Raw genomic sequence first — 144,179 nt, forward strand, 5'->3', positions numbered from 1 at the left:
CAGCACAGTGTGTGTGTGGGGGAGAGCAGTGCAGTATGTGAGGGCGGGGGAGAGAGCAGCGCAGTATGTGAGGGCGGGAGAAAGAGCAGCACAGTGTGTGTGTGGGGAAAGCGCAACGCAGTATGTGAGGGGTGAGGAGAGAGCAGCACAGTGTGTGTGGGGGGGAGAGCAGCGCAGTATGTGAGGGCGGGGGAGAGAGCAGTGCAGTATGTGAGTGCTGGGGAGAGAGCAGTGCAGTATGTGAGGGCGGGGGAGAGAGCAGCAGTGTGTGTGTGGGGGAGAGCAGCGCAGTATGTGAGCGCAGGGCAGAAAGCAGCGCAGTATGTGAGGGCGGGGGGAGAGCAGCGCAGTATGTGAGGGTGGAGGAGAGCAATGGAGTATATGATTGCGAGGGAGAGAGCAGTGCAGTATGTGAGTGCGGGGCAGAGAGCAGCGCAGTATGTGAGGGCGGGGGAGAGAGCAGCACAGTGTGTGTGTTGGGGAGAGCAGCGCAGTATGTGAGGGCAGGGGAGAGAGCAGCGCAGTATGAGAGGGTGGGGGAGAGAGCAGCGCAGTATGTGAAGGCAGGAGAGAGTGCAGCATGGTATATGAGCATGAGGGAGAGAGCAGCGCAGTATGTGTGCGCGGGGGAGAGCAGCGCAGTATGTGAGGATGGGGGAGTGCAGTGGAGTATATGATTGCGAGGGAGAGACCAGTGCAGTATGTGAGGGCGGGGGAGAGAGCAGCGCAGAATGTGAGGGTGGGGGAGAGAGCAGCACAGTATGTGAGGGCGGGGGAAAGAGCAGCACAGTGTGTGTGGGGGGGAGAGCAGCGCAGTATGTGAAGGCGGGGGAGAGAGCAGCACAGTATGTGAGGGCGGGGGAAAGAGCAGCACAGTGTGTGTGTGGGGGAGAGCAGCGCAGTATGTGAAGGCGGGGGGAGAGAGCAGCACAGTATGTGAGGGCGGGGGAGAGAGCAGCACAGTGTGTGTGTTGGGGAGAGCAGCGCAGTATGTGAGGGCGGGGGAGAGAGCAGCGCAGTATGAGAGGGCGGGGGAGAAAGCAGCGCAGTATGTGAAGGCAGGGGAGAGTGCAGCGTGGTATATGAGCATGAGGGAGAGAGCAGCGTAGTATGTGTGCGCGGGGGAGAGCAGCGCAGTATGTGAGGGCGGGGGGGAGAGCAGCGCAGTATGTGAGGATGGGGGAGTGCAGTGGAGTATATGTTTGCGAGGGAGAGACCAGTGCAGTATGTGAGGGCGGGCGAGAGCAGCGCAGTATTTGAGGGCGGGGAGAGAGCAGCGCAGTATGTGAGGGCGGGGGAGAGAGCAGCGCAGTATGTGAGGGTGGGGGAGAGAGCAGCGCAGTATGTGAGGGCGGGGGAGGGAGCAGCGCAGTATGTGAGGGCGGGGGAGAGAGCAGCGCAGTATGTGAGGGCGGGGGAGAGAGCAGCGCAGTATGTGAGGGTGGGGGAGAGAGCAGCGCAGTATGTGAGTGCGGGGGAGAGAGCAGCGCAGTATGTGAGGGCGGGGGAGAGAGCAGCGCAGTATGTGAGGGCGGGGGAGAGAGCAGCGCAGTATGTGAGGGCGGGGGAGAGAGCAGCGCAGTATGTGAGGGCGGGGGAGAGAGCAGCGCAGTATGTGAGGGCGGGGGAGAGAGCAGCGCAGTATGTGAGGGCAGGGGAGAGACCAGTGCAGTATGTGAGGGCGGGTGAGAGAGCAGCGCATTATGTGAAGGCAGGGGAGAGTGCAGCGTGGTATATGAGCACAGGGCCGCAATCAGGGCTTACTGCCCTTACTACTGTATGGGGCCCCATGAACAGTAGCAAAAAGAGGGGCCCAGATGCGCTGGCAGACCGGGCCCTCCTCTCTTGATACTGCTGTTTGGGCTACAGGTGCAATAGTTCATGGCCGCTGCAAGCCAGATACATAACAACACCGCGGTGAGTTAAAGATACACCTACAGTGTTGTTAGTGAATGCGGCGGCCAGAAATCAGTGCTGTAAAAGCAACAGCAGGACCAAGTGCATCATGGTCCGGATCCTGGTCAGGTGACAGGTGCGCGCTCTTCTTCATTCTCGAGCAGAGCAGCAACATGTCACGTTTCTGGGAGTCTGGGAGACAGAAGATGCTGAAATCGGTAGAGGAGGCGGGCAGTGTGTGAGGACTTGGAGGAAGTTGCAGAGGGGAGTGAGGTGAGGAGATGGGAGGCTGCTGAGGAGTGGAGATGGGAGGCTGCTGAGGAGAGGAGATGGGAGGCTGCTGAGGTGAGGAGATGGAGGCTGCTGAGGTGTGGAGATGGGAGGCTGCTGAGGAGAGGAGATGGGAGGCTGCTGAGGTGAGGAGATGGAGGCTGCTGAGGAGAGGAGATGGGAGGCTGCTGAGGAGAGGAGATGGGAGGCTGCTGAGGTGTGTAGATGAGAGGCTGCTGAGGTGTGGAGATGGGAGGCTACTGAGGAGAGGAGATGGGAGGCTGCTGAGGTGTGGAGATGGGAGGCTGCTGAGGTGAAGAGATAAGAGGCTGCTGAGGAGAGGAGATGGGAGGCTGCTGAGGTGTGGAGATGGGAGGCTGCTCACGTGTGGAGATGGGAGGCTGCTGAGGTGAGGAGATGGGAGGCTGCTGAGGTGAGATGGTAGGCTGCTGAGGTGTGGAGATGGGAGGTTGCTGAGGTGAGGAGATGGGAGGCTGCTGAGGTGTGGAGATGGGAGGCTGCCGAGGTGTGGAGATGGGAGGCTGCTGAGGTGAGGAGATGGGAGGCTGCTGAGGAGAGGAGATGGGAGGCTGCTGAGGAGATGGGAGGCTGCTGAGGAGAGGAGATGGGAGGCTGCTGAGGAGATGGGAGGTTGCTGAGGTGAGGAGATGGGAGGCTGCTGATGAGATGGGAGGCTGCTGAGGTGTGGAGATAGGAAGCTGCTGAGGTGTGGAGATGGGAGGCTGCTGAGGAGTGGAGATGGGAGGATGCTAAGGAGATAGGAGGCTGCTGAGGTGAGGAGATGGGAGGCTGCTGAGGAGAGGAGATGGGAGGCTGCTGAGGAGATGGGAGGCTGCTGAGGAGAGGAGATGGGAGGCTGCTGAGGAGATGGGAGGTTGCTGAGGTGAGGAGATGGGAGGCTGCTGATGAGATGGGAGGCTGCTGAGGTGAGGAGATGGGAGGCTGCTGAGGTGTGGAGATGGGAGGCTGCTGAGGTGTGGAGATGGGAGGCTGCTGAGGTGTGGAGATGGGAGGCTGCTGAGGTGAGGAGATGGAGGCTGCTCAGGTGAGGAGATGGAGGCTGCTGAGGAGAGGAGATGGGAGGCTGCTGAGGAGAGGAGATGGGAGGCTGCTGAGGAGAGGAGATGGGAGGCTGCTGAGGTGTGTAAATGAGAGGCTGCTGAGGTGTGGAGATGGGAGGCTGCTGAGGTGTGGAGATGGGAGGCTGCTGAGGTGAGGAGATAAGAGGCTGCTGAGGAGAGGAGATGGGAGGCTGCTGAGGTGTGGAGATGGGAGGCTGCTCACGTGTGGAGATGGGAGGCTGCTGAGGTGAGGAGATGGGAGGCTGCTGAGGTGAGGAGATGGGAGGCTGCTGAGGTGTGGAGATGGGAGGCTGCTGAGGTGAGGAGATGGGAGGCTGCTGAGTTGTGGAGATGGGAGGCTGCTGAGGTGTGGAGATGGGAAGCTGCTGAGGTGAGGAGATGGGAGGCTGCTGAGGAGAGGAGATGGGAGGCTGCTGAGGAGATGGGAGGCTGCTGAGGAGATGGGAGGCTGCTGAGGAGATGGGAGGTTGCTGAGGTGAGGAGATGGGAAGCTGCTGAGGTGTGGAGATGGGAGGCTGCTGAGGAGTGGAGATGGGAGGCTGCTAAGGAGATAGGAGGCTGCTGAGGAGATGGGAGGCTGCTGAGGTGTGGAGATGGGAGGCTGCTGAGGTGAGGAGATGGGAGGCTGCTGAGGTGTGGAGATGGGAGGCTGCTGAGGTGTGGAGATGGGAGGCTGCTGAGGGGTGGAGATGGGAGGCTGCTGAGGTGAGGAGATGGGAGGCTGCTGAGGTGTGGAGATGGGAGGCTGCTGAGGAGAGGAGATGGGAGGCTGCTGAGGAGATGGGAGGCTGCTGAGGAGAGGAGATGGGAGGCTGCTGAGGAGATGGGAGGTTGCTGAGGTGAGGAGATGGGAGGCTGCTGAGGAGATGGGAGGCTGCTGAGGTGTGGAGATGGGAGGCTGCTGAGGTGTGGAGATGGGAAGCTGCTGAGGTGTGGAGATGGGAGGCTGCTGAGCAGTGGAGATGGGAGGCTGCTAAGGAGATGGGAGGCTGCTGAGGAGATGGGAGGCTGCTGAGGAGATGGGAGGCTGCTGAGGTGTGGAGATGGGAGGCTGCTGAGGAGTGGAGATGGGAGGCTGCTGAGGAGTGGAGATGGGAGGCCGCTGAGGAGATGGGAGGCTGCTGAGATGAGATGGGAGGCTGCTGAGGTGTGGAGATGGGAGGCTGCTGAGGTGTGGAGATGGGAGGCTGCTGAGGTGTGGAGATGGGAGGCTGCTGAGGTGTGGAGATGGGAGGCTGCTGAGGAGTGGAGATGGGAGGCTGCTAAGGAGATTGGAGGCTGCTGAGATGAGAGGCTGCTGAGGAGATGAGAGGCTGCTGAGGTGTGGAGATGGGAGGCTGCTGAGGTGAGGAGATGGGAGGCTGCTGAGGTGTGGAGATGGGAGGCTGCTGAGGAGAGGAGATGGGAGGCTGCTGAGGTGTGGAGATGGGAGGCTGCTGAGGAGTGGAGAAGGGAGGCTGCTGAGGAGTGGAGATGGGAGGCTGCTAAGGAGATGGGAGGCTGCTGAGGAGATTGGAGGCTGCTGAGGAGATGGAAGGCTGCTGAGGTGTGGAGATGGGAGGCTGCTGGGGTGTGGAGATGGGAGGCTGCTGAGGTGAGGAGATGGGAGGCTGCTGAGGAGATGGGAGGCTGCTGAGGTGTGGAGATGGGAGGCTGCTGAGGAGAGGAGATGGGAGGCTGCTGAGGTGTGGAGATGGGAGGCTGCTGAGGTGTGGAGATGGGAGGCTGCTGAGGAGTGGAGAAGGGAGGCTGCTGAGGAGTGGAGATGGGAGGCTGCTGAGGTGAGGAGATGGGAGGCTGCTGAGGAGATGGGAGGCTGCTGAGGAGATGGGAGGCTGCTGAGGTGAAGAGATGGGAGGCTGCTGAGGTGAGGAGATGGGAGGCTGCTGAGGTGTGGAGATGGGAGGCTGCTGAGGTGAGGAGATGGGAGGCTGCTGACGTGTGGAGATGGGAGGCTGCTGACGTGTGGAGATGGGATGCTGCTGAGGTGAGGAGACGGGAGGCTGCTGAGGTGTGGAGACGGGAGGCTGCTGACGTGTGGAGACGGGAGGCTGCTGAGGTGTGGAGACGGGAGGCTGCTGACGTGTGGAGATGGGAGGCTGCTGAGGTGTGGAGATGGGAGGCTGCTGAGGTGTGGAGATGGGAGGCTGCTGAGGTGTGGAGATGGGAGGCTGCTGAGGTGTGGAGATGGGAGGCTGCTGAGGAGAGGAGATGGGAGGCTGCTGAAGTGAGGAGATGGGAGGCTGCTGAGGTGAGGAGATGGGAGGCTGCTGAGGTGAGGAGACGGGAGGCTGCTGAGGTGTGGAGATGGGAGGCTTCTGACGTGTGGAGATGACGTGAGGAGAGGAGATGGGAGGCTGCTGAGGAGTGGAGATGGGAGGCTGCTAAGGAGATTGGAGGCTGCTGAGGAGATGAGAGGCTGCTGAGGAGATGAGAGGCTGCTGAGGTGTGGAGATGGGAGGCTGCTGAGGTGAGGAGATGGGAGGCTGCTGAGGTGTGGAGATGGGAGGCTGCTGAGGAGAGGAGATGGGAGGCTGCTGAGGTGTGGAGATGGGAGGCTGCTGAGGAGTGGAGAAGGGAGGCTGCTGAGGAGTGGAGATGGGAGGCTGCTAAGGAGATGGGAGGCTGCTGAGGAGATTGGAGGCTGCTGAGGAGATGGAAGGCTGCTGAGGTGTGGAGATGGGAGGCTGCTGGGGTGTGGAGATGGGAGGCTGCTGAGGTGAGGAGATGGGAGGCTGCTGAGGAGATGGGAGGCTGCTGAGGTGAGGAGATGGGAGGCTGCTGAGGAGAGGAGATGGGAGGCTGCTGAGGAGATGGGAGGCTGCTGAGGTGTGGAGATGGGAGGCTGCTGAGGAGAGGAGATGGGAGGCTGCTGAGGTGTGGAGATGGGAGGCTGCTGAGGTGTGGAGATGGGAGGCTGCTGAGGAGTGGAGAAGGGAGGCTGCTGAGGAGTGGAGATGGGAGGCTGCTGAGGTGAGGAGATGGGAGGCTGCTGAGGAGATGGGAGGCTGCTGAGGAGATGGGAGGCTGCTGAGGTGAAGAGATGGGAGGCTGCTGAGGTGAGGAGATGGGAGGCTGCTGAGGTGTGGAGATGGGAGGCTGCTGAGGTGAGGAGATGGGAGGCTGCTGACGTGTGGAGATGGGAGGCTGCTGACGTGTGGAGACGGGAGGCTGCTGAGGTGTGGAGACGGGAGGCTGCTGACGTGTGGAGATGGGAGGCTGCTGAGGTGTGGAGATGGGAGGCTGCTGAGGTGTGGAGATGGGAGGCTGCTCACGTGTGGAGATGGGAGGCTGCTGAGGAGAGGAGATGGGAGGCTGCTGAAGTGAGGAGATGGGAGGCTGCTGAGGTGAGGAGATGGGAGGCTGCTGAGGTGAGGAGACGGGAGGCTGCTGAGGTGTGGAGATGGGAGGCTTCTGACGTGTGGAGATGGGAGGCTGCTGAGGTGAGGAGATGGGATGCTGCTGAGGTGTGGAGATGGGAGGCTGCTGAGGAGAGGAGATGGGAGGCTGCTGAGGAGTGGAGATGGGAGGCTGCTAAGGAGATTGGAGGCTGCTGAGGAGATGAGAGGCTGCTGAGGAGATGAGAGGCTGCTGAGGTGTGGAGATGGGAGGCTGCTGAGGTGAGGAGATGGGAGGCTGCTGAGGTGTGGAGATGGGAGGCTGCTGAGGAGAGGAGATGGGAGGCTGCTGAGGTGTGGAGATGGGAGGCTGCTGAGGAGTGGAGAAGGGAGGCTGCTGAGGAGTGGAGATGGGAGGCTGCTAAGGAGATGGGAGGCTGCTGAGGAGATTGGAGGCTGCTGAGGAGATGGAAGGCTGCTGAGGTGTGGAGATGGGAGGCTGCTGGGGTGTGGAGATGGGAGGCTGCTGAGGTGAGGAGATGGGAGGCTGCTGAGGAGATGGGAGGCTGCTGAGGTGAGGAGATGGGAGGCTGCTGACGTGTGGAGATGGGAGGCTGCTGACGTGTGGAGATGGGATGCTGCTGAGGTGAGGAGACGGGAGGCTGCTGAGGTGTGGAGACGGGAGGCTGCTGACGTGTGGAGACGGGAGGCTGCTGAGGTGTGGAGACGGGAGGCTGCTGACGTGTGGAGATGGGAGGCTGCTGAGGTGTGGAGATGGGAGGCTGCTGAGGTGTGGAGATGGGAGGCAGCTGAGGTGTGGAGATGGGAGGCTGCTGAGGAGAGGAGATGGGAGGCTGCTGAAGTGAGAAGATGGGAGGCTGCTGAGGTGAGGAGATGGGAGGCTGCTGAGGTGAGGAGACGGGAGGCTGCTGAGGTGTGGAGACGGGAGGCTTCTGACGTGTGGAGATGGGAGGCTGCTGAGGTGAGGAGATGGGAGGCTGCTGAGGTGTGGAGATGGGAGGCTGCTGAGGAGAGGAGATGGGAGGCTGCTGAGGAGATGAGATGGGAGGCTGCTGAGGAGAGGAGATTGGAGGCTGCTGAGGAGAGGAGATGGGAGGCTGTTGAGGTGAGGAGATGGGAGGCTGCTGAGGTGAGGAGATGGGAGGCTGCTGAAACGACAAAAAAAAATTCTAGAATTCCACTTTTTTCAATTTCACCGCACTTTGAATTTTTTTCCCATTTTCCAGTACGCTATTTGATAAAGCCAATCATGTCATTCAAAGGTACAACGCGTCCTGCAAAAAACAAGCCCTCACAAGGCCATATTGATGGAAAAATAAAAAGTGGGTATATATGACTGGGAAACATCTTTATTTGGGAAATTGTTCTTCGCTCGCACTGCGGTGCATGGACTGGGCGCTGGGGGAGAGCAGTGCAGTATGTGAGGGCGGGGGAGAGAGCAGCACAGTGTGAGTGCGGGGGAGAGAGCAGCGCAGAATGTGAGGGCTGGGGAGAGAGCAGCACAGTAGAGTGCGGGGGAGAGAGCAGCGCAGTATGTGAGGGCGGGGGAGAGAGCAGCACAGTGTGTGTGTGGAGGAGCGCAGCGCAACATGTGAGGGGTGGGGAGAGAGCAGCACAGTGTGTGTGTTAGGGGAGAGCAGTGCAGTATGTGAGGGCAGGGGAAAGAGCAGCATAGTATGTGAAGGCGGGGGAGAGAGCAGCGTGGTATATGAGCATGAGAGAGAGCAGCGCAGTATGTGAAGGTGGGGGAGAGAGCAGCGTAGTATGAGAAGGTGGGGGAGAGTGCAGAGTAGTATGTGAGGGCAGGGGAGAGAGCAGCACAATATATGAAGGTGGGGAGAGAGCAGGATAGTATGTGAGCGCGGGGGGGAGAGCAGCGCAGTATGTGAGGGCGGGGGAGAGAGCAGCACAGTATGTGAGGGCGGGGGGAGAGTAGCGCAGAATGTGAGGGTGTGGAAGTGCAGTGGAGTATATGATTGCGAGGGAGAGAGCAGTGCAGTATGTGAGCGCGGGGAGAGAGCAGCGCAGTATGTGAGAGCAGGGGAGAGAGCAGCACAGTATGTGAGGGCGGGGGGGAGAGTAGCGCAGAATGTGAGGGTGTGGAAGTGCAGTGGAGTATATGATTGCGAGGGAGAGAGCAGTGCAGTATGTGAGCGCGAGGAGAGAGCAGCGCAGTATGTGAGGGCGGGGGAGAGAGCAGCACAGTGTGTGTGGGGGGGAGAGCAGCGCAGTATGTGAGGGCGGGGGAGAGAGCAGCACAGTGTGTGTGTGGGGTAGAGCAGCGCAGTATGTGAGGGCGGGGGAGAGAGCAGCGCAGTATGACAGGGCGGGGGAGAGAGCAGCAGTGTGTGTGTGGGGGGGAGAGCAGCGCAGTATGACAGGGCGGGGGAGAGAGCAGCACAGTGTGTGTGGGGGGGAGAGCAGCGCAGTATGTGAGGGCGGGGGAGAGAGCAGCACAGTGTGTGTGGGGGGGAGAGCAGCACAGTGTGTGTGGGGGGGAGAGCAGTGCAGTATGTGAGGGCAGGGGAGAGAGCAGCAGTGTGTGTGTGGGGGAGAGCAGCGCAGTATGTGAGCGCAGGGCAGAAAGCAGCGCAGTATGTGAGGGTGGGGGAGAGAGCAGCGCAGTATGTGAGGGCGGGGGAAAGAGCAGCACAGTGTGTGTGTTGGGGAGAGCAGCGCAGTATGTGAGGGCGGGGGAGAGAGCAGCGTAGTATGTGAAGGCAGGGGAGAGTGCAGCATAGTATGTGAAGGCGGGGGAGAGAGCAGCGTGGTATATGAGCATGAGAGAGAGAGCAGCGCAGTATGTGAGGGCAGGGGAGAGCAGCGCAGTATGTGAGCACGGGGAGATAGTAGCACAGTATGTGAAGGCGGGAAAGAGAGCAGCGCAGTGTATGAATGAATACCATAGGCTGTGAGAAAGAGAACTATGATATGCCTTGGACTTCCGTACCCTCACCCTGGTTGTGCCTCATCCATCGCTATTCCTTATTGCACACGTGCTTTGGAAAACGAATGTGCATTTAGTCCTGCCAATAAAGCTTCACTGAATTGAAAAAAAATTTGAATACATAGATAGATACTATAATAGATTAGCACAAATGAACCCTGGGATGAGAATAGTGGAAGCTGTAAAGATGTGATTTTCCTATTAAGAGATTTCTCCTACCTTGGAGAACAGCCTGTATCACAGTGGGAGGAAGAAATTACACGGATACATTGCTGTGAAATACAAGTACACATTGTTTATTTTTAATGTTAATTTCCATTATAAAGCAACCACAATGGAACATTTAGATTTTTCTCAGCAAAACTCATTTACATTTTTTCATCTTCACAGTGAGCCCTTGATACCGACCGAGGGTTTAAAGACACCGAGTCCTACAGGCCGCGCTCTTCCGCAGGACATCATTGTCGCTAGGTCATTAGTTCTGTGGATTATCTCGTTGGTGCAGGAGCCTCGCCATCCATCTCATGGTCATCTTCTCATTTTATTCGCAGCCATTGGTGAATTAGCGGCAAAAGATCAAATATGCAAATGACACATTAAACAAAACGGGTCCCGGAAGATAACACATTTTGTGTTTGTTGATCCTTCTGTAGCATCAGTATAACTCAGGTATTAGGAAGATAATCCATCTGTTGCTCCTCGCCCTCTGACATAAACTCTCAGCATTCACAAAACAGCAGTCTGTGCCAGAAATCACAAATTTGAATTCTAATCAAAAAGTTTACCTAACTTTTTTAGATGTTCATTTGCTTTCTAAATGCAGCTTTGTAAATATTTATCTTTAGAAATTCACTAAAATGTTCCTGTTGTTTACTTTGTGCTACTTCTTCAAATAGCCGGCTGTTCTGCTGCCTCCTACAAAGATCCAGCAGCTTTATGTATGAATCTCTATACTCTACCCCATCTAATAATAATAATCCTCTTTTTCTACATGAAATAGTAGCAGGGAGAGGAAAGAGCTTGTGCACAGCCGACCAGAGTTTGAAAAGCAGAGAATGCATCCAGAATACAAAGAAGGGCAGATGGCACAGACAATGGGCAGGGAGGAATGTATGGACAGAGAAAGCTTGCAGCTCACAGGCTTGGTGTCAGTTCATAAAGAGAGGAGAAAGATAATGGCAAATTTCATAGAGAAAAGGACGACACATCCCTCATAATCATTGTCATCCAAGACCGAACAAATACCCAGTAATGAAGGGGAAATCAGTGCAGGAATGAAGCTGTGCTGATACTTAAGAGTTAGTAATATCGTCACTTTCATGGACACACAGACTTCACGTCTAGCACATATTACTTAGGGGATCAACTCCGCATGAGAAAAGTGTAAAAATAATAGCAGATTACAAGACGGCTGAGAGAAAATAAGAGTTTTTCAACTCAACTTTTTACAACTTTTTCAAGTTAAACTCACAACTAACTGGTAAAAAAATATTTATTGCATGTCAAAAGTGTCACTAATCTTTAAGGTTTTGTCCATCAGAATATGAACATGAGGGGTGCAGTCTCATCAGTCGGGACTGGTGTCTTTTACTACAATTACCCCAGTGACAACAGCAAAAAGCAATAACGTAAGAACATTGCAGATATCCCTGCACGGGATAGACACTTTTTTTTTAATCTTTCTAGATGTAAAGCGTGAAATGCAATATGTTATAATGAAAAATATAACTAACAATAAAAACTTCAAGACAGTAGAAAATTGTTTTCCGCCATTCAGGAGTCACATGGGTCGTCCACCATCGGCCCACAAAAGTGAGCAGTTATATTGTCAATAGTCAACCTCAGGATCTGATACACTTACTTATTGTCTTTGAGGCCAAGGACACAAAATATAATTGCAGCATTCTTACATCACAGTACAATAGTAATGTACATACTGCACCACTATACTAAGGTACCTACAATATACTGCACCACACTACACTATATTACCATATCACAACATACCGCACCACTATACTAATGTACCTACAATATACTGCACTACACTATATTACCGTACCACAACATACCGCACCACTATACTAATGTACCTACAATATACTGCACTACACTATATTACCGTACCACAACATACCGCACCACTATACTAATGTACCTACAATATACTGCACTACACTATATTACCGTACCACAACATACCGCACCACTATACTAATTTAACTACAATATACTGCACCGCACTGCACTATATTACCGTACCACAACATACCGCACCACTATACTAATGTACCTACAATATACTGCACTACACTATATTACCGTACCACAACATACCGCACCACTATACTAATGTAACTACAATATACTGCACCGCACTGCACTATATTACCGTACCACAACATACCGCACAACTATACTAATGTACCTACAATATACTGCACCGCACTACACTATATTACCGTACTACTATATACCGCACCACTATACTAATGTACCTACAATATACTGCACCCCACTACACTATACTACCGTACCACAACATACCGCACCACTATACTAATGTACCCACAATATACTGCACCGCACTACACTATATTACCGTACCACAACATACCGCACCACTATACTAATGTACCTACATTATACGGCACCACACTATAGAGTATTACCGTACCACAACATACCGCACCACTATACTAATGTACCTACAATATACTGCACCACACTACACTATATTACCGTACCACAACATACCGCACCACTATACTAATGTACCTACGATATGCTGCACCACACTATACTGTAATACCATACCACAACATACCGCACCACTATACTAATGTACCTACAATATACTGAACCGCACTATACAGTATTACCATACTACAACATACCGCACCACTATACTAATGTACCTACAATATACGGCACCACACTACACTATATTACCGTACCACAACATACTGCACCACTATACTAATGTACCTACAATATACTGTACCGCACTATACTATATTACCGTATCACAACATACCGCACCACTATACTAATGTACGTACAATATACTGCACCACACTCCACTATATTACCGTACCACAACATACCGCACCACTATACTAATGTACCTACAATATACTGCACCACACTACACTATATTACCGTACCACAACATGCCGCACCACTATACTAATGTACCTACAATATACTGCACCGCACTATACAGTATTACCATACCACAACATACCACACCACTATACTAATGTACCTACAATATACTGCTCCGCACTATACAGTATTACCATACCACAACATACCGCACCACTATACTAATGTACCTACAATATACTGCACCGCACTATACTATATTACCGTACCACAACATACCGCACCACTATACTAATGTACCTACAATATACTGCACCGCACTATACAGTATTACCATGCCACAACATACCGCACCACTATACTAATGTGCCTACAATATACTGCACCACACTACACTATATTACCGTACCACAACATACCGCACCACTATACTAATGTACCTACAATATACTGCACCGCACTACACTATATTACCGTACCACAACATACCGCACCACTATACTAATGTACCTACAATATACTGCACTATACTATATTACCGTACCACAACATACCGCACCACTATACTAATGTACCTACAATATACTGCACCGCACTATAAAGTATTACCATGCCACAACATACCGCACCACTATACTAATGTACCTACAATATACTGCACCACACTACACTATATTACCGTACCACAACATACCGCACCACTATACTAATGTACCTACAATATACTGCACCGCACTACACTATATTACCGTTCCACAACATACCGCACCACTATACTAATGTACCTACAATATACTGCACTGCACTATACTATATTACCGTACCACAACATACCGCACCACTATACTAATGTACCTACAATATACTGCACCGCACTATAAAGTATTACCATGCCACAACATACCGCACCACTATACTAATGTACCTACAATATACTGCACCACACTACACTATATTACCGTACCACAACATACCGCACCACTATACTAATGTACCTACAATATACTGCACCGCACTACACTATATTACCGTACCACAACATACCGCACCACTATACTAATGTACCTACAATATACTGCACCGCACTATACTATATTACCGTACCACAACATACCGCACCACTATACTAATGTACCTACAATATACTGCACCGCACTATACTATATTACCGTACCACAACATACCGCACCACTATACTAATGTACCTACAATATACTGCACCGCACTATACTATATTACCATACCACAACATACCGCACCATTAGAGTTGAGCGACTTTTGGTTTTTTAGGGTCGAGTTTCGTTTCATGAAACCCGACTTTTCCAAAAGTCGGGTCGAGCAAAATCGGCTGACTATAGGGAAAAGTCGGGGGTCCGACCGAAACACGAAACCCAATGTAAGTCAATGGGGAATTAAAGTCGGCAGTGAGAGGAGGACAGGAAACACACCTACAGTGCCCATTTGAATGCCAAAAGCATCAATTCTTCTTACTGAAGCTTGTCAACCTTAATTTACTTCATAATACTAGTTACGCACTGAAAAATGGGGGTTATTTGGCTACAGTTGTGGGGGGGTGGGGCTGGCTCCAGGTTTTCGTGGGCCCAGGGCCAAAGAGCACATACCACAACTCATCATGCTCCGATACGGCAGAGAAATAGCAGTATAGTACAATGAAAAATACTTCACTTCTTACATCTCATGACTGATATCCATTTTAAATTCTCCAATAGCTCCAAAAACGGACAGTATATAACTCCATACAGTATTATGGCCACCGCATAGTGCGCCATACAGAGTAATGAGGCCCATATATTTCTCCATATGGAATCATTGATCCCATATAATGTTTCAAACCGTATATGATGAGCTCCACATAATGCTACAGTATATGTTGGTCCCAATGGATGAAGCTCCACTGTCTTATGGGCCCAAATAATGCTCCATATATAATGGGCCCCATTTCTACTGCTCTAGTGTATAATGGGCCCTGTAAATGCTGCTCCAGTGTCTGATGTCCACCTTTGGAATGCTCCAGTGTATGGTGGGCCCCATGTATCATTCACCAGAGTATAGTGCTCCCCAAAAATTGCTGTCCCAACATTGAAAACAATTACATAAGTCTCCTTGCTAGGGTATCCCAGCACTACTCTAAACTCCTTGTCGTCCCCATCTTCCATCTCACTGCACTTGGCTGTTTAGGCCCTCCCACCGGCAGAGACACTTTTGCGTACTATGTGGTGCTCTGTGCCAGTGCCATCGCCCATGAGTATGCCCCCCCACCTGCTCAAGGAACCTGCACTTTCATCTGCACCTTCCTCTTTGTCACCGTGTAAGGTGGTATAGTATGTGGGAAGGGGAACCTGAGTTTCCTCTGGGTCAGATTCTGGCAGTGTAGAGTGCGAGGGGAATGTAGTGGTCTGGGTCAATGTACCAGCAGCATCATCCAGCAGTGGCTGGGCATCAGTGCACTTGTAGCGTCCCCAAGAGTATGGTCGCCACTATGGCATTACCTTCCTCCTAGGGAGTGTGTTGTCAAGCTTGGGAGCAACGAAGGATCTCTCTAGCAGTGAAACCAACACACAACACATTTCCCACTCCAGGCTAGCAGGGAGACCTCTGAACCTGACTGCTGAGGAGCTGCTCTCTGTGGTCGGGAGGAGGTAAGTTAGGGCACTCTGTGCAGGGAAGGGGAAGTGTGTGGACGTGAGAAGGGGAGCTGGAGGATGAGCAGAGTTAAGGCTCACTCCTAGCTGGAGCGCATGGTCCCGATTCCGGTCTCCGAGTTTGTAGGGACACTGACGTTCCTGCAGCAGAAACCGGGGGGAAGTAGCAGCTATAAATGCTCTGTACCCAACTAAGGCTCGGAGGCCCCAGCATCGACGTGTGGGAGCCAGAAGGAAAAGGCTACAGCTGTCTGCCATGCAAGTAAAGTCTGAGGAACACCTGTTAGACAGGAGGCGCTTCAGTGAACCACAGTCCTGTGAGTGCTTCCCCCACAAGCGCTAGAAAGGAGATGTTCAGGAAGGTACATGTTGGCAGAGTGTTGGAAGGGAGCTTTCCATTTTGGTCCCGGAGGTTGGCTGAGGTCCTGACCCGGAGGACACAGCACGGAGGCAGGCATCTGTGTAACCTGCAGACTGAGTAAAGCTTTGGAACTGCACGCTCTGGTGTCCTACAGTTATTCCAGCACCGCTACATCTGGGTACTAGCACCTACACCGCCTGCGCCTTTCCTCCATCACTACATCTACACTTCCCTGGGAATCAAGCTCCGCCTGTGGGGAGCTTCACCATCTTTGCTGCACAACACCATCAGTCCCAGAGGATCTGCATGCAGCGTCGGCCTAACATCTATGCTGCCGAACACCACAGGTGGCGTCAAACTATCTATATAAACTCTTTACCATTATACCACGCCATTTACATGGGCGCCCAGGGCCACCGTCCGGGTCACCGCTGCTGTGACACATCCCACTGGCACCGGCCCGGTACCGAGTACCCCACAGCCCTGGGAGGGTGACCCACATGCCGACTGCTGATCGGGCGGCGTTATTCCCACGAACCTCCAAACAGCGTCCATGAAGGCAAAGTTTTTGGTTTCCGGGGGCAGTATGATTGCAAAGCTGAACCTTAAAGGAATGTCCAAAAGGGCACCACCAGGAGTGGAGCCTGTGGCTTAATTGGACTCCACCCGGGAAACCACAACCATGCCACCTAAAGAAAAGATGCACACTTTGAAAGCTTTGTCAATTCTGTGTGTGGTGTGGTATGTGTGTTTGCAGTTGTGCTAGTGATTTCTCAGCTTTATTCCGTTAACAACCGAGACTCTGGCATGCCCCCGCAGTACGCGTCAAGCTTACTAGAGGGATACGCGAGGCTGTGGCACATTAGATCGAGCAATAACAGGTCTAGCATTCCTGTACATGTCCAGGGCTGCATGCACGCTACACTGAAAGGACCAGCTTTTGTCGCTTACAGGTGCAGATAACCTGCTGAACTCCGTTAGTGATGGGGATCTGGGATTCAGATTATTCCCCGCGAACTAACGATGATTTCCCAGTAAGTTCAGGTCAACCGCAATTCCGGAGTTAGGCCTAACCGTCATTCCTGAAAAAATTACGTGTCCAAACCACAGGTGCTGTAGCTTGCTTAACAGCTCGGCAGCCGTTCTCAGGCCCAGTATGGATTCAACAACATTGTAGAAAGTTGATAGAGGGTACAGTTTCACCGGATAACACGTATATATGTAGCCTAGTTTACACATTAAAAATATATGTCTATAGATCAGGAGGCAGACTCAGATGTTCTCAGGCCCAGTATGGATTTGACCAGATTGTACAAAGTTGAGAAAGGGTACTTTATCACTGGATAGCAGGTATATATAGCATAGTTTAAACATGTAAAATCTCCGCGTTCTCAGTATGGATTACACAGCAATCTAAAAAGTGAGAAAAAGGAAATGCATTGGAGGCATACACAACTATATACTTTTGGTGTTATTTTTAAATCTTCATATATATTTCTGTCTCAGTAATACAGTCCAGCCTCTCCGCAATAGGAAATGAGATGCATACAATTAGTGACATAAAGGCTATTGATTGCAGAAATCTAGGAATTACTATTGACAGGAAAAACTTCCGTCACAATTCTCATAGGCGATGCTGACCCTCAAATAATTTGTGTGTGGAGACAGTGAAAACATTTTTTTGTGAATAAAGTCTTGCTGTATCGCACTTCCTTGATTCCATCACTGTTACTCATCTCAATCAAATTTTTATCACAGGGAGCGATGTAAACATGGTGCTCACTGGCTATCATGATCTGTCACGTAACTTTGGAGTGCAAAAGACAGAAGCCACAGGCCGTAGGCGATTCTATTTGATTGGCATGAGAGGGCACATTTTAAAATGTGCGCCGGAATGTCACACGTTTGTGAGTAGGAAAACTGTGAAAGCTGATGATAAACTACCACTGCATGTCATTGTGAGTCGACGTCCATAAGAAATGGAAGCCATTGAGCATCTGGAGCTAGAGCCTGGCCAGCAGGACAGGGCATAGCTACATCTTAACCATCATCTTTCAGTTCAATCAATTTGTAGTGGCACTCCCAGTGAAGGATTTGACAGCCCAGACTACACAGCAGAGGAGCAGGGAGAGGTAAACATTGCAAATGCTGGGGCCCTGCCCAAGCAAGGGGGGCACACTCGTGGGCGTCGGTACTGGCACTGGGCCCCTCATAGTACGGCGGTGTGTCTGACGGCGGGTGTGCACCACCACCGTCAGAGACACTTGATTGCACTATGAGGGACCCTGTGCCAGTGCCCGCGCCCAAGAGTCGGCCTACCCACCTGTCCAGGGCAACAGCACTCGCACGGTTTCGTGCGCTAGGTGGTGACCCCGGCCATGGGGAGGGCAGCCCAGTTAGGGCGGTTTACAAAGTGGCATATGTTGATGTGGGACATTCAGCTGCTGCAAAAGGCGAAATAGGTCAAGTTCGCGGAATAGGAGGAGGACCAAAGCAAGCCATTTTTCTGGCAACCTATGTGTCATCAAGGGAAGGTGGGACAAAATCCTTGGAAACCCATGCATGGTTCATTTTAATGAAGGTTAGATCATCCACATTTTGGGTTGACAGACGGGTCCTTTTTTCTGTTAGGATTGATCCAGCTGCACTGAAGACTCTTTCCGATAGCACACTTGCAGCTGGGCAAGCGAGCTCCTGTAAGGCATATTGTGCCAATTCAGGCCAGGTGTCCAGTTTAGCGGCCCAATAATCAAAGGGGAATGACCTGTGCGGGAGAACATCGATATGGGAGGAAAAGTAGTTTGTAACCATAGTTGACAACTGCTGTCTCCTGTCACTTTCCATCGATGCAGTATTACCAGTTGTGTGAGCGGTACTTGAAAAATCAGTCCACAACATTGTCATGAAACCCCTGTCTCAAACGCCTCTTCTGCTGTGTGCACCACGAACACCTCTGCCAAGCTGCCCCCGGCCCGTACGGCTCGTGTGAGAACCATCACCGCTGCTGTGTGATGGGAATGCCTCAACCAACCGGTTTACCAGAGTTGCTTGTTTATTAGCCGATATTAGGTCAAGGTTCTCGTGTGGCATGATGTTTTGTAATTTGCCTTTATAGCGTGGATCCAGGATGCTGGCCAACCAGTAGTCGTCATCGTTCATCATTTTGGCAATGCGGGGGTCCCTTATTAGTATCTGCAAAGCATAATCTGACATGTGGGCAAATGTTCCCGGTGTCAATAATGCACTGCGAGTGCTGGTTGGAGGAGCACTTTCTGGCAAATCCACATCCCTCCAGTCACGCACAAACCCTGTACCAGACCTTGCCACGCCAACATTTTCACTTGCCCCACGAGATGCATCCTCCTCCCCTAAGTAATCATCCCCATCATCATCCTCCTCCTCTTCTTCCTCCACCTCGTCCAGGAGAGGTCCCTGAGCAGACATGGCTGAATGTCATCAAGGATTCCCTCCTCCTCTTCCTCCTCGTCAACATTGGCTGCAGACGCCGGCTCCTTAAGGTGCGTCAAAGTTTGCATGAGCAGACGCATAAGTGGGATGCTCATGCTTAGGATGGCGTAGTCTGCGCTTACCAGCCGTGTGCATTCCTCAAAACACTGAAGGACTTTACAGAGGTCTTTCAGCTTCGACCACTGCACACCTGTCAACTCCATGTCTGCTCTCAAAGTGCCTGGCCGTGTATCCTCCCACAAATGCATTATGGCCTGCCTTTGTTCACACAGCCGCTCAACCATGTGCAGGGTGGAGTTCCACCTTGTTGCAATGTCGATAATGAGGCGGTGGTTGGGAAGGTGGAGCAATCGCTGCAGCTTCTACATACGAATGGAGTGTACAGACGACCGGCGGATGTGCGCGCACAGTCTTCGCACCTTCTGGAGCAGGGCTGTTATCTCTGGATAATTGTTGAGGAAGCACTGCACCACCGGGTTCAAGGTGTGAGTAAAGCAAGGTATGTGGCTGAGTTTTGAAAGGGCTATGGCTGCCACAAAATTACGGCCGTTATCACTAACTACCTTGCCTGCCTCAAGATGTATACTGCCCAGCCACGACTCAGTTTGTCGCTGAAAGTACTCGGCCAGCACCTCCGCGGTGTGTCTGTCGCCCAAACACATCATCTGCAACACAGCCTGCTGACGCTTTCCACTAGCTGCTCGATAGGGGGACACCTCGTGTGCAACAGTGGCAGCTGCAGATGGAGTGCTCGTACGACTGCGCTCTGTGGACGAGCTTTCGCTTCTGGAGGAGGAGGAGGAGGAGGAGGGTCGAACGCCTACAGCCAACTGTTTCCTATACCGGGGGCTAGGCAGCACTGTCCCACCACCGCTGTCCCCTGTGGACCCTGCATCCACCACATTAACCCAGTGCGCAGTGATGAACACATAACGACCCTGGCCATGCCGACTGGACCATGCATCTGTTGTGAGGTGCACCTTTCCACTCACTGACTGCTTGAGTGCATGGACAATGCGGTCTTTCACATGATGGTGGAGGGCTGGGATGGCTTTGCGAGAGAAGAAGTGGCGACTGGGTAGGTCATAGCGTGGTACTGCATAGGCCATGAGTTCGCGGAAAGCTGCGCTTTCCACCAACCGATAGGGCATCATCTCTAACGAGATTAGTTTGGCAATGTGGGCGTTCAAACCCAGTGTACGCGGATGAGAGACTGAGTACTTTCTTGACCTACTCATAGTCTCTGGGAGGGTGAGCTGGACTTGAGAGCTGCATATGGTGGAACTAGCGGTGGACAGGGCGGACTGAGAGAGGGTTGATGATGGTGATGGAGTTGGTGTTCTTTCTGATGGCCTAGATTCAGTCTTTCGTTGATATAACAGTGGGACTGCTTTGGCCTTGCAACGACACCTCAACATTTGCTGCTGTGCTAACCGGTGGGCTTACAGTGGGGGAAACAATGTAGCGTTGCTGACTACCTTCTTTGTGATCAGTTGCACATGTGGTACTTGAGGTTTGGTGTTGTGTCCACGCTTGCAAGTGCATGCTGGTTAAATGTCTAAGCATGCAACTGGTATTCAAATTTTTCAGATTTTTCCTTCGGCTAAAGGTCTTTGCGCACTTCTTACAGATAACCTTGGCCTGATCATGAGGATTTTGTTCAAAAAAGTGCCACACTGCACTCTTCCTACTTTGGAAGACATTTTGCGGCCTAGCACGCTGTGATATTTTGACCGTCTGGACAAGCTGTCCAGCAACTCTTTTGATTTTTGGAACCTGTCTTTGGAGTGCTCCGGGCCTGCCAGATAACAGCTGTTGCGATGTCGATGTCTGCTGTCGATGCTCCTCCTCCTCATCTGAGCTATTGGAAGCAGCACCCTCTTCACCCAATGGAAGCCAATCTGGGTCAACATCTGGGTCATCCATCACCTCCTCTTCAATGTCATGTGCACCTTCCTCTGTGTCACCGTGTATGGTGGTATAGTATGCGGGAAGGGGCACCTGAGTCTCATCAGGGACAGAATCTGGCTCATTACACTGCGAGGACAATGTAGTGCTCAGAGTGAATGTACCAGCAGAATCATCTATCAGTGGCTGTGCATCAGTGCACTCCATGTCAGATTCATCTTGGCCTGGGTAATTCACCATTTCACATGAAAACCCAGGCATGGTATGTGAAAACAGCTCCATGGAGTAATCAGTTGTATGGCCTGCGTCATCCTTCAATCTTGGTTGGGGTGAAGGACACAAGGAAAGGTGTGGTTCATGAACATGAGCCTCCAATGACGACTCAGTGTTTTTATTTTTTACAACTTCAGAAGAGGAGGCGATAGAGCTGGAGGATGAGTCAGCAATGTAAGCGAAAACTTTTTCCTGCACCTCTGGCTTTAAAAGCGGTTTGCCAACTCCTAGAAAACTAAGCCTTCGAGGCCTTGTGTAGCCAGATGATGATGCAGGCTCAACACCTCCTGCATTCGGTCCTATTTTGCTTTTGCCACTACCATCAGATCCACCACCAACACCATCATTACCAGCTGGCAACCCCCCTCCCAATTCCACGGCCTCTTCCACCAGCCTTCCTCATTTTTGGTAAAAATGTACACAAAATCCCACAAACTATATAGTAATGTAAAACAAGGTACAAGGTGTATATAGGACAGGGGAGATGTAGAATTTCTGAACACACTTGTGGACACTGTTGGATTGTGTGAGGCCCAGTGAATATCACACCGCTATGTCACAGGCTCAATGTCGCAGGTGTGAAAAATGTCACTATAGGACAGGGGAGATGTAGAATTTCTGAACACACTTGTGGACACTGTTGGATTGTGTGAGGCCCAGTGAATATTACACCGCCATGTCACAGTCTCAATGTCGCAGGTGTGAAAAATGTCACTATAGGACAGGGGAGATGTAAAATTTCTGAACACACTTGTGGACACTGTTGGATTGTGTGAGGCCCAGTGAATATCACACCGCTATGTCACAGTCTCAATGTCGCAGGTGTGAAAAATGTCACTATAGGACAGGGGAGATGTAGAATTTCTGAACACACTTGTGGACACTGTTGGATTGTGTGAGGCCCAGTGAATATCACACCGCTATGTCACAGGCTCAATGTCGCAGGTGTGAAAACACTATAGGACAGGGGAGATGTAGAATTTCTGAACACACTTGTGGACACTGTTGGATTGTGTGAGGCTCAGTGAATTTCACACCGCTATGTCACAGGCTCAATGTCGCAGGTGTGAAAAATGTCACTATAGGACAGGGGAGATGTAGAATTTCTGAACACACTTGTGGACACTGTTGGATTGTGTGAGGCCCAGTGAATATCACACCGCTATGTCACAGGCTCAATGTTGCAGGTGTGAAAAATGTCACTATAGGACAGGTGAGATGTAGAATTTCTGAACACACTTGTGGACACTGTTGGATTGTGTGAGGCCCAGTGAATATCACACCACTATGTCACAGTCTCAATGTCGCAGGTGTGAAAAATGTCACTATAGGACAGGGGAAATGTAAAATTTCTGAACACACTTGTGGACACTGTTGGATTGTGTGAGGCCCAGTGAATATCACACCGCTATGTCACAGTCTCAATGTCGCAGGTGTGAAAAATGTCACTGTAGGACAGGGGAGATGTAGAATTTCTGAACACACTTGTGGACACTGTTGGATTTTGTGAGGCCCAGTGAATATCACACCGCTATGTCACAGTCTCAATGTCGCAGGTGTGAAAAATGTCACTATAGGACAGGGGAGATGTAGAATTTCTGAACACACTTGTGGACACTGTTGGATTGTGTGAGGCCCAGTGAATATCACATCGCTATGTCACAGTCTCAATGTCGCAGGTGTGAAAAATGTCACTATAGGACAGGGGAGATGTAGAATTTCTGAACACACTTGTGGACACTGTTGGATTGTGTGAGGCCCAGTGAATATCACACCGCTATGTCACAGGCAGAAATTGGCTAGTGTATGACAAACTACAAGGTGTATATAGAATTGGGCAGAATAGGAATCTCCCTAGAGTGTAGGTCTGTAAGAACATAACATGTCCTCAACTTATTCTTACAGAGTCACACACAGATAGCTTCACTGAGGCCGTGATAACAGCCGTTACACGGTACTGAGAGAGGAGCGTGCACGTACACCGCTGTCCAGTGTCCGTAAAATTGTCAAGCTCCGTGTTTTTTAAGTATACGGACTGACACACGCTGTCTCTCTATAGTTTTGAATGTGATCAAACAGCAAATATACTTAACTGTTTGAAAAACAGACAAAACTAGAAGGTGCAGGTCTGTAAGAATGGAACATGTCCTCGACTTATTCTTACAGAGTCACACACAGATAGCTAAACTGTGGCGGTGATAACAGCCGTTACACAGTACTGTGTGAGGAGCGTACACCGCTGTATGGTGTGAAAAAATGCACGCTCAGTAACTCACAAGGACAAAAAAAAAATTTGGATTGCTTTTAAAAAAGCAGTTTGCAGAGCAGTGGGTAAACAGCAATGCAGCTATCAGGAAGCCTTATAAGGCAGCCTAACAACCAACACCGCTGATCCAGCAAAATATAGCCTCCACTTGCACTGCACACACAGTGACTGGTGTGTTGTACAGGCAAAATCGCTAGCAGCAGAAGCAGTTTTTGGTGTCTTCTTCCCTGCCTAACGCTCTCCCTACAGAATCAGCAGCAGCAGTAGCTCTCCCTATTCTGAGATCAGCATGAGTAACATGGCGGTCGGCGTGCACGCCCTTTTATACACCCTGTGACGCCCCCCAAAGCAAGCCAATCACTTGCATGCCCTTCTGAAAGATGGTGGTGACCCCTGCCTATGTCATCACGTTGCCCACAGTGTCCGTGGATCCTGAAAAAGGGCGGAAAACAAACTTTTGAAACACGACTTTGGCGCTAAAGTCGCCGAGCTCGTGGCCGACCTCACCCTAGGGTCGGGTTTCGTTTCATGAAACGCGACTTTACCAAAAGTCGGAGACTTTTGAAATTTTTCGACCCATTTCGCTCAACTCTACGCACCACTATACTAATGTGCCTACAATATACTGCACCGCACTATACTGTATTACCATACCACAACATACCGCACCACTATACTAATGTACCTACAATATACTGCACCGCACTATACAATATTACCGTACCACAACATACGGCACCACTATACTAATGTACCTACAATATACTGCACCGCACTATACTGTACTACCATACCACAACATACCGCACCTCTATACTAATGTACCTACAATATACTGCACCGCACTATACAGTATTACCGTACCACAACTTACCGCACCACTATACTAATGTACCTACAATATACTGCACTGCACTATACTGTATTACCATACCACAGCATACCGCCCCACTATACTGATGTACCTACAATATACTGTACCACACTATACAGTATTACCGTACCTCAACATACCACACCACTATACTAATGTACCTACAATATACTGCACCACACTACACTATATTACCATACCACAACATACCGCACCACTATACTAATGTACCTAAAATATACTGCACCGCACTATAGTGTATTACCATACCACAACATACCGCACCACTATACCAATGTACCTACAGTATACTGCACCACACTACACTGTACTACCATAACACAACATACCGCACCACTATACTAATGTACCTACAGTATGCTGCACCACACTACACTATATTACCGTACCACAACATACCGCACCACTATACTAATGTACCTACAATATACTGCACCGCACTACACTATATTACCGTACCACAACATACCGCACCACTATACTAATGTACCTACAATATACTGCACCGCACTACACTATATTACCATACCACAACATACCGCACCACTATACTAATGTACCTACAGTATACTGCACCACACTACACTGTACTACCATACCACAACATACCGCACCACTATACTAATGTACCTACAGTATGCTGCACCACACTACACTATATTACCATACCACAACATACTGCACCACTATACTAATGTACCTACAATATACTGCACCGCACTACACTATATTACCGTACCACAACATACCGCACCACTATACTAATGTACCTACAATATACTGCACCGCACTACACTATATTACCGTACCACAACATACCGCACCACTATACTAATGTACCTACAATATACTGCACCGCACTACACTATATTACCGTACCACAACATACCGCACCACTATACTAATGTACCTACAATATACTGCACCGCACTACACTATATTACCGTACCACAACATACCGCACCACTATACTAATGTACCTACAATATACTGCACCGCACTACACTATATTACCGTACCACAACATACCGCACCACTATACTAATGTACCTACAATATACTGCACCGCACTACACTATATTACCATACCACAACATACCGCACCACTATACTAATGTACCTACAGTATACTGCACCACACTACACTGTACTACCATACCACAACATACCGCACCACTATACTAATGTACCTACAGTATGCTGCACCACACTACACTATATTACCATACCACAACATACTGCACCACTATACTAATGTACCTACAATATACTGCACCGCACTACACTATATTACCGTACCACAACATACCGCACCACTATACTAATGTACCTACAATATACTGCACCGCACTACACTATATTACCGTACCACAACATACCGCACCACTATACTAATGTACCTACAATATACTGCACCGCACTACACTATATTACCATACCACAACATACCGCACCACTATACTAATGTACCTACAGTATACTGCACCACACTACACTGTACTACCATACCACAACATACCGCACCACTATACTAATGTACCTACAGTATACTGCACCGCACTACACTATATTACCGTACCACAACATACCGCACCACTATACTAATGTACCTACAATATACTGCACCACAATACACTATATTACCGTACCACAACATACCGCACCACTATACTAATGTACCTACAATTTAGTGCACCGCACTACACTATATTACCATACCACAACATACTGCACCACTATACTAATGTACCTACAATATACTGCACCGCACTATACAGTATTACCGTACCACAACATAGAATCATAGAATCATAGAATCATAGAATCGTAGAGTTGGAAGGGACCTCCTGGGCCATCTGGTCCAACCCCCTGCTCAAAGCAGGATTCGCTAAATCATCCCAGTCAGATGTTTGTCCAGCCTCTGTTTGAAGACTTCCATTGAAGGAGAACTCACCACTTCTCGTGGCAGCCTGTTCCACTCATTGATCACTCTAACTGTCAAAAAGTTTTTTCTAATATCTAATCTGTGTCTCCTCCCATTCAGTTTCATCCCATTGCTTCTAGTCTTTCCTTGTGCAAATGAGAATAAAGTTGATCCTTCTACAATGTGACAGCCCTTTAGATATTTGTAGACAGCTATTAAGTCTCCTCTCAGTCTTCTCTTTTGCAAACTAAACATTCCCAAATCCTGCAACCTTTCCTCATAAGACAGGGTTTGCAGACCGGTCACCATTCTGGTCGCTCTTTTCTGAACTTGCTCCAGTTTGTTGATGTCTTTTTTAAAATGTGGTGCCCAAAACTGGACACAATATTCCAGATGAGGTCTGACCAAAGAGGAGTAGAGGGAAATAATGACTTCACGTGATCTAGACTGTATGCTTCTGTTAATACATCCTAGAATTGCATTTGCCTTTTTTGCTGCTGCATCACACTGTTGACTCATATTCAGTCTGTGATCTATTAGTATACCCAAGTCTTTTTCACATGTGCTGTCACTTAGCCCTATTCCTCCCATTCTATATATGCTTTTTTCATTTTTATTGCCCAGATGTAGTACTTTGCATTTCTCCCTGTTAAAAACCATTCTGTTAGTTGCTGCCCACTTCTCCAGTTTATTTAAATCTTTTTGAATCCTCTCTCTCTCTTCTCTAGTATTAGCTATCCCTCCTAGCTTTGTGTCATCAGCAAATTTAATCAGTTTACCCTCAATTCCTTCATCTAAATCGTTGATAAAGATGTTGAACAATACAGGGCCCAGGACAGAGCCCTGTGGTACCCCACTTGAGACATTCTTCCAACTGGATGTGCAGCCATTTACGACCACTCTTTGTGTCCGATCACTAAGCCAGTTATGAATCCACCTAACAGTTGCCTTGTCCATTCCATACTTAGTCATTTTTTCAATAAGGATTGTATGAGAGACTTTGTCAAATGCTTTGCTGAAGTCAAGATATACTATATCTACAGCATTTCCTTGATCCACCCAATCAGTGATACCGTCATAGAAGGAAATTAAGTTAGTCTGACATGACTTATTAGTTACAAACCCATGCTGACTCTGTTTAATCACTTCATTCTTATCCAGGTATTGACATACATGTTGTTTAATAATTTGTTCAAAGATGTTTCCTGGTATAGAAGTCAGACTCACCGGCCTATAGTTGCCTGGGTCCACCTTCTTCCCCTTTTTGAAGATAGGAACAACATTTGCTCTTCTCCAGTCTTCTGGCACTTCTCCTGTTCTCCAAGAATTTTCAAAGATTATGGAGAGGGGTTCAAAAATTTCTTCTGCTATCTCCTTCAGTACTCTGGGGTGTAATTCATCTGGACCTGGAGACTTGAATTCATTTAGGTTAGCTAAGTGTTTCCTCACTATCTTTCTGTTTATAGATATCCTGGATTCTTCTATTCCCTTAATAGGACAGAGAATAACAGTTGATGTTACATTTCCTTTCTGAGAGAAAACAGATGCAAAATAGGAATTTAAAAGTTCAGCCTTCTCAACATCCTGTCTTACCATTTCATCATTTTCATCCTGTAAAAATCCTATAGCATCTTTGACTTTTCTTTTACTTTTGACATATCCCCAAAATCCTTTATTATTGCTTTTGACATCTCTTGCAAGCCTCAATTCATTTTCAGCTTTAGATAATCTGATTTGTGCCCTGCAGGTTCTGCAGACAGCATTATATTCTTCTTTAGATATGCCTCCCTCTTTCCATTTTATAAACATTTTTTTCTTCCTTTTTAGCATGTGCTTAAGTTCTGTGTTCATCCATCCTGGTTTCCTTAAATGCTTCCTATTCTTCCCTCTTTTCGGAATTGTTAACAACTGTGCTTTGAGAATTTCATTTTTCAAGATTTCCCATCCTTCCTGGACATTTTTGTCTTTAAGGATATCCATCCATTGGATCCCTCCAATTCTCTTTCTGAATCCCTTAAAATCTGCCTTTCTGAAATCTAACCTTGACGTCTGAGTCTTCACAGGTCTTCCGCCTCTAGTTATCCAAAATTCTAAAATAGCATGGTCGCTACCTCCTAGGGTCCCAGCCACTTTTACCTCCTCAACCATTTCCTCCCTGTTTATAAGGATTAGATCCAAGGTAGCAGTTCCCCTTGTTTTCTCCCCTACCTTTTGGAAGATAAAGTTGTCAGCAAGAGAGGATAAGAATTTCCTTGACCTGTTTGTTTTGCCTGAGAGAGATTCCCAACAAATGTCTGGATAGTTGAAATCTCCCATGACAACTATGTCATATTTTTTGGAGAACTTGGCCATTTGATGCATAAAGAGTTCATCCATATCTTCAGCTTGCACAGGCGGCCTGTAGTAAATGCCTACAATGGTGTCCTTTCCATTGTTCTGTCCTTGTATTCTTACCCAAACAGTTTCCACAGAACTCCCAGTCTCTGAAGCTTCAATCTCTGTGCAGATATACGCATTTCTAACATACAATGCGACACCCCCTCCTCGTTTATCAAGTCTGTTTCTTGCAAATAAGTTGTATCCTTCTAGTCTTGTATTCCAATCATGTGTATTGTCCCACCAAGTTTCAGTGATTCCAATGACATCATATTTCTTTTCCTGTGTTAGTAGTTCCAGTTCTCCTTGTTTGTTGCCCATGCTTTGTGCATTAGTATAGAAACACTTTAGTTTGTGATTGGTTTCTCTTTCTCCAATATTTTTATTAATTAGATTCTTTTGTCTTTGTTCTTCCTTTCCACTTCTAATAGCAGAGTTCTCAATAGCATTTGTCAGGTGTATGGCTTTTTCTGGTCTTTTGCTTCCCTTCCCATGTTGTTCTAGTTTAAAGCTCTCCTTACAAGTGTAGCAAGGCGACTTCCAAATACATGCTTTCCAGTCTTCGTAAGGTGCACCCCATCTCTAGCAAGTAGTCCATCGTATAAGTAGTTCACTCCGTGATCCAGAAATCCAAATCGTTGCTGACGGCACCATCGACGTAGCCAGTTGTTCACCTGCAGAATCTTATTCCACCTCCTTGTTCCATGGCCATCCACTGGGAGGATGGAAGAGAAGACCACCTGCGCTCCCAGTTCTTTCACTTTCTTGCCTAAGTCTTCAAAGTCTCTGCAGATGGTTTCCAGGTCGTTTCTTGCGGTGTCATTTGTCCCCACATGTAGTAGCAGGAATGGGTAGTCATCTGTAGGTCTGAAGAGTCCTGATATCCTGTCAGACACATCTTTAATTTTTGCACCTGGAAGACAGCACATTTCTCTTGTAGTTATATCCGGTCTGCAGATAGCGGCCTCAGTTCCTCTCAACAGGGAATCCCCCATGACCACCACTCTCCGTTTCTTCTTCACAACATTTTTCTTTCTCCATCCAGGAGGACTCTGAAGACGTACAAGGTTGCTGTTTGTTGGCAAAGTCTTATCCTGATGTATTTCTTCATCGTTTTCCTGCGTGAGAGCCTGGTACTGGTTTCTGAGCAGTATGGGTGCTGACTGCCTCCCGATCCTCCTGCTTCTCTGGGTCACATGTCTCCATTCCTCTGTTTCTTCAGGTGCACTTTGAATTTCTTCTCTTTCTGTAACATGAAGAGATAATTCTGCTCTGTCCAAGAACTCTTCACCTTCCTTAATGATCTTCAACGTAGCTAACCTCTCTTCGAGATTTTGAAACTTTTCCTCCAACAGGGACACAAGCTTGCATTTGTGGCATGTGAAGTTTGGCTTTTCCACTGGTAAATCTGTGAACATGTAGCAAGAAATGCAGCTCACCAAATGGCTCCTGGCCTCTTCCATCTTGAGATTTCTTAAAAACGATGAAAGACGAGCCAAAATTCGCGCGCCGATAGGCGCGCGGTTTTTCCGATTTCAAGAACGGCCAAAACCCAGTGATCGTTGAGCTCGCGGAGACTCTTCACTTATCCCAGAAGGCACTGGGAATATGCAAATGATCTCCTCAAGACTCTTCCCCTAGTTTTCCGATTTCCTCTTTTCAGCTGCAACGGCCAAAACCCAGTGATCGTTGAGCTCGCGGAGACTCTTCACTTATCCCAGAAGGCACTGGGAATATGCAAATGATCTCCTCAAGACTCTTCCCCTGGTTTTCCGATTTCCTCTTTTCAGCTGCAACGGCCAAAACCCAGTGATCGTTGAGCTCGCGGAGACTCTTCACTTATCCCAGAAGGCACTGGGAATATGCAAATGATCTCCTCAAGACTCTTCCCCTGGTTTTCCGATTTCCTCTTTTCAGCTGCAACGGCCAAAACCCAGTGATCGTTGAGCTCGCGGAGACTCTTCACTTATCCCAGAAGGCACTGGGAATATGCAAATGATCTCCTCAAGACTCTTCCCCTGGTTTTCCGATTTCCTCTTTTCAGCTGCAACGGCCAAAACCCAGTGATCGTTGAGCTCGCGGAGACTCTTCACTTATCCCAGAAGGCACTGGGAATATGCAAATGATCTCCTCAAGACTCTTCCCCTGGTTTTCCGATTTCCTCTTTTCAGCTGCAACGGCCAAAACCCAGTGATCGTTGAGCTCGCGGAGACTCTTCACTTATCCCAGAAGGCACTGGGAATATGCAAATGATCTCCCCAAGACTCTTCCCCTGGTCTTACCGCACCACTATACTAATGTACCCACAATATACTGCACCGCACTACACTATATTACCGTACCACAACATACCGCACCACTATACTAATGTACCTACAATATACTGCACCGCACTACACTATATTATCATACCACAACATACCGCACCACTATACTAATGTACCTACAATATACTGCACCGCACTATACAGTATTACCGTATCACAACATACCGCATCACTATACTAATGTACCTACAATATACTGCACCGCACTACACTATATTACCGTTCCACAACATACCGCACCACTATACTAATGTACCTACAATATACTGCACCACACTACACTATATTACCGTTCCACAACATACCGCACCACTATACTAATGTACCTACAATATACTGCACTGCACTGTACAGTATTACCGTACCACAACGTACCGCACCACTATACTAATGTACCTACAATATACTGCACTGAAACACATCACACTATATTGCACATGTTCCATACTGCTATACCATGCTATGATATCCAATATAACAACCATTTTCTTTACTGCATATACAGTACCACAATACACCGAGCATAATAATACCAAACCGACTAATATCTACTTATCTATACTAGTCTATTATGGTAATACTCACTCACATATATAATAGTCAGACCTAATCCAGGGGAGGAGGCCTGAGGAGATTATTTGCATATTCCCAGTGCCTTCTGGGATAAGTGAAGAGTCTCCACAAGCTCAAAGAACACTGGATTTTTGCCGTTGCAGCCGAAAGGAGGACATCGGTAAACAGCGCACCTATCGGCACGCGAATTTTGCCACGTTTTTCACCGCTTTGATGTCTGTTTAACAGTAAGAACATGGAAGAGGCCAGGAGCCATTTGGTGAGCTGCATTTCTTGCTACATGTTCACAGATTTACCAGTGGAAAAGCCAAACTTCACATGCCACAAATGCGGCTTGTGTCCCTGTTGGAGGAAAAGTTGCAAAGTCTCGAAGAGAGGTTAGCTACAATGAAGATCATTAAGGAAGGTGAAGAGTTCTTAGACAGAGCAGAATTATCTCTTCATGTTACAGAAAGAGAAGAAATTCGAAGTGCACCTGAAGAAACAGAGGAATGGAGACATGTGACCCAGAGAAGCAGGAGGATCAGGAGGCAGTCAGCACCCATACTGCTCAGAAACCAGTACCAGGCTCTCACGCAGGAAAACGATGAAGAAATACATCAGGATAAGACTTTGCCAACAAACAGCAACCTTGTATGCATTCAGAGTCCTCCTGGATGGAGAAAGAATGTTGTGAAGAAGAAACGGAGAGTGGTGGTCATGGGGGATTCCCTGCTGAGAGGAACAGAGGCCGCTATCTGCAGACCGGATATAACTTCAAGAGAAATGTGCTGTCTTCCAGGTGCAAAAATTAAAGATGTGTCTGACAGGATATCAGGACTCTTCAGACCTACAGATGACTACCCATTCCTGCTACTACATGTGGGGACAAATGACACCGCAAGAAACAACCTGGAAACCATCTGCAGAGACTTTGAAGACTTAGGCAAGAAAGTGAAAGAACTGGGAGCGCAGGTGGTCTTCTCTTCCATCCTCCCAGTGGATGGTCATGGAACAAGGAGGTGGAATAAGATTCTGCAGGTGAACAACTGGCTACGTCGATGGTGCCGTCAGCAACGATTTGGATTTCTGGATCACGGAGTGAATTACCTTTACGATGGACTACTTGCTAGAGATGGGGTGCACCTTACGAAGACTGGAAAGCAGGTATTTGGAAGTCGTCTTGCTGCACTCATCAGGAGAGCTTTACACTAGAACAAGGTGGGAAGGGAAGCAAAAGACCAGTAGAAGCCATACACCTGACAAATGCTATTGAGAACTCTGCTATTAGAAGTGGAAAGAAAGAACAAAGACAAAAGAATGTAAATAATAAAAATATTGGAGAAAGAGAAACCAATCACAAACTAAAATGTTTCTATACTAATGCACAAAGCATGGGCAACAAACAAGTAGAATTGGAAGTACTAACACAGGAAAAGAAATATGATGTCATTGGAATCACTGAGACTGGGTGGGACGATACACATGATTGGAATACAAGGCTAGAAGGATACAACTTATCTGCAAGAAACAGATTTGATAAACGAGGAGGAGGTGTCGCATTGTATGTTAGAAACAAGTATATCTGCACAGAGATCCAAGCTTCAGAGACTGGGAGTTCTGTGGAAACTGTTTGGGTAAGTATACAAGGACAGAACAATGGAAAGGACACCATTGTAGGCATTTACTACAGGCTGCCTGTGCAAGCTGAAGATATGGATGAACTTTTTATGCATCAAATGGCCAAGTTCTCCAAAGTATGACATAGTTGTCATGGGAGATTTCAACTATCCAGACATTTGTTCGGAATCTCAGGCAAAACTAACAGGTCAAGGAAATTCTTATCCTCTCTTGCTGACAACTTTGTCTTCCAAAAGGAGGTAGCGACCATGTTATTTTAGAATTTTGGATACCTAGAGGAGGAAGACCTGTGAAGACTCAGATGTCAAGGTTAGATTTCAGAAAGGCAGATTTTAAGAGACTCAGAAAGAGAATTGGAGGGATCCAATGGCTGGATATCCTTAAGGATATAAAAAGGAAGAAAGAAGAAAGAAATGTTTATAAAATGGAAAGAAGAAGGCATATCTAAAGAAGAATATAATGCTGTCTGCAGAACCTGCAGGGCATGCATTAGATTATCTAAAGCTGACAATGAATTGAGGCTTGCAAGAGACGTCAAAAGCAATAAAAAAAAGGATTTTGGGGATATGTCAAAAGTAAAAGAAAAGTCAAAGATGCTATAGGATTTTTACAGGATGAAAATGATGAAATGGTAAGAAAGGATGTTGAGAAGGCTGAACTTTTAAATTCCTATTTTGCGTCTGTTTTCTCTTAAAAAGGAAATGCAACATCAACTGATCTTCACAGTCCTATTAAAGGAATAGAGGAATCCAGGATATCTATAAACAGAAAGATAGTGCTGAAACACTTAGCTAACCTAAATTAATTCAAGTCTCGAGGTCCAGATGAATTACACCCCAGAGTACTGAAGGAGATAGCAGAAGAAATTTTTGAACCCCTCTCCATAATCTTTGAAAATTCTTGAAGAACAGGAGGAGTCCCAGAATACAGGAGAAGAGCAAATGTTGTTCCTATCTTCAAAAAGGGGAAGGCGGTAGATCCAGGGAATTATAGGCCAGTGAGGCTGACTTCTATACCAGGAAAGATCTTTGAACTAATTATTAAACAACATGTATGTAAGTACCTGGATAAGAATTAAGTGATTAACCAGAGTCAGCATGGGTTTATAACTAATAAGTCATGTCAGACTAACTTAACTTCCTTCTATGACAGAATCACTGACTGGGTGCATCAGGGAAATGCTGTAGATATAGTATATCTTGACTTCAGCAAAGCATTTGACAAAGTATCTCACACCATCCTTATTGAAAAAATGACTAAGTATGGAATGGACAAGGCAACTGTTAGGTGGATTCATAACCGGCTTAGTGATCGGACTCAAAGAGTGGACGCAAATGGCTGCACATGCAGTTGGAAAAATGTCTCAAGTGGGGTACCACAGGGCTCTGTCCTGGGCCCTGTATTGTTCTACATCTTCATCAATGATTTAGGTGAAGGAATTGAGGGTAAACTGATTAAATTTGCTGATGACACAAAGCTAGGAGGGATAGATAATACTAGAGAAGAGAGAGAGAGGATTCAAAAAGATATAAATAAACTGGAGCAGTGGGCAGCAACTAACAGAATGGTTTTTAACAGGGAAAAATGCAAAGTACTACATCTGGGCAATAAAAATGAAAAAAGCATATACAGAATGGGAGGAATAGGGCTAAGCAACAGCACATGTGAAAAAGACTTGGGTATACTAATAGATCACAGACTGAATATGAGTCAACAGTGTGATGCAGCAGAAAAAAAAGGCAAATGCAATTCTAGGCTGTATTAACAGAAGCATACAGTCTAGATCACGTGAAGTCATTATTGCCCTCTATTCCTCTTTGGTCAGACCTCATCTGGAATACTGTGTCCAGTTTTGGGCACCGCATTTTGAAAAAGACATGAACAAACTGGAGAAAGTTCAGAGAAATGCGACCAGAATGGTGACCGGTCTGCAAACCCTGTCTTATGAGGAAAGGTTGCAGGATTTGAGAATGTTTAGCCTGCAAAAATGAAGACTGAGAGGAGACTTAATAACTGTCTACAAATATCTCAAGGGCTGTCACATTGTAGAGGGATCAGCTTTATTCTCATTTGCACAAGGAAAGACTAGAAGCAATGGGATGAAACTGAATGGGAGGAGACACGGATTAGACATTAGAAAAAAACTTTTTGATGTTTAGAGTGATCAGTGAGTGGAACAGGCTGCCACGAGAAGTGGTGAGTTCTCCTTCAATAGAAGTCTTCAAACAGAGGCTGGACAGCCATCTGTCTGGGATGAGTTAGTGAATCCTGCTTTGAGCAGGGGGTTGGACACGATGACCCAGGAGGTCCCTTCCAACTCTACGATTCTATGAGTCTATGATTCTATACTCATCTATATGTAGTGTAATAAAACTGACTATTCTGGTACTGACCCGTCCAACATAACGAGCACCTCCCGAGACCATGGTAACAGCCATCTACTTATCAACCACATTACCTACAGGTATCCCATAATTATAGCTACGAAAAATATTTACCTACAAACATTCCAAAATACCTAGAGATATAGCATAATTTCGCTTACCCGCATTATCCTATAATTGCACTTACCTGCAGATATCCCATAATTATAGCTACAAACATCTCATAATAATATTTACCTCCAAACATCCCATAAATAACTACAGATATCCCATATACTTACCTACGGATATCCCATAATTGCGCTTACCTGCAGATATCCCATAATATTGGCTACAAACATCCCATAATAATATTTGCCTAAAAACATCCCATAATACCTACAGATATCCGATAATTTTGTTTACTTTCCTATCTTCCTTCCCTACAGCTTTCAGGTCTAAGGTGTTCAGTAATGTTCGTACTTTAGTTTTCAGTAACTCATCTTGCATAAAGTTAGTACACCCCCTATAAGTGTGCGTCTTTGATAACACCTTTCCTAATATTGGCGGCGATCTCCCTTCTACGACATCTCTGAGGAGCTCCGCTGCGTTAATGTAAAAACTTTCTTTTATTTTCAGATTTAAAAAAAAAAATTATAAAATCACAAAATTAAACTTTCATAATGTGAGAAGCTGAAAAGGCAAAAGTGAGCCCCGAGCACGAGCCCCTTATTGTCAATAGTTTCCCGTTAGTGATTGCCGTGTGAAGGGTTGTGACAGTGCGGGGGGACGGTGGAGCGCGACCTGAAATCAGCCCTACACAAAGGATGATGGCGGAGTCAAACTAATGTCCCTGTCACTTAATCGAAATGACAGCATTCATCTTGCATCCCCAGCGGAGGGGATTTACCACTGACGGCCTCGTTTTCCAGACGGCAATGATATTATTACAGGCCGGAGTCTTGGGGTCCTGCGTCAGAGCCGTGCAGACCTCAGCCAGATACATGGACCTTCACGTAGAAATATCCATGTGACCGTATGTTCACGCTGAGGTCGGGGAGGCGCGGTGATACAATCTGCAATGTCTCCTGCGGTTGCTGATTTGCCGATACCCTATAATCTTCACCATCATTTAACCCATTACTCTATAGACTTATAGACTTCAAGGGGATTTTTTCTTCCAATGCGGTTGCATCTTAAAGGAGTTTCAGGTGCCCATGTGCCTGTAATGGCTGTTGTATAAAAGTTCATTAGACCTCTCACCAACCAGCTCCCCCATCCATACACATAGACACTCAACTGGGTCAAGAGGAGAACAAACCAAATACACAGACCCCCAGCATGTCACCATAAACATCAATCAGTTGGCTGCTGCTCCCCCTGAGATCAGGACTTCAACCAACTTTGTGCTATGTTTCATTACGTATTCATTTTTAGGATTAACCATGAGTTTGTGATCACTCACCCTATTGTTCAGAGGCACAGCGCCATTCATAACAGTTGTGGCTGCAGCTCAGTCCCCTTGATTTAAAGGGATTGTTCAATACTCGGACAACATTTACTAGGAGTTTGTATGCTCTTGACGTATTCACATCAGTTTCCTCCCACACTCCAAAGACATACTGATAGGGAATTGTTATGAATGTGCAGCAACTTACTTGGGAATATAGATAATACGCTAAAAATTGCAACTGACTGTGCCGTTTCTTGCACAGGCTAGAGATCCTGACCCCGCTTTCCCTTGTGGTTTCTGCGTAAGCTGAGATGGCCCTAACCACAGACTAAACAACTCGGACCTATACTGCTCTACAAGATCCTCCTAAAGAACTGGAGGGAGAGCAGAGTGCAAATTACCTACAGAAGAGAAAGTGTGCTGAAATTGAAAAAGACCCAGAGTAAGTAAAACAAACCACAAAATACAAAATAAAGGATTCAAAATGTACATTTAGAGAATATGCACCCTACTTCCTAAAAAGAAACAGAAGATTTGTTAAGGGTAAAGAACATACACAGTAGAGAGATAAACCCTAGCTGTTCTTTCACTGTTTGGCTTAAACTACAGTAGTATGGCTGAACATCCAAATGAGAATATCACAAGCAGGTAATACCAGTAGAGGGAAAGAATATAAAGCTGTCCCTGAAAGGTGATAGGCCAGACAAAAGGGTAAATGAGATCACCTGTTACCCTAAAAAGACTGATGCAAGGATAACATAAATTAAACACCAGGAGAAAAGTTGTATCTGCTGGGGCTCGGCGGACAGAGAAGCCATCCACAAAGCACAGGCTCAAGGGTTTGAACCCAGATGCATGACAGGAGTCAAGATGGTGAGCCCCAATGGGGACAGGGCCAATAATATCCGTAAGCTGTGGAATTAATGGCGCTATATAAGTGAGAAAAATAAATAAATAATAAGTGAGAAAAATAAATAAATAAAAGTTCCTAAGAAATTGTATTTCATCTCCTTTCTGCTTCCACTTTCCAGCGATGTCCTCTTGTGTTGTCAGCGGTCTGTAGACGCGGTGTAACCGGCTAGTGCTTGGATGTTATTAATAGAGAAATAAGGCAAATGATTGACGGTACACACAGGGAAAATAAAGGTCTCCATCGTTTTCTATTATAAGTTGTTGAATAAAGTTTCAGTTTTAACTCTTTACTTACAGGTCATCACAGCGGTCAACGGACGATCATTATTGAGACCTAATAGATGAGCTTCAAAGGTCTTCTGCTGGAGCTTAGAAGTCCGGGTCCCGTAAAAATATTCTGGTGAACTAATCCAGTAGAATAAAACTTCTTTGAAAAAACCTAGAAATAGTTTTGGCACAATATGTTTTGTAACAATATTGAGTTTTTTGTTCTAAACACTTCTGCACTTCTGCATTGATGTCACATTTAGGAATAATGCAGCCACTTTCTAGCCATGAAACCTTAAGTACTATCTTCCCGCATCACAAATGTCTCAATTTGTTTCACAAACTAAATATCGATCTGCTCAGCTCCTCCTGCTCCAAAACATGGGGTCTGCCGATTAGATGACATTTTCATGGTGACGGGTTCCCTTTAAATGTCCCAATTTTGGAGTTTGAAATGTTGATCAGTGTGAGTCTGGTGCCTCTACTCCTTAAGAGGGCATTAGTGTAGGTGATTAATAGATGATTTAAGGTGTAACCTAAATTTTATCTTTTCTCTATTAATATTTTTGTCTATTTTTGATAGGTTACAGTACTTGTTATAGGGTTATTCCCAAAAGATAGGTGATAATTTGCAGATATTCAGGGATTCGATTGTTGGGACTCCTAGTGACTCCAGGCTCTGAAATGCACCATTAGATTGGGGCAGAGCATGCGCTCCTGCTATTTTCATTGTCCATGGAACTGTCGGAGATAGCCACGTACACCACCGCTTCATTCCTGCAAGGTATTTCAGAACTCCTTGGGATCAGTTACAAACCCTGCAGTCGCCCCCACTGATCCACAATAATCAATAACTTTTAGTGATTAATGTTTTAGCTTTGATTGATGGAGATCTGGTTCCAGAGACTCCCATGGACCTCACAAACCACAAGGCAGAAGTGCTCGGAGCACATTCATGCATAAATTGGGCAATTCGGTTTGAAAAAATTTTATGAGATCTCTGGATCCAGACCTTCACTGAACAACAAGTATTCCAACATATCATAAATTAGATAAAAGTTCAGTTGCACTTTGATCCAACACTGTCCATTACTTTTCCCCACAGAGACATGAAGACTCTTACAGGCCCAGATTATCGCCTTGCTTGCGGGATGGTTGAATTTGATGCAGCATTCCAATACTGAATTAAAAAAGTCATAAAAAATAGAAAATAAACAAGAACATTTAATGCCAAACATCTTGCATTTTCCTCCAGCAATACCTGACCAGTTCTCCTATTTACAAGAAGAAATAACAGAGACGCTAATTAAATTCGGCAACTTTCTATTTTTAACCGGCGACTGTCATGAAGGATTTGACAGTCTGGTCACTCATACTTCAGTGGAAGGTAGTTTGTAGTCAGGATGTATTTTGAAGCTTTGGAAACATACAGTAGGTCATAGAGATTATGTGTAGCCTGAGGACGAGGGAGAGGTTAGAGTATGCTGGAAGCTACTTGTATGATCTCTCACAGGTAATTCTCTTCCTTATCTTTAGGGGTCATCTAAAAGTGAGATTCTCATCTTAAAGCCCTCCCGACATTTTGCTCTAATTATCTGAAACCTGTCTGACATGTGAAATGCATCACATAGGCCTTTCAAAGAGACAGACGCAAAGAGGTGACTTCAATTGTCAGCGGCCCCGTCGCCCCACGGAACCTGGACAACCCTTGTTACTTAGTAGCAAATTGTTCTCGAGAAGAAACTGCATTTGTGCCTAGACTATTAATGGGACTTAAAAGTGGAGATCTAAGTCATCGAAGCCTTTTTATGTAATTGAGATTCATGTTTTATCTTTATTCAATGAATCCTGTGAAATCGACAGCTGTATTAAGTCTCATGGACCTTATCTGATTGAATAGTGCTAGTTTGACATCAACACGAACATGAAAGCGAGCATATGGTTCCTAGCATTAAATGATCTAATTATGGCAGCAACAAACATGGCAGAACTCATTAGAAATTTTAATTATATAAATGAACGAAGATTACAGGCTTCATATGGGGGTAAAACACATGGATGACCATTAATAGTGGCTACTGGCCAATATAAGTCTATGTTTTGCTGTGTAGGCTTTGACTCACTGATTCAGCCCTGTATCTACTGTATGTGTAAGGAGGTGGACCAGACTGTGGGTACCTGCATGCCTGGTCCAGAATTGAAAGGTCTGCATCCTCTGTTTCTGGGGGGAAGCCTGAGGGAGGTGGACCTTCCCCTGCTGCAGGAGGGAAGGAGAGGAGAGACGGAGTTTCCTGCTGACAAGATCGGGCGGGGAGAGCCTAGGGAGAGCAAGCTGACACAGGAAGATAAGAAGAAAAAGTGTGTGCTGCAGCATGAGTTGGCGCCAAGTCAGTGCAGCGCGCAGAGCAGAGAAGAGCGCACTCTGCTTCCCCTCCAGAGAGTGCTGGCCCTGTGACAGGCCATGCTGCTGCTATCCGAAATAGGAGCTGGGGGGCTGGCGGAATTAGCCGTGTCAGCAGAGCAGAGGCAGAGTTTGCGGAACTGTGCCAGCAGAGCGGAGCGTGAGGAGCTAAGCCAGGTGCCGTACACTAGGAGACAGTGAGTACCGCACCCGCTCTGCCCAAGAGTGACCGCATACTCAAAAGAGCCCTCCTGCTGAGGACTGAGACAGACCGACAGTATGCAGTGAGCGCCCTCTGTGTAAACGTGGACCCGCCAGCCTCTGTGACCCGAGGAGACTCCTTTGACAAGCCTGAGACAGTCGCTAGTGCGTGCAGGCCAGCGTGCGCAGTGACAGATCTGAGCCCCTGAGAGAAGTAGCTGGACTGACCGAAGAGCGTGGCACTGTCCCTGCGGTGACACATTCTGAGTGTGGACTTGCGACTAAGGGTCCCGTTACATTTAGCGATGCACCAGCGATCCCAACAATGATACAACCTGGTCAGGATCGCTGGTGCATCGCTAAATGGTCGCTAGTGAGCTGACACACAGGCAGATCTCACCAGCGACGCAGCAGCGATAAGCGATCCGTCGGGGGTCGCTCTTACCTGTCACACTGCAGCGATGATGACTTTTGCCTGCATCCATGCGTTGCTAGTCGGTGCCAGCGGGCCACCAGCGATGAAAAAATAGCCCAGGACATTCGAGCGTGATCAGCGATATCCAGCGCTAGCGATCTCGCTATGTGTAAAAGGCCCTTAAGAATGGTGAGAGCAGAACCCCCGCTCACCACCGAGCATCCTGTTGTTTTCCCCAGAGGCTGTTTCTTTATTGTGGACAGAGACTTGAGAGACTGCATGTACCGCTGTTATCGGTGCCACCGTTGGATTCCCGCCTGTCAGAGACAGCAACGAGACGACCCTCTGTGTCTTTCAGACTCCTCTTCTCCCTTCAGACTTCTCTGATTCTCCATATTCCTCCTCTATCTTTTCCAGACTCCTCGTTTCCCTCCAGATTTACGTGTTTGTCCATACTCCTCCTCTGTGTCTTCCAGACACCCTTTTTCCCTCCAGAATTCTCTTTTTCTCCATACTCCTCCTCTATCTCTTCCAGACTCCTCCTTTACCTCCACACTTCTATTGCAGTCATTGAAATGTAACAAAATAATGACTCGATGAAAAGTTGCACACCCAATCCTTCCTCACCATCATCTGTAAGGCGACCTCACAGCTAAAAGTCAGTCATTGCTTTTACATATCTTGGGCCTCAGTAATTTTCTATATGGAGGCACTAGAGGCATAAAGCTCTTGGGTCAGAATGTGAAGCCTACAACCCTGCACCCCCCGACCCCCGTGTGCCATCTGTAACTCCGGTATACCCTCCAGCATTACGTGACAGATGAGTTTCTGGCCACCTTCCTGCACCAGGGTGTGGATGTGACTGCTGCCCCTGCTCTTTGTGGTGAGACCCCCGTATGGCACGCCTTATCCTGACCTGATTATCTCCCCCCTCTATTTACTGTGTAGATGTCAGCTTTTAGTCCTCCCAGCAGGAATCTGCATTGAGTTCCCTCATGGTTCTGACCTTCCACTATGACTCTAAAAAGTTGTTATGTCTCTTCTTGTTTCAAAGAAATGAAAGCTCCGAGCATAAAATATGGTCAATATTTCAATTTTTTTAGCGTTTTATGTTTTTGTTATTTGCGTTTACTTCTTTCTTCCAATGTTACAATGTTTGGACCATTAAAGTGATTTCTGTCCTCTCTGAACATGATGTGAGCAATGTTCTTGTCTCCGTGTGGGGTCGGCGCAGGCGGCGTGTGTATTTTCATTGGACTTTTAGAAGCTGTGTTGAATACACTGTTAGGTGTGCCTGAGTGTTTCATGATCACTGGCTGCTTCAACCTTCCAATTTGGCAGCTTAGCAACTTACTAAGGGAAGAAAAATCCAAACTTTTTTTTTTTCAGGGACTTTCAAAGTTTGCGATACTAAACAAGGCAGCTTTATGCAGATTTACAAGTGAAACAATAGCAGTTCTGTCGTCTTGTGATCTCCGGTAAAGCTTTTCACTGGAATCCAATAAATAAGATAAATTCACTTTCTCCGCTAACAAGTTTCTTTTATAGGCGGAAAAGTCCAAAGGAGATAATTTGTGTCAGATCGGTGAAGAAGAGTCTGTAAAAACAGATAATAAATGGTGTTTGTGTATCTTATTACGGCTAATATATCCATGAGAAGAAAAAGGCGGCGATGATCTAGCACTACCTGCGGTGCCCGCTGTTTATAGAATAGTAAATACGCCTGACAAATTGTTTAACTTCTCCTAATACACTTCTACGTGTGCGGGTCTGGGAAGCAGTGACCTACCGGCATGAGAAATGATGTCTACTGAATGTGTCAAGGAAGAAAGACTTGAGGAATTGGAACAATGTTGCGTATTTTGTTTCTAGGGGAGTGTTGGACGACTATGTTACCCTGGCTCACACTACATGGTATCTGCATTATTCATCATGTATATTAAAATACTGACGTGTCAGGCCAGGTGGTACATCAAATTAACTGGTGATGCTAAGGACGGTGCAGGCGGCGGACTGTGCCAAGACAAGCGTAAAATCTAAATGAAATGAGGAAAAAAGCAAAGTTTGTGGTCTATTTGCTTTCTTTAGAGTTGCCCCCATCGTCTGAATTATCAAGGCTCCACTATAATTGGTGACTCCATCATAGCTGCACTGTTTGATGGGGTCTGCGGTAGGCGCAAACACACTACTTGGATAATCACAGAGGATGTGCTGCTGTCTCTTCTTCTTTTGTAATCCATTGATTTTAGAGATGAGCACATGGATTTGATATGAATCGAATTTGTGATTCATTTTTAGCAATTTGCTGAACTTAGTGAATTTTAATAATTTGCATTTCACTTTCTGCAAAATCGCCTAACATGATCCCCATTGTTTTGCACGTTGCAGAACATTGCACCAGTCAGAGGCAGCTCACATGGCTGTCACGGGGCAGTGGCGGAGAAACAGGAGACGTGGAACCAGGGTCCCTGCTCCTAAGACTAAGGGGGGTGCCATGACTTTCCTTAACTTGGGGGTACACTTAAAGGTAGTGAGGCCCAAGTCTCCGACCTGTCCCTATCTCCTGTTCAGCCCTGAGCTAAACATCCAATCCCCTCCCCAGGGGGTGAGGCAGGTAATAAAGTAAACTGCACTAAAAACCATGGAAAGCGTAATACAGACACCTCGGGGTTAAATAAACTGAAAGACAAGACTTAGCTTGCTCTGCGGCAATGCTCCGGGATAGCAGAGTTAGCCACTTGAAAACAGCAGACAATTGAAGATCCACAGAACTCAGTCAGCTCCTGAACTCCAGCTTGGTTGGTCTCCAAAGGGAAACAATATCACCAACAGTTAGTTGCTGAACCTGCTGAGCTTATGTAGGAAGGTGGGAGAGGTTTCCACCTGCATAGATAATTAATCAAAATGCAGTAACACCAGCGGCCACCGGAGGGGGGGGGACTTACCAGGAGGTTAACTAAACATGCAGTAACACCAGCGGCCATCGGGGGGGAAAACTCACCAGAAGACCAACTGATGATGCAGAAACACCAGCGGCCACCGGGGACAAAAACTAATATTAACCCCCGATGGCCTAAAAGGAAAAAAGTTTTAATATGAGAGCCCGGATCTGCCACAGATCCAAAAATGGATCGTGACAACGGCCTTGAGTTTTCATCTTTTAGTATTTCTGCCAATCTATATAATATGCTGGGAACACGTATTAATGCTAGATCAACAAGGAGAGTATGCATTGCAGAAAATACAGCATTAAATGATATACTGTTGGGATATTGCAATTTTAATAAACAGGAATTTAATTCCAATACGTGCATCTATGATCTTCAGACTGTGTAAGAACGGACGGGAGAACATGTTCTGTTTGTGAACTGACACAAATTAGCAGATAAAGTCACAGCAGTCACTTACCATAACTTTGTAACTTGCACAAAGTGAAATAACAAATTAAAACATGGAAAAAAGAAGGAAAATATCCAGAATGGATAGATGAGGAATGGGGGGTATCACTGGGATTACATAGTATTATAGTGGGAGTTGGTTAAGAGGTCAGATGACGTGGAGTCTGCACAGTCCAGGTATCATTATTATTTAGCGACATCATATTCCGCAACACTTTATGATTCTTATTATTAATATCATTTCAACAAAATCAGTACAACATTTTAATAATGTTATTATCAGAAATACAAGTTTCAATAAAACTTACTATAATTAGTCTTTACAGTAAAATATCAAAGATAAATCATACGGAAATGTAAACTAATGTAACTTTTTGCTTTGGTGTCCTGACCCCCTCACCTCTGTAATAACGGCCTCCTACACTATTCTACATTTTTAGAAATAAAATTTAATACGTTCTTCCGCAAACAATTCCCTGTTTACATTTGTAAATTTAGGCAAAATTCCACTTTGAAGCCAAGGGTTCGGTTTAATGATTGTTATTGACAGCTTGTTTGAAGAGTCACGGAAGGTCGTGTATTCCCATTTTTTTCACCAGCAGTGCAGAGTTAGTTCAGGTGCCCTCAACTTGCTTATGGGGTCACGCTAGGCTTAAATCCCCCCATTCAGAACTGGGAAGTGAAATGTATACAGTTTGAATATTTCAGAAGGAATTTGACCGGAGATGTTATCATGACAAGATCAGCTGTCTATCTGTGACATCCTTCTCCTTCACTTACAAGCCGCTCTTTAGCTTGGAAATAATTGAACATGATGAGTTCACCTCATGTGGGAGAAATGATCATAATAAATGGATGATGAACAGCGTCCACCCTACACCTCTACCTGCCCCTCAAGTCATCTCTCCAGGAACCATGCGTGGTCATGACAGGGTCATCCTCCTAATCCTTGCCTCTTTCAATCTGTCGTCACATTTCCACTCTCTCAGGTCACCTGTGTTTGGACTAATTGCTTCTTCCACTTTTTATTACATAGTAAATTTTGGCCATCTTGGATACAAAGCCCGGTTGGGACGGCTTCCCCCATTAAACACATTCCAAACCTGAGGCAACTAGCAGATAAAGCAACCTGCCCTATCGAAGAGCTCAGTACACAAGGCCAACTGAGAAAGTGATGAACAGGAGAAGACATTTATTGGTGACCTCTTGTCCCCACATAAAAGTAACTTAGGAGGAATGTTTGCTAATGACATATTTATTCAGAATTACAATGGGAGACCATATATTATGTGGCTATAACATGTAACCTCCAGCATGCCTTGTCATCCTAGAGTAGATCACATCTGGAAGTCAACCCAAACATGCCTTAATTGTAAGTAATGTTATTCAACTTGCAAGTTAATAGTTCTCGCGAGACTACAACCACCACCTTGCCTTGCCAGTCCATAGCCATTATGGTAGTTGCAGTTTTGACCATTTTATAGCCCTAGGTTGCAGACATTCGATTACATAGAGTTGCAGTAGTTGTTTGACTCATTCCCTCCCAGATAAGCCATACTTGTTTGCTTTGTTTCCAGGAATTAGTTACAATGTAGCAGTAAAAGGTTTTAATTTTAGGCAGATTGTATCAGTGGGATTACAAGTGGCTGTTCTTTCCTCCAACATACCAGACTGAATGTACTTGGTTTCCTGTATTATTATTATTATTATTATAATTATTTAACGACCTTCGGCTCAATCTTGATCCATAGTGACTTTATGGATGAATGCTCTGTAGGAAAAGCAATCTTGTTCAAGCCTAGATACTGTAGGTCCACCAGTGTCTTCTCCACCATTATCTTGATAGTATTGAGCCATCAGGTTGCTGGTCTTCCTCTTCTCCTGGTTCCTTCTATTCTTCCGGCCATGATGTGCTTCTCCAGTGATCGCTCTCATCGTACGATGTGTCCAAATTAGGAAAGTCATAGCTTGGTGATCCTGGCTCAGAGTTTCATGCTTGGCTTGATTTCTTCTTCTTGCCATCCATGGTATTGATTACGTCCTTCTCCAGAGCCACATTTTGTAGATTGCTCTTCTCTCTTGTTTCTTTATCGTTCAGGTTTTACACACGTATGTTACAACAGAAAAGACCAGACTATACACAAGCTGTGTCTTCGTCGCCAGTGAAATGTTCCTCGATTTGAAGACTTTGTCCACTGACTTGATTGTTGATTTGCCCATAGGTATACATTAACATTTCTAAAAAAAAAAAGGAATATAGTTCCCAGATAATGTCCAGATAGTTGCACAGACTATCCAAACATATAATGCTCTGAAAAACAGCGCACATAACACGCAGACAATGCCACACATAATAATAGGAAAGCTGGGTAAACCCGGTCCACAGGAGCGCAAAGGACAAAGACCTTTATTGGAAAAAAATATAGACCACAACGCGTTTCGACAGATTAGATCTGTCTTCCTCAGGTGGCATTATACAGGAAGTGAAAGGGGGCAGGTATTTAAAGAATCAACATCCAATGGGGATAAAAAAGCAATTAACTCTAACATGGATCAATAACACATATATAAATAAATAGACACATTAAAAAAATAAAAATAATCGCAATAAAGTTAAAATGGGAGAAAAAAGGTTATTAAAATAATAATAGGGCAAACAGTGCTGATACGGATGGTGGTATACAGTGCCAGGATAAATAGTGCCGTACCGTGCTCGTATAAGTAGAGTTATACTGTGGCATCATTCACATGGGCAACAATGTAATACCCACAGAAGAAATTTGTTCCAGTGCCTATTTAAAGAGTTTAATGCAGTGATCAAATAATTAGAGCCATGTAGCGCCCTGTAAGTAGGTTTACAGAGTAATTCAGTATCCATATAAGTTACATGGAATTGCAACCTGAACAGTGACATGTAATGTTTACAGAATGCCTCAAATAATGCATATAGTAATGCACATAATAATACATATAATAATGCACATAATACATATAATAATGCACATAATACATATAATAATACATATAATAATGCACATAATACATATAATAATACATATAATAATGCACATAATACATATAATAATACATATAATAATGCACATAATACATATAATAATACATATAATATTGCATATAATGATGCACATAGCAATACATATAATAATGCATATAATGCATATAATAAGCCATATAGTAATGGACATAGCACCTGGATGATGCCACAATGGCCATATAACAGTGGCATATAATAGTGGAATGCAGTGCCTAAATGTAATATAGTGACATTCGTTGCTCATATAAATACAATGTCCTCACAATGTCCGCACACAGTGACATCCATGTAAACCATGAATGACAATAATGTATCCATCTAAACCATAAATAATGCCGTATAATATCCATAGCAATAGAACCATTCAATGTGCTTTACATAAGGACTGACATAGAAACAATGTCATATAACGCGCACACAAATAGTTCAGTGCAATACCCCAGTAAGCAGTGCCATGCAGGGTTACACTTTTATTTTGTGTTTCCAAACTACTTTGATAATAAAGTAATAAAGTCTTGGTAATTCAGCAATGTTTCCCATAGATATTTACAAATATAAAATAGGAGCCAAGCTCTCACCAGGCACAATAAATCCTGAGGGCGGCAGCCGACATTTGGTAACCATTGGAAATCTAAAAAATGATCCCTACCATGATTTTTCACAAATGGTAAACACTTTAATTTCCTCCATCACATAAGAAGTTATTGTTATGTGTCCTCGCCGAGCGAGATATCGTTATATAAGCACAAAACACATTGGCTGATGTAAACACCCCGACCAACGAGTCATCATAAAGACGAATGATGAGGAGATATGGCACATGGGACGGTGTGTGTGGCCCCACTGAGTAAATCATGACATTTATGACTAGTGCGGAATTACAGGTGTGCCCGTCTTCTCCACCAAATGCGGGAGGAAATTCATATTAAATAACAGTATGTGCCCGGCGTATTGGAGCCATATTCAGCAATCCATTGTCTGGATGTTACATCCAGGGCCGATTTTAGACAAAGTGGGGCCCTGGGCAAAAGTTTAAAATGGGGCCCCAAATGCTGACATATTGCACATCACACACAAACATTTTGGTTGTAGTTACATGTGCTGGTCTCAGGCCGCTAAACGAGCGCAATCAACAAGATTGAAATAATTCAAAGCTTGTTTCCCGTCCTATTTACACTGGCAGAGGAACACTGATGGGGACAGAACGATCACTATTAGATCAATCTGTCCTCGTACAGTATCATGTTATCAGCAGCACATCTGCAGTTTACTCCGGAGATGTGCTGCCGAGGACAAGGATTTCTGTTCCTCCATAAACAATCCAATCACTTGAATAGGAAGCATTTTGCTTGTTTAGTATAATACACCCCATCTCCACATAGTATAATACACCCCATAGCCCTCCACATAGTATAATACACCCCGTTGTCCTCCACAGAGTATAATGTGCTCCATAGTCCTCCATGTGGTATAATACACCCCGTATCCCTCTACATAGTATAATATACCCCATTGTCCCCCACAGAGTATAATACACCCCATAGTCCTCCACATAGTATAATGTGCTCCACAGTCCTCCATGTGGTATAATACACCCCATAGTCCTCCATATGGTATAATATACCCCATTGTCCCCCACAGAGTATAATACACCCAATAGCCCTCCACATAGTATAATGTACCCCATTGTCCCCCACAGAGTATAATACACCCCATAGCCCTCCACATAGTATAATACACCCCATAGTCCTCCACAGAGTATAATATGCTCCACAGTCATCCATATGGTATAATGCACCCCATAGTCCTCCACAAAGAATAATACACCCCATTGTCCTCCACAGAGTATAATACACCTCATTGTCCTCCACAGAGTATAATGTGCTCCAGAGGCGTATCTAGGCTTCCTGGCACCCGGGGCAAGGATTTGGTTCGGCGCCCCCCCACACTAAGTACATATGCGACTTGCACACTTAGCCATGTACCCACGAGCTGCTCTCCCTAATGCTCTCAGTGTTCAGTAATAAACTGAAAGCAGGAAGAGAAGCTCGTTGTCACAGGACCATAAGTATGAAAATCGCATATGAGTGAAGTGTCCGTGTGATGACTACTGGAACCTGCAGAGCTGAATCCTGACATTGCAGCTTCTGAATTCTCACAACAAATGCACTGCACACTTTTAGGATTCTCCCTTGCCGATGTACAGTCATGTCAGCACAAGTATGTGATTTATATACTTCTGGCCACATTCCGACAAGACGTGCCCGGCCTCGCTCAGTTCATTTTCATTGAGTGAGGCCACACATGTCTAGTCAGCATGTGACTGCATGTATGTAAATTACCGGCACGAGAGAATCCTGACAGCGTTCAGTGTGCACTGTGAGAATTCGGAAGTCTGCAGTCACATAGAATGACTGCAGACTCAGCACAGACCTGGACAACCCCTTTAATGTTCCTAACATAAATAATAACATGAGAATTAGTCAGTATCACAAATAACATTTACATCCAAGTACCTTATAGATGACGTCGTCTCTGGAGTCGTTCTCCTTTTCTTCTTCTTGTCCAAACCCCATGATGAGTTTTCTCATCCACATCTCGTCTCTGCAGACTTCCATCTTCTCCGATCTTCTGCAGCAAATCTCCACACGATCCCCTTAAAGATAGAAGTGTTATTATAATGCTCCTGAATAAAAATGCCTGCAATACACTGTCGCCTCACACTATTCCCCTCCCTCCTCTAACATCCCTCTGTTCACCATACTGTCTCATCATATATTTACCCCCTCACTCTCTATACTGTCTGCTCACAAATACCCCTCACTCCCCATACTGTGTCCACATACATTAACCCATTCGCTCCCCATACTGTCTGCACCCAATCCCCATACTGTTTCCTCATACATACTCTGTGTCCTCAAATCTCCCCACACACATTAAATCCCCCCATCGCCACTCCAAATCCCTCACACACATTAAATACCCCCCATCCACACTCCAAATCCCTCACACACATTACGTAACCCCCCATCCACACTCCAAATCCCTCACACACATTAAATAACCCCCCTTCCCCACTCCCAAACCCCCCACACATTATGTACCCCCCACTCCAAATCCCCCACACATTAACCCCATCCCCACTCATTAACCCTCCACAAATTAATTCCATCCCCACTCAATAACCCCCATCCCCACTCATTAACCCCCATTCAATAACCCGCCACACATTAACCCCCATCCCCACTCATTAACCCCCATTCAATAACCCGCCACACATTAACCCCCATCCCCACTCATTAACCCCCATCCCCACTCATTAACCCCCCACACATTAACCCCCATCCCCACTCTTTACCCCCACACATTAACCCCCATCCCCACTCTTTACCCCCCACACATTAACCCCCATCCCCACTCATTAACCCCCCACACATTAACCCCCATCCCCACTCATTAACCCCCCACACATTAACCCCCATCCCCACTCATTAACCCCCATCCCCACTCATTAACCCCCCACACATTAACTCCCATCCCCACTCATTAACCCCCCATACATTAACCCCCATCCCCACTCATTAACCCCCCACTCTTTACCCCCCACACAGTAACCTCCATCCCCTTATTAACCCCACTACACATTAACCCCATCCCCACTCATTAACCCCCCACACATTAACCCCCATCCCCACTCTTTACCCCCCACACATTAACCCCCATCCCCACTCATTAACCCCCCACACATTAACCCCCATCCCCACTCATTAACCCCCCACACATTAACCCCCATCCCCACTCATTAACCCCCCACACATTAACCCCCATCCCCACTCTTTACCCGCCACACAGTAACCTCCATTCCCACTTATTAACCCCACTACACATTAACCCCATCCCCACTCATTAACCCCCATCCATTAACCCCATCCCCACTCTTTAACCCCCATCCATTAACCCCCACACACATTAATCCCCATCCCCACATTAACCTCATCTCCACTCATTAACCCCCTGTGAGAATCATGTGGGAATAGTGGATGAGGGCAGGTATATCTCGCCCAGATTCCTTTCCTATGTGGCCTAGTCTGGTCAGTATCGCACCTGCTTGCTAATGAATAATGGGAGGTGGATATAAAAGGATGCAAGGTGGTTGTGTGAGTGTCTCAGCCTGGGAACACAGAGAGCCTGTCTGTGTGAGAGACACACGTGAGTGAGAGCAGTGCCCACTGCAACTGTGGTTTGGCTGGACGGGAGAAGCCCGCCAGTTGGTAGTTAGGTTGTACTTTGCTTAGTTAGTGCCGGACAGGCAAGGATTTGTTTTATGTTTTATTTCTTTATGCATTGCTTTCACCATTAATAAACCTGACCCAGTGTCAGTTATACCCGAATCCCAGCTCTGCGCCTGAGTTTCATGCTGAACGCACGTGACCTTTGACCCCAGCAAAGGCGATCCCGGAGTGTTTTATCACATTGTGGTGGAGAACGCGGGCATCACGTTGCAAGAATGAGCATGGAGGACGTGGTGAAAGCGCTGGTACAGTCCACCGCCGTCCAGCATGAAGCTAATCGGGTGATGATGGCCCAGCTGAAGGAGTTGGTGGACATGACAGTTACCGATCGTTCGCTTCTCCAGCAGGTGGCGCAGCGCTTGGCAAGCTTACCTGAGCTTAACCTGGAAGCCGAGTCGAGAGTGATTCACGTGAGTCGGTACTGGCAGAAGATGACGACCGAAGATGACGTCGAGGCATACCTGACCACGTTTGAACGGACGGCGGTGCGAGAAAAATGGCCGAAGGCACGATGGGCCGGCCTGATTGCCCCGTTTCTTTCCGGTGAGGCCCAAAAGGCTTATTATGACTCAGAGCCTGAAGCCGCGCAGGACTTTGACAAACTGAAAGCCGAGATCTTGGCCCGGCTGGGAGTGACGACCGCTGTCCGTGCACAGAGAGTGCATCAATGGACTTATCAGCTGGATAAACCACCGCGGTCACAGATGTTCGACCTGATCCACGTGACAAAGAAGTGGCTACAACCCGAGGTGCTGACAGCACCAGAGACAATCCAGAGAGTCGTCATGGACAAGTACCTGAGAGCTCTACCGCCAGCCCTGAGGAAGTGGGTAAGCCATGGAAATCCTACGACGGCAGATCAACTGGTGGATCTGGTGGAACGTTACTCCGTGGCGGAAGGACTCCGAGACGACGTTACCCCACCTCGTTCTTCATCATCTCCACGTGGAACCGGTAAGACTGTTCCAGGGAGTAGGGGAGATGGAAAAATCCCTAAGACAGTGGGGGAGGAAAATGGGACTGCCCGCACTGCGAGGCCGAGAGTAACGAACTATGGTCTAAGCAAGGGGCCCGTTAGGTGTTTCCGCTGCCAAGAGATGGGATATATTGCTGCGAACTGTCCGGTCACTACTGAACCCATGCAGTGCGACATCACAGACTCTAAAAACCGCATGTCTATGGTTGCACGGGTAGTGAGTGTGAATGCCGGTCAAAAGGATGCGGAAAAACACTTGTGTGATTTAACTGTTGATGGCAAAAATGTGGTGGCATTGTTAGACTCGGGAAGTGTGGTGACTCTGGTGAAGGCCAGTCTGGTGTCAGCCCCGACTGGACCATCAGACAAATTTTCTGTAACGTGTGTGCATGGAGACACCTGTTCGTACCTCACCACGGTCATATGCATTACAACTTCCTATGGGTCTGTGCAACATAAAGTGGGACTCGTCCCGGCGTTATTGCATGATGTTATCCTGGGCCGGGATTTTCCCCACTTCTGGCAATTGTGGGAGAATCAGTTGATACCCCAGGGTAATAGTGTACATGATTCTTCTCCCAGGGCGCGTGGGGGTCCCGAACCCCTGGAAGAGGTCTCCCCGGAAGACTCGGGGGAAGAGTCTGCGGGAAATGACCTGCCGTTCCCGTTTTCAGTCATGGTGGGTGATACGGAGGAGACCGGGGAAGAGGAGGAGGCCGACAGCCGTCCACCTCCCCGTTTGCCGGATTTAGAAGTTCAGAAAGATGACTTCCAAAGCGAGCAAATAAAGGATCCTACCCTTTCTCAGGCTAGAACAAATGTAAAAGTGATAAATGGGGTACCCGTAGAACCTGGCTCTAGGCTGGCATATCCTTACATGGTTCTGGAGAATGATTTACTCTATCAGATAGAGAAAAAGGGGGAAGATACGGTGCAACTATTAGTCGTGCCATAACCCTACCGGCGGCAGGTGTAGGACCTGGCCCACGGACATGTGATGGGAGGTCACCTGGGAGTCCAGAAAACCACCGAAAGGATATTACACTGTTTTGTTTGGCCAGGCATGCATCACGATATTCGTGTATATTGTGAGTCTTGTCCTGACTGCCAAGCCTCTGCACCTAAGCCCCGGTTCTGTAGCCCTTTGGTACCCCTACTGTAATACTATTGTAGGAACTCGAGGATTCTGATAGCGTGGGGCAATGAACAGACAGAAGCGGGTTACTTTAGTGCAAATAGTGTATTTTATAACAGCAGTGACACCCAAAAACAATATGCTGATAACCTGAAATGAGACAAGTCCTAAAGCTATATAGCAATTCAGTAAAGTTCCTAAAACAGGGTCCTCATAAACATGTGATCCAAGGTGAGTGTAACACTCAGGTGATGTGGCGCAGTTCACAACGTAGTGATGCAGAGAGAGTCCAATCAGGTATGTAGCAAGCACAGGGAAGTCCAGAACAAGTCTATAGATAAATCCCAGACGCAGCAAGAGCACAGGAAAGTCCAAAAGCTGATTCACAAGTTGATCCCTGGAGCGGCATGAACACAGGTGAGTCCAGAAACAGGTTCACGTTAAGGCATACAGTAGGTGACAGTTCCGACTGCTCTCATTGGGGAACAGTGAAGGGTTAAGAACCACACAGTTCAGGAACACAGTTCTTACCAGCTACCATGAACCAAGGGTTAAGTTCCAAAGATGAGTGCAGCTTTCCTACAGAGAACAGGGAATGTCCAGAGCCACAGCAGAAGCACACTCAAACCAGCAGCACAGCTGAAGGAAGCAGAATACTCCAGCAAGGAAAGGCAGCACCTGAGCTGGTTTTATACACATGAACAGGAAGTAGGGCACACAAACACAGCAACCTCCATCTTAACAAAGGGCAAATTCATTCACAAGGTGATTTAGAAAACCCGGAATACTGACATTACTCCCCCCCTAGAAACGGCCTCAGGACGATCCCGGACCAGGTTTGTCTGGGTATCTCCGATGAAACTGAGCAACCTTCAGGGGAGCATTGATGTTACTTACTGGTTCCCAGGAATCATCTTCAGGAGAGTAACCCTGCCATCTAACTAGATACTGAAGCCGGTTTCGATGAAGTCTTGAATCAATAATGTCCTGGACCACAAATTGTTCTTCGCCATTCACCAACACTGGTGGAGGGGGAGGTACGATACGTCCCTGAAACTTGTTAGGAGAAACCGGTTTTAATAAAGAAACATGAAATACTGGGTGTACCTTTAGAGTTCGTGGTAGCTTCAGCCGACAAGCAACGGAGCTCACAATCCCGGTAATTTTGAATGGACCGATGAACTTCTGTCCCAGTTTCTGCGAAGGAACACCCAACCTTAGATTCTTGGTAGACAACCAAACCGAGTCTCCTACCTTATACAAAGGTGCTGGTTTCCGGAACCTATCAGCTGACTTCTTGTAACGCTCCTGTGCTACAGTCAGGGAGTCCTTCAAAACTTCAAGATTACGTTGCAACAGCTCCACTCTGTCGTGAACCGCCGGTACCGAAGAGACAACCGGAGACCTAGGGAGAATATTTGGATGATATCCCAGATTGGCAAAAAAAGGAGTTACCTTCGTGGAACTGCTCTGTGAGTTTTTGTACGAAAATTCCGCTAAAGGAAGTAGCTTCAGCCAGTCATCCTGCAAATGACTGACGTAGCAGCGTAGATATTGCTCCAAGGTTTGATTGGTACGTTCGGTCTGCCCGTTGGTCTGAGGATGGTATGCAGAAGACAAGCAAACATTAATGTGGAGCGCAGAGCAAAATTCTTTCCAAAACCTAGAGGTAAACTATTCCCCTGTCAGAGATGATCTCATCTGGTACCCCATGCAGCCGGAAAACGTTCTGGATAACCAGATCCACTGTCTCTGTAGCTGAGGGGAGACCGGTACAAGGAATAAAATGGGCCGCCTTTGTTAAACGGTCCACTACCACCAAAATAGTGTTTTTACCGCCAGAGGTGGGTAATTCCACAATAAAGTCCATCGAAATAGACCCCCAAGGGCGAGATGGTACGGGTAGTGGTTTGAGAAGACCAGTAGGTGAAACACGAGGAACTTTGTACCGGGCACAAACCTCACAAGAGCGGACATACTCATTCACATCGTTTAAGCAGGTAGGCCACCAGAAAAAACGACTTAAATATTCCTGAGTCTTCTGTACCCCCCTATGACCAGCCAATACGGAGTCATGGACCAATTTGAGGATTCGAAGTCTCACAGCCTCTGGGACGTAAATACGTCGATCTCTAAGCCACACACCATTCTGAAAGACAAGATTCACGTTGTCAGGTGGAGCAGCAAGAAATGCATCACCGTCATAGGCCAGCTTGATCTCCTCCCACAAGTCCCGGTCCTGGAGCACTCCTATGAAATTGGCATCAGACAAGATGGTCTTAGACGGGGTCCCAGGCACGGAGTCCACTGTGTGGATTCGGGATAATGCATCGGCCTTCCCATTACGTGAACCTGGGCGGTACGAGATAATAAAATCAAACTGGTTCAAGAACAAACTCCACCTAGCTTGTCGGGGAGAAAGACACCTGGCGGATTTAAGAAATTCCAAATTACGATGATCTGTAAGCACTACTACCTGTTGAGTTGCTCCCTGCAAATGGTGTCTCCATTCTTTAAAGGCGGAAATGATTGCTAAAAGTTCCTTATCTGCAATGTCATAATTTAGTTCAGCAGAAGATAACCTGCGCGAAAAGAAGGCACACGGGTGCAGCAAACCTTTGTCTCCGGTTCGTTGTGAGAGGATAGCTCCCAGTGCACAGTCAGAAGCGTCCACCTCCACGATGAAAGGCAGTGCAGGATCCGGATGCATTAATATCGGAGCCGTGGTAAAACAAACCTTGAGGCGGTCAAAGGCTTCCTGGGCTTGCGAAGACCATACAAACTTCTTCCCCTTCTTAGTAAGGAGAGTGATGGGACGGACAATTTCCGAAAAATTCCGGATAAAACGTCTATAAAAATTAGCAAAACCAATAAATCGTTGTACCTCTTTGATGTTTCCTGGTACCGGCCAGTCTATGATTGCCTGGATCTTGCTGGATTCCATGTTCAATCCCTGGGGAGAAATAATATAGCCCAGAAATTGAATTTTGGAGCAATGAAACTCACATTTTTCGAGTTTGATGTATAAATAATTCTCTCTTAAACGTCTGAGCACGGTCTTGACATGTTCCTGATGTTCCTGTAGAGAATCAGAGAAGATTAAGATGTCATCCAGGTAAATTACCACATAATGGTCCAATAAATCCCTGAAGATATCATTGGCTAAGTGTTGAAAAGCAGCAGGAGCGTTACACAGTCCGAATGGCATCACTAAATATTCAAAATGTCCATACCGGCATCTAAAAGCCGTCTTCCATTCGTCTCCGGGACGTATACGGAGTAAATTATATGCCCCACGAAGGTCTAATTTGGTAAACACCTTGGCTTGACGAACTCTTTCCAACATTTCAGGAATTAGCGGCAACGGATACCTGTTACGAATGGTTACCTTATTTAGCTCCCAGTAGTCAATGCAGGGTCTTAGAGTCCCATCTTTCTTCTTTACAAAGAATATTGGGGCTCCCGCTGGTGAAGAGGATGGTCGGATAAACCCCTTGGCTAGGTTCTCATCTATATACTCTCGTAATGTTTTTAGTTCTGGAGCTGCCAGCGGGTAAACATGGCCGAAAGGGATCGCTGCCCCAGGAAGCAATTCTATGGGGCAGTCATATGGTCTATGTGGTGGGAGTTGGTCTGCCTTCTTTTTGTCACAAACGTCTGCGAATTCCTGGTAAACCAGAGGGAGAGTGGGTACCTGTATTGCCTCTTCCACGTCCCGGGTAACTGGAACCGTGACTGTTGGACAGATGGTAGGACTACCCTTCGAGGGGAAGGATATCTCCTTGGTTTCCCAATTGATGTTTGGATTTTGCGACCGTAGCCAGGGAATTCCTAAAATTATAGGAAAATGAGGAGAAGATATTAGCATAAATGAAAGGGTTTCCTGATGGTCTGGTTCCATCTTACACTCCAGGAGCACCGTTTCCCGGTCTACTGGTCCAGAAGTTAATGGGGAACCATCCACCGTTTCCATGGTGACTGGCGAAGCTCTTAGTTGTGTCCTTATACCATGTTTCCTGGCAAAAGAAGAATCCATGAAATTCCCACCTGCTCCAGAGTCTATCATGGCAGAACTTGGTATCCACTGACCTTCCCACAGAATCTGAATAGGAAGAGAACAATGTGAATATTTTTCCCCTTGATCTTTAGGGGAAGTCGACATCAATGTTGGGGGAAACACAGCGTCTAGGTGTAGACTGGTCTCCGAAACTTCAGACTCAGCGTCCGTATTCTCATAATCCCCTACTGCCGCTAACACCTTGTTAGGTCGCCTGGGACATTTAGGACAATTAATGAGGAAATGGTCTGATTGACCGCAATAAAAACATAATCGTTCACGGAAACGGTATTCCCGGCGTTCATTATTCTCACGTCTTTGTAGCGAGTCCACTTGCATAGGCACCTCCTCTGTCTCCCGTGGGTTCTTGCCTGTAGTTTCCCTAGATGGAAGAGAAAAATTAGCAATGCGATTTAGAGCTGCCCATTTCTCTTGTCTGCGTTCAGTTAGGCGAATGTCAATACGCACACAGTGTTGTAAAAACGACTCGAACTCCTGCGGGGACTCGGAACGAGCTAGCTCATCCTTGATTGCACTGGATAAATCTTTCCTAAAAATTGGCAATAAAGCATTGTTGTCCCAGTTGGTATCCACCACTAACCTCTTAAATTCAGTAACATATTCTATGACTGAGCGCTTCCCCTGGCGTAATGACAGCAGGGCAGATTCAGCAGTGGCACGGCGGTTGGGATCGTCGAACATTTGCGCCATAGATGTCAGAAAATCATCCAAATTATTTAGGCGGGTATCGTGACTTTCAACCATAGGATTTGCCCAAGCCAGAGCCCGCGATGTCAACAACATAATAATACATAAAACCTTAGATCTATCAGACCGGTAGTAAGAGGCATGTACATCAAAAAATAATATGCATTGATTAACAAACCCACGAAATTGACTTCGGTCACCATTAAACCGGAATGGGGGCAACTTGGGCATACTGGGGGACGGTATACGCTCAGTAGGTAAGGCCTCCTGGACTTCCGTCCTGGTACGTACATCTTGAAGAGCCTGACCAAACACCTGTGCATTGTGGTCCACCTGGGACTCCAAGTCTCTGAGCTTATTTTGTAAAGCCCCCACCTCCTGCTGCAAGGAGTTAATCATAGAAAACATCTTGTCCGCTTGTGACTGTGACATTGCCCCAGCAGAATCCTCTTTTGGCTGGAGTATCCTGTAATACTATTGTAGGAACTCGAGGATTCTGATAGCGTGGGGCAATGAACAGACAGAAGCGGGTTACTTTAGTGCAAATAGTGTATTTTATAACAGCAGTGACACCCAAAAACAATATGCTGATAACCTGAAATGAGACAAGTCCTAAAGCTATATAGCAATTCAGTAAAGTTCCTAAAACAGGGTCCTCATAAACATGTGATCCAAGGTGAGTGTAACACTCAGGTGATGTGGCGCAGTTCACAACGTAGTGATGCAGAGAGAGTCCAATCAGGTATGTAGGAAGCACAGGGAAGTCAAGAACAAGTCTATAGAAAAATCCCAGACGCAGCAAGAGCACAGGAAAGTCCAAAAGCTGATTCACAAGTTGATCCCTGGAGCGGCATGAACACAGGTGAGTCCAGAAACAGGTTCACGTTAAGGCATACGGTAGGTGACAGTACCGACTGCTCTCATTGGGGAACAGTGAAGGGTTAAGAACCACACAGTTCAGGAACACAGTTCTTACCAGCTACCATGAACCAAGGGTTAAGTTCCAAAGATGAGTGCAGCTTTCCTACAGAGAACAGGGAATGTCCAGAGCCACAGCAGAAGCACACTCAGAAACCAGCAGCACAGCTGAAGGAAGCAGAATACTCCAGCAAGGAAAGGCAGCACCTGAGCTGGTTTTATACACATGAACAGGAAGTAGGGCACACAAACACAGCAACCTCCATCTTAACAAAGGGCAAATTCATTCACAAGGTGATTTAGAAAACCCGGAATACTGACACCTACCTAATATTGAAGTCCCGTTTGAGAGGATTGGGATGGATTTAGTTGGGCCCCTTCCACGGTCTGCACGTGGACACCAACATATCCTGGTCATCTTGGATTATGCCACCCGTTACCCGGAGGCCATCCCTTTGTGTAACACGGCCACCAAGACGATTGCCAAGGAACTGGTGCATGTGTTTAGTCGGGTCGGTATACCAAAACAGATACTCACCGACCAGGGGACCCCCTTTATGTCCAGGATAATGAAGGAGCTCTGCCGATTGTTACAAATCGAACCGTTACGCACATCCGTGTATCACCCGCAAACAGACGGGTTGGTTGAACGGTTCAATAAAACTCTGAAGCAGATGCTGAGAAAGGTGATAGACAAGGATGGGAAGAACTGGGACTATTTACTTCCGTATTTGCTTTTTTCCATCAGGGAAGTACCCCAGTCTTCCACGGGATTCTCGCCTTTCGAGTTATTGTACGCCCGACGTCCTCGCGGACTGTTAGACGTTGCAAAAGAAACCTGGGAGGGTCAGGTCACTCCGTTTAAACCAGTGATAGATCACGTCACACAAATGCAGGACCGTATTGCGGCTGTTATGCCTATCGTCAAAGAACACATGATACAGGCTCAAGGAGCCCAAAAAAGAATCTATGATAGGGGCGCCAAGATCCGTACGTTTGCACCCGGAGATAGGGTGTTGATCCTGGTCCCCACGGTGGACAGTAAGTTCCTGGCAAAGTGGCAGGGCCCCTTTGAGATCAAGGAAAGAGTTGGTGAAGTAAACTACAAAGTATACCAGGCAGGTAAACGGAAACCTGAACAGATTTATCATGTAAATCTGATAAAGCCCTGGAAGGATCGGTCTGCCTTGTCAGCGGAGCTGGCCCGTCCTGTCTGCTCGCATACCGTACCGGAGGTACGGGTTGCAGAGACTCTCTCGGAGTGGCAAAAGACTGAGGTCAGGCAGTTTCTACTTCACAACCAAAAGTTTTTCTCAGAAAAACCCAGGCAGACTATGCTAATGAAACATGACATCGTAACGGAACCTGGTGTCACAGTTCACGTAAAGCCCTACCGAATCCCGGAAGCGCGCCGTGAAGCCGTTTCCCGAGAAGTGAAGGCAATGTTAGAGTTAGGAGTCATTGAGGAATCGCACAGTGCATGGTCCAGCCCGATTGTGCTAATTCCTATACCGGACGGCACCATCCGGTTCTGCAATGACTTCAGGAAACTGAATGCGGTCTCAAAATTTGATGCCTATCCTATGCCCCGGGTCGACGAGTTAATAGATCGGTTAGGAAAAGCCCGGTATATTACGACCCTAGATCTAACAAAGGGGTATTGGCAGATCCCTCTGGCTGAGGCTGCCAGAGAAAAGACGGCATTTGCTACGCCGGAAGGTTTATTTCAGTATGTGTATATGCCGTTTGGACTGCACGGGGCACCGGCGACCTTCCAGAGACTGATGGATCGAGTCTTGAGGCCACATTGGCGGTACGCTTCGGCCTATTTGGATGACATTGTCATTTACAGCTTGGACTGGGAGACTCATCTCCAGAAAGTACAAGCTGTGATTGACGACCTGTGGGAGGCAGGTCTAACCGTGAACCCCAAGAAATGTCACATCGGGCTAGAAGAAGCCCAGTATTTGGGGTATGTAATTGGGAGGGGTGTTGTTAAACCCCAGGTTGATAAGATTCAGGCGGTTCAGGACTGGCCACAACCTGTCAACAAGAAGCAGGTGCAAGCCTTCCTGGGGATCGCCGGTTGTTATCGCCGGTTCATACCCAATTTTGCAGCCATCGCTACCCCCCTGACGGATCTTACAAAAGGGAAAGACTCCGTCATGATTAAATGGAGTTTAGCGGCTGAAGAAGCCTTCCATAGCCTAAAACGGGCACTTTACTCTCAGCCCGTACTGGTGACTCCGGACTTCCGCAGTGAGTTTGTGGTACAAACGGATGCCTCTGATACCGGTATCGGGGCCGTACTCTCACAAGTGAGGGACGGAGTGGAACACCCAGTCCTCTATCTCAGCAGGAAGCTGAATAAACACGAGCAAAGGTATGCAGTCTTAGAAAAAGAGTGCCTCGCCATTAAGTGGGCTCTAGAGGCCCTCAAATATTACCTGGTGGGCCGAAAGTTCAGGCTGATCACTGACCATGCCCCTCTCAAGTGGATGCACTTGAACAAGGAACGGAATAGCCGGGTGACCCGGTGGTTCCTTGCCCTGCAGGCCTACACTTTTACGGTGGAGCACCGCCCAGGGGTACAGATGGGAAATGCAGATGCCCTGTCCCGAGTGCACTGTTTGGCGGGTGTCATTGCTCGACCGGAGTGGTCTGAGCAGAGGGGGGGGGATATGTGAGAATCATGTGGGAATAGTGGATGAGGGCAGGTATATCTCGCCCAGATTCCTTTCCTATGTGGCCTAGTCTGGTCAGTATCGCACCTGCTTGCTAATGAATAATGGGAGGTGGATATAAAAGGATGCAAGGTGGTTGTGTGAGTGTCTCAGCCTGGGAACACAGAGAGCCTGTCTGTGTGAGAGACACACGTGAGTGAGAGCAGTGCCCACTGCAACTGTGGTTTGGCTGGACGGGAGAAGCCCGCCAGTTGGTAGTTAGGTTGTACTTTGTTTAGTTAGTGCCGGACAGGCAAGGATTTGTTTTATGTTTTATTTCTTTATGCATTGCTTTCACCATTAATAAACCTGACCCAGTGTCAGTTATACCCGAATCCCAGCTCTGCGCCTGAGTTTCATGCAAAGGCAATCCCGGAGTGTTTTATCACACCCCCCACGCATTAACCCCATCCCCACTCATTAACCCCACTACACATTAACCCCATCCCCACTCATTAACCCCCATCGCCACACATTAACACCCCCCCATCTTCGGTGGTTTCTTCAGCTCCACATTGGAGCACACTTACCACCAGCGCTGAGCGTTCACTCTGGGCGCCGGGGAGTGACATCAGCAGCGTGATCACATGACATGTCACGCTGCAGACGTCGCTCTGGCCTGGCGGTCAGAGCTGCAATGGTACTGGCGTCTATACAGACGCCAGTACAATTGTTCCCTGGGAGCCGGCACGCGCACCTTCTCTGCGCCAGCTGTCAGCTTGACAGCTGACACAGAGAACCGCCGACTCTCAGGCCGGGGGGGCGAAGAATGCAGCCGTCAGGGAGGACACTGTGGACCGCTGCATTAGGCGGCACGGACTGCGCCCCCTGCCGGCTGCGCCCGGGGCAACTGCCCCGGCTGCCCCCTCCTAGATACGCCCCTGATGTGCTCCACAGTCCTCCATAAGGTATAATACACCCCATTATCCCCCACAGAGTATAATACACCTCATTGTCCTCCACAGTGTATAATGTGCTCCACGGTCCTCCATTTGGCATAATACACCCCATAGTCCTCCACATAGTATAATACACCCCATTGTCCTCCACAGAGTATAACACACCCCGTTGTCCTCCACAGAGTATAATGTGCTCCACAGTCCTCCATATGGTATAATACACCCCATAGCCCTCCACATAGTATAATACACCCCATATTCCTCCACAGAGTATAATGTGCTCCACAGTCCTCCATATGGTATAATACACCCCATTGTCCTCCACAGAGTATAATACAACCCATAGTCCTCCACAAAATATAATACACCCCATTGTCCTCCACAGAATATAATGTGCTCCACAGTCCTCCATATGTTATAATATACCCCATGGCCCTCCACATAGTATAATACACCCCATGGTCCTCCATATAGTATAATATACCCCATAGTCCCCATAGTCTTCCACAGAGTATAGTGCACACCATAGTCCTCCATAAAGTATAATACACATCCCATAGTTCTCCATATAGTATAATACACCCCCCATATAGTATATTATACTTCATAGTCCTCCATCTTGTATAATGCATACCCCATAGTCAGGGGCTGGGGACTCCTGGGGAATTGGGGGCCCTAGACAGATGCTTAGCTTGCCTGCCCCTGATGCCATCCCTTATTACTCAGAACTTAAAAGGAAGATATTGTCAGAAAAATGTTTGTTGTTTAAATCAGGTTTTTGTGTTAAATATATATTAAAAATGCTGCTATTTTTTCCACATCACAATCTGTATTGAAAATAAAAAATAGGAATCTTGCAATTTTCACTCCGGTCTAACTTCCTGTCCTTTCAGGAAATCAGCAGCAATGAACAAACTCCAATCTTATCTTTGGTACTGAAGCATCTAATGACCTTGTGAAAAGGTCACTAAGAAGGAAGCGGAAGAGGTGAATTTCAGACATCACACTCTTTCTCCACTGGTCAGGAACATACAATTTTCCCATAGGGAAACGCTCAGGTTTATCCTCCTGAAATTCCTCCAGGGCGCGTCTCAAATTGGGCGAAATGGCAGAAAGAACTACCCCTTCACCTAGGATGGTAGTAGGCTCGGTCACATTAAGAGAATCAGCAAAGAAAATCCTAGAAAGGGCGTCTGCCTTAACATTCTTAGTGCCCGGAAGAAAAGAGACCACAAAATTAAAACGCGTGAAAAATAAGGCCCATCTAGCCTGTCTAGGATTCAAGCGTTTGGCCGACTCCAGATAAATCAAATTCTTGTGATCGGTGAGGACCACAACTTGATGTCTAGCTCCCTCCAGCCAATGTCTCCACTCCTCAAATGCCCACTTCATGGCCAACAATTCCCGATTCCCCACGTCATAGTTGCAGTCAGATGGGGAGAACTTTCGAGAAAAGAAGGCACAGGGATTCATCTTAGAAGTCACAGGGTCTTTTTGGGACAAAACAGCTCCTGCACCAATCTCAGAAGCATCTACCTCCACCTGAAATGGAAGTGAGACATCAGGTTGCCGTAAAACTGGAGCTGAAGTAAATCTCTGCTTAAGCTCCTGAAATGCTGAGATAGCCTCAGGAGACCAATTCAGCACATCAGCACCCTTCTTGGTCAGATCAGTCAGTGGTTTGACAATACCAGAAAAATTACCTATTAATTTACGATAGAAATTAGCAAAACCCAAAAACTTCTGGAGAGCCTTCAAAGAAGTAGGCTGAACCCAATCATAAATGGCCTGTACCTTGGCCGGGTCCATTTCAATAGTCGATGGAGATAAGATAAATCCCAAAAATGAAATCCTCTGTACACCAAAAAGGCATTTCGATCCCTTAACAAACAAGGAATTCTCCCTCAAAATCCGGAACACAGACCGGACGTGTTCCATATGAGAATCCCAATCACTAGAAAAGATCAAAATATCATCCAGATAGATGATCAAAAACTTATCTACAAAGTCTCGAAAAATATCATTCATGAAGGATTGGAAGACAGAAGGGGCATTAGTGAGCCCAAAAGGCATCACCAGGTACTCAAAATGTCCCTCCGGAGTGTTAAACGCCGTCTTCCATTCATCTCCGTGCTTGATGCGAATAAGATTATACGCCCCCCTGAGGTCAAGCTTAGTAAACCAGCAGGTACTCTTAACTCTGGAGAATAAATCAGACATCAGAGGTAACGGGTACTGATATTTAACCGTCATCTTGTTAAGGGAACGATAATCAATACACGGTCTTAATGAACCATCTTTCTTGGCCACAAAAAAACAGCACCTAAAGGTGACGAGGATGGTCTAATATGACCCTTCTCCAATGACTCCTTAATATAGGATCGCATAGCATCATGTTCGGGTACGGATAAGTTGAAAAGCCGACCCTCGGGAAATTTACACCCAGGCATCAACTCAATTGCACAGTCATAACTCCTATGAGGAGGCAAAGACGCAGACTTGCTCTCACTAAATACATCAGAAAAATCGGCTAGATAATCAGGAATATCATGAGACTGAGGAGAAGTGGAGAAAACAGGAGTGTCCCTAAGAACACACTGACAACCCCAACTCACCACAGACACAGATGTCCAATCCAAAACTGGATTATGAGTTTGCAACCAAGGAAAACCCAGAAAAACAGTATCATGCAAATTATGCAGCACCAAAAATTTACAATTTTCTTGGTGGTCTGGGGCAACTCGCCTTGTCACCTGGGTCCAAAACTGAGGTTTATTCTCCGCCAAAGGAGTAGCATCAATACCCCTCAAAGGAATAGGCGTCCGCAGAGGCGTCATGGAAAAACCACAACGTTTAGCAAAGTCCAAATCCATCAGATTCAACGCTGCTCCTGAATCCACAAAAGCCTTCATGGAAAACGTGGATAAGGAGCAGATCAGAGTAATTGCCAAAAGAAACTTAGGTTGTATACTGCCCACAGCAAATGTGTGTGCAAAACGTTTCTCTCGTTTAGGGCAGACAGAAATAGTATGAGAGACGTCTCCACAGAAAAAACACAGCTTATTACGCCTTCTAAACTCCTGACGTTGCGCCCTAGACAAAACCCCATCACATTGCATAGGTTCAGACGTTTGTTCAAAAGGTGGCAGCGCCTCCCGTGTAGTTTTACGTTCACGTAAACGCTGATCAACTTGAATGGCAAATGGCATAAAATCATCCAGACCAGAGGGAACAGGAAATCCCACCATAACATCTTTTACGGTCTCTGATAAACCCTTCCGAAAGAGAGCTGCCAATGCACTCATTCCATGTAGTAATTACCGCCCACTTTCGGAATTTTTGACAGTATAACTGCAGAATCCTGACCCTAGTTTAATGCCAACAGGGTTTTCTCAGCTTGATCAACAGCATTAGGTTCATCATACAACAACCCCAAGGCTTGAAAAAATGCATCCACATTAGTCAGAATAGGATTTTCAGGTGTCAGAGAAAACGCCCAATCCTGGGGGTCACCGCACAGCAAGGAGATGACAATTTTAACCTGCTGCACAGAGCTCCCCGATGAGTTAGGCTTCAAGGCCAGAAATAATTTACAATTATTCTTAAAATTCAGAAATTTAGGCCGATCCCCAGAAAACACATCAGGAGTAGGGATCTTAGGTTCAGCAGCATGTGACTGAATGAGGTAGGTGGAAATTCCCTGCACTTCAGCAGCAAGCTGCTCCACACGATCAGACAATTGCTTAATCTCCATTAGGAAAAAGAAAAAAAATTCTCCTACGGCCCCAGAGAAAAAAGAGGAAAAAATATAAAATAAAAAAATAAAGAATTCTGACACTTTTTTTCTTTTTAACAACTCTTTCCTGCTTTTGAGTACCCTAGAATCTGTGGTATGGCTGGTGATTCTGTTATGAATGGGTCACCGAGGAGAAAAAAGCAAAACAAGCTAAGTCACAGAAGACCAGAGAGGTTGGTATCTATGCAGATTGCAGATCCCTGATCCTACCGCACAACTAGCAGCAGCCGTGGAGCGTACCTACGATGAACCTAGACGCCTCGTCACGGCCGGAGGACTACATAAGCCTAAAGCAAGAAAAGGGAAAACTAACTGCCCCAGAGCAGACCCCAAAGGAATAGATAGCCCCCACACATGTATTGACGGTGAAACAAGATGAAAGCACAAACACAGGCAGGAAAATAGGTTGAGCACGATGGGGCCCAAACGAACTAGAAAGGAAAGGGAAAGACACTGTCTGCAACCTGCAAAAAACCCTACAAAAATAATGTCCAACACTTCTGATAGCAAAATTAACCCTGGTCACTAGAATTCTCCCACTATATCAGCACTCTGAAATATTCTGAGACAGAGCAAAAAGAGGCCAAACTAGTAAGGGACAAAAAGCAAATCAGCAAAATAAGAGTGGAAATTCAGCACAGCCCCCAGCTGGGGCTGGCTGACCACACAAAAACTGAATAAATCAAGTGTGAACATTAGCAGAAAAACTTAGCTTTAGATTACTGGAACAGAGCAGAAAACCAAGAGCTGACAAGCCAGAAGGAATCACCAGCACCTGAATAGGGCGCTGGCTGTCTTAAATCCAATCTGATATTCCTGAGGTCCAATCGTCATCCTCATTTTCAGGTGGCAGATCTCCACTGATGAAATCAGCCTCACTACCTCCTGTTACCACTAGAGGGAGTCCGGAAGGAGAACTCACAACTGGTGAACCAGAGAATGAACTCACAACAGGGGACACTATGGTCATTGACTCCAGGCTTAGCTGTCCCTGTTCCTGCCTGTAATATGGGGGGACACTATGGCCATTGACTCCAGGTTTAGCTTTCTCTGTTCCTGCCTGTAATATGGGGGGACACTTTGGCCATTGACTCCAGGTTTAGCTTTCCCTGTTCCTGCCTGTAATATGGGGGGACACTATGGCCATTGACTCCAGGTTTAGCTTGTCTTGTGTCTGCCTGTAATATGGGGGACACTATGGCCATTGACTCCAGGTTTAGCTTTCCCTGTTCCTGCCTGTAATATGGGGGGACACTATGGCCATTGACTCCAGGTTTAGCTTTCCCTGTTCCTGCCTGTAATATGGGGGACACTATGGCCATTGACTCCAGGTTTAGCTTTCCCTGTTCCTGCCTGTAATATGGGGGACACTATGGCCATTGACTCCAGGTTTAGCTTTCCCTGTTCCTGCCTGTAATATGGGGGACACTATGGCCATTGACTCCAGGTTTAGCTTTCCCTGTTCCTGCCTGTAATATGGGGGACACTATGGCCATTGACTCCAGGTTTAGCTTTCCCTGTTCCTGCCTGTAATATGGGGGGACACTATGGCCATTGACTCCAGGTTTAGCTTTCCCTGTTCCTGCCTGTAATATGGGGGACACTATGGCCATTGACTCCAGGTTTAGATTGTCTTGTGTCTGCCTGTAATATGGGGGGACACTATGCTCGTTGATATTCTGTAAATTAACATTTTTTACTCACTGAGCTTAAATAAAACTTACCACTCTCCTGTTTTACGTGGATACTCCGGCTCAGGTTTGGAATCTGTTGCTTACTAATTCTTACAAATCCAGAGAAGCTTCCCACATAGACCAGAAATCATGTAAAATGCTTTTCTTGGTAGAAATACTTGTATTTCTTATTCCCAGCTCTTTAAAATATTAGACAATAAATATTACTAATATTACTAGGTGGCAGCCGGCCTCTGCAAAACCTCCAGACCAGAAAGCAGTCAGTTTAGCATCGAGACATTTTCACTTTTCAAGACAATTTAAACTCCTGGGGATGTTCCTCAACAAAATGAATCCGTCTTGTTTTCCCTGGCACAACTTTCCAAAAACTGGGCCAAAACCTACAGTATTATTAGCTGGAAGGAGCAGCCTGGGAAATAAGCAGCAGATACAAAAAGTCGAGACTTAATTAATAAAACCTACTCTAAGTGACTGCTGAAATATTTTTACAATTCGCGTTTCGCAACTTCAATTTAGGAGCTGCCGCGGTGAAACTATTTGACGGTGATGTGTGGTTTTATTCTTGAGATGAAATATATAATGTTGATGTGGAAAATGTTTGCAGGGTTTTCATTTCCATTACTGAGATTGTAAGACAGTCCTAAGTAAGAACGATGGCTCCTGGCTTGTGGAGGAGCGTCCAGCAGACTCCTTCAATAAGCAGCCACTAGATGAGTCGGAGGCATTTCTCGTTGTGATTTCCATGCGTTTCGCATTAGTCACTGGGGTTGTCCAAACAACGATGTTGTACAAACAGGTCATGATGGATCCATGTTCTGGAGCGTGTCACAGAGGCTAATGCATTTCACAGATGTCGCTCTTGCTGTATGTATTCTGTGTCAGACATCGAGTGAAACAATGTAGCCTCCGCAGATGTCAATTAGTGTCTTTATACATATATTAATATTTTTAGTTCATTGTTTACCAATGAAGGAGACTTCAGGGAAGTGCTGGCTTGGCTTATATCCCTGTTAGGCTCATAGAAGGATTGAATACTGACTCATAAAGTATCCTCCTTTATTAGATGGAACTTGAGAGATAGTTTCCTTTGTTTTGCCATGGACTTCGGTTACAATTAAAAGGAATGTTTAAGTGGAGACAATGGTTCTGTGTCTCATATTTGGCAAGTGGGAGGAGCATCTGAACAAAGCAAGCATTATCATTGCCCCTCCTTTGAGACTCCATAGACTTACATTACAACACATATGGCTCACACACAAGGCAAAAGAGCCATAGAGAGGTGCTGGAATCCTGGGACGGGAAATGCTGAGGATACTAAAACACTGACACTACTGCAATGTTTACACAGGTTTTGGGAATAAAAAGAAAAACTGGAGTGCTTATTTAAATGGAGAGAAACTTGCACATGCCTGTGCCCAGCAGTCTATGTACGTGTATGTCAATCTCTTCTTGGCTCGTTCTGCTATATTCCATCAATATGGACGGTGCACTCACCATTCGTGGTAAATGATAGAATGATACAAAAGTTGTAAGGGACCTCCAGGGTCATCATATTGAATCCCCTGGTTAATGCAGGAGTCACTAAACCATCTCAGTCAGATGTTTGTCCAGCCTCTGTGTGAAGACTTCTATGGAAGGAGAACTCACCACCTCTCGTGGCCGCCTGTTCCACTCATTGATCACCCTCACTGGCAAAAAGTTTTCTAATATCTAATCTGTATCTTCTTCCTTTCAGTTTCATCCCATTGCTTCTAGTCTTTCCTTGTGCAAATGAGAATAATGATGATCCCTCTACACTGTGACAGCCCTTCAGATATTTGTAGACCGCTATTAAGTCTCCTCTCAGTTTTTTTGCAAGCTAAAAATTCCCAGATACTTTAACTATTCCTCGCAGGACATACCTTGCAGTCCACTCACCATCCTGGTTGCTCTTCTCTGATCTTGATCTAGTTTTTCAATATCTTTTTTTTACAATGTGGTGCCCAGAACTGGACAAAGTATTACAGATGAGGCCTAACCAAAGAGGAGTAGAGGGGGGTAAACTTCATGTGATCTAGACTCTATGCTTCTCTGATTACATCCTAGAACTGTTTTTGCCTGTTTTGCTGCTGCATCACACTGTTGACTCGTGCAGTCTGTGATCTATTAGTATAGCCAATCAGCCATATCCACCCTGCTGTCTCTCTACCCCTCCTTAGATAGATAGTAGATATACAGTGGGGAAAATAAGTATTTGATACATTGCAAGATTTCCCACCTACAAGGAAAGAAGAGGTCTGTATTTTTTTCGTAGGTACACTTCACCTGTGAGAGACAGAATCTAAATAAAATCCAGAAAATCACATTGTAAGATTTTTACATACACTTGTCCTCAAAAGTTTACATAGCCCGGCAGCTTTCTTGGCCTTGGAGAATATGAATGATAACACCAAACCTTTTTCTCCACTCATGGTTAGTGGTTGGGTGAAGCCATTTATTGTCAAACTACTGTGTTTTCTCTTTTTAAATCATAATGACAACCCAAAACATCCAAATGACCCTGATCAAAAGTTCACATACCCTGGTGATTTTGGCCTGATAACATGCACAGAAGTTGACACAAATGAGTTTGAATGGCTACTAAAGGTAACGTCCTCACCTGTGAACTGTTTGCTTGTAATCAGTGTGTTCACAAAAGCTGAGTGAGTTTCTGGGATCTAGACAGACTCTTGCATCTTTCATCCAGCCACTAACCTTTCTGGATTGTGAGTCATGGGGAACGCAAAAGAATTGTCAACAGAACTACAGGAAAAAGTAGTTGAACTGTATAAAACATGAAAGGGATACAAGCAGTGTTCTCTGAAAAGTTTTGGTGTTATCATTCATAGTCTCTGAAAAAAAGGCTAAGAAAGCAAAAATTCTGCCTGGGTATGTAAACTTTTGAGCACAGCTGTAATTAATTTGTATTTTACTGCAATAAATAAGTATTTGATGCAACAGAAAAACTGAACTTAATATTTGGTACAGAAACTTTTATCTGCAATTACAGAGGTCAGATGTTTCCTGTAGTTCTTGACCAGGTTTGCTCACACTGCAGCAGGGATTTTGGCCCACTCCTCCATACAGATCTTCTCCAGATCTTTCAAGTTTTGGAGCTGTCGCTGGACAACATTGAGTTTCAGCTCCTCCAACGATTTTCTACTGGGTTCAGGTCTGGAGACTTGGTAGGCCACTCCAGGACATTAAAATGCTTCTTACGTAGCCGCTCCTTAGTTGCCCTGGCTGTGTGTTTTGGGTCACTGTCATGCTGGAAGATCCAACCCATCTTCAATGCTCTTACTGAGGGAAGAGGTTATTGGCCAAAATCTCAGGATACTTAATCCCATCCATCCTCCCTTCAATACGGTGCAGTCCGCCTTTCCCATTTGCAGAAAAGCAACCCATAAGTATGATGTTTACCCCACCATGTTTCCCAGTTGGGACGGTATTCTTGGGGTTGTGCTCATTCTTCTTTCTCCAAACACAGTGAGTGAAGTTGATAACAAAAAGTTGTATTTTGGTCTCATCTGACCACATGACCTTCTCCCATGCCTCCACTGGATCATCCAGATGGTCATTGGTGAACTTCAGACGGGCCAGATCATGTGCTGGTGTGAGCAGGGAGACCTTGCGTGCCCTGCAGGATATTAATCTATAATGGTGTAGTGTGTTACTAATGGTAATGTTTGAGACTGTGGTCTCAGCTGTCTTCAGGTCAGTGACCAGGTCCTCCCATGTAGTTCTGGGCTGATTCTTGACCTTTCTCAGAATCATCCTTACCCTCTGTGGAATGCTTGCTCTGTCTGCAACAAACTTTCCTACTGTACATCCATCATCTTTTCATTACTAGCAAACTTTCTTTCCTCGCTATCACCGAAACCTGGCTCACCCCCTCTGACACAGCCTCTCCAGCTGCACTTTCGTAAGGTGGATTCCACCTTTACCACACCCACCACCCCAGCAGCAAGCACGGCGAAGGAGTTGGTTTTCTCCTGTCAGATAACTGCTCCTCCACCCCAATCCCACTGCCACCCTCTGTTACCCTCCCTTCGTTTGAGGTGCACTTTGTGCGCATCTACTCCCCCTCCAACCTCCAACTGGCTGTCATTTACCGCCCCCCAGGACCACCACCATCTTTGACTACTTCATCACCTGGCTACTTCATTTCCTCTCCGTTGACATCCCCGTTATCATCATGGGCAACTTCAATATCCCCATTGACACTTCCCTCTCAGCTGCCACTAAACTTCTATCTCTCACTTCCTCCTTCAGCCTCGATCAATTGTCTTCTGCAGTCACTCACACAGATGGCCATACACTGGACCTCATCTTCACCCGCCTCTGCTCACTATCTAGCCTCTAACCCAACTACACCTTTCTGACCACAACCTACTCACATTCACTTCCCTCTCCTCTCCAGGTCCACAATCCCCACCCCACAAACTTGCACACCCTTGCAGAAATCTTAAACACCTCTATCTACACTCAATGTCTGAATCTCTTCTTCCTGTTACAGACATAAGTTCCCTTCGCAATGCGGATGCCACTGCTGCTCTATATAACACCACAATAACTGTAGCTCTGGAATCGTTCTCCCCTCTCACACATACCAAAGCTCACAAAATCAACAGACAGCCCAGGCAAGATCTCCTTCTCTATTCCCCTCTTTATCTCCTCTTCCCACAATCGCATACAAAATTTCTCCCGCGCTTCCCCCCTACTCTGGAACTCTCTACCACAACATATCAGACTCTCACCTACCATCAAAACCTTCAAAAAGAACCTGAAGACCCACCTCTTCCGACAAGCCTATAACCTGCAGTAACCACCGATCCACCAAACCGCTGCACGACCAGCTCTACCCTCGCCTACTGTATCCTCACCCATCCCTTGTAGATTGTGAGCCCTCGCGGGCAGCGCCAGTCGTGACTTGTACTGTGTAAGATTACTGTACTTGTATTTATTGTGTACACCCCTCCTCACATGTAAAGCGCCATGGAATAAATGGTGCTATAATAAATAATAATTTGCATAAACCTTTTATTATTGTTAATAGTTATTATTTTTAGTATATAATTACAGGGGTGGGCGATGAAAGCCCCAACTACTGCTGAGAATGAAGGGGTGACGGCAGTAGAGGAGCGCTGCACCCCTCTGTCTCCCTCGCTCAGGGGAGCGCTCACATACTGGATTTATCTTATTCTTATAGATTAAGCCTTGTAATCCTTTGTAGTCACTGAGTTCTCTCTCCACCTACAATGTATAAAATGTGCGACCTTCATTGTTATTTCTTTATTTGTACTTTATTTTATAAATGTTTTATAACGTCTTTTGCTTTTATTATTTATTCTAGTGTAGACTCCTTTTTACATATGTTTTCTCTATTTTTTATGATTCCTGCAGATGGATGGGAATGTCACCTACTGACCGTGCATTAGCCGACTGTAAAATATGCAGGGACACATTTCTTGTGTAGGGAAGGAGGTCGGTTGTACATTCCATGGATGCATAATCTCACACTCTGGTTAATCGACCACGTAGGTCAGATGAGGAACAGAAATAAAATTCTCTCTATCTCAGTAGGTTGGCTCCTACATTTGCATCAGAGACATTAGCCCATCAACCTGGGGGGCATTGATCCAGGAGAGAACGAGAAACCAGAGCTAATTCTCCGAAATAGGTGAAGTAAATAAACAGTGTTCAGCAAACTACCCCCTGAAAATGCCGCCTGGTTCCTGTGAAAGCGTCTTTGCCGTTCCACCTTTCTGCACTCTAATTGCTGCGCTCTCTGAGTCAAACCAGTAGAACAGGATACAGAGCAGACAAGGCCCTCAAGTGTTGCCATTAGTCTGCTCATTCCCAGAGCCGGGTCCATTATTCATGTATTCAGAGCAGGTAAATATTCCCACTCGTAAGAGCAGTATCCCAAAAACTGAAGTGTCCGGCCAACAGAGGGATCATGCAAGATTAAGGTGGACATTACCACTGCTCGGGGACAGAGAGTAAATGATGTCTTCTTTCTTGAAGGCTACACTTAACTCTGGTCCTGCCCAAATGAAGAAAAGCCTTTGTGCCTTGGGTTGGGTTCCATTAAGAAGCCTTGTAAAATAGGAGTGGTAACAAGAAAGGAATCGATACAATGTAACAGAGGTAATGGATTGTTACATCTTGTATGGAAGAGCAACTGGAGCAAAAGTCTCAGGAGCCTTAAGGCTGTGTGCACACGCTGCGGATTTTGCTGCGGGGTGTACAGTACCATGATTCCTTATGGGAATCAAAAACCGCAGTGCAGACGGTGCGGAATTTTCCGCGCGGATTATCTGCGGTTTTCAATCCGCAGAAAGAATTGACATGTCAATTCTTTCTGCGGATTCTCCTGCGGTTTGCCATCTCCTCCATTGAGGAGATGAAAAACCGCAGGGCAAAACCGCAGAGCAATCCGCAGGTAAAACCGCAGGTCTTTTGACCTGCGGTTTCACCTGCGGATTTTACAAAATCCGCGCGGATGAATCCGCACATAATCCGCAGCGTGTGCACACAGCCTAAAACGAATCTGTCACCCGGCTTCACAATGCAACCTGAATACATAAATATATCCGCTTTGGGGTCCGCATCTGTGGAGGAGGCTCGTGAGCTAATTCCCTTCCACATGTGATAGATGCCAGTAATATTTCCTAGCCACCATCTGTCCTCAACAGCAGCGGCCGGAGATAAGCTCCAATCGATGCTGTTAACCATTTAGATGCTGCTGTCATTCTCAGCGATTGTGGGGTACCCATGGTAGCCAGGAGTCTGCCGCCTTCTCCTTAGGATTGGCTTCATAGCAGCCCTACATTTTCTCTATATACTGAAATACTGATTATAGGGTCAAGTTCCCTAAAGGGACTAAAAAATAAGGTAAAAACAAGTATTAAAAAGAAATACAAAAAAAAACTAAAAATGTGAATCAGATTCTATTTCCACCATTAAAAGTAAAGAAATAAAAAAAATTGAGAAAAGTTAATGCCGCATCCAAGCTATCAAAACATCAAACTAACAATCCCATACTGAGAAAATAAATCAAAATACCAGACTACACCCCCTTAAAAATACAATAAAAATCAAATAAAACATTGTGTGTACCTGAAAATGTTCTCTACAAAATCATCAGCTCACAATCGCAAAGCGAAGCCACAAACACCTCCACCGACGGAAAAATAAAAATGTCACAAATTGTTAACACAAAGCACAGATTTAAAAAAATAACACATTTTTATCACTTAAAAACAATGTTTTTCACAGTAAGTATACCAGCATTCTCAGGTCTAAGGCTAGTTTCACACTTGCTTTTTTTTGCAGCGCGTTTTTCCCGCAAAAAAACGCATTGAAAAAACGCATACAAAAGCATACAACTGCTGCGTTTTTTTCAAGCATTTTTATGAGCATGCATGAAAAAAACGCAGCGTTTTTATGCGTTTGTATGCGTTTTTAGTGCGATTTTACCGCGTTTGCGTTTTTTTCCAACATTAGGTGGCCCCTCACACTAACCCAAACCATGACTTTACTAACCCTAACCCTGACCCTAACCCTTAACCCTAACCCTGACCCTAACCCTAACCCTGACCCTAACCCTTAACCAAACCATACTTAACCCTAACCCTGACCCTAACCCTGACCCTAACCCTTAACCAAACCATACTTAACCCTAACCCTGACCCTAACCCTGACCCTAACCCTAACCCTAACCCTAACCCTGACCCTAACCCTAACCCTAACCCTGACCCTAACCCTTAACCAAACCATACTTAACCCTAACCCTGACCCTAACCCTGACCCTAACCCTTAACCAAACCATACTTAACCCTAACCCTGACCCTAACCCTAACCCTAACCCTAACCCTAACCCTGACCCTAACCCTAACCCTAACCCTGACCCTAACCCTTAACCAAACCATACTTAACCCTAACCCTGACCCTAACCCTGACCCTAACCCTTAACCAAACCATACTTAACCCTAACCCTGACCCTAACCCTAACCCTAACCCTAACCCTGACCCTAACCCTAACCCTGACCCTAACCCTTAACCAAACCATACTTAACCCTAACCCTGACCCTAACCCTGACCCTAACCCTTAACCAAACCATACTTAACCCTAACCCTGACCCTAACCCTGACCCTAACCCTAACCCTAACCCTGACCCTAACCCTTAACCAAACCATACTTAACCCTAACCCTGACCCTAACCCTGACCCTAACCCTAACCCTAACCCTTAACCAAACCATACTTAACCCTAACCCTGACCCTAACCCTAACCCTAACCCTAACCCTGACCCTAACCCTAACCCTAAACCCCCTTAACTAACCCTAACTTTACCCAAACCCCTAAATTCCATTGTCTAAACTAATGTTAAAAAAAAAAACGCATGTGCAAAAAAACGCATACATGAGCATGCCAGTGCGCACATATGCGCATCCATAGGCTATAATGGCCAATTTTAGCGCAAAACGTGCGCATACGTGCGCATGCGCTTTTTTGCAGGGCCAAAAAATGCAACATGCTGCGTCTGGAAAATACAAACGCACACCCCAAAAAAACGCAGCGCATGAAAATCGCATACGTGCGCTTACCAGCGCGCAGGTATGCGCACCCATGTTAAATATAGGGGAAAAAACGCATGCACACGTATGCGTTTTTTTCCAGCACAAAAAAACGCAAATGTGAAACCAGCCTAAGTGGTCAATCCAATAATGTATACAGTTTGTATTGTGAAATCTGGTTTACATTGAGTATTGAGTTCTCTTTAGGAACTGAATACTCAATGTGGTTGGGGGGTCTTTGAGGCTTCTACCATGGCGTCCTCTATGGCTCTGTGACTTGTCCCCAAGGCTCGGACGGGTATCACACACGATGGGGCCTCATAGACAGAACTAAAGGAGTTAGCGCCTTTTACTGTCCCTCTTAGTCTGCGGCCTGTATTAACCCTTCTGCCCATTATTGGGCGCCCGGAGCTGACAACTTTTCTTCTTCTTATGAGTATGACCAGATTCAGATTACAACGCTAAAGATAAGGAATAAAGTAACATATTATTTAGATAAATGAAGGGAAAGGAATAAGATAAGGAATAAAGTAACATATTATTTAGATAAATGAAGGAAAGGATAAATGAATGGGAAAGGAATATTTCTACACTCACTGATGGATATATATATATATATATATATACTGTATATAGTTATGGAGCATTTTAATATTTACATACAGGTCAAAGTGGCTGAATACTCCATGTCCCTACAGACTTTGATCTAGGGAAGCCCTGAGGGTTTCAATGGTTAATATTAAACAGAGCCCAGATCCTTCGCCTGGAGGAAACTGCTCTGCAATTAAGACAATGGTGATTTAGGAGACTGGAGATCGAGAAGGAAAATTAAGTAGCAGATAGATATAAGTGAAACAATCGATGCAAACAGATTGGTGTTGAATATTTAAGAAACTATTGAACCTGACAAATTACAACAGTTTGCTGCTCACTTTATGTGAATAGCCAAAAGTGACTGTGCCATGTTACACTTTCCAGAAAACTGCATCATCCAGAATAGGATCACATGACCTTAGGAATGACCTCCCCATAATACCTTGCAGTTTTTACATCACATGGTATAGGACAGCCATTTAGGAAGGAGTATCATAGCCTGAATAAAAGCAGAGGCAGAGAATGGAGCAGCCACGTAGTGGTGAATCTGGATATTGAGAGGACACCAGAGCTCTGCCATAGATCTGGGGAGAGAAAGCTGTAAATCACTGAATGAACTGTACAGATAGTGTGTGACAGCACAACAGTGAAGATTAGTGTGTAAGGAACAGAGAATAATACAGATTCAATTGACATGAAAATAGCGATAGAGGAGTCACTGCGTCTGTGAGACCGGGCCAGGGAGGGACACATAACTTGAAGCTGCGGCAGTTCAAATTCCAACATGTTGAGATTGACGCGGGTCGCCGCATCGTCAAAAACGGCGCATGCGGAGGCATCTGTGTACATCTGCACGACCTGTGTACCCAATGTTAAAGATAGGGTACGCAGGCCGCATGCAGAAGTATGCGGACGTAGGCGGAGCTGACCAAAGGAGGTGCGGCAGTGGGCGGAGCTTCATGAAGGAAGTCCACAGCCCTCCACAGCTCCTCCATACGCAAATGTGAAACTATTCTAATACAGATCGTATTGGGTCACATTACATCTATAGATAAACATCCATAGCAGCTGATACATGTGCTACTGACCGTGATACAATGTACGTGGCCAGGACGCACCCAAGCGTCTGGTGGGACACAAGCCACTGACTTATAGGAGAACTTATTAGACACTCTGTGGTTATTATCTGGAGCTTGAGACTCCTCGCTGTTTGGCTTGTAGATGCCGGGGAAGAAGAGAACGTCTGATTAAAGTTTGCATTTCTGCAGAGGCAATTGAATGTTGCTATAGAGATTGAGATGAAATGAGCAAGTAGTGATGTAATTACATCTAACCCTTTTAGCAGTTCTGACAGTGAGTGCAGTGACAATGGAGAAGTTATCCGAGCTATTAAAGAAAAAACCTCGGCAGAACTTGCTGCAAATTTACTTCTTCTTCGCCTTATTTTTTAATACGTTGCTGGAGGTGTGAAAAATCGAATATTCCTGGAATTATCGCAGGCGCTCAGGTGACCTTTTGTAGTCATTGCCTAAATCGTAATAGAAAATTACATAAAAGGAAAGTAACATTTTTTACAAAATAGCTTCACTTCCCTCCGTGCTACAATACGTCTCGATCAATCATGTCTTACAATTCGGTTACCGGCAGAACTTGACGCCGTCTCCATAAAGTTGTTTATTTCAAATTTTTTTCATATTTTGGGAGAAGCAAAAAGTTTAATAGAAAATGTTCAAAACTACAGTGGAAAAAAATCTCCAAAAGAAGAGGTGAAGTGAAAATGTGATGCTGAAAATCTGGTCTAAATGGGGGTGGTCTTCTCTGGGGTGGCCTTCTTAGATTTTTGTTCTTTTGGAGATTTCATATATACACATGTCACAAATCATCGCCTTCCGCTTTCTTTAATAGTCGTTTGCCTGATAACACTTCTGGGCTGAGTAACACAAGCTCTCCAGGAGCCTAAGGTGTGGGACCAAAATGTGCAACAACACCATACGGCTGTCAGAAGGACCACCAATTGTTTGGCCCCGTGGCCTCCACCAATTTCTTGTATTCTTAGTGTAATATATACCCCCTCTATCCTCTTTCCATTTTTGCCTTTTGTAATAGGCAGCACATGCGCAGGTTCATGTTGTTCCTTCTTCTCTTATCTTCTTTCACATTTCATTCTCTCCCCTCCATTGTGGACATTTGTGATATACTCTAGAAAAAGTGTAATCCTGTGTGACAGGCAGCGTTCCTTCCCTAATACCCAGCACCTGCATAAAGCTTATCAGCAGCACAGATACAGTATCCATTTGAGTTAATTATATAGAGGACTGAGTTTGCTCCTCAAAAGTGTGGCCTAACCCGCTGGTCCCACCCCTGCTTACAAGCCCATTACTCACAGGGATACAATATGAAGCAGTCAGCAATGGTGTATAACGGTAGGAAGACTTCATTACATAATGGCGCTTCTTGTCTCATCCTGGACAAAAGACATTATCAGCAGCACAAACAGTGTTACGGACTGACCTGGTTGGAGTAGTGATATTGCAACTACTAGGGGCAGCACCGGGCAGGTAGCATAGTCTGGGATAGCCAAGGAGTCGATACACAGGAACAGCAATGTCGTTTGAAGGAATAAGCAAGAATCATAGTCAAGGAAGCCAGGGGTCATTTACCAGGAGCAGCAGTGTCGTTTGAAGGTATAAGCAGGAATCGAAGTCGAGGAAGCCAGAGGTCGTTTATCAGGAGCACCAGTGTCGTTTGAATAGCAGGTGGAAGGAAGCTTGACTAAAGGCAGGTAGCTCAATAATCACACAAGGAACTGAGAGCAAGGCCAGGTTTAAATAGGGTGTGCAATCAGAATGAACCACTCAGGAACTCAAGGTGGTAACCAACATGACCGCGTATGGCCAATCTGGGGGTTTTCCCTCATCCTGTACCCCCAATATACACTTCCCGTACTAGGAAAACACCCATCCTATTAGAATAAAAACACTACACATTATCTTCTTTGGATAATTTTGGCCACAGCGGCCAGTTTATTAACAAATAACATAAACATTTACATTAAGTATTAAATACACAATCTTATATGACCTGAGGGGAGGGTTCTTGGAGCCCCAAAAATTCTGGCTAAATATTTGGCAAAAACACAAGAACTTTAAAACTCCACGCTACCCTCAGCCGTAAACCACCATCTCGAGGGCACCAAAAATCCCATTACGGGAAGTCCAACCACCAAAAGCTCCTCGTCCAGAGCCGTAACCAAAAGCCAGATCCACCGAAACAATTTTAAACTGTCCAGAATTTTAACGTGAGGGGTTCCCGCACGTTCTTGACCCTATATAACGCCCCACCCCCAGCTCTCCTCCCCTATCCCTGAACCACCAATCCCATCCTTCCCCACCTGATTTTAAAACAAAATAAAAACCCCTTCATGTCCCCAGCGCAGTCATGTGGGATTTACATAAGAGCTGCGCCTATTCCTGCCCCGTCTGGAAACTCAGGGAGGAGACATCAGCAACAACATAGGTTCAAGTATTTGGATAAGCACGGAACTGTCCAGCGAGGTGAATAGCTCAGAAGGAAGAGCTGCCGACTACGGCACAGGAGCTGCTACTGTAGGTTTGAATCCCGACACACAACATGTATAATATGGAGCATTGGTCTCACTTCTCATGGGTATCCCAGCCAGCTGCCAACTCTGCCTAACCACTGGTCCCACCCCTGCTTACATGTCTTTTACTTTGGGAGCAAGAGTCACAATGTACTTAGCAATGTAGTGCAATTGTAAGAAGACTGTTACATAATGTTGCTTCTTGTCACTTACAGATATTATTACAAAATATATCCAAACAAAGAAAAAAAGAATGGCCTAAAAAATGGCACTTCCCATCAAATATGCATCCTACAAAAAATGGAAGTCAACACCTTGTTGTAATAAATAGTAATCCATCTTTATTCAAACAAACATGTTTCTTTAAAAAATAGACAATGGAGATACAGATACAAAAAAAGACTGTCATCACAAGTCAAAAAATACAGTCTATCTCTATTTAAGGTGTTCATAAAATGTAGAGAGACAAATGTGATATGACATTCACCCCCATAAGGAAGAAGCTATACGCAAAACGCGCGTCGGGACGTCAGGGCTGCTCATAGGTCAGGTGCAGTTCTCTTGGTGTTATTTTTCCATTTAATGACTCTTTTTTTATATGAAATCTCCATTACGTTTTAAGCTGCTGGGCACGGTTTACACTTTTGCAGACATAGCCGGTAAATTTACACATTGACAAACTGCTTATCACATTTGTCTCTCTACATTTTGCACTACACTATTGCACTTTATGAAGAGGCTTTGTATAAGACTATTTCGAAATATAAAAAATTATTTTTTGCTGCTATGCACTTTGCAAACCATATACTAATTATATATTTTGTTAGTGTGCTAAAAAACTTTTTTGTAAGAAAATTTCTGCTTTACTGTTTATGGAGTTTACTATGTGGACACCTGTGTGTTTGTAATTTGTAGGGATCAGTTCATACATGTTGTAGGAAAGATTCTTTTCCACAAGAATTAAATATTTCGCCCCCAAAAAATGTTTATGAACACCTTAAATAGAGATAGACTGTATTTTTTGACTTGTGATGACAGTCTTTTTTTGTATCTGTATCTCCATTGTCTATTTTTTAAAGAAACATGTTTGTTTGAATAAAGATGGATTACTATTTATTACAACAAGGCGCTGACTTCCATTTTTTGTAGGATACAGATATTATTATCAGCAGCAGTGCATCCAACCGGATGTGTAATATAGAGGGTTGTGTTCGCTCCTCATAGGTGCTGTCAGTTCTGCCTACGCCCTGGTCCCACCCCTGGTGTCATGCCCTTTGTTTGGAGTGCAAGAGTCACAATGTACATACTCAGCAATGTAGCTTAAAGGGAATCTGTCAGCCCTTTCTTGAGATATCATATAATGATAGCATTCAATTGTGTGCCACATAAGGATTCTCTTAGTTCTTTTGCTTCCCCCTGACCCCGCACCTTTCATGCATAAATACCTTTTTTATATCGGTTCAGATGTATGTAAACTGCCGCGGTCCGGTCCGCTGGGCGGGGCTTATTCACCTGCCCCCCCCCATCCCTGTCTGGCTCTACATAAGAAGAAATGCGTAGAGCAAGACAGGGAGGGGGGAGCAGGTGAACACAGAATTGAATGATATCATTATATGATATCTCAAAAAGGGGGGACAGATTCCCTTTAATTGTAAAAAGACTGAATTACGTAATATCACTCCATGTCATTTGCACATAGGATTGTCAGACACACAGACACAGTGTCCAACTGTATTGTTCTCGCTCTTCATAGGTGTCCTAGACCTCTGCTGCCCACTCTTCCTAACCCCTGGTTCCACCACTGCTTATATGTCCATTACTTGCAGGGAGAGGGACACAAGGGGCCCTAGCAAGCAACCGGTAGGGTATGTGGAAAGTGCTCCTCAAGGGCTGTGGCCTCCAACCAGCGTATCTCCAGCCTCCGACTGTCAGAGTAAGTTGTACATCTAGCTGTGGAGCTGCCAGTCCAGACTCGGACAGCAAAGATGAGGGGTTTTCTGGCAATAAAACTGCTACATGTATGGTGGGATGAGTCAGAAAATTTGGGAAGTCACTTCACTTCCCAACATGCAGACAGTTTTGTAATGTTTGTCATTTTCCCACCATTGATTTGCTTGTCAGCTCTCCAGTAAAGCTGGGGGACAGCCACCGCAATGGGTGTAATAATCGCCGTTACTCTTACCCAGCTTTCCTGGAAGCAGAACTGTAGAATTAATCATCCTCCAGGTTTTGGTTCTAGCACTTCATCATTTGGGTCAGATCCAGGATGGATTCTGTGACAATGGAAAGTCAAAAATCCCTTTGTGACCCCGTGCTGTAATTTGTTAATGGGTCTACAAGTGAAGGACAGATTCTCTCTCCAGCTCACCAAGAGCTCAATGAGGTGTGAATTTTACAAGTTTTGGTGTGAATTGTCATCGAGTTGCTGGATTACAGCTGGGATCTAACTGTAAGACCAGAAGTAATGGGTCTCGTGTAGAAAAGCTGGTGCGGACAAACCATAGCGACCCCTAACAACTGATCGAATGTCTGTCACAGTCCTATAGGGAAAATACGACTGCACGTATATATTGCACAATCACATGAAGCCGCCATACAGCGGTCGTAGCAGCAGCCCCATAACGTGACATCAGGAGTGCTTCATAATGATGGCAGCCACAGTGTCAATAATAACACTAACCGTACCTCCATAGTGAGACCCATCACAGTGTCCATAGGACTTGTCTACTCATGGTCCCTGGACTCCACACTCACAGATGTGTCTAGTTTTACATCGTTGTATCACTGGCCCATTTTGCCATTCAGTAGCCCAGGAAAGCGAGGTGCGAGCTCGTCGGGAGCTGTAATGTTGGCCCAGTCTTGTACGCCATATTCCGGGCTGTAATCTCACGATTTCTCTCCATTAGATGAATCACACTCCATCTCCGTCGAGCCTGTACATAAATACAGCAGAGAAAGTGTAAAAAGCATTCTCTAAGTATGGAGACATTGAATGTCAGAGCTGACACCTAATGCGTTCCTCTCTGGGTGGTCGCAGAATAACCCGCTGTGACTGCGAGGGGGAAATATCCGTCCCACTCATTATAGTAATCTGTTGTATCCAGCAAGGATATTAGCGCATCCTATAAAAAGACGGCGTGCGTAGACATGTAACGTTACTGTAGCTGGAGTAATCCAGGGCAGCGTTCTTCTCCTTTTCTCAGGATGTTTGATGCATCTGCAGTCGAATGTTACAAACAGATGACAGAGGATGAAGATGTTCTCATTAGCGAAGAATAATGGTTGGAAGACGGTGACATGGCGTCGCTAACATGGGAAACAAATCCATCGTTACTGATGAAACCAATGCTGAAGACCGTTCTGAGTTATATCTAAAGGCGTCGAGGCGACAAAACCCAAATTACTGATATTAGTAAATCCAAACCTCGCGAAGGACACACTACATAACTGCTGCGCAGGACACAATGTCGGAAGGGCGACGGTACAAGCACATCTCCTATCACTGCAAAATTAATATGTTAATTTCACGTCATTTACTCTCCTTATTGTGTCATTTGCATGAGAAGAAAACCCACAATTTTCATACATTTCCATAAATTCCCATAAACCACCCAGCCACAAGTCATTGTCCGTCAGGAAGCTGGATATAAATCTGGACTGACTTCTGGAATATCTGCGTATGTGGCGCACCTGAGGGTTCAGTCGCCACAGAGGTACTGCACCTCCTCCTGAGGTGTGGTACCCCATCATCCAGGTAAGGTGGAGACACCTGACCACGCTCCAACACCTGCACCCCACACCACAAAGTAGTGTAGCAAAGCACCCTTTGCTGGCTCGCTGCTTGGAATACGAAGCGTGCTGGGTGGCGGGTGGAGTTTAGTCTGCACTAAAAGAGCGGGAAGAGGATAGGATTTAGTCAGTTTGTCACAGGAGTCTGACGAGGTCAGTCTGTGAAAGAAGATCCCCTGAGTGGGATTGATGAAGGAAGTGCTGCAGCCGACCTCAGTGACCTGGGTCACCTGGCACAGGAAAGGAACATTGATAGAAAGCCTGACTCTCCATAAGAAGGAAAGGATTAGTACGGAATGTGAGGAGAAGAAGAGAACTAAGGACCAGGGTTAGAGGAGAAGCCTTCCCAAGTTCTAAGCGCAAGGCCGGGGTCCGGTCCCCGAGGTTGTATGGATACTAATGGTCCTGCAGCAGACACCGGAGGAATAGAAGTTGTCACCACTTTATTCCCACACAAGACTTGGGGGCACAACAGCAACGTGTGTGGTGAGCCGGGACTAGGTAGCAAGGAGTCCCCGAAGCAGGCTACAGCTGTCTGCCGTACAAGTAGAGTTCATAGGAACATCTGACAGGAGGAACTCCAGTGTAACTCAGTACTGTGAGTACTTGACTCAAAGGCGCTAAGAGGGAGACGTTCAGAAAGGCACATATGTTGGCGGAATGTTGGAAAGGAGTACTTCATCTTGCCTGGAAGTTGGCTGAGCTCCTGACCAAGAGGACACGGCACGGATGCGGGCTCTTGTACCACAACAGACTGTGAGTAAAGCTTTGGAACTACATGCCCTGGTGTCCTCCACTTATTCCTGCGTCAACCTGCCCGGCACTGCTACCTCCCCTGCGCCCGACACTACACCATCTATGAGTCACTTCACCTACTCTGCCCTGGGACTACAGCCCTGCCTGTGGAGGGCTATAACATCACTGCTGCACCACGCCATCTGTCCCAGAGGATCTGCCTGCAGCGTCGGCTTAACATCTTCATTGCCGAACACCACAGGTGGCGTCACGACTCATTCACTCTAATCATCGAAAGCACACTGAACTTTCCCCCCTTTTACAATGGGCGCCCAGAGCCACGGGCCGGGTCCCAGCTGCCGTGACAACTCCCATTGAGCTCATCAGGCCCGGTACCGAGTACCCCACGGCCCTGGGAGGGTGACCCACGTACAGATGTAAGGAGACTTACGGGAGAAATTGTGAGAAAGCGCAAGCGGAGTCTCTCCAGCTGTTGGAGAACCACATGACTCAGTACGTTGGGATGAAGGAGTTTAGGATTTACATGGATGGGTCTTGGGATCCTTGCACAGACTCTGCCCACCTCTCTCCAGGGTCCCTTGTGAGCCATTTGTGCCGCTTTTATGGCACATACTCCCTTCCGTGTGGCCATTGACCAATACTTTATGAAAAAGTTATGTCAATTTGTAACAAACTGGCAAGGTTGTCAACTGATCCAGATTTCTGGGAATTCCTGAGCCAAAAGTGTTTATGTAAGCTATAATTGTGGCAAAAGCCCCGGACCGCTCATCCAATTATCACACGATGATCTACTGCGGCTGAGCAAAAGTTACAAAAATTAACGGAAGGTTCTCAGTTGATATTTTGATCAGATCGTATAAAGGCTTTGCCCCGTTACAGAGAACACTTTACTGGATCGCTACCCGGTCTGTGGCAGGAGTAATCTGCACAACGACCAGTTTGACACATTTGGATGCACGTTACATGTCTATTCCTACAGTTATCATATATTACATGTTCTGTTGTTGTTTTCTTGGTGTCAGAACGCCTCCTGTTGGCCCCAGTCTCCTGCCTATTTTGCTCTCAGATTTTTAATGACATGAAAGGTGAAGATTTCTTTAGTTCTGTTCATGTGAAGTTGGTGTTGTGTGGTGACTATTGTTGCTGGGCATGTGGGGTGGGGTGACCTGTAGCCACAGGCTTGTTTTCCCTGTGGGACACCTGCGCTACCCTGCTGCTGTCGATGTCACTACAGTGGTGGTTGCCACATGGATCCACATCTTACAGGTCAAAAACGCATTGATAGACTTGCCTTCATGTAGCAGTGGGCACGGATGATCTATTATAATCAACCACCAACCATTGGCCTTCTGAAAACTCTAAGAAACGTCATCAGGACTCATAGTACTTTTTAGGCTACGTTCTCATTACAGACGTGCAGCATGATGTGCCCATTCATTGCAAAGAGGCAAATGGAGTCCAAAGGAAGGACGTTTGACCCAAGTATGTTTGATCTCCTCGCTTGTGAGACATAATAGTCAACTATGTTATCATGTCACGCAAAAAAGATGGGCACTGCCGGAGAGGGGATCAAACAGAGTCCAATCGTCCATCCTTTGGACTCCATTTGCCTCATTGCAATGAATGGATGCATGACAATAATTTACCATAGATGTCTGTCCTGGCACAACGCCTTCATTACATCTTATAGCGGTTGACCAACAACTGAATACATTTGTTTCTATGCATTAATGCATAAATAATAAATGCAGGCATATGCACTCTACAGCCCCCACTACAGATCCAGCAATACACTGGTTCAGGAAACAATTCTATCAGGACCACCACAGCCTGGTTTTTAGCCGCATCGATCAGGTGACTCGAGGAGCATGTCATCGGACATTTCTCTGAGGATGCGCTCTGGTAACTTCCGAATGGAATAGACATCTCTTCCCGGTGCCGATCCAGACCCCCAGGGCCAACTGATCTGGATATGTGGGTGACCCGAAGGGTGAGCACACCTCAGTCTATTATTTTGAAACCATTAATGCCTCGAAAAAATGGCCTCAAGTGTCGGACAACCCGACAAGTGACAGAGGCAATAGAAATGTAATGTGAACAAGTGGCCGATGGTAAAGACAGAAGTAGTCGATGAGCAGAAGAGTAAATAATTCATTGACAAATGGAGGTGCAGCACCGGCGAGAAGATCTCTGATTGAAGATGACAGTGAAACATGAGGTGAGGGAGAGCGGCGGCATCAAGGTGCTAAAAGACACGGCGACACCGTATATCACGTAGCGCGGGCAGCTGTGACTTATAGATTTCTTACCATTTTATGGCAGATGTCACAGACAGTACAAGAAAGAAAGAGAAAAGCGGCAACAGCAAAAGTTCTGAGCTGCCGTAAGAGATGGTGGAGGGCACTACGGGGGCAATCCCTCCGCTCACTAAGCTGCCTTCAGGGTAGTCACATCTTATGAGGTTACTTTGAAGGTCTTTGGGTCAGTTCTCAGAAATATGTGCAAACAGTCGGGGGATTATATTTTTGTAAACATGGTTGGCTCAGGATCACACGAGACAAATGACAGGAAATTCGTTTCCAGGATTCCTTTTCAAGTTTGAAGGACATGTTCACACTAACAGCAGGAATATCTGCCCAAATTACAGGGAAATAACAAAGCAAAACAGCAAAATTGTTTAATGGATAAAAAAAATAATAATTTGCTTTTGTATATTTTTTTCTTTTTGGAAGAAGGTAAAGGCTAATGTAATGCTCCCCTGCTAGTGGCAGAACCATCACGCAGTGTCCTCACAAGACCGCCATAAAAGATCTACGGGACGGATTGATGCAGAATGTAGAACACTATGTATAACCTGCACCATACAAACCTGGAAATATGTTCTCTGGGCGTGGTAGACCCATGACAATTTGGTAATCAAGCCCTATACTGGCCAAGAGGGTAGACGCAAAACGCTCTACGACTCTGCCACCCAAACGTGTCCACTGGTATCTACTGGAGGGGTTTCCCAACACTGATATTGATGACTCATCCCCAGGATAGGTCATCAGTATAGGCAGCAGTGGGGTGCCCAGAGGCCCTGCAAACAGTAGACCTGATATCATAGATGTGCCCAGAGACATTGGATAAAAGTCCACCGATTAGCCAATCATCTCATGTGTATGGAGACCTTCTGACTCTCCCCCGACGGATAATGTCAGGGAAGAAAAGAATTTAGCAGTTGGAATATCAACTGCTGATCTTTTGACCACTGCTAGAGACGACTGAAGGAAGGTTTTAGAGGAGGAAAGGGAAGTCTGTAGGAGGACAGAGAAGTCTGAATTGGGGGACAGAGGAGTCTGGATAGGGTCAGAAAAGTCAGGAGGATTGAGGAGTCTGAGTGAGGGGGGGCAGAAGAGTCTGGAGGGGGTCACAGAAGTCAGAAGGAGGGGGACAAAGGAGTCTGGAGGAGGTAAGAGAAGTAGGGAGTGGGAAAGACAAATTTAGAGGGGAAAGAGGAGTATGGCAGAGAACAGAGGGATCCTTTGGGGGCATAGGAATTTGGAAGAGGACAGAGGAGTTTGGAAAGGACTGATGAGTCTGGAATGGACAGATAAGTCTGGAGGAGGACAAAAGAGTCTAGAGGAGGAGGACAGTGAAGTCAAAAGGAGGGGGACAAATGAATCTGTAGAAGGTGGAAAGAGGAGTCTAGAGGAGCAGATGACCTTGGAGGAAGACAAAGGTGTCTGGAGGGGCAGAAGAGTTTGGAGGAGGACAGAGGAGTTTGGAGGAGGACAGATGAGTCTGGAGGGGCAGAGGAGTTTTGAGGAAGACAGATGAGTTTGAAAGAGGACAGAGGGGTCTGGAAGGGCAGAGGAGTTTGGAGGAGGATAGAGGAGTCTAGAGGGGTAGGGGAGTTTGGAGGAGGATAGAGGAGTCTAGAGGGGTAGGGGAGTTTGGAGGAGGATAGAGGAGTCTAGAGGGGTAGGGTAGTTTGGAGGAGGATAGAGGAGTCTAGAGGGGTAGAGGAGTTTGGAGGAGGATAGAGGAGTCTAGAGGGGTAGGGGAGTTTAAAGGAGGATAGAGGAGTCTAGAGGGGTAGGGGAGTTTGGAGGCGGATAGAGGAGTCTAGAGGGGTAGGGGAGTTTGGAGGAGGATGGAGTCTAGAGGGGTAGAGGAGTTTGGAGGAGGATAGAGGAGTCTGGATGCTGCTCTCTTATTGAGAATAAATTACTGCTTGGCTGAGCTGATCATTACTGTGTACTGGAAATTCAGGAAAGATGTCTGACACTGCTGTGCTCAGTATCACTCTCGAGGTGTAATTTGAAGTTTCTGGGCAGCGAAAAAAAATTTACAAGACCCCTTCCCTGATCATCATATATTAATTATAGTTCTGGTCTCTTCACATGATCTAGAGGGACCATTTGGTGCCTCTCAGACTTCAGAACCGGATGTAAGTGCAGTTTATGTGTCCTCTAGAGTTACATTCCACAGTGCGGAGCGGCCACCAAACAGATACTTACAGCAAACACTAATTATATATTGTATCTGTCTATGGTGAGAAAACCTCTTTACATGCTCAGAGCACAGCTTATGTCCCCACCATACACTGTAAATACAATATATCCATCTGCCAAGGCTCATTCATTTTTCTCATCTGCTGCTCAACTAGTAGCCTGCAGCACAAGCGTGAAACCCAAGAATCCAGTGGTCCCCATTGACCTACATGTCCCATTATCTTCTAAATGAACTTCCTAACATGAATATTCACCTTTGATGTTAGGGCTACATTCATACATTCTAGGAAGGTGAGATATGATCTAAACTAGACCTGTAGCTCCTGCTGATAGCATCAAAATAATAGAGCAGAAGTTATGTCCCCTCAGCTGTCTCGGGAAGGTTGCTTCTGGGCAAGAACATCTGTGCTTGTAACACATGGAGACATCTGATTGGACCTAAGGCACTACAACCCTCAACATGACAGGAGTCCTTTGGACTAATGAAACCATGTTCCACATCTCCATTTCCCTGGGATTGACCTATGAAGTATCTAAACAATTCTAAAGACCGGGATTTAAAAGAAAGGTCGGAGTTGCTGTCAAGAGGTCACACCACATATTTCTAAAAACTTTTGAAGACTTTTAAATTATGCAAATTAGCTTTCCTCCAGGAAAAGAAAACTATCTAACTGTATATTAGCCAAACTACATTTCTTTCTTCTAGAGGAGAGCTCATTTTCATTTTTTTTTTTTACCATAGAGCATTATTTATGGCTTCATCTGCAAACATCAGTTGTATCTCTTCAATAAGGACTTGTACATCCAAAACCTTGGAAGGAAAGGTCCAGATTGTTCAGGAATTGCCACACAAAAAGAGTACTGTAGCCAGTTCCCACATTGTGACCATCATACACCTAAATTAGTATGGATGCTTAAATGTATGATCAAAGATTAGCAAGATGGTAAGTACCATAGTGGCTGAAGTGTTCCTATTCTACAGTCATGAAACGCAATGATTGTGCCCTGCATTGCATTTCTACTCCCATGAAACAAGTTATTTTATGTTTCCCTTACTGGAATCTATTAACATACTGAATCATGTGGGACCGTCACTTAATACAGTATAGCCAGGATCACCCCGGAAAAGTCATGTGTTAGAGCTCCAGGATTGTCCATGCAGTCTTAACAGTGTGTCTTAACAAGTCGTTTTCTGACATCAGTTTTGATTGTCTAATCCCTTTTCTTCTATAAAATTGGTTTCAGAAGTTTCAGTGGATTACCTACTTAGTTGAATAACATTTAAAAGCCCTATAATTATTAGATGAAAGCACGTGTGGGGTCGGCCGACCAGCTAATGCGTATGGAGACCTCCTGACTTTGCCCTGAATTATCATATCAGGAAAGATACGAATTAGGCAGAGAATTCAACACAAGTTCTCCACCAGAGATAAACCACAACCAGAGGCATATGGAGGGGACGTAGGACTCTGCAGGGTACAAAAGAGTCTGGAGGGGATCGAGGAGTTTGGAAAGGACTGAGGTGTCTGGAAGGGACAAAGGAGTCTATAGAGAAGAGGTAAGTCTGGCGGTGACAGAGTTATCCTGAAAAGGACAAAAGGGTCTGAAGGGGACAGAAAAGCCTTGAGGGGACAGAGGTGCCTGGAGAGAACAATGGGTTCTGAAGGAGGTCAAGGGGCCTGGAACAGACTGAGGAGATTGGTGGACAGAGGTGTCAGGAGGGAACCAAAGACTATGGAAAGGGGACACAGGGGCCTGGAGGGGACATTATAAGTCTGGTGGATACAGAGGGGTCTGGAGGAATGGACACAGAAGTATGGAGGAAGGGCAAAGAGTTTTGAATGGACAGAGTGCTCTGAAAGAAAGGTCTAGAGGAGAGGGCAGAGGGGTTTGGATATGACACAGATGTCTGTAAGGGGCATAGTGGTCAGGAGGAGTCAGAGCACTCTGGAAGGGGATAGAGAAAAGCGGAAGGGAAAAAAGGGTCTTGAAGGGACAAGAGATATTTAGAGGAGGAGACAGAGGAGTCTGGAGCAGATAAAAAGTGTGATGGAATCTGGTAATCTGGAGGGGTCACAGGTAAGAGACGACAGAACAGTTTGGAGGGGACATACAGTTGGTGTCAGGAGTGGATAGAGTCTCAAGAGGTGGAGTGAGTTTGAGGGAACAAAGATGTTTGAAGGAGAAAGAAGAGAGTCTGGGGGGACAGAGGAGTCTGGAGGGGACAAAAGAGTCTGGAGGGCAAAAGGGTCTGGAGGGGACCAAGGAGTCTGGAGGGAAAGAGGGGTCTGGAGGGGACAGAGGAGTCTGGAGGGGCAGATGGGTCTGGAGGGGACAGAGTAGTCTGGAGGGGCAGAGGGGTCTGGAGGGGACAGATTAGTCTGGAGAGGCAGAGGGGTCTGGAGGGGACAGATTAGTCTGGAGGGGCAGAGGGGTCTGGAGGGGACAGAGTAGTCTGGTTGTCTGGAGGGGCAGAGGGGTCTGGAGGGGACAGATTTGTCTGTAGGGGCAGAGGGTTCTAGAGGGGACAGAGTAGTCTGGAGGGCCAGAGGGGTCTGGAAGGGACAGAGGAGTCTTGAGAGGACAGAGGAGTCTGGAGGGGCAGAGGGGTCTGGAGAGGACAGAATAGTCTGGAGGGGCAGAGAGGTCTGGAGGGGACAGAGGAGTCTGGAGGGTACAACTGAGCCTGGAGGGGACAGATATCTCTGGAAGGGAATAGATTAGGTTAGATAGGACAAGGGAAGCAAAGAGGTCTGAACAAGACAAAGGGGTCCGAATATGGGGATCAAGGAATGTGTAGGAGGGGACAGAGGAGTCTGGAGGAGGGGGCAGATGTCCTGGATTAGCTAGAGGGGTCTGGAGGGGATAGAGGTGTTTGGAGGGATAGTCTGCTGGGGACAGAGTGGTTTGGAGATAGAGGAGACTGGAGGAGAGGTCAAAAGTCTGGGGGAGAAAAAGCTGTCTCTTCCATCAAAACAGTGGACTCAACACAGGAAAAAACAGATCCTTAGTCAATGGGTTGTGTTGAGCATGAATTCTTATCTTTTTAGAGCCTCTATTGCTCTGGTACACTCCAGCCGACAATCTATGGATGACTATTCATTTAACTTTGTGGTTACAGGGGGCAGAATGGCGGGCTGGCTGCAGCAGGGGGCTGGTCAGCTGATTCCCACAGTGGCTCCATTCTCACGCGACAACCCCGTAATGTGGTGGGAAAACCGTCATCATCAGGTGAAAGCTATCATCCAATCTACGACAGTGACAAACATCCATGAACCCTCCTGTAGGCCTCTCTATAGAAGAGCAAAGCCAAAAGTGAACTAATGAATGAAATAAAATGTAGCTTCCTTTCAAAATTTAGTTAAAGGAAACATCAGATTTCTGGCTATAACATCCATAGTGCATTGTTAGATAGAGTGAAAATTTAATAAGAAAGGTAATGGCATGAGTGATGGCCAAGTGCGCGCTGGCCGGCCGCCATCAGCTGCTCTGTATCCTTGTCCTGTTCTCCAGGAGAGACGTAATGCCGTGTGCAGCATGCAGCGGATGATGGGCCATGCTCCGGCTGTTCTCTGCTAAACGCGAGGACTGGACTGTGACCGACAATTCTCCTGCAACACAAATTAAAAAATATATTGCTCCCAAATGTGCACATCTGGACGGAGGGAAAAATGCTTCCTGTGTGACAAATGTCTGTGTTCTCCATTTCTCCATCACATGCCACAACGTTCCCGGTAAACCATCGCACCAGAGGCCGAGGATCATATAACAGAGCAACTGCCTGGGAAGAAATACATTGTGTAGACAGTATACAGTGGTCAGGACTTAACCCCCGCAGTGCTACATGTGAGAAAGACTGAGCAAACCAAGCTTATGTCACTTCTCCTAACAGCCGACCCATGCGGTGCTACCTGGGACTGGTACCTGTGCGGAGAATGGCTCGCTCCATTCACTTCTATGGTACTTACAGAAAAAGCTGAGTAGCCATAGGACCCATCTGATAAATGCTGTCCTACCTGGGACTGGTACCTGTGCGGAGAATGGCTCGCTCCATTCACTTCTATGGTACTTACAGAAAAAGCTGAGTAGCCATAGGACCCATCTGATAAATGCTGTCCTACCTGGGACTGGTACCTGTGCGGAGAATGGCTCGCTCCATTCACTTCTATGGTACTTACAGAAAAAGCTGAGTAGCCATAGGACCCATCTGATAAATGCTGTCCTACCTGGGACTGGTACCTGTGCGGAGAATGGCTCGCTCCATTCACTTCTATGGTACTTACAGAAAAAGCTGAGTAGCCATAGGACCCATCTGATAAATGCTGTCCTACCTGGGACTGGTACCTGTGCGGAGAATGGCTCGCTCCATTCACTTCTATGGTACTTACAGAAAAAGCTGAGTAGCCATAGGACCCATCTGATAAATGCTGTCCTACCTGGGACTGGTACCTGTGCGGAGAATGGCTTGCTCCATTCACTTCTATGGTACTTACAGAAAAAGCTGAGTAGCCATAGGACCCATCTGATAAATGCTGCCCTACCTGGGACTGGTACCTGTGCGGAGAATGGCTTGCTCCATTCACTTCTATGGTACTTACAGAAAAAGCTGAGTAGCCATAGGACCCATCTGATAAATGCTGCCCTACCTGGGACTGGTACCTGTGCGGAGATTGGCTCGCTCCATTCACTTCTATGGTACTTACAGAAAAAGCTGAGTAGCCATAGGACCCATCTGATAAATGCTGTCCTACCTGGGACTGGTACCTGTGCGGAGAATGGCTTGCTCCATTCACTTCTATGGTACTTACAGAAAAAGCTGAGTAGCCATAGGACCCATCTGATAAATGCTGTCCTACCTGGGACTGGTACCTGTGCGGAGAATGGCTTGCTCCATTCACTTCTATGGTACTTACAGAAAAAGCTGAGTAGCCATAGGACCCATCTGATAAATGCTGTCCTACCTGGGACTGGTACCTGTGCGGAGAATGGCTCGCTCCATTCACTTCTATGGTACTTACAGAAAAAGCTGAGTAGCCATAGGACCCATCTGATAAATGCTGCCCTACCTGGGACTGGTACCTGTGCGGAGATCGGCTCGCTCCATTCACTTCTATGGTACTTACAGAAAAAGCTGAGTAGCCATAGGACCCATCTGATAAATGCTGCCCTACCTGGGACTGGTACCTGTGCGGAGAATGGCTTGCTCCATTCACTTCTATGGTACTTACAGAAAAAGCTGAGTAGCCATAGGACCCATCTGATAAATGCTGCCCTACCTGGGACTGGTACCTGTGCGGAGATTGGCTCGCTCCATTCACTTCTATGGTACTTACAGAAAAAGCTGAGTAGCCATAGGACCCATCTGATAAATGCTGTCCTACCTGGGACTGGTACCTGTGCGGAGAATGGCTTGCTCCATTCACTTCTATGGTACTTACAGAAAAAGCTGAGTAGCCATAGGACCCATCTGATAAATGCTGCCCTACCTGGGACTGGTACCTGTGCGGAGATCGGCTCGCTCCATTCACTTCTATGGTACTTACAGAAAAAGCTGAGTAGCCATAGGACCCATCTGATAAATGCTGTCCTACCTGGGACTGGTACCTGTGCGGAGAATGGCTCGCTCCATTCACTTCTATGGTACTTACAGAAAAAGCTGAGTAGCCATAGGACCCATCTGATAAATGCTGTCCTACCTGGGACTGGTACCTGTGCGGAGAATGGCTCGCTCCATTCACTTCTATGGTACTTACAGAAAAAGCTGAGTAGCCATAGGACCCATCTGATAAATGCTGCCCTACCTGGGACTGGTACCTGTGCGGAGATCGGCTCGCTCCATTCACTTCTATGGTACTTACAGAAAAAGCTGAGTAGCCATAGGACCCATCTGATAAATGCTGCCCTACCTGGGACTGGTACCTGTGCGGAGAATGGCTCGCTCCATTCACTTCTATGGTACTTACAGAAAAAGCTGAGTAGCCATAGGACCCATCTGATAAATGCTGTCCTACCTGGGACTGGTACCTGTGCGGAGAATGGCTTGCTCCATTCACTTCTATGGTACTTACAGAAAAAGCTGAGTAGCCATAGGACCCATCTGATAAATGCTGCCCTACCTGGGACTGGTACCTGTGCGGAGATCGGCTCGCTCCATTCACTTCTATGGTACTTACAGAAAAAGCTGAGTAGCCATAGGACCCATCTGATAAATGCTGTCCTACCTGGGACTGGTACCTGTGCGGAGAACGGCTCGCTCCATTCACTTCTATGGTACTTACAGAAAAAGCTGAGTAGCCATAGGACCCATCTGATAAATGCTGTCCTACCTGGGACTGGTACCTGTGCGGAGAACGGCTCGCTCCATTCACTTCTATGGTACTTACAGCTGCATCTTAGCCGCCATGTTCAGATGTTTCTCCAACTTGCTTAGAAGTGAATATAGAGAGCTGAGCACACGTGTGGTCCTCTATATTCACTTCCATGGAAGTGAAGCTTTCCATTTGTATTCCACCTGGATGTGGTGGTGAAACGCCTCATCCCCAATGCCAGTTTAACCTTCTAGATGCCACCGTCAATACTGCAACTGAAGTCATAGCTAGTAGTAGAGTTATCGGTAAATCCCTCTCTTGTGCCTATGAAGGTCCAGGAAGATACCGTCCCCCCAATAATAACACGTAGTCAGTCGTGTTTAGCAAAGTTTGTCTTCTTTGTAGCCTCCAACGGCCTGGAAAAGAAAGATTGGAGATCTTGAAAGTGGAGCCTCTTAGTCAAACATTGGGCAGTCATTGGGGCCAAGGGCATGAGCATAGACTTCTATAAGGAGTTTTGCCTCCAAAAAAAGGCTGAAAATGTGCTAAAAATTGCCTGAAAATCTCTATCTTATTTATTTCTTTGAGAGGTTTTTCCTGTAAAGGGTTTTTTAAAACACTTGGGGGGGGGAACAAAGTGCGCGACAGTTCTGTGAATTGGCTCCTGATAGAATCTTCTCCAAACTAGGCAGTGTCCAAGAAAAAGGCTGCAAAAAAAGTGCTTCAATAAAAAAAACTCCCTAAAAGCTTTAGGAAATGAAAAACTTCTCCAAAAACCTCCCTAAATAAACAGCGTTTCCTGCAGCGGTTTCCACAATAAAACCCGACGCTTTTGATCATCTCTGAAAACTCGTGCACATACCCCAAGACCCTAAAGAGAAAGCGCAATTCTACCTGATCACACACATATTAATAATTAATCTTCGATATTCAGTGAAACGCTGGATAAACAAAGATGCAACTCAAAAAAAAAAATCCACGGCTCCTATTTTTGCATCCTAAGTACTTTTCTCCAAAAGGCCCATAATTCATTATATTCTCAGACAAGCCGATGATCTATTGTATTTAGCAGTTTGGATCCCGGCGGACACAAGAATATTAAACTATTACCATTTACTCAGCTTCCCTGGATATTTACTGCACAATGGTAAATTCCATCTTTTTCCCAAATGGAAAGAAAATGCCATTTTGTTATTTCCATAGCCATGAATACAAAAGAGGCCGTGAAGAATACGCTCAGTGTTTCTCTGCTAATGACCTGGGAAATCTGATAACTGGATGGTTTATTCAGCAATAATTGTTAAGACGGACTTCTGTTTTCAGATGCTTTCCACGCTGAAGCTGCAGCGAAGAATTCCAAAAATTGCCGTCACCACCGAATTAGCAGCGAGCTTGTGTGGTGTCGCACTAATGGGCTCCAGCTCTGACGTGTTGAAAGATAATAGTAAAATATCGAATAGACACAGGGTCCGCGCTCAAGTGTTTGCTTATTTAGGGACTGCACACAGAGAACAACCCCCCCCCAAAATATCCCCTTGTAGTCTGCACAGGGGCTCACTGAGAGGTACTACTATGTTACCCACAAAATAACAAGCGCGGGGCAGAAATTACTTGTGAAAGTGAAGGTAACAATTTTTTTTGAAGATTTGATTCACTTAAAAAAAGTTTTAAAAAGTCTTCAGTTATTAAATATTGTTTTGATCAGGAGATCACAAGTTCTGACTTTTCCTGCTGATAAACTAATGTTACAGTTCGGTCTACAAGATTATTATTATTATTATTTATTTATATAGCGCCATTGGTTCCATGGTGCTGTACATGAGAAGGGGTTACATACAAATTACAGATATCACTTACAGTAAACTAACTAACAATCTCAGACTGATACAGAGTGGAGAGAGGACCCTGCCCCGGGGGTCTTACATGCTACAGGATGGTGGGGAAGGAGACAGTAGGTCGGGAGGTTGCAGCAGTTCCGGTGTTGGTTGAGGTGATATCTCCAGTAGTGGTGAGGAGGCAGCAGGATCACTGCAGGCTGTAGGCTTTCTTGAAGAGATGGGTTTTCAGGTTCCGTCTGAAGGATCCAAATGTGGTTGATAGTCGGACTTGTTGGGGCAAAGAATTCCAGAGGATGGGGGATATTCGGGAGAAGTCTTGGAGGCGGTTGGGTGAGGAGCGAATAAGTTTGGAGGAGAGAAGGAGGTCTTGGGAGGACCGGAGACCACGTGAGGGAAGGTATCGGGAGATTGGTTCAGAGAAATATGGGGGAGACAGGTTATAGATGGCCTTGTAGGTCAGTATTAGTAATTTGAACTGGATACGCTGAGGGAACGGGAGCCAGATAATAAAGATATAAAGATAATTTTGTTACTACGACCACAAAAAATAATGATTACGATTCACGATGTCTATGCCATTGTTAAAGACCCCTAGAAATAGATTTCACCAATCCATAGCTGCAGAAAAAAAATACATGGAGCGCACCTCCACATGTTATACGTTAATCTACTGCGGCTGAGCAAAATATTAAAAAATGAACATCAGGTTTGTAACACAGAGTGCATAAGCCCCACTGTCACATCACCCTCTGTAGCGGGTCCCTGCTCCTTGAAGTGTAGCACTGCCTGCATGGCGACCACCACTCTGCAATACTGCACCGGCTGCGGGAAAGCCCAGGGGTCCAACAGCACCCATGCTGCTCCGCAAAGACTCCATGCTTCCAGCCATTGCTGTTGTGCTGCTGCCTATGTAGGTAGTGTGGCCCAGAGCCAAGGGGGCTTTGTCTGGTAGCATGGCTGATGTAGGGCACATGGGTCAGCCCCTTTTAGTGCGATGTCACCATGGTCTTTGTGCAGTGCTACCCTCTATAAAGCAGGCACTCAATACAGAGGTTCTCTGTGACATTGCAGTCGGATTATAAACTTTGTTCAAAATATTAACTAACAACCTCGTGGTCATTTCCGCCAATTCTCTCAGCCGTAGCAGATTAATGTATAATGCTTGGATGTGTGGTCCGTGCTTGTTCTACAATTATGATATTTTGGGGGACATGTGAATCTAAGAATCCATATATGATAAATATGTTTTTGTCCAATCTCAGGGTTTACAAAAGTTGACCCAAATTGTTCCTTTCTTATGAGTCTCTAGCAAATGTGGCACTTGATGATAAGACACATCAAAGATCGAACGGGAAAAAGTCTACCGAGTAATAATGAAATGATTCCAGTGTGAAGGGGGCTTTACTAGAAGGGTCATTTATGTCATAATAGCGGGTTTCGCTATAGATATCCAACAGACGTCACGTCACGTGGGTCACCTGCTGTCAGAAAGGAATGTTCACACCCTTGGTTTTTTTCAGATGCAAAGGTTTCCAAGCACATTGACTTGACAATCTATGGAATAACGCTAGGAATGCATGGAGAGCGTCACACGTTGGTGGCCACATGTCCACTTCTCAAGACGTGGGTCCCAAGTACCAAGGTGGCATCTGTCAGATATTTATGGCCTGTCTTGATGATAAATCATAAATGTCTTGGGGAATCCCAATTAAATGTCCAGAATCTATGGCTTACATCCCAATAGTCCTATGACTTTACTTCTACCACTAGGGCACAGCAACAATTACCGTAGAGTAACCCACCTCTACTTTGAGAAAATGGATCCATGAGTCATTTTTCCATCTTTCTGTCTTCTAAAGTTTGGGTTCTTATGTTGGACACAATGGTTTCCAAAACACGTCGAGACATGGAAGAACCAGGAGGCTTCACCAAGTATGGTATAGACTTGATGACATTCCTTCCCCATCAACTATCCTTAGGCCACTCGTGGTTTATCAGACATTTGGGATAAATTAGGTAAAAATAGATCCAGCTTTGAAGATCTGTTCTCCTTCATGATGACATGGTCACGTCGGACGTGGGATGGATGGAATAAAAGAAGATAAGTGTGCAGACAGTTTAGCTCTGATCTGATGTCACCAATAAATGTATGGTCCACCAGTCCAGAAGTGTCCGGTCTGCTCAAAAAAAATACTGGAATACTAATTGTTATTATAATTGACAGTCACAATGTTTGCAGCAAATTGATCACTTTGGCCCTCATGCATCATGGCGAAAACTCATAAAGAGCTGGATATTGACTTAAAGGGCCACTTAATATGGTGGTAATGGTGGTTTCCGAAAAGAGTCACTCCTTGGCTGGGTCCTTCCCTGGAGGAAGTTCTGGCCAGAAATCAGATGTTAAACACCATCAACTCCAATTGAATCAGAACTAAAAATCCTAAATTAAATAATAAGGAAAAGGTTTAAGACTGGATAGATTTGGGATTCTGTGATGGATGATTAGATATCCACTGTGTCCAACAACCCAGAAAAGAGTTTTTATTACATTGGCATTTAGCTTACTATGGAATCTATATTCTCGGCTAATCTAATGATTGTGCTGAGATTTAGTCAGGTGAAAGTGAATGAGTCGTCAGAAAGTAACCGATTGTTTAAATCAGGTTTTTGTGTTATTTATGGTACATCTTCATATCACAATTTTTATTAAAAAAAATAAATGTAGTAATCTTTCAATTTTCACACTGACCACTGGGGACATTTTAATCTCATACTCCTTTTATTATTATTATTATTATTATTATTATTATTATTATTATGCATTTATATAACGCCATTTATTCCATGGCGCTTTACATGTCAAAAGGGGAAATATAGAAAAGTATAATAAACATGTGTAAGATAAGGGACACACAAGTACAGAAGGAGAGAGGACCCTGCCCACGAGGGCTCACAGTCTACAGGATGCATGGAAAATCACAGGCAGAATTACAATGACTGATAACACTGCTAAATACAGTTCCATTATTCACAATAGGTGTTGTCACAGCTCACCTTCTCCTCCTGTACAATGACTGATAACACCTCTATATACAGTGTATCACACTGAATCCACCATTGACAATAGGTGATGTCACGGCTCACCTCCTCCTCCTGTACAGTGACTGATAACACCTCTATAAACAGTAGATGGCAGAGAATCAACCAATCACAATAGGTGATGTCACAGCTCACCTTCTCCTCCTGTACAATGACTGATAACACCTCTATATACAGTATATCACACTGAATCCACCATTGACAATAGGTGATGTCACGGCTCACCTCCTCCTCCTGTACAGTGACTGATAACACCTCTATAAACAGTAGATGGCAGAGAATCAACCAATCACAATAGGTGATGTCACAGCTCACCTTCTCCTCCTGTACAATGACTGATAACATCTCTATATACAGTATATAGCACTGAATCCACCATTCACAATAGGTGATGTCACGGCTCACCTCCTCCGACTGTACAGTGACTGATAGCACCTCTATAAACAGTAGATGGCAGAGAATCCACCAATCACAATAGGTGATGTCACAGCTCACCTCCTCCTCCTGTAATTAGCCAACAACACATTTTTGACTATTTAAAACACCCGTTGTGGAGTTTATAGCCTTCTTAGGCTTTTTAGAGACATCCACCTTACATGGGAAGATGTGGCGCTTTTTGCCTTGTATCACACCTTACATGGTCCCATGAGGGCCACCAACACCCCTGGACTTACTGCAGTCAATAATAAAGTACATTAGTGCCCAGTCCTGGGTGGGGTTAGATGCTCGTGTTGACCTCCACATTGGCTTCTTCCTTGGTTCCTCTCCCAGAATCGCAGACCGTTGGGCTCAGTGACCGGCACAATCACAGACTGGCTACATCGAATAATAGGAAGGTTTCTTCTCCGCACTGTACAGTGACTCAGCCTTCGCTCTACTTACCCCCAATCTTTACTAACCTTTCATTTCACAAGACCATTGTCCGAATTCATTAGACCGTGAAATAAAAAGTTGATATTTATAAAAGGCCGAATTTATAACAGGAAACAGACGTCTAATCTGTAACTCGCTCCCTAGAAAGATGATTATCGGCTGCGGCACCGAGCTGCACCAACCAGTTATATTTCCATGCACATTTCATGGTCAAAGTCTGAATCGCAACATTGGCTGAAAATGGAGATTGTTATTTAAGGTTGAATACGAGGAATATTCCATGGATTTGGCCCCAGGGTGAGAGTATTCTTCCCTCTATTACACTTTGCACACTGGACGCTAGCAGCATGAATCATATTACTTCTTCAAGAGCATTGCTCTTCTGCTCCCCCAGACATAAAGCCTCGGCAGCCTATGGACACCACCGAGGAACCCTATGGGAAGACCACCAAGCAGCAGTGATGGCAACTGTGATTTCTAGGTGGTGCAAGCTTCGTGTCCAGTGGGAATGGAGCAATGGAGACCCCCAACATTCAGTCAGGGACGTTGGTATTCTTGATGGCAGAATAGGTGACGTCTACAGCTCCTTTATTGTACTCACGAAAACTGGAATGTCATCTGATATCAGTATACGCCTCATTGTAGACCAATGGAGTTGTCAGGATCCATTTCAAAATGGATCTAAATGGTTGTCAGGACTCTACTGTAAACAGAAGCTACCACGCAAGTGTGGACAAAGGCAAATGTAATATCTACTGTGCATAATACACTATGGGTAAGGTCCGAATCTGCAGCAAATCAGCTACAAATCGGAGGTACAATCCATGGGTCACATGAGGATTCAGCTGCAGATTTAGCGCATTTTAGCCAAAGCATTGCAAAGTGTAAAATCCACTACGAAAATCCAGAGCATAAAGATTTTTACTTGAAAGGAATCTGTCAGCACTGCAGGTATTGGCTATGTAATCTGAGGGCGGCAGGAGATAGAGGCTGAAACACAGAATTCAGGGATATGTCACTTGTCAAAGTGCTGCTGTAGTTTACTAACTGCGAAAGATTTATCACTAAGAGGTTAACATTGCTGGACTAGTCCGGGAACTAAGCACCTCACTGTCTGCCTATGGGCTTTGTATATGGAAAGCCTGGTGGGGCGGGGTTAAGCTGTGGTGGGGCATGGTTAGGTGTGGTGGGGTGGAGTCAGCTGTGGTGTGGGCAGGGTTAGCTTCCTCAACTCTGCTTTGTGCTAAATCTAAAAACTCTAATTGGGTCAGAAAGGCTGCACCCAGTAATCTAAGTGACAATTTGATGTATTCAGCTTCTCATTCCCTGCATTATGCTGCTCTCAGATGAGGTAGCAAAGACCTGCAGCCAGATTCTCTTTAAATCCCATCCACGCATACATTTCTGCAGATTTGCAGGGCAGAATCCACTCACAAATTCACTGTAATTTTGCTGTGTCTGTATCTGACAGAATTATGAAGACTAGCGTTTAATGTGCCGGTCCTTGTGAACAGTAAGATGATTCACCAAATTCAAACCTTTATTAATGAATTTGGCTCCTTTTTCTATTGTCGTGCTCCAATGTCAACAGTCGACTGCAGTCAGGGGCTGAAAAACATCGCAGTCACCATTTATGAGACCTTTGTGGTGTAAAATTTGATGAATTTGTAGAGCGTGCTCTTGGTTGGGCGTTGGCAAAAAAAATGGCAAAATCTGGTAAATTTTCTAGATATTCAAATTGTGCATAAATTTTCTTACATCTCAAGCATTTTTACAACAGAGACTTACAAAAGCTCCTTGATGTCTCGGGGCCATAATACTCATGTTTGTCATGTACAAGAAGTATGTTCTGGTGATCTAGGGTAGAAAGCCGCCATAATCCCGCACATGACGGAGCTTGCCACAATCCAACAGAAAAACTCCATCCTCTACATAAGTTTGTATTAAATCAGAGACATAGAAAGTTACAAGTTTCCGCCATAGACTTCTATGGGTGCCATATTATGGTCGTGCGGAGACGTTCTACAGCTGTGAACATCAGCTCAGTCTCACACAATCTTTTATGACCAGCTACTGAAGACAATCCACAGCTGTGATTTCTCCTGAATGGATCTCTTACTGTGAAATGAATCAACCCGGCCAAAGTCGAGATTAATAAATCAGCCCAATTGTGCCTTCAAACACCCGGCCAATGTGAAGTATTGTGAGAGTCTTAGCAAGGCGAAACATATGTTGAGAGATGTCGAAGGTTCAGCATTAAGTCCGTCATTGAAAGAGCATCAAACGAGGACATCAAAACATCTCCGATGGAAACGTAAAGGCACAAAAGAAGATGGGAGAAGTCACATCCGATGTAAACCACCTCTAATGATTGTTCCTTCAGAACAACGGGATCCAAACGTCAACTTGGAAAAGAACTTGGCAGCGCATAAATCGCAAACTACCTCCAGAAGTTACTTTGCTTTTCATGGTTTTGCGAAGTCTTCGGGGAACCGAACGTGATGCAGTCGTCTAATCCTATATCTAATCCTATCTCTATAAACATGCTGTGATTTTACAATCACCCTACATGACAAGTTATATGCACAAGTAGATATGATGTAAAGTGTCAGCGAGGGGAAGAGATTCCTCCACAGTCCCAAAGACGGCCATTGCAAGTTCTGTGGTCCAAATCTACCATGTCATCATTGTGCTCATGTACGTGGACCATCTGGTGGAATATGAGCATTGCTGATCTGCAAGGACATTGTTACTACAACTAATGTGCATGGCTGGACCAGTCCAACTAATTATTGGCGCCCAGATTTCCTTTCTACTTGCAATGATGGCAATGTTTTAACCTTCAGTAGGGGGTCAATATTAAACTGAGTACATATCTAAGTCCACAGGACATGGTGGACTCATCACAATACAGGTAACCACAACCTGTGCTTGGAGAGCCAAGACTAGGGTAGATGGAGGGTCTACGGTGACCCAAGGGCTAGCACCAGTTAGAATCCAGTTGAGCATTCTAAACAAATCCAACCCCTACTGACAGCTCTAGACATCATGGCCGCCCTTTCTACACGATTCAGTACACGAGGTTATTTCCACGAGCTGAATCTTATATTCTTTTAGAAATACAGAAACGAGGTAGAAAATGATTGAACGTCAAAAACACATTTTATGAAGAATCCAAAAACATCACATTTTATCATAAAACCCCCAACCCGTCAGAGTAATATGCGATATTATTACTACGAAGAGACTAATTTTATGAGGCTGAAATAAAGCATTTTTATGGGTGTTTTAACACAATTTAATAGTATCCTAAAACAACTGCTCGCTAATTGTATTTTTTACGAGACATCATAATTTAAGGAGCCTGAATCATACAATTTGTTTTTAATTTTACTTTCCACATTAAGAAAAATAATGTTGTACTCGATATACATGATGTCATAAGATGGATCCTTGACTTTCTCAGTTGTAAAGTCCATAAAATGTTTGCTGTAGTTTTATCTCGAGTGATAATTTAACACTTTGTTATCATGCTCGCTTCCTGGTGTGGACTGATGTGTCCGGGGTCATCCATCATAGCTGCAGCATTCATATCAGAAAATCTTCTGCTATCACTGAACTTGTATAACAATCAGAAAGTGATCAATCTCAGCAGCAAGTCGTCGATTGGCCCAATGACCCTCTATGGTTCGTAGTAAACCACGTTTCTTTGTAGAATTATTTTGGAGGAGGAGTCATATACTTAAAAATTGTACAAGTGCTGAATATTGATTAGTTACATTTCTATATGTTCAATATAGGAGAAATCATTTTTCAGAACAGAAGGGCAACAAAAAAATGTTATTTTAATTACAATACCTTTTGTTCATGAGGAAGGCTCTGCTGAAACGTGCGTCGGGGTGGGTGCATGTCCTCATTGGATCCTTTTTGCCCCTTGACTACATCAAGTGAGATAACTATACATGTCCGATAACGGGAGAATACATATTTACAACTACGACCCTGATTACATGTCATGCCTTTGTGTACAGGCTACATGGGATGTTGCAATTACTGTTTAATATGTATTATAGTGCTTATATTGAAAGAAACTAAGATATACTGGGCCCCCTGTTTGGATCCTTGTGACTGATGAGCACCCATTTTTTGCATGTGTGCATTATACTCCCTCCCCTTCTTTTTGTATTTGATTCATTGAATAACGTTTTGTACTTTTTATTATCACTCAGGACTTATTGATCGCCATTTTTTCTTCTGTCTAATATGTTCCTTTAGCGATTTGTCCTCATTCTACTTGTGCGGTTAGTCCTTCATAGCGACTGTTACCTGCAGCAGTTTTGCTTTTACAAGACATCAGAGACATGCGTATATTGCTTATAAGTCATTTAAGGCACACAAACTAGTGCTGCGTCTTCCTAGTTAGTGTTTTATCTCACCTCCGAGCTGGATTCTTAGTTACACTGCTCAGTATTACTGAATTATGTACTCCATGTTGCTGTCACTTTCTATTAAATGTTTTATTGCATCCAAGAGCTGGATTCAAAGATACATTGCTCAGTACAGAGGTATTATGTCCTCCATGCTGCTGATGCTTTCTAGAAAGTGTTTTATTGCACCCTAGAGCTGGATTAACAGTTACACTGCTCTGCAATGCTGTGTAGTGCCCTCCATATTGCTGTTGCTCCTAAACATGAGCTTGCTAAAGTCAGGAGAGCAAGAATCCCTCATGTCTCTGTGTGTTGTGTATGGGAGATAAGAAAAAACAGAAACTAGGTTTATAGTCTGTAAGGTGAAAAACTGATAAAAATGCCTGATGCAAGTCACATAATTGCCAGAAATAGTGTTATTCCTCATGTACACACAAGTCTATTGTCTGAAAAGGAGGCTCTAAATAAATCAGCAGATAACAGACCTGCAGGGAAACGGCAGGGACAATGAATGTCCAATCCCGGCGTAAAAGAAAGGGCTCTCGTAATAACAAAACTTTGGGTAATTACTTTTTGAGCAGTTCCCTAATGTCTAGATTATCTCTTTAAAATGAGGCTGCTAGCCCTTTAAGAAACATTAAAAAATGGATAAAACTCAAGTCAGAAAGTTGAACCCTGCACTGAATATCACCAGTGATATGATGTGTGCTCATTATAACAAGCCGAGTCTTTTACCAGCAGAATTGTTTGCAAGACGCAGGATTATAGGTCAGTAAACAATAAACACGTCGTCTTAGAAAACTGGCCAAGTATCCAAAGTGTCTGACTTTTCTCCATGCTGAAATCTTGGCTGCAAATTCCTGCTCACTTTATCAGTGGCTAAAACTTAGAGCAATTACTCTGTGCGATTCTACATCTCTACGGGGATTTGTGGTGTCATAAAACTTTTTGGTTCATTTCACCAGAATAATATGGATTTTAATTAGCAAAACACCATTGATGTGAAGTGTTTGTTGCTCTTCATTTTCCTGCTATTAGCTCTAAACAATGGTCATTGGGGGAGAAAGAGGGAGAGAAAGAAAGAACGAAAGAATGAAAGAACGAAAGAAAGAAAGAGAGAATGAAAGAAAGAATGAAAGAAAGAGAGAGAGAAAGAAAGAGAGAGAGAGAAAGGAAGGAAGGAAGGAAGGAAGAGAGAGAGAGAAAGGAAGGAAGGAAGAAAGAAACAAAGAAAGAAAGAAAGAAAGAAAGAGAAAGAAAGAGAGAAAGAAAGAAAGAGAAGGAAAGAGAAAGAAAGAGAAAGAAGGAGAGAAAGAAAGGAAGGAAGGAAGGAAGGAAGAGAGAGAGAAAGGAAGGAAGAAAGAAAGAAAGAAAGAGCGAGAGAAAGAAAGAAAGAAAGAAAGAAAGAGAAAGAAAGAAAGAAAGAAAGAGAGAGAAAGAAAGAAAGAAAAAAGGAAGAAAGACAGAAAGTTTGATGTAGATAAAAGACAGACAGATAGATAGATAGATAGATAGATAGATAGATAGATAGATAGATAGAAAAAAATCAGGCAGCACTCCAGTTCAAGGAAAAATTGTGGACTTTAATCCAGCACCAAGTGGTGCAACATTTCAACCTCACAGCACAAAGACCGTGCTGTGAGGTCGAAACGTTGCACCACTTGGTGCTGGATTAAAGTCCACAATTTTTCCTTGAACTGGAGTGCTGCCTGATTTTTTTCTATTTCTATTTCTATTTATTTCTATTTATATTAACCTAATCTATCCCTGTGTGGCAGAGCCAAAAGTTTTACCATAACCAGGTTCCCCGCGTCATGATCCCACATGCTTTATGCCTCCATTAGCCCTCTGTGTCTGTACTGTTACACACTTAACATTATGGCTGGTCCATACAATCAGGGGCATCTGTTACCACCCACCTTTCGTGTCTCCCTCTTTCCTCATAGACTGTAAGCTTGCGAACAGGGCCCTCACTCCTCTTGGTATCTGTTATGATCTATGTGATTATTGTTATGCTGTAATGTCTATTGTCTGTACAAATCCCCTCCGAAATGTAAAGTGCTGCGGAATATGTCGGCGCTATAGAAATAAAATTTATTATTATTATTATTATATTTTTGCGCTGGACAACCGCATTACTCAGGAAGTATTGCACCCAAAATCTGCTCAAGTTTGTGCTGCTGTCGGTTTTTTCTATTTAGATAGATAGATAGATAGATAGATAGAGACAAAAAATGGGAAGCAGCCCTCCAAAAATTACATAAAGAATAAGGTGGACTTTATTAGGTTCACAAGTGTAATTTTTGGAGTGTTGATCCCCATTTTTGTCTCTAAATATTTGGCAAGTATACAGATTGTTTGCCAGGAGGCCTGTGCACCCGCCTATTTGGAAAGTGTGCTGTTCCATTTTTTCTTAAATAGATAGATAGATAATAGATAGATATAAAGCAGCACCTCCTAAGTGTGAACAGGTGCCAGCTGCGACAGCTGCATTATATAGAAAAAAAAAAAAAACAACAGCGCTCTGTAGGAGCCAAGATATATGGAAACACTAAATTGGCCAATTCATGTGTGCCCATCCACCACGGCAAGGTGACCTCCCTCTGATGGGTGCCTGTTCTACCTCTCTTAAGCTATCAGCCTACAGTTAAATGGAGCAGGTATACCACATTAATCTGCTCAAACCATGGCCAGACAGGGAACCGGTGGAAGCGATGTACCTAGGGGCCAATCCTGAAGCCAGGGTTGAAGATGTCATAATGGTAGAGACACTGTCAGCGGCCCAGAAGTAATAGAGCCGAGAGCGGCTTCAGCGGAATAAGGACCAGTTTTCTGAGTTGCCAGGATATACGCAGGTTGTGAAGCATAAAAACCTGACGGAACAACATATGACTGTGGCGCCCCTGAGGGTTCAGTCGCCACAGAGGTAATGCACCTCTTCCTGAGGTGTGGTACCCCACTATCAGGTATGGTGGAGACACCTGACCAGCCTCCAACACCCGCATCCCACACAACATAGTTGTCACGGTCCATTTTTGGAGCCGTGGCAGAATGTGGATTCTTATAGAAACCTTTTTCCTTTTTCCCCCAGTGGCCGCTGGGGTTTACTACACGTTTGAATTAACCAACAGGTGGTGACTACTCCCCCCTCCTTCCTATTAAAGGTCGTCATGTGCAGTAAATCTCTGTTGGTAATATTGTTCATTTGTTATCCAACCGTGGTGAAGACTGGACCTACCTGGTGGAGAGGGGGTTCAGCTTGTCTGGAGCAGTGGAGTTGCTGCTGGATGCTGATCGGATCTTTACTCTATTGCTTGGAGCTTTTGCAGCAGAGCAAAGCTAAGTTTTGGGTTTTAGTTGCTTTAACCCTGTGGTGTCTGTTTTATTTTCCTTTGTGAGTTATTGGGTTCAGTTCACTTTATTCCCTGTCTCACCTCCTGGGGAGGGGGTTGGTGGTTTAGCTCAGGGCTAAACAGGAGATAGGGACAGGTCAGGGACTTGGGCCTCACTACCTTCAAGTGTACCCCCAAGTTAAGGAGAGTCAGGGCACCCCCTTAGCCTGAGAGGCAGTTCAGGGGCCCAGGTTCCACGTCTCCTGCTTTGTCCCAACTTTCCCGTGACAATAGTAGTGTAGTGGGAAAGTAGTAAAGATGTGTCTGACAGGATATCAAGACTCTTCAGACCTACAGATGACTACCCATTCCTGCTACTACATGTGGGGACAAATGACACCGCAAGAAACGACCTGGAAACCATCTGCAGAGACTTTGAAGACTTAGGCAAGAAAGTGAAAGAACTGGGAGCGCAGGTGGTCTTCTCTTCCATCCTCCCAGTGGATGGCCATGGAACAAGGAGGTGGAATAAGATTCTGCAGGTGAACAACTGGCTACGTCGATGGTGCCGTCAGCAACGATTTGGATTTCTGGATCACGGAGTGAACTACTTATACGATGGACTACTTGCTAGAGATGGGGTGCACCTTACGAAGACTGGAAAGCATGTATTTGGAAGTCGCCTTGCTACACTTGTAAGGAGAGCTTTAAACTAGAACAACATGGGAAGGGAAGCAAAAGACCAGAAAAAGCCATACACCTGACAAATGCTATTGAGAACTCTGCTATTAGAAGTGGAAAGGAAGAACAAAGACAAAAGAATCTAATTAATAAAAATAATGGAGAAAGAGAAACCAATCACAAACTAAAATGTTTCTATACTAATGCACAAAGCATGGGCAACAAACAAGGAGAATTGGAACTACTAACACAGGAACAGAAATATGATGTAATTGGAATCACTGAAACTTGGTGGGACAATACACATGATTGGAATACAAGACTAGAAGGATACAACTTATTTGCAAGAAATAGACTTGATAAACGAGGAGGGGGTGTCGCATTGTATGTTCGAAACGCGTATATCTGCACAGAGATTGAAGCTTCAGAGACTGGGAGTTCTGTGGAAACTGTTTGGGTAAGAATACAAGGACAGAACAATGGAAAGGACACCATTGTAGGCATTTACTACAGGCCGCCTGTGCAAGCCGAAGATATAGATGAACTCTTTATGCATCAGATGGCCAAGTTCTCCAAAAAATATGACATAGTTGTCATGGGAGATTTCAACTATCCAGACATTTGTTGGGAATCTCTCTCAGGCAAAACTAACAGGTCAAGGAAATTCTTATCCTCTCTTGCTGACAACTTTATCTTCCAAAAGGTAAGGGAGAAAACAAGGGGAACTGCTACCTTGGATCTAATCCTTATAAACAGGGAGGAAATGGTTGAGGAGGTAAAAGTGGCTGGGACCCTAGGAGGTAGCGACCATGCTATTTTAGAATTTTGGATTACTAGAGGTGGAAGACCTGTGAAGACTCAGACGTCAAGGTTAGATTTCAGAAAGGCAGATTTTAAGGGATTCAGAAAGAGAATTGGAGGGATCCAATGGCTGGATATCCTTAAAGACAAAAATGTCCAGGAAGGATGGGAAATCTTGAAAAATGAAATTCTCAAAGCACAGTTGTTAACAATTCCGAAAAGAGGGAAGAATAGGAAGCATTTAAGGAAACCAGGATGGATGAACACAGAACTTAAGCACATGCTAAAAAGGAAGAAAAAAATGTTTATAAAATGGAAAGAGGGAGGCATATCTAAAGAAGAATATAATGCTGTCTGCAGAACCTGCAGGGCACAAATCAGATTAGCTAAAGCTGAAAATGAACTGAGGCTTGCAAGAGATGTCAAAAGCAATAATAAAGGATTTTGGGGATATGTCAAAAGTAAAAGAAAAGTCAAAGATGCTATAGGATTTTTACAGGATGAAAATGATGAAATGGTAAGACAGGATGTTGAGAAGGCTGAACTTTTAAATTCCTATTTTGCATCTGTTTTCTCTCAGAAAGGAAATGCAACATCAACTGTTATTCACTGTCCTATTAAGGGAATAGAAGAATCCAGGATATCTATAAACAGAAAGATAGTGAGGAAACACTTAGCTAACCTAAATGAATTCAAGTCTCCAGGTCCAGATGAATTACACCCCAGAGTACTGAAGGAGATAGCAGAAGAAATTTTTGAACCCCTCTCCATAATCTTTGAAAATTCTTGGAGAACAGGAGAAGTGCCAGAAGACTGGAGAAGAGCAAATGTTGTTCCTATCTTCAAAAAGGGGAAGAAGGTGGACCCAGGCAACTATAGGCCGGTGAGTCTGACTTCTATACCAGGAAAGATCTTTGAACAAATTATTAAACAACATGTATGTCAATACCTGGATAAGAATGAAGTGATTAAACAGAGTCAGCATGGGTTTGTAACTAATAAGTCATGTCAGACTAACTTAATTTCCTTCTATGACGGTATCACTGACTGGGTGGATCAAGGAAATGCTGTAGATATAGTATATCTTGACTTCAGCAAAGCATTTGACAAAGTCTCTCATACAATCCTTATTGAAAAAATGACTAAGTATGGAATGGACAAGGCAACTGTTAGGTGGATTCATAACTGGCTTAGTGATCGGACCCAAAGAGTGGTCGTAAATGGCTGCACATCCAGTTGGAAGAATGTCTCAAGTGGGGTACCACAGGGCTCTGTCCTGGGCCCTGTATTGTTCAACATCTTTATCAACGATTTAGATGAAGGAATTGAGGGTAAACTGATTAAATTTGCTGATGACACAAAGCTAGGAGGGATAGCTAATACTAGAGAAGAGAGAGAGAGGATTCAAAAAGATTTAAATAAACTGGAGAAGTGGGCAGCAACTAACAGAATGGTTTTTAACAGGGAGAAATGCAAAGTACTACATCTGGGCAATAAAAATGAAAAAAGCATATATAGAATGGGAGGAATAGGGCTAAGTGACAGCACATGTGAAAAAGACTTGGGTATACTAATAGATCACAGACTGAATATGAGTCAACAGTGTGATGCAGCAGCAAAAAAGGCAAATGCAATTCTAGGATGTATTAACAGAAGCATACAGTCTAGATCACGTGAAGTCATTATTTCCCTCTACTCCTCTTTGGTCAGACCTCATCTGGAATATTGTGTCCAGTTTTGGGCACCACATTTTAAAAAAGACATCAACAAACTGGAGCAAGTTCAGAAAAGAGCGACCAGAATGGTGACCGGTCTGCAAACCCTGTCTTATGAGGAAAGGTTGCAGGATTTGGGAATGTTTAGTTTGCAAAAGAGAAGACTGAGAGGAGACTTAATAGCTGTCTACAAATATCTAAAGGGATGTCACATTGTAGAAGGATCAACTTTATTCTCATTTGCACAAGGAAAGACTAGAAGCAATGGGATGAAACTGAATGGGAAGAGACACAGATTAGATATTAGAAAAAACTTTTTGACAGTTAGAGTGATCAATGAGTGGAACAGGCTGCCACGAGAAGTGGTGAGTTCTCCTTCAATGGAAGTCTTCAAACAGAGGCTGGACAGACATCTGACTGGGATGATTTAGCGAATCCTGCTTTGAGCAGGGGGTTGGACCAGATGGCCCAGGAGGTCCCTTCCAACTCTACGATTCTATGATTCTATGATTCTAAAGCACCTTTGGTGGCTCCCTGCTTGGAACACGAAGAGTGCTGGGAGGCGGGTGGAGTTTAGACTGCACAAGAGAGCATATTAGGACTAGGTCAGTCTGTGAGAGAAGATCCCCTGAGAGGGATGGAGTGAAGGAGGTGGTGCAGCAGACTCCTGTGACCTGGAGCTGCTGGCACGGGAAAGAGAAATAGAAAGCCTGATTCTTCAGAAGGAAGAAAGTTTAGTACGGAACGTGGGGAGAAGAGAACTAAGGACTAGGGTCAGAGCAGAACCCTTCCTGATGTTTGAAGCGCATGGCCGGGGTCCGGTCCCCGAGGCTGTTTGTGAAACTAATGTTCCAGAAGCAGACACCGGAGGAATAGGAGCTGTGACCACTCTATTCCCACAACAGACTCGAAGACACGGTGGCAACCTATGTGTGAGCCGGGACATGACGGATGGAGTCCCCAAAGCAGGCTACAGTCACTTGTCCTGCGAGTAGAGTTCAAAGGAACATCTGAGAGGAGGAACTTGGGTTTAACACACAACTACAAGTACTTCAGTATAAGCGCTAGTGAGGAGACGTTCAGAACAGGCACACGAAAGGAAGAGCTGGAAACGTTAATTCCGTCTGCCTGGGAGTTGGCTGAGCCCCTGATCTGGAAACCACGGCATTGAAGCGGGCACCTGTCTGTGCCAAGACCGTGAGTAAAAGAACTGGAACTGCACTCAGCTGTCTAATTGCCTTTTTCCTGCGCCAACCCACTCAGCACTGCTGCATCTCTGTGCCTAACACTGCACCATCTACTTCTCACTATCTCCTCATTTGCCAACCTCATCTACTCTGCCCTGGGACTACAGCCCTGCCTGTGGAGGGCTACAACATCATTGCTGCACCACACCATCTGTCCCAGAGAAGCAACCCTGCAGCACTGGTCAAACTGACCAGAAACCACAGGTGGCGTCACGAATCATCTCAATGACTTTATCCCCATTATTCTACCCCTTTTACATTGACCGCCTGAGGCCACGGACCGGGTCACTGCCACTATGACATCTCCCATTGTAATCAACGAGCCCGGCACCGAGTACCCCACGGCCTCTGGGGGCGAGTCATGACTGTGAACCAAAAGACGTATTGGGTACCTGAAGCCCGCCGCGAGGTGATCACCATGGAAGTGAGGAAGGCAGGGTTTACTATAAATCCAAAGAAGTGCGCCATGGGGAAAGAACAGGCGAAATACTTGGGCTACATAGTCAGAATGGGCAAAATCAGTCCGCAAGTAAATAAGGTCGAGGCCATCCAGAATTGGCCGCAACCGGTCTTCAAGAAACATGTTCAGTCGTTTCTGGGAATTGTGGGATACTATCGGCGATTTATCCGTCGGTATATAGGAGCTTTGTGATTTGACATCTGTGAAGACCAATATGATGAGGGCAGATGGAGGCGACAATCAGGAAACTCTGAAAAACAGATTTATAGGGTGAAGGTCGTGATACCTGGCGCTTGTGCCTGTGTATTGTTATACCTGGGGTGGACTCGCTTTGTGGCTTTGACTCGCTGCCATTCGCTCTGAATAGTAATATGTTATCTGCTCCGACAGCGAAATTGGGTAAAATCCATCCAGATTCAGATTAAAGTAAACTCGATTGAATGTGTACACTTGGAAAGCAGAATATAAGCCGAGTCTGAATCACAGACTTTTACTAATAGAAGAATTTTATAGTCTGGCAATAAAAGTTTGGGTTTTCTTAAGTGAGTATTGGCAGAAAACATCCAGAAAGTTTTGTCTACTTTCCCAGTAAGCAAAACCCCTTCAGAAATGGCGATTTTACGGCTGCAGCAGAGGAATAGATTGTGAGGGCGAAGTCTAGACATTACTCCATGTTTTTAATCTGCATACATGGAAATCAGTGCACAGGGAATAACTAGCGGCTCCGGACTGAGTAATATCCACTCGGCCTCACATCCAGATACACAGCGTGATGAATCCACAGATCTCCTGGAGTGTGCCACCCCGGAAAGAGAGGTCTGCTGTGGAATATACTCATTACAGCACACGGGACCGTACGATCCAGCTATATATTCTCTATATATTTACAGCCCAAAAATGAAACCATGTGTGAGCAACTGAACGGTCCACACTGTTCACAAGTATTTTTGAGGGGGTTAATACAAGAAGGTGCTAGGAAATCTGTTATCTGGAGGCTTGTGGCAGGTGTTGCTTCATTTAATTTTTCATTATCTATTATCTATCTTTTATTTATTTATTATCTATCTGTCTACAGTGGGGAAAAAAGTATTTAGTCTCCACCAATTATGAAAGTTCTCCCACTTGAAAAGATGAGAGCGGCCTGTAATTGACATCATAGGTAGACCACAACTATGAGAGTCAAAATGAGAAAACAAATCCAGAAAATCACCTTGTCTGATCTGGTAAGATTTATTTTACAAATTATGGTGGAAAATAAGTATTTGGTCACCTAAAAACATACAAGATTTTTGGCTCTCACAGATCTGTAACTTCTTCTTTAAGAGGCTCCTCTGTCCTCCACTCATTACCTGCAGTAATGGCAACTGTTTGAACTTGTTATCAGTATAAAAGACACCTGTCCACAACCTCAAACAGTCACACTCCAAACTCCAATATGGTGAAGACCAAAGAGCTGTCGAAGGACACCAGGAACAAAATTGTACCTCTGCACCAGGCTGGGAAGACTGAATCTGCAATAGGCAAGCAGCTTGGTGTGATGGAATCAATTGTGAGAGCAATAATAAGAAAATGGAAGACAGACAAGACCACTGATAATCTCCATCGATCTGGGGCTCCATGCAAGATCTCACCCCGTGGGGTCAAAATGATCGCAAGAACAGTAAGCAAAAATCCCAGAACCACACGAGGGGGACCTAGTGAATGACCTGCATAGAGCTGGGACCACCGTAACAAAGGCTACCATCAGTAACACACTACACCACCAGGTACTCAGATCCTGCAGTGCCAGACGTGTGCCCCTGCTTAAGCCAGTGCATTTCTGGGCCCTTCTGAAGTTTGCTAGAGAGCATTGGGATTATCCAGAAGAGTATTGGGAGAATTTCATATGGTCTGATGAAACCAAAGTAGAACTGTTTGGTAGAAACAAAACTCGCCGTGTTTGGAGGAGACAGAATACTGAGTTGTCTCCAAAGAACACCATACTTACTGTGAAGCATGGGGGTGGCAACATCATACTTTGGGGCTGTTTCTCTGAAATGGGACCAGGACGACTGATCTGTGCACATGAAAGAATGAATGGGGCCATGTATCATGAGATTTTGAGTGCAAATCTCCTTCCATCAGCAAGGGCAGTGAAGATGAAATGTGGATGGGTCTTTCAACATGATAAAGATCCCAAGCACACCACCAGGGCAACGAAGGAGTGGTTTTGTAAGAAGCATATGACTTTCCTGGAGTGGCCTAGCCAGTTCCAGATCTCAACCCCATAGAAAACCTTTGGAGGGATTTGAAAGTCCGTGTTGCCCAGTGACAGGCCCCAAACATCACTGCTCTAGAGGAGATCTGCATGGAGGAATGGGCCAACATACCAACAACAGTGTGTGCCAACCTTGTGAAGACTTACAGAAAACATTTCACCTCTGTCATTGCCAACAAAGGAAATAACAAAATATTGAGATGAACTTTTGTTAATGACCAAATACTTATTTTCCACCATAATTTGCAAAATAAATCTTACCAAATCAGACAAGGCGATTTTCTGGATTTGTTTTCTCATTTTGACTCTCACTACACTTCTGTTGGTGCCGCATTGGTTTTTGTAGTGCGGATCATTTTCTTTTCTATCCGTCTATCTATCTATTATCTATACAGCTCTGGCAAAAATTAAGAGCGCACTGCACAGTTTTATAAAAATCAGCTTCTCTCCATGTCTGACAGCCATTCCATTCCAGTGTCAGCTGAATTCCAACCAGAGTCCACCTCATTCTACTTAATGTGCTTCTGATTAGGTGATCACCTGAACCAAATATTATTTAATGAAGGAAAGTATAAAAAACCTGCTGTGGTGTTCACAATCCTCCTGCAATAGGACAAGCTGGATGGCAAAACAAGTGCTAGTTGTTAGGAACGGCGGAACGCACTAAATAAATAATAAAGTGCGTTCGCTGCTCGGGGTCGACCGTGCAGAAGGTGTTAACACTGCTGCTAATTAATGGCAGACGCGCTATATGGCGGTATAAAGCTCACGGGTTCAACGTCACCCGATGTGCGCAGAGCGGACTCTGTTAACTCACAGAGGCGCTGTGACATAAACATAAACACCGAGCCTGTTAGAATCACAGGTCTCAGCGAAATTGCACGCACGGAATCCGGTCACAGGACACGGGTCCAAGACAGGGGACGGTGTCCGTCTGGACCTACTCTGCGTGCGGCGTCGCTACTGTGGACGCCAGTAAGTGCTGCTGAATGCAGCTCGGCGGCAGACACAGCCGCTATGCGATAGTGCTGTGAGAGACAAGACACCACCGGACGCTAGTGTAGAGGTGCGGTGTGCACAGTGGCCTATGGCTTGCCACTGACAGGCGCTGACTCTTTCTGTAGTTCCCTATCCACATGCGTAATATCAGAGGGAGGGGAATCTTAATAAGTCAGTCACCAGAATCATACATCCATCACCATTCACACATCTAGCAAGAAGAGTCTATACTAGCGCATGGCTGAGCGGCCATGCGGGCCTTTTATAGCCGTGCGCTGCCGAGGACCAATCAGATCTGGAGAAGGACCTGAGCACGTGACTCCCGACCTCCAATGGGAGATCGTCTCGTGAGCATGCTCAGTGGAGCGGCAGAGGAACTTAGCCTCAGGAATGACTTGCTGCATAGCAGCATGTGAGGCTCTGGATTCCTGTTGTGTAGCTGCAGGAATCCGACGCCTAACACTAGTAATATCCCAAAAGTAACAGGAATAAAAAAAATAACTTTTAACCATGCCAAAGGAGTTGAAAAGAAAAGTCTTGAGTGAGGAAAAGAACGGCTCAATTCTAGCCTTACTAGCAGAAGGATACAGTGAGCGCCATGATGCGTCCATCCTTAAACTTTCTAAGACGGCAGTCCATTACAACAAGGTCAAGCAGCAGACATTGGGGACAACAAAGCTACAGACCGGCTGAGGGCGAAAACGACTCTCCACTGACCGGGTTGACCGTCATCATTCGAATGTCATCAAGTGACCTACAAAAGGAATGGCAAATGGCAGCTGTGGTGAAGTGCATGGCAAGAACAGTTCGTAACAGGCTCCTAGAGGCAGGGCTCAAGTCATGCAAAGCTAGAAAAAAGCCTTTCATCAATGAGAAGCAAAGGAGAGCCAGGCTGAAGTTTGCAAAAGACCATAAGGATTGGACCATAGAGGACTGGAGTAAGGTAATCTTCTCTGATGAGTCTAATTTTCAGCTTTGCCCAACACCTGGTCGTCTAATGGTTAGACGGAGACCTGGAGAGGCGTGCAAGCCACAGTGTCTTGCACCCACTGTGACATTTGGTGGCGGTGTAGGGTTGGTGGGGGGGCGAGCTGGGGGGGTGGTCCCTCTTTTATACCGCGCAGAGATGACACAGAGACAAGATGGAGGCAGGTACTGGGTACAACAGGTCCAAGTTTATTTCTTTACTTGCCGTCCGACTGACGGCCTCTGCAACACACCACACTTCTCTTCACTTGTCGGCCCTTCATTTTCAGAGCCGTTTTCACACTGTACTTTTCACCAGGGACGTATTTGTACGTAACGTCCCTCCTTCACTGTTTGACGTTCCTGACAGGTCCGTCACTGTGGCCGCCCTAGGCCCGTAAACCAACAGCGCTTCCACTGGTCAGTCGTCGTGTTAAATACAGTATCTTGCACCCACTGCCACGTCTCTTCTGCGGTACCTTTCTGTCAGGACCACCCCCCTGACGTTCTCTCTCCTCAGTCCCCCTGGTCGGATTCTCCTCAGAGCGCACAGACTGGCGCAGTCCTCCTGTCACCTGAGCTCCCCCTGGGGACTGGAAGTTTCTGGAACCCTCCCTCAGTATTTATAGCCAACCCGGTTCCTTGAAACTGTCACTCCAACCACGCCCCCCATGACCAACGGTTTCTAAAGCCCTAAGCTGCTGTCAAGTCCTTTGCTCACACTCCTCCCTGTCATCTAATGTCCACCCAAGGTACTGCACATCCACTACACTTTCCTAGCTGTTTCCCTACTGTACACCTACCTACACTGTGCATCCCTTTCCTTCTTCACTCAGACTAGTCCGTCCGTCAGGTAACCTTCCCTACACTCCCCCTTCCTTTGTCCATTGTCGTCCTCGACAATCGTCATCCCTGCCTTCGTCGTTCTGAAGCTACACCTATATTCTGTTGTTGGACCAGCTGTTGAGCCAAACCCAATATCTGTGGGGGCCGAACCATACTGAGAGCACTATGCTCTGAGCAGCCTACTGCTACTCACCAGCGCGCACGCCACATGACGTCTTTCAAATTGGGCTAGGTACATCCATATTCTCTCTATGGCGTGTACCTTCCCCTACTCTCCCCTACTGTCACCTTCCACTATTCGGTACGCCATAATCGAGGTCTCTTACCTTCCAGATCATTACCAGCGCCCGCCTTCCTCCTTCAGGGGTGTCCGTGGTGTTGGGGACCTGACCTAGGACGGCTGTCTTTCTCACGTCTTCCAACTCATTTTCCCTTTTTTCAATTTCATGTCATGGTCGGCGTCCCGGTCTCCCAGACCTCCTCAACTCTTAGATCCCTACCGGATCTCACACTTTCCTTTGGTCCCGCAGACCTTCCCTTACCCGAACCTGTTGCATTTTACCTTGCATATTATACATCAAACAACTTTATAATAGCACAAGTACCCATTTTTTTTTTGTTTTGTTTTCTTTTGCTTTAAAACTCAACATCCAACAGTAAACATCACCAGTACTACTTTTCCCTCCCCCTTCCTTGGACATGGACACTCCCTCTCTTCTACATATCCCCGCTCTGTCAGGCAACCAACTTTACGTTTGCTTTCCATACATGGAACATAGGAAAAGAGAGAAAAAGAAAATATTTGCAACAGATAACAGCAAAACATTTTTTTTAAACGCAACTGTCCTTTTTAACCTGCACAACGGTGCACCGAAATTCTGACAGTCCAGGCCATCTCCTGATGGCCGGTAGCAAGGGGCCCCACAACTGTGGAGCTCCTGGGATGCAGGGAGTGTCCACAACAGTCCTCTTTACAGGGGTTCGCATTCCTCGGGTTCCGCCAGCATTGCCACCGCATAATATCCGCGGGGGCAGTACTCTTTATAATAGGAAACCAAGTCCCCTACTTTCAGAGCCCGGCCATGCCATATAGAAGCCACGTTCACATATACTTTCTGGCCAGTCTTATCACGGATGAAACCGTACCCCTTCTCGAGGTTGGTGTATACCAGCCGTCCCTGTGATCTCTTCTCCGTCATGCCAGCCTCCCCCTTGTCATGCAGCTGTTTCCAAATCACTTTCTCCCGTGTCTTCTTTCCCTTAATAACCTCCGCAACCCAAACGGAGGGTACCGCACCAGTCCCAGAGTCCGGTGGGCGGGAGCTTGCCGAAAAAGGACGTGGGGCAGAGGCGGCCGATGGTATCTGTGGCCCAGCAGCCGCTGGAGCCGAGTGGCGGTTGAGAGCAGCCGTGTTTTGGGGGGGCTGGTCCAAAGGGCCTGTCACACAGGCCACAGCCGGTTCTAATGCAGGCATCACCGCGGCCGCAGGGTAGGCCGCATCCAATACTTCCAGCAGAGCCGGAATGACAGCCGGTACTGGTGATGGCGGTTTTTCCGGCCGAGAGAGCACAGACGCATCTTCTGTCGGCAAACTCCGCCCTGGTGACTCCGGGTGGGATGGCTCAGGAACGGGGGCAGGGGCCTCACTCAACTCTGCGTATATCATAGGGTCCTCTGCAGCCCGACCTTCCGGTATGCTGGAGACCGCGTGCTGTGGCAGAATGGTGGGGGCCGCTTGCGGAGGCACTGGTGGTGCCGGGGGTACTCTCACCTTCCCCGGCGCTGCAGCCTTCATCACATCAACACGCGGCTTCCCCCGCGGCCTCCGTCCCTCGCTCCACTGTCCTGCGGGCCTTTCCCCCAGACTCGGGGGCTCCGCTGAGAAGTCCTCTGCCGGTATTGGTGGCGGCCGCTCTCGCTGACTCCGCTCAGGTTCCGCTCCCCAGCTCAGCATCCCGCTACCTGCCCGTGGTCCTGAGGGCGACTTCTGGAACAGCTCCATCTCCCGCTGCCATTGCCACTCTAGGCGGCCGATGCCCCGACACCCGCAGTGTCTCATACCGTCCGGTGGGCAGCAATCGAATGGCGCCAAACAGACACAGCCAAGATCTTCTTCTGTGCCACTCCTCCTGCTGGGTGGGGCATTGGCAGGCCTTTCCACCCATCTGCCAGGGTCCAGTACATGGGAGTGTCAGCCTCCGGGCACATACTGCTGTCCACGGGGGTATGTTGGAGGGGGTCCCAGTCCATTCAACACGACTGAAAACACCCGGACCTCTCCCCTGCGCTGTAGTAATGCCGCCATCTTGCGCAGCTCCTGATACCGCCCCGGATCTTCTGCTGGCCACACAGATCCGCCACAGCGCTTCCCATTTGTATTCCACAGGTAGGTCATTTGTAATCCACAGGTAATTGTAATCCAAACAGAGCAGTCCAAGTCCTTTTCCATTCTTTGAGGCAGGTCTGCCGCAGAAGATGATGTATTAGCGGCGGCGATCCTGCCGACTACGCCAAATGTAGGGTCGGTGGGTCGGGCGAGCTGGGGGGGTGATCCCTCTTTTATACCGCACAGAGATGACACAGAGACAAGATGGAGGCAGGTACTGGGTACAACAGGTCCAAGTTTATTTCTTTACTTGCCGTACGTCTGACGGCCTCCGCAACACACCGCACTTCTCTTCACTTGTCGGCCCTTCGTTTTCAGAGCCGTTTTCACACTGTACTTTTCACCAGGGACGTATTTGTACGTAACGTCCCTCCTTCACTGTTTGACGTTCCTGACAGGTCCGTCACTGTGGCCGCCCTAGGCCCGTAAACCAACAGCGCTTCCACTGGTCAGTCGTCGTGTTAAATACAGTATCTTGCACCCACTGCCACGTCTCTTCTGCGGTACCTTTCTGTCAGGACCACCCCCCTGACGTTCTCTCTCCTCAGTCCCCCTGGTCGGATTCTCCCCAGAGCACACAGACTGGCGCAGTCCTCCTGTCACTTGAGCTCCCCCTGGGGACTGGAACTTTCTGGAACCCTCCCTCAGTATTTATAGCCAACCCGGTTCCTTGAAACTGTCACTCCAACCACGCCCCCCATGACCAACGGTTTCTAAAGCCCTAAGCTGCTGTCAAGTCCTTTGCTCACACTCCTCCCTGCCATCTAATGTCCACCCAAGGTACTGCACGTCCACTACACTTTCCTAGCTGTTTCCCCACTGTAATAACTAACACCTACCTACACTGTGCAAACCTTTCCTTCTACACTCAGACTAGTCCGTCCGTCCGGTCACCTTCCCTACAGCGGATCGGTGATGATCTGGGGATGCTTCAGCAAGGCTGGAATTGGGCAGGTTAATCTTTGTGAAGGACGTATGAATCAAGCCGCATACAAGGTTATCCTGGAATAACAGCTGATTCCTTCTGCTCAGGCAATGTTCCCCAACTCTGAGGACAATGCGCCATGCCACACAGCTAGGTCATCAATGTGTGGATGAAGGACCACCACATCAAACCCCTGTCATGGCCGCCCAATCTCCAGAGCTGAACCCCACTGAGAACCTCTGGAATGTAATCAGGAGGAAGATGGAGAGTCACAAGCCGTCAGACAAAGAAGAACTGCTGACATGTGTGTACCAGGAGCGGCATAAGGTCACCCAAAAGCCGTGTGAGAGACTGGAGGAAAGCAGCCAAGACGCAGGAAAGCTGGGGTTAACAATCATGGGGATTCCACAGAATATTGATCTCTGAACTCTTCCTGAGGTAAAACATTAGTATTGTTGTTTCTAAATGATTATGAACTTGTTTTCTTGGCATTATTTGAGGTCTACAAGCACTCTGCATTTTTTTTGTTATTTTGACCATTTCTCATTTTCTGAAACTAAATACAAAATTTATTGCTTGGATATTCGGAGACATGTGGTCAGAAGTTTATAGAATAAAAGAGCAATGTACATTTTACTCAAAAATATAAAGAGAAAAATCAGACAAAGTGAAAACTGTGCAGTGGTCTCTTAATTTTTGCCAAAGCTGTATATCTATTATCTATCTATCTATTATCTATCTATCTATCTATCTATCTATCTATCTATCTATCATCTATCTATTATCTATCTATCTATCATCTATCTATTTATCTATCTTTTATCTATCATCTATCTATTTATCTATCTATTATCTATCATCTATCATCTATCTATACTTGTATTATCTATCTATCTATTATCTATCTATTATCTATCTATTTATCTATATATTATCTATCATCTATCTATTTATCTATCTATTATCTATCATCTATCTATCTATCTATCTATCTATCTATCTATCATCTATCTATTTATCTATCTATTATCTATCATCTATCTATCTATCATCTATCTATACTTGTATTATCTATCTATCTATCTATTATCTATCATCTATCTATTTATCTATCTATTATCTATCATCTATCTATCTATCTATCTATCTATTATCTATCATCTATCTATTTATCTATCTATTATCTATCATCTATCTATCATCTATCTATACTTGTATTATCTATCTATCTATTATCTATCTATTATCTATCTCTCTATCTATCTCTCTATCTATCTTCTATCTGTAAAGTTGCACTGTCTCTTACAATGTATCAGATCTTATTGTTCCGTGTCTCTTTGTGTTGCTGTTTGTTCCGTGTCTCGGGACGCCGGTCCTGCACCCTGAGCATCTTTTATGCAGTATAATCGGCGCCGCCCTGCTTTCTGCGCCTTGAACTGAGTCCAGTCTGTTATTCCGCCTCGATACAAAGAGAATCCAGGTTCGCCGAGTTGTGCTCTCACCACTTATTCAAGAACCTGCTTACTAAGGGTTTTTCGTGGCCCTCTGGGGTCTTTTCTGCATTTTTTGAATACTTTATTGGATTTTGGAGCATGAGAATTTCTCTTTCTTCCAGAATGTGATGTTGGTTTTGGTCATGGACGGTTTTTCAAAACTTTTGCTGAATTTGAAGAGAGTTTGGCATCTTCGTTGGAAAAACAAAGTCATTAGCAAATAAAGAACTCACGGATCTGAATTGTTCTCGTCTTTACAGAAAAAAAATGGTTACAAAGTAATTCCCAAATCCATGAGAAGCCTCACTAGAGGATGGGGAGGCTCAATCTTCAGCGTCCTCTCCTGTGATCACAAAGTGGTTCCGATAGACTGAAGTCCAACCTGTCGGCGCGGTTTTTGTACCGGTCATAATCTTTAGCAGCATTTGATTGGACAAGATCATGAGAATTGCTTCATGTGCAATTACCCAAAATTCTGCCAGGCAGAAAATCACTTCTGTTAGCAGCTGAAGGGATAAAGTGTAAGGTCCCGAATCATCAGGTTATGTCAAAATTCTGGCAGAAAACTGTTTGAAAATACTCAAAGTCTTTGTCCAAATTGTTGATAGACATTTTACGACTTTTGTTGTTTTCACATTTTTATCACTTTTGGCATTTTTTTAAAAAAAGTAGCTGCAGTTTTGTGTGATGTGAACGTGGCCGAGTACAGCCGACAAATATGTCATCATTATTTATGCCACAAAGCCCAATATCATGGGGGTCCCAGCGGTAAGACGCCAAGTGACCAGCAAGATACCCCGACCCTGTGGATAGATGACCACTAACTGAGGACAATCCCCTTTATCTACACCATCTATCAGCAAACAAATTCCCAAAATTAAGTCAATTTATCGGAATTATGCAGACCCCGCCCCAATATAACCACGCCCCAAATATAACCACACCCACAATATAACCACGCCCACAATATAACCACACAGCCCAATACAACCACGCCCCCAATATATCCACCCCCAAATATAACCGCGCCCCCAATATAACCACACCCACAATATAACCACACACCCCAATAGAACCACACCCCCAATATAACCGCGCCCCCAATATAACCACACACCCCAATATATTCACACCCCCAATATAACCGCGCCCCCAATATAACCACACACCCCAATAGAACCACGCCCACAATATAACCACGCCCACAATATAACCACACAGCCCAATACAACCACGCCCCCAATATATTCACACCCCCAATATAACCGCGCCCCCAAAATAACCACACACCCCAATAGAACCACGCACACAATATAACCATGTCCCTATATAACCACACAGCCCAATACAAACATGCCCCCGATATATCCACACCCCCAATATAACCATGCCCCCAATATAACCACACAGCCCAAAACAGCCACGCCCCCAATATATCCACACTCCCAATATAACCACACAGCCCAATACAACCATGACCCCAATATATCCACACCCCCAATATAACCACGCCCCCAATATAACCACACACCCCAATATAACCACACACCCCAATATAACGAAGCCCCCAATATAACCACACAGCCCAATGCAACCATGCCCCCAATATATCCACACCCCCAATATAACCACACAGCCCAATACAAACATGCCCCCGATATATCCACACCCCCAATATAACCATGCCCCCAATATAACCACACAGCCCAAAACAGCCACGCCCCCAATATATCCACACTCCCAATATAACCACACAGCCCAATACAACCATGCCCCCAATATATCCACACCCCCAATATAACCACGCCCCCAATATAACCACACACCCCAATATAACCATGCCCACAATATAACCACGCCCCAATATGACCACAACCCCAATATAACCATGCCCACAATATAACCACGCCCCAATATGATCACACCCTCAATATGACCGCACCCAAATATATCCACACCCGCAATATAACCACGCCCTCTTTCCTATTTTTTTTACAAGACTGGTCCAAACATCAACATTTTTCCACAATTTTGTCACTTTTAATGATTCTTTTCATTTCTTTGGTGCAGTTTATATTGGTGTAAATCGATGAATAACTTCATCCCATTAAGTTTCGATTCTTCACCATTTTCAATATTTGCCGTCAGTGAAGCAGTGTAATTTCCATTCAGAGGCAGCAAACCTCAGTATAGAAACTTGTTCTATCAGCGGAGAATATGCTACAACTGAGTCCAGTGAAGACAATTGTCTTGCGCTTTTCTCCTGAATCAGCGCCACAATCGCCCTCAGGCTCTGTCTGGTATTGCAGCACGGGAAGGTGGGCTTTCCCAGAGCCGGCGCCACCCCACCTGCAGCCTCTGCTATGGCAGATTAACTTTTTTTTCACTTATTGGTGCTGACCTGCAATACCCGACATAGCCTGTGAGCCAAAGAGGCGCTGCTGGAAACAAAAGCAGACTTTCTGATTCTAGACGTGATTGACTTTATGCGATAGGCATATAATGGCGGCACACGTGTCATTATCTTATCGCTTCCACACTGTTGCTTTTTTTGTTACTGTTGCTTTTTTGTTTGCTTCCTGATAATTTTCAGATTTCCCCAGGTTTTCTTCTCCCTCTATATCATTGACCGTCACTGGGTCCTCGGTAAAAGCAGCAACAGCCACGAATATAAATGCCAGGCAGCAGACGAGGACCCGGTGCCAGCACTGAAGGTGACTACGGGCGGCGGCCTCTCAGCGACACTATCAGCAAATGTAGCATAATCTGATTTATCCACCCGCCTGGTATAGCTCAGATACACAGTCATTTCCTAATGCCCCACATTACTGGGTAATCCGGTCCTCCTCAGTAAGACGCGCGCCACCGACTGCTGAGATACGGCCAGTTATACCGCAATATAGCGCCACTGCAAAACATTAGGAAAGATGCATGATAAAATACAGTGATCTATATACAATGTCTATCTATCTATCTATCTATCTATTATCTATCTCTCTATCTATCTATCTCTCTATTATCTATCTATCTATCTATCTATCTATCTATCTATTATCTCTTATCTATCATTTTTAAATCTATAGTCACAACCAATACTTGTGCTGGGCTGTCTCCATCAGTCTAATGGTGTTAATGCATTTGCTCAGGACTCTTCTAATTGGTGGGGGGTCTAAGCAGTCCGGCCCCCACAGATAAGTCACTTATCCGTTCCTGTAGATCAATGACAGGTTCTGAATACACTTTAGACCCTGTTGGTTGGAACCTCTTCCCCCCGCAGCGATTCCTCCAGACCCCCCGATATATATGACCAGTCTGCTCAATCATGAGTCCTCTACAGGCAGACACCCCTGATGGCTGCACATATGCCTAGATAACAATGGATTGGGTATGTTGGATTTCAACCTGCCCAATCCATATATATAAAACTGAATGTATGTATGTGTGTATCACCAACCAATCACCAAGAATCTTTCATTTCACCAGAGCTGTTCAAAAGAAGCTGAGCTGTGATTCGTTGCTATGAGCAAGTTTTCCCACTCCACAACACCTCAGCAGACACTGACATGGTGAGAGAAATATAGCATCCCCGGGAACATAAGCTCCAGCCATCGTCTGCCCCCCAGAAAGGAGCAGAGATCACATGACAGAAATGAATCCCCCCTCTCGTGCCCATATACCCATCACATATCCTACATCCCGGAGGCTCATCTTCCCTCTTAAAGGGATCATTTGTATGGAAGTCAGAGCAAATCCATTCAGTGTTGTGGTTCTGACCCCAAGGTCTCTCTTAATGGGATCCCCGGTATGGAAGTTAGGACCATTCCACTCAGCTCTGTGATTCTGACCCCAGGATGACGGGATGACGTGTGATATTAGGGGTAGTAGTCCGGTGGCTCTGGCTGATGGGATGATGTGGGATATTAGTGGTAGTAGTCCGGTGGCTCTGGCTGATGGGATGATGTGGGATATTAGTGGTAGTAGTCCGGTGGCTCTGGCTGATGGGATGATGTGGGATATTAGGGGTAGTAGTCTGGTGGCTCTGGCTGACGGGATGATGTGGGATATTAGGGGTAGTAGTCCGGTGGCTCTGGCTGACGGGATGATGTGGGATATTAGGGGTAGTAGTCCGGTGGCTCTGGCTGACGGGATGATGTGGGATATTAGTGGTAGTAGTCCGGTGGCTCTGGCTGATGGGATGATGTGGGATATTAGGGGTAGTAGTCCGGTGGCTCTGGCTGACGGGATGATGTGGGATATTAGTGGTAGTAGTCCGGTGGCTCTGGCTGACGGGATGATGTGGGATATTAGGGGTAGTAGTCCGGTGGCTCTGGCTGACGGAATGATGTGGGATATTAGTGGTAGTAGTCTGGTGGCTCTGGCTGATGGGATGATGTGGGATATTAGTGGTAGTAGTCCGGTGGCTCTGGCTGATGGGATGATGTGGGATATTAGGGGTAGTAGTCCGGTGGCTCTGGCTGACAGCATGATGTGGGATATTAGTGGTAGTAGTCCGGTGGCTCTGGCTGATGGGATGATGTGGGATATTAGGGGTAGTAGTCCGGTGGCTCTGGCTGACGGCATGATGTGGGATATTAGTGGTAGTAGTCCGGTGGCTCTGGCTGACGGGATGATGTGGGATATTAGGGGTAGTAGTCCGGTGGCTCTGGGTGACGGGATGATGTGGGATATTAGGGGTAGTAGTCCGGTGGCTCTGGCTGACGGGATGATGTGGGATATTAGGGGTAGTAGTCCGGTGGTTCTGGCTGATGGGATGATGTGGGATATTAGGGGTAGTAGTCCGGTGGCTCTGGCTGACGGGATGATGTGGGATATTAGTGGTAGTAGTCCGGTGGCTCTGGCTGACGGGATGATGTGGGATATTAGTGGTAGTAGTCCGGTGGCTCTGGCTGACGGGATGATGTGGGATATTAGGGGTAGTAGTCCGGTGGCTCTGGCTGACGGGATGATGTGGGATATTAGTGGTAGTAGTCCGGTGGCTCTGGCTGACGGGATGATGTGGGATATTAGGGGTAGTAGTCCGGTGGCTCTGGCTGATGGGATGATGTGGGATATTAGGGGTAGTAGTCCGGTGGCTCTGGCTGACGGGATGATGTGGGATATTAGTGGTAGTAGTCCGGTGGCTCTGGCTGACGGGATGATGTGGGATATTAGTGGTAGTAGTCCGGTGGCTCTGGCTGACGGGATGATGTGGGATATTAGGGGTAGTAGTCCGGTGGCTCTGGCTGACGGGATGATGTGGGATATTAGTGGTAGTAGTCCGGTGGCTCTGGCTGACGGGATAATGTGGGATATTAGGGGTAGTAGTCCGGTGGCTCTGGCTGATGGGATGATGTGGGATATTAGGGGTAGTAGTCCGGTGGCTCTGGCTGACGGGATGATGTGGGATATTAGGGGTAGTAGTCGGGTGTCTCTGGCTGACGGGATGATGTGGGATATTAGTGGTAGTAGTCCGGTGGCTCTGGCTGATGGGATGATGTGGGATATTAGGGGTAGTAGTCCGGTGGCTCTGGGTGACGGGATGATGTGGGATATTAGTGGTAGTAGTCCGGTGGCTCTGGCTGACGGGATGATGTGGGATATTAGGGGTAGTAGTCCGGTGGCTCTGGCTGATGGGATGATGTGGGATATTAGGGGTAGTAGTCCGGAGGCTCTGGCTGACGGGATGATGTGGGATATTAGGGGTAGTAGTCGGGTGTCTCTGGCTGACGGGATGATGTGGGATATTAGTGGTAGTAGTCCGGTGGCTCTGGCTGATGGGATGATGTGGGATATTAGGGGTAGTAGTCGGGTGTCTCTGGGTGACGGGATGATGTGGGATATTAGGGGTAGTAGTCCGGTGGCTCTGGCTGATGGGATGATGTGGGATATTAGGGGTAGTAGTCCGGTGGCTCTGGCTGACGGGATGATGTGGGATATTAGTGGTAGTAGTCCGGTGGCTCTGGCTGACGGGATGATGTGGGATATTAGGGGTAGTAGTCCGGTGGCTCTGGCTGACGGGATGATGTGGGATATTAGTGGTAGTAGACCGGTGGCTCTGGCTGACGGGATGATGTGGGATAATAGTGGTAGTAATCCGGTGGCTCTGACGGGATGATGTGGGATATTAGTGGTAGTAGTCCGGTGGCCCTGGCTGACGGGATGATGTGGGATATTAGTGGTAGTAGTCCGGTGGCTCTGGCTGACGGGATGATGTGGGATATTAGGGGTAGTAGACCGGTGGCTCTGGCTGACGGGATGATGTGGGATAATAGTGGTAGTAGTCCGGTGGCTCTGACAGGATGATGTGGGATATTAGTGGTAGTAGTCCGGTGGCTCTGGCTGATGGGATGATGTGGGATATTAGGGGTAGTAGTCCGGTGGCTCTGGCTGACGGGATGATGTGGAATATTAGGGGTAGTAGTCCGGTGGCTCTGACGGGATGATGTGGGATATTAGTGGTAGTAGTCCGGTGGCTCTGGCTGACGGGATGATGTGGGATATTAGGGGTAGTAGTCCGGTGGCTCTGGCTGACGGGATGATGTGGGATATTAGGGGTAGTAGTCCGGTGGCTCTGGCTGACGGGAAGATGTGGGATATTAGGGGTAGTAGTCCGGTGGCTCTGGCTAACGGGATGATGTGGGATTTTAGTGGTAGTGGTCCGTGTGGCTCTGGCTGAGGGGATGATGTGGGATATTAGGGGTAGTAGTCCGGTGGCTCTGACGGGATGATGTGGGATATTAGTGGTAGTAGTCCGGTGGCTCTGGCTGACGGGATGATGTGGGATATTAGGGGTAGTAGTCCGGTGGCTCTGGCTGACGGGATGATGTGGGATATTAGGGGTAGTAGTCCGGTGGCTCTGGCTGACGGGATGATGTGGGATATTAGGGGTAGTAGTCCGGTGGCTCTGGCTGATGGGATGATGTGGGATATTAGGGGTAGTAGTCCGGTGGCTCTGACTGACGGGATGATGTGGGATATTAGGGGTAGTAGTCCGGTGGCTCTGGCTGACGGGATGATGTGGGATATTAGGGGTAGTAGTCCGGTGGCTCTGGCTAACGGGATGATGTGGGATATTAGTGGTAGTGGTCCGGTGGCTCCGGCTGACGGGATGATGTGGGATATTAGTGGTAGTGGTCCGGTGGCTCTGGCTGAGGGGATGATGTGGGATATTAGGGGTAGTAGTCCGGTGGCTCTGGCTGATGAGATGATGTGGGATATTAGGGGTAGTAGTCCGGTGGTTCTGGGTGACGGGATGATGTGGGATATTAGAGGTAGTAGTCCGGTGGCTCTGGGTGACGGGATGATGTGGGATATTAGGGGTAGTAGTTCGGTAGCTCTGGCTGATGGGATGATGTGGGATATTAGTGGTAGTCGTCCGGTGGCTCTGGCTGACGGGATGATGTGGGATATTAGGGGTAGTAGTCTGGCGGCTCTGGCTGATGGGATGATGTGGGATATTAGGGGTAGTAGTCCGGTGGCTCTGGCTGATGAGATGATGTGGGATATTAGGGGTAGTAGTCCGGTGGCTCTGGGTGACGGGATGATGTGGGATATTAGAGGTAGTAGTCCGGTGGCTCTGGCTGATGAGATGATGTGGGATATTAGGGGTAGTAGTCCGGTGGCTCTGGCTGATGAGATGATGTGGGATATTAGGGGTAGTAGTCCGGTGGCTCTGGGTGTCGGGATGATGTGGGATATTAGAGGTAGTAGTCCGGTGGCTCTGGGTGACGGGATGATGTGGGATAATAGTGGTAGTAGTCCGGTGGCTCTGACGGGATGATGTGGGATATTAGTGGTAGTAGTCCGGTGGCCCTGGCTGACGGGATGATGTGGGATATTAGTGGTAGTAGTCCGGTGGCTCTGGCTGACGGGATGATGTGGGATATTAGGGGTAGTAGACCGGTGGCTCTGGCTGACGGGATGATGTGGGATAATAGTGGTAGTAGTCCGGTGGCCCTGGCTGACGGGATGATGTGGGATATTAGTGGTAGTAGTCCGGTGGCTCTGGCTGACGGGATGATGTGGGATAATAGTGGTAGTAGTCCGGTGGCTCTGGCTGACGGGATGATGTGGGATAATAGTGGTAGTAGTCCGGTGGCTCTGACGGGATGATGTGGGATATTAGTGGTAGTAGTCCGGTGGCTCTGGCTGACGGGATGATGTGGGATATTAGGGGTAGTAGTCCGGTGGCTCTGGCTAACGGGATGATGTGGGATATTAGGGGTAGTCGTCCGGTGGCTCTGGCTGACGGGATGATGTGGGATATTAGGGGTAGTAGTCCGGTGGCTCTGGCTAACGGGATGATGTGGGATATTAGTGGTAGTGGTCCGGTGGCTCTAGCTGAGGGGATGATGTGGGATATTAGGGGTAGTAGTCCGGTGGCTCTGACGGGATGATGTGGGATATTAGTGGTAGTAGTCCGGTGGCTCTGGCTGACGGGATGATGTGGGATATTAGGGGTAGTAGTCCGGTGGCTCTGGCTGATGGGATGATGTGGGATATTAGGGGTAGTAGTCCGGTGGCTCTGGCTGACGGCATGATGTGGCATATTAGGGGTAGTAGTCCGGTGGCTCTGGCTGACGGGATGATGTGGGATATTAGGGGTAGTAGTCCGGTGGCTCTGGCTAACGGGATGATGTGGGATATTAGTGGTAGTGGTCCGGTGGCTCTGGCTGACGGGATGATGTGGGATATTAGTGGTAGTGGTCCGGTGGCTCTGGCTGAGGGGATGATGTGGGATAATAGGGGTAGTAGTCCGGTGGCTCTGGCTGATGAGATGATGTGGGATATTAGGGGTAGTAGTCCGGTGGTTCTGGGTGACGGGATGATGTGGGATATTAGAGGTAGTAGTCCGGTGGCTCTGGGTGACGGGATGATGTGGGATATTAGGGGTAGTAGTTCGGTAGCTCTGGCTGATGGGATGATGTGGTATATTAGTGGTAGTCGTCCGGTGGCTCTGGCTGACGGGATGATGTGGGATATTAGGGGTAGTAGTCTGGCGGCTCTGGCTGATGGGATGATGTGGGATATTAGGGGTAGTAGTCCGGTGGCTCTGGCTGATGAGATGATGTGGTATATTAGGGGTAGTAGTCCGGTGGCTCTGGGTGACGGGATGATGTGGGATATTAGAGGTAGTAGTCCGGTGGCTCTGGGTGACGGGATGATGTGGGATATTAGAGGTAGTAGTCCGGTGGCTCTGGCTGATGAGATGATGTGGGATATTAGGGGTAGTAGTCCGGTGGCTCTGGCTGATGAGATGATGTGGGATATTAGGGGTAGTAGTCCGGTGGCTCTGGGTGACGGGATGATGTGGGATATTAGAGGTAGTAGTCCGGTGGCTCTGGCTGATGAGATGATGTGGGATATTAGGGGTAGTAGTCCGGTGGCTCTGGCTGATGAGATGATGTGGGATATTAGGGGTAGTAGTCCGGTGGCTCTGGGTGACGGGATGATGTGGGATATTAGAGGTAGTAGTCCGGTGGCTCTGGCTGACGGGATGATGTTGGATATTAGTGGTAGTTGTCCGGTGGCTCTGGCTGACGGGATGATGTGGGATATTAGGGGGAGTAGTCCGGTGGCTCTGGCTGATGGGATGATGTGGGATACTAGTGGTAGTAGTCCGGTGGCTCTGGCTGACGGGATGATGTGGGTTATTAGTGGTATTAGTCCGGTAGCTCTGGCTGACGGGACGATGTGGGATATTAGTGGTAGTAGTCCGGTGGCTCTGGCTGACGGGATGATGTGGGATATTAGGGGTAGTAGTCCGGTGGCTCTGGCTGACGGGATGATGTGGGATATTAGTGGTAGTAGTCCGGTGGCTCTGGCTGACGGGATGATGTGGGATATTAGGGGTAGTAGTCCGGTGGCTCTGGCTGACGGGATGATGTGGGATATTAGTGGTAGTAGTCCAGTGGCTCTGGCTGACGGGATGATGTGGGATATTAGGGGTAGTAGTCCGGTGGCTCTGGCTGATGGGATGATGTGGGATATTAGGGGTAGTAGTCCGGTGGCTCTGGCAGACGGGATGATGTGGGATATTAGTGGTAGTAGTCCGGTGGCTCTGGCTGACGGGATGATGTGGGATATTAGGGGTAGTAGTCCGGTGGCTCTGGCTGACGGGATGATGTGGGATATTAGTGGTAGTAGACCGGTGGCTCTGGCTGACGGGATGATGTGGGATAATAGTGGTAGTAGTCCGGTGGCTCTGGCTGACGGGATGATGTGGGATAATAGTGGTAGTAGTCCGGTGGCTCTGACGGGATGATGTGGGATATTAGTGGTAGTAGTCCGGTGGCCCTGGCTGACGGGATGATGTGGGATATTAGTGGTAGTAGTCCGGTGGCTCTGGCTGACGGGATGATGTGGGATATTAGGGGTAGTAGACCGGTGGCTCTGGCTGACGGGATGATGTGGGATAATAGTGGTAGTAGTCCGGTGGCTCTGGCTGACGGGATGATGTGGGATAATAGTGGTAGTAGTCCGGTGGCTCTGACGGGATGATGTGGGATATTAGTGGTAGTAGTCCGGTGGCTCTGGCTGACGGGATGATGTGGGATATTAGGGGTAGTAGTCCGGTGGCTCTGGCTGACGGGATGATGTGGGATATTAGGGGTAGTAGTCCGGTGGCTCTGGCTAACGGGATGATGTGGGATATTAGTGGTAGTGGTCCGGTGGCTCTGGCTGAGGGGATGATGTGGGATATTAGGGGTAGTAGTCCGGTGGCTCTGACGGGATGATGTGGGATATTGGTGGTAGTAGTCCAGTGGCTCTGGCTGACGGGATGATGTGGGATATTAGGGGTAGTAGTCCGGTGGCTCTGGCTGACGGGATGATGTGGGATATTAGGGGTAGTAGTCCGGTGGCTCTGGCTGACGGGATGATGTGGGATATTAGGGGTAGTAGTCCGGTGGCTCTGGCTAACGGGATGATGTGGGATATTAGTGGTAGTGGTCCGGTGGCTCTGGCTGACGGGATGATGTGGGATATTAGTGGTAGTGGTCCGGTGGCTCTGGCTGAGGGGATGATGTGGGATATTAGGGGTAGTAGTCCGGTGGTTCTGGGTGACGGGATGATGTGGGATATTAGAGGTAGTAGTCCGGTGGCTCTGGGTGACGGGATGATGTGGGATATTAGGGGTAGTAGTTCGGTAGCTCTGGCTGATGGGATGATGTGGGATATTAGGGGTAGTAGTCCGGTGGCTCTGGCTGATGATATGATGTGGGATATTAGGGGTAGTAGTCCGGTGGCTCTGGGTGACGGGATGATGTGGGATATTAGAGGTAGTAGTCCGGTGGCTCTGGGTGACGGGATGATGTGGGATATTAGAGGTAGTAGTCCGGTGGCTCTGGCTGATGAGATGATGTGGGATATTAGGGGTAGTAGTCCGGTGGCTCTGGCTGATGAGATGATGTGGGATATTAGGGGTAGTAGTCCGGTGGCTCTGGGTGTCGGGATGATGTGGGATATTAGAGGTAGTAGTCCGGTGGCTCTGGGTGACGGGATGATGTGGGATAATAGAGGTAGTAGTCCGGTGGCTCTGACGGGATGATGTGGGATATTAGTGGTAGTAGTCCGGTGGCCCTGGCTGACGGGATGATGTGGGATATTAGTGGTAGTAGTCCGGTGGCTCTGGCTGACGGGATGATGTGGGATATTAGGGGTAGTAGACCGGTGGCTCTGGCTGACGGGATGATGTGGGATAATAGTGGTAGTAGTCCGGTGGCTCTGGCTGACGGGATGATGTGGGATAATAGTGGTAGTAGTCCGGTGGCTCTGACGGGATGATGTGGGATATTAGTGGTAGTAGTCCGGTGGCTCTGGCTGACGGGATGATGTGGGATATTAGGGGTAGTAGTCCGGTGGCTCTGGCTGACGGGATGATGTGGGATATTAGGGGTAGTAGTCCGGTGGCTCTGGCTGACGGGAAGATGTGGGATATTAGGGGTAGTAGTCCGGTGGCTCTGGCTGACGGGATGATGTGGGATATTAGTGGTAGTGGTCCGGTGGCTCTGGCTGAGGGGATGATGTGGGATATTAGGGGTAGTAGTCCGGTGGCTCTGACGGGATGATGTGGGATATTAGTGGTAGTAATCCGGTGGCTCTGGCTGATGGGATGATGTGGGATATTAGGGGTAGTAGTCCGGTGGCTCTGGCTGACGGGATGATGTGGGATATTAGGGGTAGTAGTCCGGTGGCTCTGGCTGACGGGATGATGTGGGATATTAGGGGTAGTAGTCCGGTGGCTCTGGCTGACGGGATGATGTGGGATATTAGGGGTAGTAGTCCGGTGGCTCTGGCTAACGGGATGATGTGGGATATTAGTGGTAGTGGTCCGGTAGCTCTGGCTGACGGGATGATGTGGGATATTAGTGGTAGTGGTCCGGTGGCTCTGGCTGAGGGGATGATGTGGGATATTAGGGGTAGTAGTCCGGTGGCTCTGGCTGACGGGATGATGTGGGATATTAGAGGTAGTAGTCCGGTGGCTCTGGGTGACGGGATGATGTGGGATATTAGGGGTAGTAGTTCAGTAGCTCTGGCTGATGGGATGATGTGGGATATTAGGGGTAGTAGTCCGGTGGCTCTGACTGACGGGATGATGTGGGATATTAGGGGTAGTAGTCCGGTGGCTCTGGCTGATGGGATGATGTGGGATATTAGGGGTAGTAGTCCGGTGGCTCTGGCTGACGGGATGATGTGGGATATTAGGGGTAGTAGTCCGGTGGCTCTGGCTAACGGGATGATGTGGGATATTAGTGGTAGTGGTCCGGTGGCTCTGGCTGACGGGATGATGTGGGATATTAGTGGTAGTGGTCCGGTGGCTCTGGCTGAGGGGATGATGTGGGATATTAGGGGTAGTAGTCCGGTGGTTCTGGGTGACGGGATGATGTGGGATATTAGAGGTAGTAGTCCGGTGGCTCTGGGTGACGGGATGATGTGGGATATTAGGGGTAGTAGTTCGGTAGCTCTGGCTGATGGGATGATGTGGGATATTAGTGGTAGTCGTCCGGTGGCTCTGGCTGACGGGATGATGTGGGATATTAGGGGTAGTAGTCTGGCGGCTCTGGCTGATGGGATGATGTGGGATATTAGGGGTAGTAGTCCGGTGGCTCTGGCTGATGAGATGATGTGGGATATTAGGGGTAGTAGTCCGGTGGCTCTGGGTGACGGGATGATGTGGGATATTAGAGGTAGTAGTCCGGTGGCTCTGGGTGACGGGATGATGTGGGATATTAGAGGTAGTAGTCCGGTGGCTCTGGCTGATGAGATGATGTGGGATATTAGGGGTAGTAGTCCGGTGGCTCTGGCTGATGAGATGATGTGGGATATTAGGGGTAGTAGTCCGGTGGCTCTGGGTGTTGGGATGATGTGGGATATTAGAGGTAGTAGTCCGGTGGCTCTGGGTGACGGGATGATGTGGGATAATAGTGGTAGTAGTCCGGTGGCTCTGACGGGATGATGTGGGATATTAGTGGTAGTAGTCCGGTGGCCCTGGCTGACGGGATGATGTGGGATATTAGTGGTAGTAGTCCGGTGGCTCTGGCTGACGGGATGATGTGGGATATTAGGGGTAGTAGACCGGTGGCTCTGGCTGACGGGATGATGTGGGATAATAGTGGTAGTAGTCCGGTGGCTCTGGCTGACGGGATGATGTGGGATAATAGTGGTAGTAGTCCGGTGGCTCTGGCTGACGGGATGATGTGGGATATTAGGGGTAGTAGTCCGGTGGCTCTGGCTGACGGGATGATGTGGGATATTAGGGGTAGTAGTCCGGTGGCTCTGGCTGACGGGATGATGTGGGATATTAGGGGTAGTAGTCCGGTGGCTCTGGCTGACGGGATGATGTGGGATATTAGGGGTAGTAGTCCGGTGGCTCTGGCTGACGGGATGATGTGGGATATTAGTGGTAGTGGTCCGGTGGCTCTGGCTGAGGGGATGATGTGGGATATTAGGGGTAGTAGTCCGGTGGCTCTGACGGGATGATGTGGGATATTAGTGGTAGTAGTCCGGTGGCTCTGGCTGACGGGATGATGTGGGATATTAGGGGTAGTAGTCCGGTGGCTCTGGCTGACGGGATGATGTGGGATATTAGGGGTAGTAGTCCGGTGGCTCTGGCTGACGGGATGATGTGGGATATTAGGGGTAGTAGTCCGGTGGCTCTGGCTAACGGGATGATGTGGGATATTAGTGGTAGTGGTCCGGTAGCTCTGGCTGACGGGATGATGTGGGATATTAGTGGTAGTGGTCCGGTGGCTCTGGCTGAGGGATGATGTGGGATATTAGGGGTAGTAGTCCGGTGGCTCTGGCTGATGAGATGATGTGGGATATTAGGGGTAGTAGTCCGGTGGTTCTGGGTGACGGGATGATGTGGGATATTAGAGGTAGTAGTCCGGTGGCTCTGGGTGACGGGATGATGTGGGATATTAGGGGTAGTAGTTCGGTAGCTCTGGCTGATGGGATGATGTGGGATATTAGTGGTAGTCGTCCGGTGGCTCTGGCTGAGGGGATGATGTGGGATATTAGGGGTAGTAGTCCGGTGGCTCTGGCTGACGGGATGATGTGGGATATTAGAGGTAGTAGTCCGGTGGCTCTGGGTGACGGGATGATGTGGGATATTAGGGGTAGTAGTTCAGTAGCTCTGGCTGATGGGATGATGTGGGATATTAGGGGTAGTAGTCCGGTGGCTCTGGCTGACGGGATGATGTGGGATATTAGGGGTAGTAGTCCGGTGGCTCTGGCTGACGGGATGATGTGGGATATTAGGGGTAGTAGTCCGGTGGCTCTGGCTAACGGGATGATGTGGGATATTAGTGGTAGTGGTCCGGTGGCTCTGGCTGACGGGATGATGTGGGATATTAGTGGTAGTGGTCCGGTGGCTCTGGCTGAGGGGATGATGTGGGATATTAGGGGTAGTAGTCCGGTGGTTCTGGGTGACGGGATGATGTGGGATATTAGAGGTAGTAGTCCGGTGGCTCTGGGTGACGGGATGATGTGGGATATTAGGGGTAGTAGTTCGGTAGCTCTGGCTGATGGGATGATGTGGGATATTAGTGGTAGTCGTCCGGTGGCTCTGGCTGACGGGATGATGTGGGATATTAGGGGTAGTAGTCTGGCGGCTCTGGCTGATGGGATGATGTGGGATATTAGGGGTAGTAGTCCGGTGGCTCTGGCTGATGAGATGATGTGGGATATTAGGGGTAGTAGTCCGGTGGCTCTGGGTGACGGGATGATGTGGGATATTAGAGGTAGTAGTCCGGTGGCTCTGGGTGACGGGATCATGTGGGATATTAGAGGTAGTAGTCCGGTGGCTCTGGCTGATGAGATGATGTGGGATATTAGGGGTAGTAGTCCGGTGGCTCTGGCTGATGAGATGATGTGGGATATTAGGGGTAGTAGTCCGGTGGCTCTGGGTGTTGGGATGATGTGGGATATTAGAGGTAGTAGTCCGGTGGCTCTGGGTGACGGGATGATGTGGGATAATAGTGGTAGTAGTCCGGTGGCTCTGACGGGATGATGTGGGATATTAGTGGTAGTAGTCCGGTGGCCCTGGCTGACGGGATGATGTGGGATATTAGTGGTAGTAGTCCGGTGGCTCTGGCTGACGGGATGATGTGGGATATTAGGGGTAGTAGACCGGTGGCTCTGGCTGACGGGATGATGTGGGATAATAGTGGTAGTAGTCCGGTGGCTCTGGCTGACGGGATGATGTGGGATAATAGTGGTAGTAGTCCGGTGGCTCTGGCTGACGGGATGATGTGGGATATTAGGGGTAGTAGTCCGTTGGCTCTGGCTGACGGGATGATGTGGGATATTAGGGGTAGTAGTCCGGTGGCTCTGGCTGACGGGATGATGTGGGATATTAGTGGTAGTGGTCCGGTGGCTCTGGCTGAGGGGATGATGTGGGATATTAGGGGTAGTAGTCCGGTGGCTCTGGCTGACGGGATGATGTGGGATATTAGGGGTAGTAGTCCGGTGGCTCTGGCTGACGGGATGATGTGGGATATTAGGGGTAGTAGTCCGGTGGCTCTGGCTAACGGGATGATGTGGGATATTAGTGGTAGTGGTCCGGTAGCTCTGGCTGACGGGATGATGTGGGATATTAGTGGTAGTGGTCCGGTGGCTCTGGCTGAGGGATGATGTGGGATATTAGGGGTAGTAGTCCGGTGGCTCTGGCTGATGAGATGATGTGGGATATTAGGGGTAGTAGTCCGGTGGCTCTGGCTGATGGGATGATGTGGGATATTAGGGGTAGTAGTCCGGTGGCTCTGGCTGACGGGATGATGTGGCATATTAGGGGTAGTAGTCCGGTGGCTCTGGCTGACGGGATGATGTGGGATATTAGGGGTAGTAGTCCGGTGGCTCTGGCTGACGGGATGATGTGGGATATTAGGGGTAGTAGTCCGGTGGCTCTGGCTAACGGGATGATGTGGGATATTAGTGGTAGTGGTCCGGTGGCTCTGGCTGACGGGATGATGTGGGATATTAGTGGTAGTGGTCCGGTGGCTCTGGCTGAGGGGATGATGTGGGATATTAGGGGTAGTAGTCCGGTGGTTCTGGGTGACGGGATGATGTGGGATATTAGAGGTAGTAGTCCGGTGGCTCTGGGTGACGGGATGATGTGGGATATTAGGGGTAGTAGTTCGGTAGCTCTGGCTGATGGGATGATGTGGGATATTAGTGGTAGTCGTCCGGTGGCTCTGGCTGACGGGATGATGTGGGATATTAGGGGTAGTAGTCTGGCGGCTCTGGCTGATGGGATGATGTGGGATATTAGGGGTAGTAGTCCGGTGGCTCTGGCTGATGAGATGATGTGGGATATTAGGGGTAGTAGTCCGGTGGCTCTGGGTGACGGGATGATGTGGGATATTAGAGGTAGTAGTCCGGTGGCTCTGGGTGACGGGATGATGTGGGATATTAGAGGTAGTAGTCCGGTGGCTCTGGCTGATGAGATGATGTGGGATATTAGGGGTAGTAGTCCGGTGGCTCTGGCTGATGAGATGATGTGGGATATTAGGGGTAGTAGTCCGGTGGCTCTGGGTGTTGGGATGATGTGGGATATTAGAGGTAGTAGTCCGGTGGCTCTGGGTGACGGGATGATGTGGGATAATAGTGGTAGTAGTCCGGTGGCTCTGACGGGATGATGTGGGATATTAGTGGTAGTAGTCCGGTGGCCCTGGCTGACGGGATGATGTGGGATATTAGTGGTAGTAGTCCGGTGGCTCTGGCTGACGGGATGATGTGGGATATTAGGGGTAGTAGACCGGTGGCTCTGGCTGACGGGATGATGTGGGATAATAGTGGTAGTAGTCCGGTGGCTCTGGCTGACGGGATGATGTGGGATAATAGTGGTAGTAGTCCGGTGGCTCTGGCTGACGGGATGATGTGGGATATTAGGGGTAGTAGTCCGGTGGCTCTGGCTGACGGGATGATGTGGGATATTAGGGGTAGTAGTCCGGTGGCTCTGGCTGACGGGATGATGTGGGATATTAGGGGTAGTAGTCCGGTGGCTCTGGCTGACGGGATGATGTGGGATATTAGGGGTAGTAGTCCGGTGGCTCTGGCTGACGGGATGATGTGGGATATTAGTGGTAGTGGTCCGGTGGCTCTGGCTGAGGGGATGATGTGGGATATTAGGGGTAGTAGTCCGGTGGCTCTGACGGGATGATGTGGGATATTAGTGGTAGTAGTCCGGTGGCTCTGGCTGACGGGATGATGTGGGATATTAGGGGTAGTAGTCCGGTGGCTCTGGCTGACGGGATGATGTGGGATATTAGGGGTAGTAGTCCGGTGGCTCTGGCTGACGGGATGATGTGGGATATTAGGGGTAGTAGTCCGGTGGCTCTGGCTAACGGGATGATGTGGGATATTAGTGGTAGTGGTCCGGTAGCTCTGGCTGACGGGATGATGTGGGATATTAGTGGTAGTGGTCCGGTGGCTCTGGCTGAGGGATGATGTGGGATATTAGGGGTAGTAGTCCGGTGGCTCTGGCTGATGAGATGATGTGGGATATTAGGGGTAGTAGTCCGGTGGTTCTGGGTGACGGGATGATGTGGGATATTAGAGGTAGTAGTCCGGTGGCTCTGGGTGACGGGATGATGTGGGATATTAGGGGTAGTAGTTCGGTAGCTCTGGCTGATGGGATGATGTGGGATATTAGTGGTAGTCGTCCGGTGGCTCTGGCTGAGGGGATGATGTGGGATATTAGGGGTAGTAGTCCGGTGGCTCTGGCTGACGGGATGATGTGGGATATTAGAGGTAGTAGTCCGGTGGCTCTGGGTGACGGGATGATGTGGGATATTAGGGGTAGTAGTTCAGTAGCTCTGGCTGATGGGATGATGTGGGATATTAGGGGTAGTAGTCCGGTGGCTCTGGCTGACGGGATGATGTGGGATATTAGGGGTAGTAGTCCGGTGGCTCTGGCTGACGGGATGATGTGGGATATTAGGGGTAGTAGTCCGGTGGCTCTGGCTGACGGGATGATGTGGGATATTAGGGGTAGTAGTCCGGTGGCTCTGGCTAACGGGATGATGTGGGATATTAGTGGTAGTGGTCCGGTGGCTCTGGCTGACGGGATGATGTGGGATATTAGTGGTAGTGGTCCGGTGGCTCTGGCTGAGGGGATGATGTGGGATATTAGGGGTAGTAGTCCGGTGGTTCTGGGTGACGGGATGATGTGGGATATTAGAGGTAGT

The sequence above is a fragment of the Dendrobates tinctorius genome, unplaced genomic scaffold (assembly GCF_039654945.1).
Source record: "Dendrobates tinctorius isolate UK_male_01 unplaced genomic scaffold, ASM3965494v1 ptg000138l, whole genome shotgun sequence".
Taxonomy (NCBI): domain Eukaryota; kingdom Metazoa; phylum Chordata; class Amphibia; order Anura; family Dendrobatidae; genus Dendrobates; species Dendrobates tinctorius.